We start from the raw sequence: 144179 nt of genomic DNA on the forward strand, positions 1-144179 counted from the left end.
TACCACAGTGTGTGGGACCCCAAACTGCCATCACTTCTTGGACAGTAACGGAATCCCTATGCTCTAAATCACAAACACATCACTTGGGGATCACATTAAAACAAAGATTCTAGTTTAGCATATCTGGAGCAGGGCCTGAATTTTGGCATTTGTAGAAAGTGTTTAGTGTGATATTTTGATGCGTTCTTGCTCAAGACCAAGGATAAACACACTGAAACTGTTTATAAAAGTTCAGGGTAGATATAAAACAAGAAGTATATTTGTAAAATTATTTATTTACATTTTAAGCTCACATTAAAATCTTTCTAGGATAGAATGGCTAAGATGAAATATACAAAGCTGATATAAACACATACACTCATCTTTACTGGAAGAAAGTTCTATGAATTTTAGATGAATTCAGGTTTTCTTTTACAAAACCAGTGTTTTCTTAAACCATGCTGTGATAGTGTGTCTCCTCAATGAGAATAAATCGAATTTGTATCATTTTAAAAAGTTGAGAAACAAAAAGCTTTGACTTGTTGAATAGCTATCCATAAAAAATTATGCCATAAAGCCAAATTATTTTTACAGTGCTGAGATGTTTAAAGAGGTCCAAACAAGATATCATGAATATATTTTAAACATGAGTACTTTGGTTGTTAGGCTTCGACTTGGTTTTGGTATTACTTATATAATTACATTATTCAAATGAATCATTCATTACAGGTAATCCATTCAAAACATGACTTGCTTAATATTACAGTATTGCAAAGCACTTAGACTTGCTTTGATTTGGAATACCTTCAAAGATGTTGACAATAGCTACATGTTTCCTTTTCTTCATTAACAAAATAAAAAGAGAAATCACAAATTCGCTTTCCATGTGTTAAAAAGCCTAAATCTGTCACAAAACCTTATTCATTTCATTAAAATTTTTCCCCTCAAAACAATACCTGTTCTAGGTACTGGTGCATTATTAAAATACTAGACTCGTAAGATCTCTTTCTATGCCTCAAAAGCCTATTATTTCATGATCTATTTATGTAAAATGCACTGATGAATATATCAATAGTACACTGATACTTCAGGGATGGGATTCACATTTAAAACAACTTTCAAAGCCTAGTTTAGTAAAAGTCTTAGAAAAATAAATAAAACAAAATGCTGTGGTTGGTTCTACCCCTCTCCTCCACTTTTCTCCCTTCATAGATCTGAGCTTGAATTCAAACTTTTAAATAGCAGAAGAAGGCAAAATAGGATAATAAAGGCTTTACTACCCACAGTTTCCTTTTCTTATGTAATGTATTATCCCCAAGGTAAACTCGATTTTTCTTTAAAATGAAGATCTAGTCTTGTAAGACTATTTTAAATAACTCTACTTAGATAAAAATAAAGTTTAAAAACCAGTGCTTTTAATAAAAAAGCAGCTGAATGCCTATAAAATACATAACTTATGATTATGAAGAGTGCCATTAAGAAGTCTAAAAGCAGATGGGCATAGTGGGTAACATCTGTAATGGCTTGAGAGGCAAGGAGGATCACACGTTTGAGGCCAGCCTCAGTAACTTAGCAAGACCCTAAGCAATTCAGTGAGACTCTTCTAAAACTAAAAAAAGCTGTGCATGTAGCTGAGTAGTGAAGTGCCCCCTGGCTTAAATTCCAAGTTCCAAACAACAACAACAACAAGTCTGTAAACAAAAGCTAAACATAATTTGAAGTTTACATTTAATCTCTTTGAAATTCTGTTTAAACTCTAAGTTATATCATAAATGATCTCTTAAAACTCCCACTCTAAACTTTCTCAAAAATAAACTGTCACAAAACTGTATAAATTTAAGGTATCCCTGATTTTTCTTATATTCATCTTTTTTCCAATTTTGTGGTGGAAAAGCAGGAAATTAAGTTCCAATAAGTGGCTAAATTTACTTGTATCTGATTTTGGATTAAGTATTTTGTATTTGTATTTTGGATAAAGGGATTCTATGTGCAGTCTAAAACTTTCCCCAAAGCCATATTTACATTAATCATACAACATTTTATATACACATAATACAAATTCATAGGAAACAAATTAACCTACACTTTTCATAATGTAAAAAATAAAAATAAAAAATACAAATGTGACCACATGCTAAGTTGACTGAGAAATATGTGTGGTGTCTGGTTCCAGTGGTTCCTTGGGTAACTTGAAGCATGTCACATAAACACACTACAGATGCTTAGTTTATTGTTGACCTCAGCCTAGGCCAACCCACAGTTTTAAGTGAAAAGTTTTCTGTTAAAGCTAGTGCCATACAAGTACTTGAGTTTGCTGAGAATATCTGCAGAGGACAGAAAAGATTTAGGGAAGGCATGATAGTAGATGGCAAATGTTTGGAAGCATATTATAGAGAAGGATTAAAATCCTTTTTCCAGGGGGAAATCAGAGCTTTCCAATAAGAGCTATGCAAATCTTAAAAGTTCTGCTTCACCAGTGTGAACTCCTAGTCCCGTGAGTAGCAGTGCCTTTTTAAGGGCCTGGTCGTGAGGACTCCTGGACTGACAAGTGGTTAGCCTGTTAGGATTTCTGAAGTTCCTTGATGGAAATTATTTTGTTGAGATTGAATTTCTGGCATTAAATGACTTCTTAGGCAGCTGGCTTTATCTTGTGTTTCTGACTATAAAGCAGTGTTTGATTTCTGTTATACTCTTTGTAAATAGAAAGAACCTCCTGAAATAGATGAAAGTAAAAATTTCTGATCTTATTACTCTCCCATGAAGACAAGTAGGTGGCTGTGATGAGCTTTGGTAGCATTCTGCACCTTGTAAGTCTTCCGCCATCCACTGGAGGAAGCAGGCTAGAAGCAAAGATTTAAACTGGAGGTGGTGGGGGTGTAATCCAGTTTAAAATGTTTACTGTTCCATGATTCCTGATCTTGAGAAAGAATGGGAAGTCCTGTTGGACACTCCTTTGCTTCAGATGGCATGCCAGTACTTACCACAGTAAGGAATTCTTAGGATCAGATTTGAGGTATAGTAGAGTAAGAAGCATGGACAATTTTGACCTATATTTAACAAACAATAACAACTCTCCTATAAGTTGGAAAAAGTTTTTAACTCTAAAATCAAGGCCTTTTTCAAACACTTAAATGCACTAAAATGTTCATGAAAACCCTATGGCTGGAAATATATAAGACAAATAAATAAGGTCACATGGTTTATACATCTCAAATTCTTAGAGAGGCCTGGCAGTAGTTCAGGAAGACAGTTTAAAGAAATGTTCCCTGAGTTCTTGAGGCAACCTCACAGATAAGTCCATGACCTCCAAGACTTTTGAGATAGGAAAACCGCATATCCCTTCTCCAAGAGTGACTGTGTAGTTCAAAGTGGTTTGTTCAGTGCTTTCCCTACAGTTCAAATGCTTTAAGAATGTGGCTTTATCCATTTTTTAGAAAATGAGGGCCCAAATGAAACTTCTAAGAGGAGGAAGAAAAAGACTGTTTAAAGAAAAGTAAAGCTTCATCATTACTTAAGAGTGCAGTTGAGTAAATCAGTTCTAAACCTCTCACATAGCAAGAGTAGTAATAGTAAGTGGAAGAAGGTAGAGCTCTATGGACTTGGGCTTTTCTGGTCTCAGTTACTGAGCCCAGCCCTCCTATCAAAATAGAATCACAGTCTATCAATTAATTCAAATAACCAAAACTATTACAAGCAGAATGATTTTTCAGTATTTAAATGTGCAATACCTAAATTTGTTTTTAAATAAAGTCCCTAAAAACCATTTTAGTAAGGTCTCAAACTTAAATATATGGAATTTATATGTATACATATTGGCATACAACGGTGCTTTAAAAACACATTGAAAACTGGGATTTAAAGTTTCTTAAATTGTTTTCATATATTAATTTTCTTGGTACCTACTAGAATACTTAAAAAATAAATTATTTGTAAGTGTTGAATTTAAACAGTCAAATTGTTACAATGAATAGACTCCAAAATTTAGGTTGGCTTAATTTTAAGCCATTGAAAGTTTTTTTTTTTTTTAAACAGGGTTAAGAGATACTACTGAAATGTTCCTTCTCTTTCAGTAAAGTGCACAAAAATGAGTGCATCCTTTGGTGTGGCTATGACCTCAAAGGAGGCATAGAAGTCAATGGTGCTGGTGTCAGGTTCCTGACTATATTACTGAGGCTGGCAATCTTCTCTTCTAGGAGGTAATTTTTCTTCTCTGCTGTTTTCTGTCGCTGTTCGGTCATTTCCAGAGCTTTCAGCAACTGGGCATTTTCAACATACAAATCCTTCACCATTGCATCGGCTTTAGTATTCTTGCAGAGCTAGAAACAGAACCAGAAACACTGTGACTCCATTTCTGTAATTAATCTTTTAAATTTAAGGAAAGATATCAGGATAGAAGCATTATAAAGGCAAATCATGCCTACCAGTTACATTCTTATCTTTTACAGTACAGCTTTAACATCAGATTCAGCATCAGGGAAACAAGAACAAACCCACTTTTTCCAAGCTCTTTGAATGTTTGTAGAAGTTACTAATAGAAAGAATAGATTACTGTTCGAAGGCTCCAAAATGAAAGACTTATTTCCCACCTAAATAAACTAGATGCATTCCTTTATTTTTTTAAAACATCACAAATATTTTTGTAACTTTAATTTTTGAGGTGTAAGGAGTGAATTGTATTAAACTCCACTCTTAACAGTAGAGCCTGAAGCTTTCCATTTGTAACTACAACCTATTATTCATTTCAAAAACGGGCTCACAAATTACAACAAAGAGATGAGATGTGAGCAGTTGTTTTTCGTCAGCTTCTCCCTTTTTGCATGGGGCCTTGCCTAGAAGGTATATACTAATCCTTATGGTTAGAACATATCATCTAGGTTGGGGTGGGAAAACTGTTTAGCAGACATGGAATACTTTTATTTTTGTTCTTTTATTATCTTCAATCTCCTTTCCCATGTTAACTCTTCACTCGACTCCCAATTTCAAGCAGGGCATCTTAAAGAATAAATGTTTAAGGAAATAAAGACCAACTACAAAGTGGCTAAATTATTAGCATTTCAAAGGTCAATGATAATTTAGATGACTGGCAGGTATAACATACTAGCATTTCAGAACCTACTCCCTTTTGAAATACCACCTGTCTTCTTTCCTTTTTCCCTCCCTTCTTTCACTTAGGAAACAATACAATGGTTCCTCATGACCTACAGAATAAAATTCCCTTTTGGGATACCAAGCAGGGCCCTCTCTTTCTGTCCTTTCCCGTCTTTTCTCCCAGGACAGTAGGAACTGGCAATATCCATGTGTCTATAGATATCCACACCCCACATGGTGCCCTAACTTCATGATGCTCTCATAGCCTAGAATGCCCTTCCCACAGTTATTCACTTGTTCAAATCTCACTCAACCCTCAAGATTTGATTTAAGAGACCTTCAGGAAGCTTTCTTTAAATCTCTGGTTTTATCAAGTGTCTTTTCTCTTGTGTGCCATCTACTGAAACAGGGCTGACCCTATTTTATATAATTTTGAACCTATCATTTGGTGGAATGTTTGGTACCTTGTAGGTGTGATAGAATTCACCTTCCCTATGGGCAGGGATGTAATTTTGTTCACTGCTGCATCTCTAGTGCCCCATATAGGACATGGCCCAAAGTAACTATGTGTTGAACAAATGAGTATTTAAAGGATTGAATGGGAAAATGCTCACTGACAGGACTTTCTCTTTCTCCTCTGTTCATTAAGATATAGGGCAAGGAACATTGATGTCTACACCTATTTCCAGACCCTCTCTTGGGGTTATCATTCTCAGGTTTTATTTATCTAGAAAAACAAGTTGGGCAATTTCCTCTGCCCCAGTCTGTCTCAATCTTGGTTTCCAGAGAAGCTGATAATACTTTCCTAGGAGGCGGTTCTCTTTGCATAGCTTTTTTTCTTGGGGAGGAATTTTGGGGATTCAACTCAGGGGCACTCGACCACTGAGCCACATCCCCAGCCCCATTTTGTATTTTATTTAGAGACAGGGTCTCACTGAGTTGCTAAGTGCCTCGCTTTTACTGAGATTGGCTTTGAACTCATGATCCTCCTGCCTCAGCCTCCCAAGCTGCTGGGATTATAGGTGTTTGCCACGAGTTCCTAGCTTCCTCCTTGCCTCCTGTGTAACTCTTTGGAAGATGCACAACTAACCTCTAACCACTGAAGTCACTTCTGTCACCAGCAGGTGGAAAGGATAAGGCTTCTTAGTGGTCTGGCATTTGAGGTCCAGACTTTATACAAGGCACATCCTTTTAGGGCAATGAGATACTTTTTGAGCTTGCCATAGCTGTTGGAAACAGGAAAGCTAACTCTCCACTCATTATCCACCAGTATCATTTTTCTGTTTTGTTTAGATGGCATATTGCTTATGTTGGACAGAAAAAGATCTGTTAAGTATTCATTTTGAGCCACTGAACCTCATCAGGAATGCTTTAGATCCATGTTAACCACTGTTAGCAGATATTTATTTTTTAAACTTGGGGTGGACAAACATATACCTAGAAGAGTTTTGGAAAAATATAGAATATAGAATTTACCTTTTGTGGGCATGTGAGGGAGAGTGAATCCTAAGTTCTTCTAGACATCTATAGAATTTGCCTTTATTAGACAACACAAGTTAGCAAGTTAATGGCAAGAAAGGAGTGTTAAAACTGGAATGTGGGGTGGATGGATAGATGTGTCTGGGGAGGCTCACTTGTTCTTTGAGCTGATTCACTTTCTCTTGAAGAAGCCTTTTCACCAGTTTCAGTTTCTGTTCAACTTCTATCATTCGTTCCTCCATGACAGTTACCAGCTGTTCCTGGCTTCCCTGAAGGGAAGAAAAAAAGTATATCATCATTTGAAAATCATGCTACATTTAAAGCACTAGTTGTTTATTCTCCCCACAAGATGCCTAGAGGAAATATAGCCAATGTTTCGCCTTTTAAACAGGAAGGATGGATTTCTGATGAAATGGGGGAGTTCTGAGCACTGCATTGATTGCACATGTCAGAAAAGTAGTCCTATCAGAGAAAGAATCAAAGAGAAAACAAAGAATCTTACCTGTGGTATACCATTGTCCCCTGATAAAAAGAAAAATTCTTAAAACCCATAGTTGAATATCTGTGTGCACTTCATATATAGTAAAATGGGTATCCAAAGTAAATTAAAAGAGGGTGATCAACTCCCATCCTGATTTGGGTATTTATAATACTGTGGGTCTCTCGACAACAAAACAAACACTGAGTTTATTCAGGGTTGCTTAATGTTTCCATTCAGCTTGCAACACACGTCTGTTTTTCTTCAGAAATAACTGATTACTTTTTTGAGGGTGTTAGGGTTTTTTTCTTCATAGTAATCATATCTTCCTGCCAGTTTTTCTAGTCATCTGTTGACTTGTCAATGTGAAGCAAACATCTGGATTGGAGGATGGATTTATCATCAGAGTAAATTGAAAATTAAGAAGCTTCTCTCCATAGACAACTCCTAGATAAAACCATTGGGCAGGAAGGGGCCCTAACTTTCTCCCTCTCCTCATACAACAGGGCTAGGTGTGTGGGTTTCTGGAAGCAGAGTGATGTAAACAGAGATTAGAGTCTGACTGATTGTCCCTCTCCTCTGCTGGCCCCCAACCCCTCAAAATTTCCAGAGAAGGAAGTTCACATTTCAAAAGTTGCTTCAAATCTTGTAGTTCAGGTGTTAATGGCTGATGGAACTTAAATATTCCTTTTTTAAAAAATTATTTTTTAAAGTATTGGGGATTGAACCTAGGGGTGCTGTACCACTGAGCTACATCCCCGACCCTTTATATTTTCTTTTGAGACAGGACCTCCCTAAGTTGCCCAGGCTGTCCTTGAACTTTCCACCTCCTGCTTCAGCCAGTTGCTGGATTACAAGGGTGTGCCACACCACACACTGTCTGCTCTTAAATATTCTTAAAAAGGCATACTTTAAAAAATACTCAGAATGACCAAATGTGTTAAAGCCAAAGTTTGCTTGGATATTAAATAATTAGCATTTAATTATAAAAGAAATAATTAACTCATGTGGCTAATTTGAAGATAAAAGTTGTAGGAGGCAAAAGTCTAATGCAAAAAACTGAATTTCAATAAATTGGGCCTTGAACATCTAGGCCCAACAACAACTTTTAAAAAGTTCTATTTATTTTAAAAGACATATGGCTTTTTAAAGTTCAAATACAAATAAAAATGTTTGATTTCCACTTGCATAAAAAAATCAAAATATAAAACCACAGTTACAGAAAATTCAAAGTATACAGAGTACAGCAAAAGAGTGGGGGAAAAGAGGAAAAACAAAGGCAGGCATATATTTAAAATTTATTTTATTGTTTCATCAAAATTTTCCTTTTTTTCTGGCAAAAAGTATTATACATCTTATACAAAACAGTATAAATAACCCTGATTCTCTTCAAATTCCATATATAAAAGTAGAACCTTTTGTTAAAAATAATTACAACTTATGGAATGAGAAAATATATAGAATACATCCTTTCAAGAATCTTAAATCCACACTCTTAAATGGTATAAATAAAATGATTTGTAACAAGTAGAAATTTGTGAATTTCATTCACAAGATCTGTCTTTTCTACATAAATAAATAATACTGCAAAGGCTTAACAGTAAAAATCAGAATAATTTTAAAGAGCACTTATTTTGTGTCTCAGCTTATGCCTCTTTTAGTGTGGTTTATGTGTGTGTGGGTGTGTGTGCATTTGAGAGTCTGCCATAGTAACAAATGCCATCAATAGCAGCCCAGTTTTCACAGGTGCCCAATCCTTCTGTAGGAATCTGCATGCACTGCTCGCTGCTCCGGTAGCAAGGCCTAGAGAAAGAAGGCAAGTGGTATACTTCACCCTGATGTCAAGATTATGTATTTTTAGGGAGTCTAAATTCACACATTTATGATGCAATTTTTCAAAGCACACACATTAACACTATACTACACTACACACGCAAGCAAAGCAACACAAAGGCAGAAGACATTACATCACTCCACACAGACAACGTGCAGATTCCAATAATATTTTGTATTCTTAGAATTAGTGTCAGCTGGGCAATCAGAAATGGGAGAGTCTGAAGTGGTGATCTAGTCGGAGTAGCAGCACTCTTTGCTCTGGCTGGGTTTGTCTTTTTTTTTTGTATGAAAATTTTAAGTTTTGGTCTAATCCTGAAGCAAATGGAGTAAAAGGATGTTTTTACTTTTTAAATACGGGTGGGTGGGTAGGTTGGGAAGAGTATGCTTTGAAAATAGTGTTTATGGGAAGTCAATGAATAGAATCTTAGGCAAATCATTTAGTTTAGACAGTCCATTAGAAAAGGAAGTTAAGGTTGTATAGTCAATGATATAATGAAGAGTTGAAGCATCGACCATTGCAATTTTAATTTGCAAATTTAATTTTAATACTGGGAAGTTGAAAGCACAAACTTCAAAGTTTTGTTAGGAAGAATAGATAGCAGGAGTACCAAAAAAAAAAAAAAAATACTAACAAAGCCCAGATATATACTAGTAGTTGAGAAAAACAACCGTTCCTATGGATAATTACAGTGCTCACGTAACTTTGCCAAGCTACTCTGGAGGGATTAAGAAAGAGTTGGGAAATTCCTTATCAAACTTTGTTGGAGAGGTAAGGTGTATAGAATCAGAAGTGCATCTAAAGCAGAAGGAATTTAGAATTCCACAAAAAAGTATTTGTTCTTTTTATTCCTAATTATGAATTAACTACATGGGTAAGACCAAAGAGTTATGAAACTTCTGAAAAAGGATGATTATGAATGAAGCACCAAAGAGAAATAACTGTTTGAAAACCTAGGTAATATAAGATGGTATTTGGTAGTGACCCAGAATAAGGCTAATTCAAAGCCAATGGGAAGATCTTTATTTTCCTAAAAATCATTTTTGAAACTAGATTATAAAAAAATTGAGCTTAATGATCATATCCACTAAAAAATATGTCACCAACTACACTTTCTTCTACCTTAATTGTGAAACGCCCCACCTGTAAATTCCATGGATGTTGGTGGGCCCCACCTGTCTGGTGCAGGAAAGTTAAGGATGTTTTGTTCCTAATGTAAATCCTAGAGCTGCACTTGCATTTTGTAGTATTTTTGACATGAGATGAGAATGATGGCCAATTGTACACTATGCTCAAGTGATTCTGATGCTTTGTCTTCTACTACAAGCGTGCAAAGGAGACCCAGAACATCTTAGAAGTGAAGAGCTGGAAAGTAGTGCTGCAAAAAACAAAACAAAAACCAGCACGGCAGAACTCTGGATTTGTGATACAGGGAAGGTGTCACTCTCTGAGAGTAGATTTAGGTTTGCTGTCCCCACCTTTGAACTGGTTTTATTTGAACTTTCAAATAAAAGTAAAATTAATTAGGCGATCTGAGTTTACTACTAGAGGAAAAGAACGCTTCATACCTGTGGTGTGTTGGTTTCGGAGGTCCTGTTGTCAAGTTCCTCCTGTAGGTGCTCATTTCTCCTTTCTGCCTGTAGTAGCTGGTGTTGAAGCTGCAGAAAGTGCTCCCTGGGCACCATCGGACAGGCTTGCTGCTGGAGCAGCTGCAGATCCCAGTGAGGGGATGGGCTAAGCATCACAGTGGACCTCAGGTGCTGCATCTGAAGGACAAGGGCAAAAGCCTGGTCAGCAGCAGTGCCTTCCTATCACAGAGCTGCCCTTGAATGTGTCAAGCCATAGTGAGTGAAGCCTATAAATTTGCTAATGGCCCCACACCCACCCATAGCTTGGAAACAGGACAGCACATGAGCCCGAGAGAGATGTAAATGTGAAGAGCCATTTTGCTTAGGAACATAATATAATCAAGAGCAGACTTTCTCAAGATTATTAGACTTTAAAAAAAAACAGCACTTCCTCATCTTGAGTGACTGTGGGGGGGTCTGGGGCACAATATATAGTATATTTGAATTCCATCTCATTTTTTCTTATGCTAGAATGTTTGATAACCCTCCTTTAAAAAAAAAAAAAACTGAAGTTAGACTAGGGAAATAAGGGGAGTAAGTGATTATGTTTTAGGCTTGTGCTACTTTACTTACCATTCATAAAGATTCTTATTTTCCAAACCCAAGTAAACATATTTTTAAAGAATCTTTTCCTGAACTTAAAATTATTTTAACCCATCATTGGTTTATCAATAGATAGTGAAACTCTTAAATAGCACAAGACAGGCTATTCTGGGGTATAAGGCCATATCCTAGAACATCTGGGAACTGGAGGACAAGACAATGAGGAAATGTTACATCAACATGAGAATCAAATTTAGGGACAGAAAAAGGGGGAGACTGCATTTTGGCCAATGGAGCACACCACCTCACATCTGTCAACACACGCAACAGACACAGGGCTCAAGGGAAGGCATGCAACAGCATGAGAAGAAGCACCTCCAGGCTTGAGTGGGGGAAAAAGGACTTCTAAAACTCAAACACAATTAAATGCTATGATGAAACTTCAGAGCCACTATTCATTTCTTTAAATTTCTGAGGTGCGCCATTACCATTTTGAAATACTTCTAGTTGATTCAGAAAAGCTACCACTTTATTTTCATGAATAAAAAAATATGGAGAACTATGATCCCATGATTTTATACCAGTGGAATAATTTTCTTCATATAATGCTTTTAATACTGATGAAAATCCTAATGTAAATGCAGAAACGTATTCTACAGTTAAAACAAAATAAAAATGAATACTGGCTCTTACCAGAAGTATTTATTCACTGGTATAGTCATCAGAAATGATTACATGAACAAAGAGTTTAATGAGATGGCCCCATGCTATGAAAATTCATTGAAAGAGAATGTTCTACCTTCACACACTATCTCAGGCAGAGCACTGCACCCTTCTCTGCCACTTCCAACCACTGAGTTCTAGATACAGGTTAGCCATAGACAAAAACAAACAAAAGAAAATCACAGGAGTTAGAAAAAGAGGAAGAAAAGTAAGAGTTATAAAAAGAGAAAGAACAGTAGCATTTGGTTAAGTTATATTCATGAATAAGAGCATATGAAGAGCTAACATTTACATTTTCCTATACATAAATTTAATAGACATTAAAATGTCTTAATAGCTTTACTTTTGCAACTGCATCCTCATTGTTATAATTTGGTTGATTTTTGTGTGTGAGAGAGAGAGGGAAGAGAGGAGAGAGAGACCTGGGGTACCCATCCCACTATAATTATTTAAAAAATTCCAGGTCTAGTATGGAATGGAGCTGATGTTAAAACCCTTGCCACTGGAGATGCAGAATTTATTTATTAAATATTTTTTTTAGTTGTCAATGGACCTATATTTTATTTATTTATATGTGGTGCTGAGAATTGAACACAGTGCCTTGCACATGCTAGGCAGGCTCTTTACCACTGAGCCACCACTCCAGCCCTAGAATTTAAACTAAAACATTTTTGTTCCACTGTCTTAAGTTATTGGCTCTTACAGTGGTGTACAGCAGACTTGAGAACTGCTAAGATGGTCTGTACCACCTCCCTCTTCTTTTTTCAATGTTCAAACTGAATTGTTTATTGAATGCTGCCTCATCTAGTTAAATCCCTGGAGTGGAAGTCAAATTCTAACCCTAATTCTTCCATCTCCTACTCTGGTAATTTGCACACTTTCATTACACTGGAGTAGGATATGTATTAGATTACATCAGGGACTTTCCTTGTATATAGAGAGGAAGAGAGACTTCCCCTCAAGGGAACTTGTACATCAGATCAGATCAGAATTGCCTAGAAAGCTTTGCTCAAATTCCCTGAAACTACAGACGTATCTCTGATGTAGACACATCTCCTTGTCTGCTCACCACCCCTAACCTCACCAGGTGAGAATCTCTGCCAGAGAGGAAGGACTACACAGATCCCTCAGGTAAGCTTAAAAAAAAAGATGATGTGAAAGCCATGGCACATCCCCAAACTCGCTTAATGTATAAATACTGTACTCTAATAATCCAATTTATAAGGCCGAAGTGGGAATGGTTAACGCTTAATGGTTATTCTGTTTAGAGTGATAAAAAGGTTTTGGAAATGGTTGTATAACATTGTGAATGTAATTAATGTCATTGAATTTTAAACTTAAAATTGGTTAAAACAGCAAATTTTATGTTATGTACATATTTACCACAGTTTAAAAAATTAATAAGGTAATATACCCCAAACCATTTAACTGTTTACTTTAAACATGTGAACACCATATGTGAATTTATAGCTCAACAGAGTTGTTAAAAAATCCAATCTGTATAAATCTAGAGTTAACAGTTCTTATTTCCTAATGGAAATTTCATTAGAAGAGTGTACTAAATGTTCTCTTTAGTGTTTGAATAGAACATTCATGCTTTTTCCTTATTCAGTTCCAGTGCCAAGAATACTCAATTTTCCTTATTTATTAGCAAATATTTACTACTGATCAGGGGAAAAAATGATAGGGAATTGCTTATGATGGCTAATAATATAAAGTGGGACTGAGAGATAAGGGGGCTTCTCAGGCTTGGGGAACAGGCGGAGAATCAGCCTCTTGGCAGAGCATTTGGAAAGCATCCAAAGGTGTAATCACCATAGTAAGTATACCCTGTTACTTCTGAGTTTATTATCAGACACATTGGGCTTAGCTTCAGATATCTTATTCATTGGAATATATAATTATTTTGTCAGGAAAAAATACCTACATCTAAGTGTAGCCTGCAACTCAAGATTCTGAATGCATTTATTATATGCTGTCAGAAAACATGGTTTGGGTTTCACTATTTATAATTTCACTAATTTCCCTATTAGTGGATAAATCGGAGAACATAAAATTGCCAGAAACCTCCGTGGTCATTTAAATGTCAATGTGATATGTTTGCCCTGATTTCCCACATTATAAAACTAAGCATTAATTTTTAAAGTCAGCTAGCATGTATTCAGCCTTATAAAGAATATTTAAATATCTCTTCTGTCTCATAATTCTGGCTTAAAAATATTTCTATACAATTTTTAAGAGCATAAAAGATATTTTCTATGCATACTTCTCTACCTTATATAAAATTTACAGTTAACTAAATGTTGAAGTAATTAAAATACTTTTATCTACCCAATGCAAAATATCTCAGTTTTACTTATTAAGGAGGGCTTGTATATAAGTTGTTTTCTAATCTTCAATGGTATTCAGTATGTATCACAAGGTAAACTGACTGGAATTCAGTGTCCAAGTTGACAAGTTTTCCAAACATTTTTACATTTATCAGATGTACCTCCCAAAAGGCAGTGCTGTGGTATAAGTGCAGTAATGAACAAAGGCAATTCTTCCCCCAGCCCCCCCAGGGCTTGGGAGTGAACCTAGGGCCTTGCTCATACTAGGAAAGTGCTCTGTCACTGAGCTACACACCCAGTCCTACAATGGCAGTTCTTGAAAATGAACTTAAAAATGCAAATGCTCTCGGATTCCCTGGATAGATTTCCTAACTGAAGAGGTTGTTAGTGAAATACAGGAGTATCAGGACACTGTTAAATACACCCCTATGCTGAGAGCTCTAGGCCCCTTGGCCAATATCAGGCAGAAATTCCTGCCACTGAATTTGTTGAGGTACAGGTCTTGGCATTTTAGGATATTATTTCCTCTTCTGAAAAGCAGTATGGAGTTACCTGATCATGTAATTAAGCAAAAATGTCTATTAAACTTGCTAAGATAGATCAAAGAATGCAGCTTAGACGTATACTCAGATTTTCAGGACAGGAATTCAATGCCAGGTCTAGTTTCTTCCAACAAATGGCTCATTCATGGATTAAAATATTCTTCATAGTTAAGGCCATTTGCTTAAAAACTTACCTCCAGTAGCTGCTCATCCAGTTTCACTTGTTTTTTTTTCAGGCCTTCATTTTCCAAATGAATTGTTTCTAATTCTCGTTCAAGGGAATTCATCTGATTAACCTGTTAAAAAATAAAATTCTTTAATAAGAGAAAACAAACAAACATGAATCGCTCTATTTCATTTTGATAAATTTGTATTAGTCAGAAATCTTGATTCTTGGAAGAAAATCAAGATGATTCAGCAAAGAAAAACAACAATGCAATTCAGTTCAATGCTGATATTTAAGTCATCTGGGTTGAACTAAAATTTAAGTAATGTAGATATCTTAAAAAAATATATTTTTAGTGGTAGATGGGCACAATACTTTTATTTATTTATTTATTTTTATGTGATGCCGAGATTAAACCCAGTGCTAGGCATGCGCTCTACCACTGAGCTACAATTGCAGCTCCAGTAATGTATGTTTAATCATTACTTCTTGCATGTAACAGATTCTTTTTTTTTAATTAATTTTTATTGTTGGTTGTTCAAAACATTATATAGTTCTTGATATATCATATTTCACACTTTGATTCAAGTGGGATATGAACTCCCATTTTTACCCCGTATACAGATTGCAGAATCACATCAGTTGCACATCCATTGATTTACATATTGCCATACTAGTGTCTGTTGTATTCTGCTGCCTTTCCTATCCTCTACTATCCCCCCTCCCCCCTCCCCTCCCCTCCCCTCTTCTCTCTCTACCCCCTCTACTGTAATTCATTTCTCCCCCTTATATTTTTCCCCCTTTCCCCTCACTTCCTCTTGTATGTAATTTTGTATAACCCTGAGGGTCTCCTTCCATTTCCATGCAATTTCCCTTCTCCCTCCCTTTCCCTCCCACCTCTCATCCCTGTTTAATGTTAATCTTCTTCTCATGCTCTTCGTCCCTACTCTGTAACAGATTCTTTAAGGCAGTTGACTTTTAACCTCTGTGTCATCCACTGTAAGAAATCTGTTTTATTCTATAACCCCAAACCCACACCGTATGTGTATATGTTTATTAGGTAGTAATTATCCTTACCAGGATCCCTACACTGATATTCCCCAGTATATTTCATTAACAAAAAAATGCTGATTTTAACTCAGTTGATTTAATGATCCTCAACTACAGATCTGCAGTGGGGAAATCACTGTCTTGAGAGTATATAAATCTTGGTTTATATAACTCCTTTTTCGATTTTAAAGATGAAATTAAAAGATTTTATGGGTATCCACTTTTGGAATTCTCTTTACTACAATAGAATCTAATAAGCTACAGGACACTGGGATTCAGAGGATTGCTAAGTAGAAAGCATGACACTATTCTAGATGATTTTTGTTTCTATTAAAAAGAGCCAAGGACAGCAGTTAACATTTCTAGGTCCATTTAATATTCATTGTTATTTTAAAACCCATCTTAAGACTTTTCACTTGGTGAGATTATAGATGAAACCTACTCTTTTTCTGACAACTTTACTTAAAAGTAACTGTAATTTCAACTGATATTTCAACTTAGCATACCAATTTTCTTACTACAGTTATACTTTCACAAGTAAAAAAATATGAATATAGCAAAATATTGCTCATTCTTCCCATAATTTTAAGCAAATTTTTTAAAAATAGGCATCTGTCCCATTGGCTCTTTTTTAAAAATATACCTTTATTTTATTCATTTATTTTTATGTGGTGCTGAGGAGTGAAGCCAGTGCCTCACATGTGCTAGGTAAGCACTCTACCACTGAGCCACAACCCCAACCCCTTAAATGGTTTCTAAGAAGAGGAGGGTATTAGAGAGAACTGAGTTTAAGTTTAGGAAAAGAAAAACAAGTAACAACAGAAATCATGAGAATAACATGATCTAGAACCCTAACTCCATGAGAAAGGAGTTGTGCTACAAAAGTTTGGCCATGTGGTAGCCAGCCTCCAAGATGGCACCCAATGGTTCCCACCTCACAGTCTGAATCTGTCATGCAGACTTCTCTCAGACCATATTAGGACTAATCTGGGAATGTACAGACAATAGTAAAAGTGATGGTATGCCACTTCCAAGATTATGTTATGAAAGGCAGTACAGCTTCTCTCTTGGTCTTTTGGTGCAGTCTGTCTCTTATCATCACCTCAAGAAGAAATGAGCTGCCACATTTGGGCTGGGGTTGTGGCTCAGCAGTAGACGGCTCACTTAGCAGGTGTGAGGCACTGGGTTTGATCCTCAGCACCACATAAAAATAAATAAATAAGATAAAGTCATTGTGTTCATCTACAACTAAAAGAAAAATTAAAAAGAAAAAGAAATAGCCCAGGTATACACATAGTGTATACTTCCCCAAACTCACCTTCTTATTAGTAGGAGATTGTTCTTTCTGAAACTGATCACATTCTCTCTTTAAGTTCAACTTTTCTTGCTCTGTGGGTTTCACAGTACCTGATGGGTTTAGATGTTTTTGGTGCTTGGAGGGAAGAAGGTTGGATTCCAACTGACGGACCTAGCAAAAACAAAATGTTAAGAGGAAAAAACTGTTATGTAATCATGTAGCCAGAAAAAAATAAAAAATAAACATTTGGGGCTGGGGTTGTGGCTCAGTGGTAAAGTGCTTGCCTAGCATGTGTGAGGCCCTGGAGTCAATTCTCAGCACCTCATAACAATAAATGAATAAAATAAAGGTCCATCAACAACTAAAATATATATATAAAAAAAACATACAAGTAAAGTTTTTAATTCAGTACTTGGGTTCTGTGCCATTAAAAGTCTTTTCTTAGCAGGTTGCCTGTATTCCTAGCTTTGGGGAGTCTGAGGTGGGAGATCATTTGAGCTTAGGAGTTGGTCTAGCTAGGTAAGATAGCAAACTTGACCACATATCAGAAACCAAAAATGACACAGCAATAAAAAATGTTTTTCAGTCTAGCTTGCCAATTTTTTTTTTTTTTTTTTTTTGGTACCAGGGATTGAAGCTAGGGGTGCTTAACCACTGAGCCACATCCCTAGTCCTTTTAAAACATTTTATTTAGAGACAGGGTCTTGCTAAGTTGCTTAGGGCCTCACTAAGTTGCTGAGGCTGGCTTTGAACTTGTGATCCTTCGGCCTCAGCCTCCTGACAGGCTGGGATCACAGGCATGCGCCATCGCACCTGGCTTAGCTTGCCAATTGTTGAAGCTTACTTTTATGGATTTCCAATGATCCTTTCTAGGTAAATCTGGTTGGGTCTATAAACCCAACATTGTAAGTATCGGACAAGGTAGAAGGGATCTATCAAGACTCCAAGAGTCAAATCGTGATGTGATTATCAAGATCACAGACATAGTAGTCCTAGATCCTGCAGCTCTGGCATGAGCAAAACTTTCAGAAGTGAACAGTCTCATCTGTTCTGTATCAGACTGCTTGTACCTGAAACAGTACATTCGCACTATTAAGTTCCATGAGGACAGGGACCATGTCTCTCTTGTCCCCCACCATGGCTTCAGTGACAACAGTTTCTAAAGGAAAATCTGTGACTCTCTAGTTTCTCCTCAGTAGAGGTCCTGAAGCACAGATTAAATATAAACAGTGAACTTAAGAGCAGAGGTAAGGAATTGAAGCATAGTTTGTTGGTTGGAAAAGATCTTTAAAATTCACTTTAACCTTGAAATGCTGACTCTAACTCCTTATAAGGAGCTAGACCCATAAGATCTGAGTCTAATTTTGTCATTTTTGTAACTTCTGGTCTGGGCAGCTATCCAATTGGAATAAGAACTATATAGTTGACATAATTTCTACGAGTCTATATTTTTATATCAGGATTAAAATCACAGATTTATTTTAATATAGAACTCCTTATACAAAATGAAAAAAATATTTTCTAAACATACTTGGATAAAATTATATGTAAGTAAATGATAAATGATACACTCTTAAAATAAGTCTTCTTTAACAGGCTACTCAAATCTATATCCTAGAACCACTTCAATCATATCACACATTCATTTTCATATCAAACTAATCCTTTTCAGACATATGTCATGATGTGCCAGCCTTTGGAGTTACCTTTTCCCGGGAGTGTGTGAGTTCTGCTTTGGTGTTTTGTACCACAGTCTGGAGTCTCTCATTCTCTTGCCAAAGCAGCTGTTGTTCCTCATTTATCAGATGATCCAATTTGTCCCAAGACAGCCTTTTCTGCTGGCTATGGAGCCCTGATGGATGGGTGGCTTTTTCTGGGTCCCAGTTCTTAAGAGAGAATTGCAGAGGTAAGCCTTAAAATGACCCTGATGGGTCATTTCTGTTTTAAGAATTGTATCCTATTTACCTAATGACATTAATACTCATTAAACACCTTTCAACCTTTTTTGAGTGCCTAATGTGTATAGATATGAATAAACTATATTCTTAGAATATAGATATGATATGAATATAGATATGAATAAAACTATATTCTTGGAATTTGATTTTAAAAATCAGGTTTGGAAATTCTCTGTTCAAAATGGCCTTTGGGAAAACTGGCCAGTCAGGTTCAATAGCAAATAGGATTATAGAGCAAATCCCAGTTACTAATAGGACCCAAGTATATGGAAGTTGGTGGCATGAAAATTGCCTTGTTCTTAGGAAGTTATCTTTGAACCCGTATAATATTCTTTTTCAGAAAATATACGTATATTTGTATAGATATATACAAATGGACACAATGGCTTTATTTATTTATTTATTTAATGTGGTGCCAGGGATCAACCCCAGTGCCTAACGCATGCTAGGCTAGTGATCTACTACTGAGCCCTAGCCCCAGCTCCTGAACCCAGATTATACTCTTTTGACTAACAGAAAACACAAAAGGAACTCTGAAAGGCACTGCCAACCTGAAACCTTTTACCAGCCAAACTTTTTCGTTTTCACATATGTAATCATATCCCTTTTTAGAATCCAAAAACATATATTGTCCATGTAATTGAGGCTTGGATTCAGGAATGTGCTTTAAATTACCAGAGTGATATATTTTTTGAATCTAAAAATAATTTTAAAAAACAAAAACAAAAAAGCAATATACCTAAGTAAGTCTCCTGCCTTTTAAGCTAAATATGAAAAATAAAAAAGGTAGAATCTCATTTAGAAAAAAAGTCAGCCCAAAAGTAATTTTTAAAATACAAACTACAGGGCTGGGGATGTAGCTGTAGCTGTAGCGCGCTCGCCTGGCATGCGTGCGGCCTGAGTTCGATCCTCAGCACCACATACAAACAAAGATGTTGTGTCCACCGATAACTAAAAAATAAATATTAAAAAAATAAAAAAAAATAAAATAAAATACAAACTACATTATTTTAAAAAAGTACCACCAAGAGATAAAAATAACTGAATTAGTGCCTACTTTCACTATAGACAAAATCTTAACATCCACCTAAAGACTAGCATCTATAAAATTCTTAATTTACTTGTATACAGATTGATTAGCATTTGTGATAGTTTAAGATGAGACACTTTTTTTTTTTTTTTAGTTGTTGACAGACCTTTATTTTGTTTATTTATTTTTTATGTGGTGCTAAGGATTGAACCCAGTGCCTCACACATGCTAGGCAACTGCTCTACAACTGAGCCACAACCCCAGCCATTTTCTAACAACACTGTAATGTGCCAGCTAAGGCTTTAACCAGCTCTTCCTGGTCTTCCTGGTACCATAGGTGAAACCCATTAGGTAGCAATGAATTATCTCCTGAAATTCACCATTGTTGTTTTATGCAATAGTTTTCCTTCTCAGGAAAAGCTTACTTTTCTTGCAGCCCTTGTGTGTGTTTCTTGATTAATTTCTTGTAATGTTTTTCTTGACTTAATTTTTTTAGTCACACTAAAAAATAGGATGCTCTTACATATCAAAGTTTGGAAGTGTTTTAATTTCATTACTACAAAACTCAGCTATGGTCTTTTGACTTGTTCAATACCAAAAAAATTACCTTTTGATATACTTTATATTTTCACTTATATGATGAGCCTCTCCTCTCACTGGTTCAGTGGGCAGCCACATGGAAAGTCAGGTTGGCCCCAGAAAAGTGACTGTGAAACATATTTGCTGAGAACTTTAGGCAGTGGGAAGAGCGATCTGCTCGGCAGAGGGAGGCAGAAAGTGCTTCCATTCAAAAGTGTAAGTTTGACCTTTGTGACAAGGAGTGAGACTAGCTGTGTGTGGATTCATGAAGGGGCTGGGACTGGTGGAATGCTTGGAGTCCCTCAGCTTGCCACCCCAGCTCCCTTTGGCTTGGTCACCTCCTGCAAGCTTAGAGGAATTCAGAGGCTAAAACTGCTGTAGTTTGGACACTTGCCATATCCCTGAGCACATCGACTGGAGGTCTCAGGTCCAAGAGGGGACAATCCAGATAGATCCACAGGCTTGGTGGGTGGCCATGTTCCACCTTCCAAGTACAAAAAAAGAGGCATTGGGAGTGAATGTAGCTGAACTGTGGATAACTTTGCCCTAGCACAAGCTAGTGGGCAAGGAAGGGTGGAGCTCAGCCTACAGACTGCCCTAACTGGTTTGGCCCCTTTGTGTTGGAGCTGAGGACAAACACACAGGACTGAAGTTGCAGCCTGCAACCTCGCCCCCCATACCTGGTGGATTCCAAAATTAGAAATCCCAGAAAAAAGCATATCCCAAATACAGATTGGGGTAAAAATGGGAGTTCATAACCCACTTGAATCGAATGTATGAAATATGATATGTCAAGAGTTTTGTAATGTTTTGAATAACCAATAAAAAAAAAATTAAGAGAATGCCAGTACGCTAATCAGTAAAAAAAAAAAAAAAAAAAAAATGCATATCCACTTAAAATACTTTGGACAAAAGGAATCTTAGCCCCTTTTTGTTTCTGCCTTCATTATGTTCTATGTTGTTTTGTTTTCCCTCATTGTATACTTTTATCTAATTTTAAATTAAATTTAAATTTTAAAAAATTATTTAATTGGATTTTTCCTTTCCTTTTCATTTTTATTTCCTCTTTTCTTTCTTCTTCTTCTTCTCATTTCTTCTCTTTTCCCTCCCCTCCCCACTTTTCAATATTTTAGTACTAATTTCTTTAATTAATATGTCCTAGTGTAGCTTATTCTATATTATTTCCTCTCTTTGGTTAGTAGACCTGTAGAGGTAATTTCTAATAGGGTTTTTTTTTTTTTAGTTTTTTTTTCTTTTAGATGGACACAGTATCTTTATTTTATTTATTTATTTATTTATTTATATGGTGCTGAGGATCAAACCCAGTGCCTCACACATGCAAGGCAAGCGCTCTACCACTGAGCTACAACCCCAGTCCTCTAATAGGTTTACATTATATGTTAATATCTAATTTGTTTTTAAATTGTTGCTGTTTCTGGTGGTAATTCTCTTTTCTCAAAGTGGTGCTGGGGACTGAACATGTTGGGTGGTTGCTTTGATACTGAGATATACCCTAAGCCCAGGGTACATTGGAAAGATAAAGCCACTCACTAAAGACCCCAAACATGATAGTGGAAGAGCTATTCATCTAAACAGATGCATACATCTCAACATGGAAACACATACACACACATACACAAACAACAACAACAAAAACAACATGAGAAAACAAGGGAACATGATGTCTTCAAATTACTAGCTCTTGATAACTGATTACCCCCAAATACTGAATTAAGTGAAATGCCAAAAATATAAAAAAGATTGTTAAAATGACTAAAATGTTCAAAGATACAAATAAATAGATAAATGAAGGAAGGAAAACAATGAAGGATATGAAGGAGATTATGAAAAAGCATCTAACAGAAATCTTGGCAATGTAAAGACATTAAGTCAAATAAAAACTCAGTTGCAAGTCCAACCAATAGATGAGATCAAGTAGAAGAAAAAATATCATGGCTTGAAAATAAGGCTGAACATAGAACCATCAGATTATATTAAAGAAAAAAAATATATAAGAAACTATGAACAGAATATACAAGATATCTGGGACAACTTTGAAATACCAAACTCAAAGATTCATATGTCTTGAGGAAGGAATGAAGATACAGGTTAATGGCGCAGAAAATTCCCCAAATCTTGTGAATGAGATGGACATTCTGGTACTGAAGACATTTAGAATCAAAAAAGAAAAAAAAAAAAAAATGACCAGAAAAATACCCCTCCACAACATATTAATTAGAATGTTAAAAATTCAGAATGACCAAAGTATTAAAAGCTGTGAGAAGTGCCAAATAAATAATAAAGGCAAACCCAATAGAATACAAGCAGATTTCTCAACAGAAACTCTAAAGGACAGGAAGGCATGGAATGATGTATTACAAACCCTGAAAGAAAATAAAAGTCAACCTAGATGACTATCTGGCAAGGCTATCCTTCAGAAGAAATAAAGACCTGCCAAGATAAGCATAAACTAAAGGAAAGCATGACCACTAAGCCAGCACCGCATAGATACTTAAAGGAGTCCTACATAGAGAAGAGGAAGAAAGAATATCAGGGCTTCAAAATAAGGTGGATGAACTAGAACATTCACACAGAAATGAAAAAAAAAATCAAGAGAACACAGGAAAGAATAAATCTCATTAGAAGAATAGATGAGCAAATGAAAATTAGGAATGAAAAAATATTAGAAAAAAAGAAAATGACAGAAATTAGTACATGCCTTTCTACCATGACCTTAAATATAAATGGTCTTATTTTTCCAATTAAAAGAAACATACTTGTGGATGGATTAAAAATGTTTCCTAATGAATTGTAAAAAGTCATCTGAAAATAATGGCAGTTGTATTTCTTCCAATATAATGATTATGCATTTTAAGAAAATGTTGCCTACAAGAAATATACTCACCAGGATGGAAAATAATAGTCTATTCAAATGAAATCATTAAGCAAGAAGGAGTACCTATGTTCATATCTGACAAAGCAAACTTCAAGCTAAAAATTAGAAGAGACAAAGAAGGTTATTACATATGGGCAAATGGAACAATCCACCAAGAACATATAATGATTGTAAATATATGTACCCTAAATACAGGTGCATCCAATTTCACAAAACAAACACTACTCAACATAAAAGGACAAAGAGACCCCCAACCCAATGAAAGCGAGAGACTTTAATACACCACTTTCACAAATGGATAGATCATCCAGATAGAAAAAATCATCATCATCATCATCAACAACAACAAAAACAGTTAAGCTGTGCCCTACATCAAATGGACTTAACAGACATCTGCAGAATATTCCATCTAAGGACAACAGAATAAACTTTCTTTTCAGCAGCTCATGGAACTTTTTCCAAAATAGATCATATTTTAGGCCAAAGCAAGTCTTAACAAATAAAAAAAAAATTGAAATAACTTCTTGCAACTTATCAGAATACAATGGAATGAAATTAGAAACCAAAAGCAAGAGAAACTACATGAACACACGGCAATCAAACAGTACATTTCTGAACAATTAGTGGATATTGAAGAAATTAAGAGGGAGCATTGAAGAATTCCTAGAATTAGATGAAAAAAGAAACCAATATCCTCGTACACAAGTGATATTGAAAAGGATATTCTAAGAGGGAAGTTCATATATACATATTTTATAGCTATGAGTGTCTACATTGAACAAATCAGAGAGCTCTCAAATAAATAATCAATGCTACACTTCTTGGTCTTTAAAAACACGAACAAGCCAAATCCCAAAAGAAAGAAATAATAAAGGTAAGAGGTAAACCTAATGAAACAGACAGAAAGAACAATAGAAAGGATCAAGGATACAAAGAATTGGCTTTTTGGAAAAATAACTACTGATAAATAAATTCGAAATAAATTCAAAAGAGAGAGAGAAACAGAAAAACAGATTAAGAGAGAGATTGAGAGATAGACAGAGAGACCCAAATTAAATAAAATTAGAGACAGAAAAAGGAGATATTACAATAGATACCACCCAAATCCTGTTGCGCATTAGGGACTACTGTGACTATTCTAATAAATTGGACAGTCTAGTAAAAAATGAATAAATTTCAATACCCTACAACCAACTAAAATCAAACCAAGAGGATATAAAAATCCTAAACAGACCAGAATAAGCAATGATATTGAAACAGTAATAAAAAGTTGCCCAACAAAGAAAAGCCCAGGAACATACAGATTCAATTTTGAATTTTACCAGACCTTTAAAGAATATCAGTGTTCCTTAAACTGTTCCATGAAATCAAATGGGAAGGAATTCCTCCAAATTTAGTCTACAAAGACAGTAACACCCTGATACCAAAACTAGAAAAGGATACAATAAAATAACAAATGAAAACAACAGACCAATATCTTGATGAACATAGATGCAAAAACCCTCAATAGAATACTTGCAAACTAAATTTAATTACACATTAAAAAGATCACATACCATGATCAAATCCCAGGAATGCAAGGATGGTTCAGCATATGCAAATCAATAAAGGCAATACACCACGTATATAGAATCAAGGACAAAAATCACATGATCATCTCAAGAGATGCAGAAAAAGCCGTCAACAAAGTTCAACATCCCTTCATAATAAAAGCCCTGAAGAAACTAGGTATAGGAGGATCATACTTCAATATAATAAAACTACATATGACAAACCCCAAGTTAACATCATGCCAAATGGGAAAAAAAGGTGTTTCCTTTAAAATCAGATACAAGATAAGGAGGTTCACTCTCACCAATCCTATTCAATTTTGTACTTGAAATTTGTACTTGAAAAGCCAGAGGTATTAGATAAGATAAAGAAATATAAGGAACATAAATACGGAAGGAAGAAGTATTATTCCTATTTGCAAATATGATCCTATGCTTAGAAGACCCTAAAGACTCTACAAGGAAGGAGACCTTAAGATTTGATAAATTCAGCAAAGTAGCATACGAAAAACAATAACTTTCCTATACACCAATAACAAATCTGATGAAAAAGAATCAGGAAAATAATTCCATTCACAATAATTTAAAATAAATAAATAAAACAACTAGGAACCAACCTAACAAAGAAGGTGAAAATTACAGAACAGTGAAGAAAGAAATTGAAAAATACTGTAGAAAGTGGAAAAGCCTCCATATTCATGAATCAGCAGAATTAAAACAGTTTAAAACGTTGTATTACAGAAAGTAATAAAAAAAATTCTAAAATTCATATGTAATCACAAAAGACCCACAATAACCATAGAAATCATGAGCAAAACAAGCAATGCTAGAGGTATCATCATACCTGATTTCAAAATATATTACAGAGCTATACTAACAAACACAACATGTTTGTTATTATAACAAAATAAAAATAGACATGTAGATCAATTATATAGAATAGAGGCCCCAGAAGTAAATCCCCACAGCTATGGCCATCTGATCCTTGACAAACGTGTCAAAAACATATTTTGGAGAACACACAGACAGCCTGTTTAACAAATGGTACTGGGAAAACTGAATACACACATGTAGAAGATTGAAAGTAGGTCTCTATCTCTCAACCTTATACAAAAGTCAATTCAAAACGGATCAAAGTCCTAAGTATAAGACCGGAAACTTTAAAACTTCTAAAAGAAAACATAAAGGGAACATTTCAAAATATAGGCACAGGCAATGACTTCCTGAAAGGACTCCAGTAATTTAGGAAATGAAAGGAAGAATCAGCAAGTGTGATTACATCAAGTTAAAAAGCTTCTGCACAGCAAGAGAAACAATAGACTTAAAAAATTAGGAAAATCTTTGCTAATTACTCTCCCAACAGAGGATTAATATCAAGAATGTGTAAAGAACTCAAAAAACGACCCCCTCCAAAAACAAATAAACAAACAATAAATGGGCAAATGAATTGAACAGACACTTCTCAAAAAAAGTACAAATGGAATAATTACATGAAAAAATGTCCAACATCTTTAGCCATCAAGGAAATGCAAATCAAAACTACACTTAAATTCCATCTCACAACGATCTTTTATTTTATTTTTTAATATTTTTTAGTTGTTTATGGATCTTTATTTTATTTATTTGTATGGGGTGCCTCATGCATGCTAGGCAAGCGCGCTACCACTGAGCCACAACCCCAGTCCCTCACCTGATCTCTTATGTCTCAGAATGGCGATCATCAAAAAAAAAAAAAAAAAAAGAGAGAGAGAAGAAAAAGGAATACAAAAATTAAGTACTGGAAAGGATGTGAGAAGAAAGGAAAGGAAAGAAAACCCTTATACACTGTTGATGGGAAGTAAATTAGTATAGCCAGTAAGGAAATTGAGCATGGAAGTCTTAAAAAAAATGAAAAACAGAACTATCACATCATCCAGCTATATCTTCTTGATATATACCCAAAGAAATTAAAGTCACATACTATAGTGATACCTGTATACACACATTTATCAACATACAGTTCATAACAGGCAACTTATGAAGTATTATTCAGCCATAAAGAAAAATGAAATTATGACATTTGCAGTTAACTGAATGGAATTGGAGATTATCATGTTAAGAGAAATAAACCAGACTCAGAAAGACAAACATGCATGTTTTCTCTCATGTGGAATGAAGGGGAAAATAAAAAGATGACACGAAAGTAGAAGACTGTTTGAGAGGAGGAAGCATATGAGGGAGGGGAGAGAGGTAGATGCATATAGAGGAGGGAGACAGGAGGACACGGGGGTAATGGGTGGGTAGAAATGCACAAAAGTATGTTATATGCATTTAGAAATACATCACAATGAAATCCACATAAGTAATAAGCACTAATAAAAAAACTATTTCAAAGGAACTTCTCTTTATAAAACAAGTGGGTACCAGTATTATCAACTCAAGAGGACACAAGAGCCAGCTGGGTGCCAGAAATGTTCTATATTTTGACTAGTGGTAGTTACACAAACACATTCACAAAAATACCACTATATGTAAAATTATATATATCTATATGATCACGTTATAGAAGAAAAAGGTGTGCCTCAATAAAAAAAAATTACCTTGTCACCCACATTCTGAAGTTGTTTGTGTAAAGATATCACTTCCTGTTTCAAAGCTTCCTTTTCCTGCTGAGTCACTCGGAGGTCCGATTTAATCCGAGACATTTGAAGATTCACATTCTGCAGGGTTTCCTCTAAATTCTGAACCTGCATGAAAAGAATGAGCTTACACTGCTACCCAAACCTCACGGTCTTACTGCCACCATGTCCAGGAATGAATAAATAGGGACTAGAGAACTCCAAGGCTCCTGCTTCTGCTTACCATATCCAGTTCTCTTTTCAGTAGTTTGGTGGAAACCCAGGATATTATGTAGGTTTACAAGATGCTAAATTATGTTTAGGAAAATGGTAAACTGTGCCTGGAGCAAGGTAGTGCTGATAGTCACCTGGTAGATCGCCAAGTGATAGCTGACAAAAGAGAGTGCCAACTGGCATCACAAAAGGTGGCTTCACTGTGTCCTGGAGAAATCGCGTTTCAGCCTGTGGTATTTGGTTTGTAAATGATCTCTTCATTGAAAATAATAATATATGCTTGTAGAATCCTATTTTGCACTGATATCTCATATATATTTCAATTAAAACTTTAAATTTTGTAAAAGGAATGTTGATAGAGATCTTTAATAGGGCATGGACCTATTCAGAAATCCTATTTCTAAATTGGGAACAAACACTGATTTCAATATACTATTCTCAAGGTTTCATAATAAGTAACCTCATAATTAAAGAACTTTGAAGGAAATGTTGTTTGTATTATATGGACATACTATATAACATATATGTAAAATTGGGTACTATGTGATCATTCTGATCATTCTTTCCACTGGGATTTCTATTGGAAGACATAGGAAAATATTCATGTGGCGATGAAACAGGAATTGTCCACATACCTTTTCCTGTGAAGCCACCAGCTGTGACTTCAAGCTCTCGCTCTGGTGCTCCCAAGACTTTTGTTCTTGCTTCATTGTAGCAATTCTGTGCTCTAAACGTCTTGATTTTGCCACCTGTTTCAGGAAGAGAAGCAGGTAAGAAGGCATTTTTGCAAACATACCTAGCCTCAATTTATCAGCCTTTGCTTACACTGTCAAGAACAAGTACCATCTACATGGGAGATCAGGGAAAGGAAAAATAAAGTAGAAGTTTTCCTGACTCTGTTCTACTTCTAATTCTGAGCCTTTTCATTTTTGGGTTTTCCCATTGTTTTTTCCCCCCTCACTGCCTCATTTTTTTTTTTTTTTTTGGTAGTTGTAGATGGACAGAATGCCATTTTATTTGTTCATTTTTATGTGATGCTGAGGACCGAACCCAGTGCCTCATGCCTGCTAGGCAAGTGCTCTGCTGCTGAGCTACAGCCCCAGCCCCATGCCTCATATTTTGATGGTAGGAAATGTTGGGCTGGAAGGCAATTAGAAATCTCAGGAGTGTACTGTAACAGGAAAACACAGAAGAAGGCAGGTAGGGAGAAAGAAAGCAGAGGTTTTGGATCTGCTAAGGAAACTAATAGAAAAAATTGTCTATGAAATAGACTTCAGATTATTAAAAACAATGTATTAGTTATAGCAGACAGAACAGTAGCATTGTATGTAGATATTATATATATTAAGCAGTATCCCGATATACTAAAATGAGACAAAATCAAAATCTTGGCTTCATGAGATCTAAGGTAATGTAAGACCAGCTGAAATGCTGTTCCAGGAAACTCTGGAACAGGAAGGCTAACATGGGAGGCCCGTGGTTGAGTACCTCTAGAGAAATGCTCTTTAGGGAACACATTCCATGATGTGGTAAAGTCTTATTGTTTTTACTACCTTATCCACGTAGCTATTTAATTCTTCACTCAGAGCTTCTTTTTCTTTCAGTAGTTGTTCATTGTAGCTTAAAACACTAGAAATTTTTTGCTGGAAGTCAGAGAGATCAGGACATCTGTGCAGCTGTAAGAGATAAACAAACGAGCCCCACCATCATCTCCTGGCTGTGTTCATAAAGAGGTATTTATAAACAGGGCGTTTTCATGACTGCTGAGATTTCCCTATCTGTAGATATTTCAGAGGACATATAAACTCTTGCAGACTATAATTTAACAAACCGTTCCCTGCTGGCTTCTCTTTCACTCCCCAGTTCAGTGCTGCAATGTCTGCTCAGATGGACTCAGACAGACATTGTTAAATAATGATCCCAGCTTTCAATTTCACCTTCAGGGTAACATAACTGTACTGCCATTCTGCCATCCATCTAATTTGTGCACAGTGACACATTATATTGTTCTCATGCTTTTTCAACTAGAAAAAAATCTTTTTTTCAAAAAATGTGAGTCAAGAATATAGCATCACCATGAACCAAATACAAGGTATTAACACAAGGGCTGTTTAAGAATATAACAATCTGTGTTTTCTAGCTTGTTTCACGTGCCCTTTCCTTTGGAGGATGCCCAAGTTGACTTCTAGTAGAGTGTTGCTAACGTAATGCTCGGGTTTCTTCCTCTCCACGTTACAAACCAGGCTGTTTCTTTGCAGCATCAATGTTGGTATTATTGACACTTTGGGCTGAAGAAATTCTTCTGGCGGTGGGGGTGGGGGGAAGGGAAACTGTCCTACACACTGTAGGTTGTTTTACAGCATCTCCAGCTTTACCCACTAGATACTGTATCCCCATTTGTGAAAACCAGAAGGGTCCTAGACATTGCTAAATGTGCCAGGGTCAATCATGGATTTAAAGAGGCTACTTGTTTCTTACACCTCTTAACCCTTCCCCACATTTTATAAATGTTTAATTTTCCACCCTTGCACTTGACTTTCACATTTTTCAGTTCTTTAGTATCATTCCGACAGGGCCATCTTTCTATGTCCTGCTTGAAGTTGTTTTACATTTCGCTTTAGAAATAGTTATGACAAATAGATTTTACTGGTTGAATCTTTTCTTCAATTGGCAACAAATCTAACATACTTTGGAAGAATAGGCCAGAAGGATATATTGGTCTAATGAAGAGCCTTCTCCTTCACCCAGGACCTTGCAAATCCCCAGAAAGCTTATTATCATTTTGGATGTCTACAGACTGACATGTGATTTCTGCGGATGCTATTTGTGTTTCTTTTCAGTGCAATAGGTAGAACGCATAGAAGTGCTTGCAAGCTATGATCCATGATATCACATAGAATGGCACATGCTTTCTAGGTCTGAGCTGTAGGCAATGACAATGGGCTGACCTTCCCTTACTCAGGGGTCTGGCGCCTGACGAAATAATTACAAGGAAGGATGGTCAGAAGCACCACCTTCACCTGTATCCTCCCAAATAAGAGTAAACAGAGTAAGGAAAGCTAGGAGCAGAAGTCACCTTCTTTTTAAACAAACTAATGCTACTTTTTTTCTCCCTGGCCAGGACAAAGTAGAACAACCAATTCCTTGGGTTGAAATGGTTGGGCTTCACTTACAGTAATAGAATTTTGGAGTCTACAACCTAACTAGAAGGAAATATGAATAATTACCAATAAGAGTTCTTACGAATGGACTTGTCCTTTAAGTCCTCAGCTTTACCAAGCAATAAGCCAGTTGAGGGGACTGAGTGCAAAGGATGTCTGGTGGCTAGAAACACCAGACTAAGGGGGCACAGTCTGCTCCCTCAGCCCCTCTAATGGTATGCAGCCTTACTTGTTTCATTTTCTCCAGTTCATCTTTGAGAAGAAGGTTCTCCTGTTCCACAATATGAGTCTGTATTTTAACTTCAGAAAGTTCTGCTTCCAAAGAAGACACTAAAGTGGAGGACTAAGAGAAAAATAAAAACTCAGATAATAGACACATTCACTCAGGCTGGGGAGACAGACCAGGTTCACAGAGGGCAGTAAATATGAAGGAAACAACGACACCAATTCAACCACAGGCTGCTTTATGAATTTTGTCCTTGTATTTAAAGGAACTCACTACAGCCATCTTAAAAGGCTTTCCTCTTAAATAACATGAATAGGATTCCTAAGGCAGTTTTTGTACATTTCTCCACTGTGGGGTTACTTTTTCTTGTCAGTAAAACTTTTGAGATTATGCAATTTCTGTTTTCCAATGTTCTGCTTTATTATTGTCTGATTAGTAGATTTTGGCTATAATAATTACTACTTGGGTGTTTTGCCTAGGGATGATTTTCTGTTTTTGTCTTTCTTTCTTCGTTAATTAATTACCATTCTGAAATCAATTCTGTAAATTCTCCCTATTTAATCAATTTTTATGTTAATATGGACTCAGGTATTTATTATAGTCTATGTTTATTTTATTCTATCATATATCTATTTTGTAGATCACTTAATTCTTTTTTCTAAAATATGTTTCTAGTTATAGATGGACACAATATCATTTATTTTTATGAGGTAGTGAGGATTGACCCCAGTACCTCACTCATGAGGGGCAAGTGCTCTACCTCTGAGCTATAGCCCTAGCCCTTCACTGAATTCTTTTCTTCCCCAGTGTGGCTACATCCTGCATGCTGTTGGGCTTCTGCAGCGTTTATGTTCCATTTTGGTACCCTCCCCATCCCCACATCTTGAATGGATTCACTTATGCATTTCTTGTAAGAGTACTGGAAGATGATGTAAAACAGTGCTGGGGATGAGCAGCTTCATGAAAATGAGTAGGTACATGGGTATTTTCTAATGTCTCCTTTCTCACATACGTGGAGGCACATAGAGATACTCTTGAATATTTTTTTCACTTAACATTGTGTTCTGGAAATTATTTCACATAAAGAGCTTTCTTATTTTTTTTCTCAAACAGTACTAATGTGGTATGGATGTACCCACCACATTTCCTCCACCACTCCACTGTGTAGGAGCATCTAGGCTGTTTGCACTATTTTGCAATTACAAACAATGCAGCAATGACTAACCCTGTGTATATGACTTTTGATTTTGTTGCAAGTATACCTTTAGGGTATATTCCTAGAAGTGAGATTGCTAGGCAAAATTTTGTTATTTATTGCCAAATTTACCTGCACACGGATGATATAATTTTGCATTCTCACCAGCAATGTATGAAAATGTTTGTTTTTCCACAGCTTTTGCCAACAGAATATGTTGTCATATTTAAAAATTACTGCTGGTCTTTTAGGTGATAAATTACACATTAGTGTTGTTTAATTTGCACTTAACTAATTATGACTGATTTTGAACACTTTTTCATAGATTTGAAGTACATTTTTATCTCTTTTGTGAATTGTTTGTTCATATCTCTGTCCAATTTTGCTATCAGATTTTATATCCTTAATTTTTAAGAGTTCTTTACCCATAGAGGTATGAGCTCTTCTCTCTGTAGTTATGTTGTAAATATTCTCTCCTACTTCGTCAGTTGTCTTTTGACTTTATATAATTTTTTTTGCCATGCAAAATTTTTTTTTTCTTGTATTGCCCTGTTTTAGAGTCATAGTTGGCCTTTTTTAAAATGATAGTTAAAGACAAATTCACCCATCATGTTTTCTTTTAGTACTTGTACTGTTTTTTTATATTTAGACTTCTATTACAATTAGAATTTATCCTTATATAAGTTATGAAACATGGTTCTAATTTTATCTATTTCCAAATGTCTATGCAGTTGGTCAGACATCACTTATTTAAAAAAGAAGAAGAAGGAGGAGGAGGAGGAGGGGGAGGGGGAGGGGGAAGGGAAGGAGGGGGGAGGAGGGGGGCAGGAGGGGGGGAGGGGGAGGAGGAGGAGGAGGGGGAGGGGGAGGAGGAGGAGGAGGAGAAAATCCATTTTTACTCCAGCAGTTTGAGAAGCCACCTTTGTCACCTACTATTATTTTTTGGCATGTGTGGGAGACTGGCTCCAGTACTCTCCACAAATACCCAAGCCCCTAGATAACCAAGTCCCTTATGTAAAATGGCATAGTATTTACGTATACCTATTCACATTCTCCTGTGTATTTTAACTCATCTCTAAATTACTTATAATACCTAGTAAAGTATAAATGCTATGTAAATAGTTGTTATAATGTATTGTTTAGGGAATAATAAGAAGAAAAAGAACTCTGTTTAGTTCAGATGCAATTTTAAAAAACAGTTTTGATCAGAAGTTAGTCGAATCTATGGATGTGGAAACCATATATTAGAAGACTGATCATACTAGGTATCCATTAGTATTTGTATCAAATTCAAGACTTTCTAGTCCATTTATCTGTCTGGGATAGGGATTAATGTTCCAGTACCACACTGTTTTAATTATTATATTTAAGCATAAAAAATTTAATACAAGCATTTCTTCTAGTTCTTAAGATTTCCTTAAAAAAAGGAAAGAGAGAGGGAGAGAGAAGTTGTAGGGTGGCTGCAGATCATACCTGCACTTTACAGTGTTCTAGTTCTTCTTTCAGATCAGACTTTTCTTGTTCCCATTCCTTGAATTTACTGTTTCCTGGCTCTTTTTCCTTCTGGCATAGCATTGCTGCCAGACGTTGATTAAGTTCTTGCAATTCTTCCTGGTTTTGAGAGTTCTTTTGGCTAAGCTCTGCATTTTCCAAATCCAACTGTTGGTTTTTGATTTTTAAATCTGAAATCTAATTAAAATTGAAATACATCTTAAAAACTTGTTATCCTGCTTCTGCTAAAAAACAGATTTAGAAACTAATTCTTTTTTCCTTTCTATATAAAGTTTAAAAGTAAGTATAAATAATAACAGAAAAAATATGTACCCATTATTACAAATTTGGTCATTCAGAAGTGTATGAGACACAGCTTAATCCCATCCTTTAGGATGATCTATTGTTTGCAACTGGATATGTAAACCACTAGATCATTTTCTATGAATACACATTTCTATGAATATATAAAACCCACACACACATAGAGATTCTTTTCTCTTTTTTAAGCAAAAAATTAGATCATTTCATGTTTGGATAGCCTGCTTTTTCCACTTATAATATCTTACAGATGCTTATGCTTTCCATGAGTGTTTGGAAATTATGTGTTTCTTCTTATGGTTGTAGGATATCCCAAGTAGCAAGATTTTCCATAATGTATTTAGCCATTCTGCACTGATAGACATATAGGTTTGTTATAATTATTTCCTTTAATTATGAGGAAACAACCCATCTATATCTGGTATCATTTTACATTTAGTATAATATCTTTTAGAAGCAGGGTTGTTGGGTTAGAAGGTATACATAAACATTGTTGTTTTGATAGATGTCTCCCAAATCTGTTCTTCAGAGTGCTACCAATTTACAATCCTATTGGCAATGTATTTCTCATTTCCTCACAACCTTTTGAATCCTAGATGATATCAACTTTTAATTTTTGCTAGTTCAATTGAGAAAAAAAGAAACTAATTTATACTTCCCTTGTTATTTTGAGAATAACCATCTTTTTTGTGTTATATTATTTTTGTATAATTAGAGCATTCAAATTGATTACCTATTTTTCAACTGGGCTTTACCATTTTTCTACCTTTTTTTTCTTTTGTTTTTGTGGTGCTTGGGATTTAACCCAGAGTCTTGTGCATGCAAGGCCAGCACTCTACCAACTGAGCTATATTCCCAGCCCTGCCTTACCATTTTTGTAAGAGTACAAAATACATTTTGGATGTTAAAACCCTGAACATTTCAAGTGCTGAAAATACTTTTTTCCCAGAATGTCCTTGTCTTTTGACTATTTCAGACATAATCTTAAATGTTCTTCACGTGCTCAACTACATGTTACAAGATTATATAAAATGAACATTGAATGGCACAAGCTATCTGAATAAATTATGATTCTGTGAAATGATATGCTGATTAGCTGGCATTCCATATCTGTGAAATTCTGTCCTTATCTTTCTGCTTTTAATCATGATGAGGAAAAAGAAAGGAACTAACATTAACTGAAGCTGCACAAGGGCTAGAGCTAGTATTCTAGGTGTACTTTAGAGGTATCCCAACTCCTGCTGGTTACAAAGCTTGCATTAAGCACACAGGATCTAGAAACAATATATACATTATTTTCTAAACAGAAACCCAGTTTAGAGTCAATGAGAGGTGATTTTCCATTTTTAAACTCAGAATTTACAACTTTACTATCATTAGCAATGTACTATTCTAGGAATATATTTAATTACTATAAATTTGTAAATTTCAAATTAAAAAAAGGAAATTTCAGAATCAAGAAACATTGGGAAATACTGTTTCCTTACCTGTTTTTTTAAATTTTCAACCATCTTCTGAATTTCAGCTTTTTCCTGTTTTACAGTTTCTATTTTTTGCCTAAAGGAAAAATGAAAATTTAATTTGGGGGCTAGGCTTTAAAAGTTGAAGTTAAATAGTTTTTTAGTCCTTACAAAATGTCTTAAGAAAATTCAAATATACTCTGTCTTACCACAGTTCTTCCTGAGATCCACTTAATTTTCCTAATTTCAGGCTAGAAATGCTATCTTCTTCATTTAAAGTAGTAATTTCATTTCTCAAAATAGAATTCTCCTCTTGAAGCTTTTCAGATTCATATCTGAAGTACAGAGATTTTTTTAAAAAGTTATAAGGCAGTCATCTGGCATCTTTGGAAAATATTTTTTAGTAACTTCCAATAAAGTAAGTATTGCATGCCAGTTAAAAAGAAAAGTCTAAATTAGTGGTCTCTTGGTCCTTGGAAATCAAGTTTTGACATAAAGATTTGCTTCTTTTGGGAAGTAAGAATTTCACTAAAAGACATCAGGGGAGTGTGGCTAAAAAAAACTTGAGCATGGAGATGGGCATTGAGATTCAGTATCAATCTGGTGGTTGATTTTCTCAGTGGCAGGCACATTGCTTTGAACAAATGGCTTTATTTATCTCAGTCTCAAGGCCTCCCTGCTCTGAATAGACATAAACCAAATTACTAAGCTGTATGAGTTTTAGTTTTATGCCCACAGGGACCTACAGAAAGAAATTTTACTACATTAATCAAAGGGCCACACTGAAATACATATACTGTTTACTTTGAGATTCTATTCATCTCATTATATGCTGATGTTTTGAACTAAAAATGGCCTGAGGAAGGAGAAACTATCTCAGAATTGGTTTGTTTTATACCATTAAGATATTTTAAACATGATGTAATATTTTACAAGATGTTTTTAGATACCCATTTTGCTAGAAGACTCATATTTCATAAAATCAAGTGGGCAATAGTTTACATTAGTTCTATCTTTGTCGCTACTCTTTAAGCATATTTATTAGAAACTAGGAGCTCCTTGGTAAGTATATGCTATAAGATAAATTTCTATTGTTTTTAGAATATCAACATGCACTTCAAGTTATCTAAGTGAAAAACTATAAGCCACAAAACATCTTTCCTATATTAGTATAAGATAAGAATTTTTAATCTACCAAGAGAGTTAATAATACACAAAAACCATTCATGCTCATATAACGTGTTTCATCAAAATGAGGAAAGTAATTGACATTGAGCAAAATAATAGCTATTCATCCAAATAAAGTAAGTGCTAGAAAAGAGGTAAAGTTGTACAGTGGTGATGCATGTGGTTAAACAGCAAACACTCGCCATTTTGAACTTTCACACTCCATATGAACACATTTATTTGCTACAAGGAAGAGAATGCCTCCAAGGCAAGGTTATTTGTTAATATGACACAGAAGCAGAAGGAAGTCTAGGGTACTGCTCTTTTCTTGAAGACTAACAGGTTAGTTTCTCTATGCACGGAAAGCAGTGCAAGTTAGATTCGATCAGGTGCTCTGTGGGATTCCGTGAAGTCTAGAATGTACATACGTTACCTCAGAAGTTCAACTTTCTGCTGCATCTCACTGCATGTGATTTGCAAGTCATGCATCATTGCCTTCAGCTCTTCCTCCTTCTCTCCCTGAGAAGGTACATCTTTCTGCTTAACTAAGGTAGTGACTCTCTCCCTTAACTTTCTAGTCAGCTCCTGTAGCTTCTGTTTCTCCAGTTCTAACTCTGCTATTGTGGCCTGACGCTGAACATGTTTATCTTGAAGGCCTAGGAGAACAGGGCTTTCCTCCAGGATAACTTGAGTCCCACCTCTGGAATTTTCTTGATGTGTCTGAACTGTTCCATACACCTGAGGGATTTCATGTGCTTTTACTTTTTTGGAGATTCGCGTTCTGCCCTGCTCAAGGCCCTGGTTTTCTTGGTTGCATTCTTCTAAAATATGGCATGCCCTCAAAACCTCAGGCACACACTCTTCCAGCGTCTGATTGAGTTCAAGTACCTTCTCATCACACTCGACCTTCAAGTTGTCTGAACAGGCTTCCCACAAGGAGAAGGAGCCACACTGCAAGGCTGCTCTTTCCTGCAGTTTTTTAATCTTCCCTTGAAGCTTCAAAACCAGAACGTTTAGCTCCTCGTTTTCTGTTTTGACCTCATCATAACTCTTCTCCAGGCTAAGGAATGTTTCAGTCACTTCTTCCACTTTTTTTAGCTCATCCTGCAACCTGAAAACCTCCACAGTGAGCTCTTTGTTGTTCTCCAGAGCCTCCTCGTAGTGTGTCTCCATCACTCTCAGCTCTTCCTGGAGGCAGTCATTTTCTCTGCTTGCATCTTCATATAGCAGCTTATACTTGGGAGAAACCTCAGGGATTCTCTCAAGCATTTTTAGTTTCTTTTTTAGCACAGAAACATCAAAAAGCAGGTCCTGTTTCTTTTCAGAAGCTCGGTCACAATCTGCGCGTAAGATCATTAGTTGCTCCCGAAGCTGACTAATCTGATTCTTCAGGTCCCAGGATTCGGTCCTGGTCTCTACACTGTTTTCTAGCTCAGAAAAACTCTCTATGGAAGCTTCAGACTCCTCAATTTTGACCTCCTGTCTCTGAACAGAGCTTGTCGCAGTACTCCCCAGGTCCTGGACCTCATCATCTTGCAAGTCACTTAGCCTGTATGGTGCAGTTTCACCTTTTTCTTGCTTCATTTGGTTTGGGGATGAAAATGATTCTGTCTGTTCCATAGAATTTCCAAAAAACTCAGTAGTTGGCTCCTCTAAACAAGATGACATCACCGACCCTGGCTCTAGTCTTTGCAGCCTCTGCTGCAATCTGGAAATCTCAGAAGCCATTTTCACATTTTCCTTCACTGCGCGTTCGTGAGCTCTCTGCAAGCTTACAAGGACATCTCCGTTTTCTTCCAACAGCTGCTCCCCTTGCTGAACCAGGGACATGGTCCCATTTCCTTCCTCCTCATCCTCTCCTGTTGTTTGGCAGCTACCCTGAAGCCTGGAGAGAGGAATTGCTGCCTGCTGCATGTCCTTAATTTTATTTTGCAGTCTGGAGATTTCTGTGCTCATCTCAGCCCTCTCTCGATCTGCTTTCTCACAGGTCACTCTGTGGATGGTCTCCATGGCCAGAAGCTTGGCCACCATTTCCTGCCTTTCCTGTTCACGTTCCAGTTGTAACTGTTCAAGCTGCTGGCTGGCCAGCTGCTCTGAGGCCCCTGCCTGGCATAGGACCTGCTCTCGGTCTCTCAGTTCTTTTTCGTGACTGCTCTTCAGCTCAAGTATCTGGTCAGACAGTAGATTTTGCTGACTTTCAGATACATTCCGTAGGTCTTCCAGGTCCTGGAGCAGTTGCTCTCTCTCTAGGACCATGCTGTTTAAATGTTCTTTGTATGTCTTCTCCAGCATCTCTCTCTCCTGGGACAGGACCAAAGAAGTTGCTTTCTCCCTCTGAAGAGTCTTCTTAAGCTGCTCCTGGGCTTCTGCATACTCTTGGGTGAGCTCATCCTTCTCAAACTGCCACTGAGATTTCTCCTCCAGTTGCTGTTCTAGAAGGTCCCTCAGTTCTTTGCTGTAGCGCCCCTCTAGGTTTTGCAGAGCATTTTCACATTTCTCAGTGACTTTCTGACAGTCAGCCTGAAACTGGGCTTCTATCTGAGAAGTTCTTCTATTATACTCTGTTTCCATTTTTTCCCTAAATGTGGTCAACATACAGTATTACTGAAATTGCCACCAACTCCAGAAACAAACAAAATACATTTTTCCATGCATAGAGGAGGCTGCCAAGCAAATAGTTAAAAAAAATTCTTTCTAAAAATGATCTTAACTTATTCCTCCATGTTTCATGTGTACTGGGAGGAATCACATTTCTAAAAGTTAAGAGTGGAAACTACAATTCATTTGGAAGACATCTCTCTCTGAAGTTAGGAGAATATTTATGAAACCAAATTCTTTGGCATAGACCTGGATGTACTTACAGATTTTTAAACCAAAGTCTTAAACTGGTATTTCATATGAAATGATGAAATATGTATTGACCTAACCCCTAACTTGGGAAATATAGAACACTGCTTCATTTTAATTAAACATGCATTGCAGGATATTAGTCACTTAAATCATACATATTAACAAATCCATTTTGGGTTTGTTTCTTATTTAATAAAATAGCAGTATGTGAGGGAGTGAAGCACCAAAGCCCTCAAATGAACTGGGATTTCACAGAAGGAAGGTGAGCACAAATTGTCATTTCGTAACTCTGGGAAGAAATGTAAGGTTGCTCAGAATCTAGTTTATAAACAGCCTTTCTTAGAAAGTGACAGAACCAAAGTAGGAAGAGACCACATTTTGGATCATCTCATCTTTACCTGGAGCCTTAGAAGATAGGTTTTAATACCAGGACCACTTTCCTTTTTTAAAAAAACAAACAAATAGTTCCAATACTCTCCAAGTTAAGTTTAGGTGTAAACAAGGTCAAATCAGTTGGAAATGTTAAGAAGAATCTACACGACCCCTGGGCTCCTCTGCCTTCTGGTTTTTCCAGGCCTCCTCCACTGACTAGAGCGTCTGGTGCCCTGAGACGACGCGCCTGGGTTGCTTGGCTCCCCTCACATCCTTACCTTCCCTCTTGAAGTTCCCTTTGGTGCTTTTCCAAGAGCTCTCTCCTCAACTCCTCTTTCTCAAGAGTGTGCTTCTCCACCAGGCTTGTCAGCTGCTCCTGGTGAGACTGCTCTAGGTCCTGAGTCAAGCCCCTCACCTTCTCCTCTGTCCAGGTGCTACTCTGGATGAGTCCTTCCCTCTCTTGGCTAAAGCCTTCCTCCGCCTGCTGCAGTCGGGCCTTGAGCTCCAGCTCGTGCTCCAGCCTGAGCTCCTCCCTCAGGCGAGCCTTTTCCTCATCCCACGTCACCTGCAGTTGCCTCTTCTCCTCCTCATGCTGGCAGCAGGTCTCCCGGTGCGCCTCCTTCAGTGCCATGACCTGCCCCTGGAGTTCTGCAATTTCACTTTGAAGGTCACTTATTTGTTTTTCCAAGGTGTGCATGCCATGCTGGTACTTCTGCTTCATGGTCTCCTGCTCCTTTTCACAGGTGAGCCTGGTCTCGTCCAACTGCTTTTCATAATGGCGCACCTACAAGCAAGACAGGAAACCACCGCAAGATTGTTCAGCTCGAGGCCATGGAAAGGAATGTGATGGAGGCAGCAAGTATTTTGTTCTATAATCATTTCTGAATTTTCACACTTTGAAAATAACTTATTTCAAACACCTTAAATAAGATATCTAAGTCTGGCATAATTAGTTTTTTTAAAAAAAAATTTGGTTAAATTATACTAGTTTCTGAGCAACTCTATTAAGAACTGGGAAGACCCTCACACATAGATACTCTTTGTCTTCCCATGAGTCCTTTCCAACTGAAAACTTAAGGTTTTAAAATATTTAATTAATTAAAATATTTATTGATACTACAAGGTACCCTGCAAGCCTCAAGGCAACATAAAATCGATTAAGACATAGTTCCTGCCATTGAAGAGAAACTAGTCTGGACATGGATAAGACAAGTATACAAGGCAGAACATCAAATATAAAAAGCCTAGAAAAAAGAACTACAATGTAGCATGGGGAGTTAGAAGAGAGAAAAATCAAATTTGTTTAGAAAATTCTGGAATGACTTCCTGTAAGAGGCAATGTTTGATGCAAACTCTGGAGGGTAAGTGGACTTTCAAGAGGCAAAAAGCAGTAATAACAGCACAGTTTGTAATAGTATGAGCTAAAGGGGACAGAGTTTAATGGAGAACCACAAACCACCCAGTTTGGCTAGAGGATAAGAACTTGCATGGCAACAGAGAAGACTGGGAATGTAAATGGAAGTCCCAAGGTGACCTGTTGGGAGGCCAAGGATCATAGCTTTTACTTAATTTAGTACATAATTTAGTACATCAAAGGGATTTTTTTGTTGTTTTATTAAGTTGTTGAAGATTTTTTTTTAACAAGTTGAAATAACACAATAGCCTCTGAGTTTCATGTTTCATGCTTGCAGGAATGAGTATATTATATTTTAGAGAAACTCTCTCTCAGGAGGAAAAGGGCTTGCCCTCAGCCTGAGGAAGTAGGCTTCTGGTAGCCACCAGACATAGGAAGAAATGCATAGAAAGTCCTGTTGTGTGAGAAAGATTTGGAAAAGCTCCATATGAAAATGGCTGTCAGAGATCAAAGAAATTAGGGATCTGGTTGGTAAGAGAAACTTACCTTGTCTTCAAGCTCCAGTCTTACGTGACACAGGTCCCTGTGATGTTGTTCTTTCATCTGTTCAATGACCAGCTCAGCCTCGATGCTCATATTGAGTGGATTGCATTCTTCAGAACCCAGTCCTAAAAACACAGGGGACTCACTGATCCTGTGGCAGGTTCTTTCAATAACACAATCTGGCATCTGAGGAGGGACCCCCAATTTACCTAAGGCATAACTTTCAGCCTAAATTTCCCCAGATGTGAGCTACTGGAAAATAAGAGAAGCCAAGAGAAGTCTCTTCTCTTTTCAAACATTAGGGCAAACAAGACACTAAGATGAACAGATTCTTTCATGTATTGGCAATGTACCAACCTTAGTAGAATATACCTTTTTAAACAGTAGATAGACATAGGTGTGGAAATTACTGCTTAAACATGACCTCCTCCTGATGAAAATGGTATGTTGAGGAAATAGCAGGAGAAGTTTGGCCAACCAGCATTCTATCCATCCAACAACTACTGAATGACAAACTGGCACAAGGGCAATGTGGCTGGGGGGTGAGTGGCCAGCATACTTGCTGCCAGGCTTTGAGGAGTAGACTTCTTGAGTCAGGATGTTCAGCTCATCACTCAATAAAAAGAAGACTTGGTGTCATTGAGTTTCCTGTTGATCCCCCTCTAAAATTATTGGCTGAAAAATAGGACATAATTTGGAACCTGGATATAGGCAGGGTTTTTTTGGGGGGGGATGGTGAGGGTGGGGATTCACAACTCCACCGTATGAGTGTACCTCTGAAACTGCCCATGATGACTGATGAGGACATCGAGAAGGTAAAGACTAAGTCGAAGGCTGAGCTAGTGCCAAAACACTGTGTGTCTACAAAACAAAGTCTACTATTAGGTAGCAATCCCTTAAGGCAGGGAAGCCCAAGATAGTTTTTCATGTGGGAATTATATGGCAGATGGGAGAAAAGGACCCCTCTTGAGCTGAGACCTCACAGCTAAGATTGACAGTCTTGACCTGGGCTTCTAATCATATGGCATATCCCCAGCTGAGAATCAACACATGGATATAAACCACCCAAAGATGGTTACCCGTGAAGAGCACAACCCAACTGCTGGATGGAAAAGCTGCTGAAATGTATCATATAGTCAGGTGGTCTCCACCCTTGACTAGAGTATATAGGCCAAAAATCAGAGAAAAGGGCTGAAGACCTCTTCCACTCCCCTCCTCTACCCCCTGCTAATTCTACAGTAAGTAGGTGAGGGAAGGAATGAACCATATTTGTGAGAAAAGTACTTTCACCCAAGTAGCAGAGAGGAAAGCTATTTATAACAAAAGAACTGATTTTGAGCCGTTTCTAAAATCTGAACTCAATGCATCTGAGCAAAAAGGCTGGCTATCAAGATGGGGGAATGAGCCAGGAGTGAAGGTCGGATGGTTCCCAAACAACTCTGACTTCCAACCTTGCCCCTGGAAATTTTCCTCAAAGGCACAGGCGACCAACCCTTATTTATCTTATTTGTTGTTCTGCAGAGGCAACAGAGGCATTTAGCATAGCCAGCATAAGAAAACCAGTTACAGATTCTGTGGTTTGTGGCTGGCTCACCCTCCAAAACCATCTTCATACCAGCCAGGCACTCTCAAAGAAAGGATTTAGCAATGGCTCTGTGTCTGAATTCTAACACTCCAAAGGCATGGGTTCTTAGATTTGCAGTCAGTTTGTTTGTTTTAAACAAAGCAAATACTTTAGTGTTTTGATTTTTTTCATTCCTTTGTTGATACATATAAAAATCAGATGGACATATTCTCATACAGACTTCAACGATAAGTGAAAAACCTGACCGCAAGTGAAATAGCTCAAAATGAGAATTGACAAAGGCTTTTTTCCCTTCAGATTGCCAGTTTTCCAATTTCACATTCAGTCACAGTTCTTGCAAAGGTTAAATGCAAAGACTCTGAAAAGATAATGTCTGAATGTGTTTACCCTGGTCAGGCTCAATGCCGCCACTATTAACATCAAGTTCTTCTGACAGCGAGTTCTTCAAGGGAAGCCTGAATGCTTTGCCTTGTGCACGATACTCTTCTAGCTCGGACTGGAGTTCATCCACTTGGTCTTGTAATACCTGGGGTTTAGAAACCCACACAGGTCTTAGAAGTGACACCAAAATACAAGCAACAACAACAACAACAAAAACAGATGAATTGGACATCATCAAAATAGACACTTTTGTGCTTCAACAGGCACCATCAAAAAAGTAGACAACCCACAGAATGGAAGAACAATTTTGTTAATTTCATATCTGATAAGGTACTTATAACTAGAATATATAAAGACTATTACAACTCAATAATAAATATAAGGAACTCAATATAAGAATATAAATATAAGAAATGGGCAAAGGACATAGGATCCTTTAAGATATCTTAAGAAATGTCTTAAGATACTTCCCCCAAGAAAATAAACAATCAGTAAGTATGTAAAAAGATCCACAAAATCATTAAACTATTAGAGAAATGCAAATAAAAACAATGAGGGGATGTCACTTCATGCCCACAAGGATAGCCAAAATAAAAAAGATGCAGAATAATAACTGTTGACCAAGATACAGAGAAACTGGAACTCTCATACTGGTGGGAATGCAAGATGGAAGAGATTTGCCAGTTTCTCAAAAGGCTAAACAAAGAGTTACCATATGACTCAGCAGTTCCACTCTTATGTATATGCCCAAGAGAAATGAAAATCTATGTCTTCATAAAAATGGGCACACAGATTTTCATAGTAGCATTATTCATAAAGCTCCCCCAAAATCAAATGTCCATTAACCAATGATAGATAAACAAAACACAATATATCCATATGATAGAATGTTATTCCAACATTAAAAGGAATAAAGTACTGAAACACTTAACAACATGAATGAACCACGAAAACATCATGCTAAGTAAAGGAGCCAATCACAAAGGTACACACATTATCTGATTCCATTTTTTGTGAAAAGCAAAGATTAGGCAAATCTACAGAAAGTAGAAAAGTAATGGTCTAGGGCTAGTGATCATGGGAATGACTGTGGCTAGGTAGATCAGGGATTTCTTCTTGGGGTGAGAAAAATATTCTAAAATTGACTGTGGTGATGGTTGCACAATTGTGTGGATATAATAAAAGACATTGATTTGTACATTTTAGATGGGTGAAATATATGGTATGTAAAGTTGTTTAAAAAAGTGAATGGACTGGGATGAATTTTATTGATGAATTCATTACATTTAAAGAAGTTGAAAGCAAACAGTCCATTTGATTAGGACCAAAGCTGTAACTTAATTATAAAAGCAGTAGAAATGTGCACCTCCTGAGAAGGCAGCCCAGAAACAAGCTCATCAGGAGGGATCTGCTTTCCACACCTCCGCTCAAGTGCAATTTTTATCTAAAGCACTTAGAACTCAGTTAACCTTGTTAAAATAGACTAGTATTTCTGGTTTAAGGAGGGAAAAATCCCAAATTTCTAAGCTTATGGAAGTTAATTTAGGAAAATAAACAGAGATTCCTCTAAAAGAGTGTTTTTATCTCTCCTGGTAGGTATTGGGAATGGTTTATTATAGAAACACTTGAATGGTTTCTGCTTCATTTGTTTTGTAAAAAAGGAACTTATTCAAAAATTAAAAAGAAGAAAAAATACAGGACAAAACTAAATTACGCCACATTAGGCTGCAATGATCAATCAAGAAAGGCTAACTTTGGAAAAAGCACATCAACATGGCAATATCATATTCCTCCACTTGGCATAAAATTATATTTTCCTCTAAGCACTAGTAACTTCTGATCTAGATAAAGCAGACCCAAATGCAGTTTGCAGATTCCCTGATGCAGGATATTGACATATATATATGTGTGTGTGTGTGTGTGTATATATATATATATATATATATATATATATATATATATATATATATATATATTTATATTTTAAAAATTTGTTCTAATTAGTTTTACATGACAGTATAATGCATTTGACTCATTTTATACAAATGGAGCACAACTTCTCATTCCTCTGGCTGAGCACTAACAATATTAATAGCCAACTTCCATGAAAGAGCTCTACACATTGGCTCGTTGAATCTTCACAACCACCTGATGAGTAGGTAGGTACTCTTGTTTTCACAGCCCTCTAGAGGAGAAGGTGAGGCACCCACAGGTTGAAGTGACCTATTCATGGTCATATAGCCAAGAAGCGGTGAGCTGGGATTTGCATGCATGCCCCCCTCCTGCACTCACGTGTTCTCTCCAGCCACTCACCCTGCACTGCTGCTCATACTCATTTCTCATCTGAGTCAGCCTTTCTTCTTGCAGAAAGAATTCAGCACTGCTGGGATCTAGGTCACCAAACTAGAAGGTGAAAGGGCAAAACTGTCATTTTCCCCAAATGCCCTTCTTTGACCTATCACATACCTATCACATACCAGTTTCTGTGTCACCCAGGCTCTTGAGCATGAGAGGAATGCAGTATTTAAGCAGAAACATCATCAACCAGAAGACAGGGAGAACATACGAGAACAATGTGTTCAACTCAGGCAGGGATGACTTCTTGGTGGCAGGCAATGTTTTCCTTCATAACCACTCACTAAATTATATCCCTGCAAAGTTACAACTTCCTTTAGGTACCCAAATAATTCCATAATAAAAATGTTCTTGGCATTGCTTCTGCTCTTTTGAATAAAGACACATTGGGCAGCCCATCAGGAAATCAGATTTAGACTGATTTACCTTTTCAGCTAACACATTGTCCAAATTTCGCTGAAGTTTGTTTGTCAGATTCTCATACTCTGCCAACTTCTCTGCATTTTCCAGAAGCTCATTTTCCAGGCGACTGTTTTCCTGAAGGAATTTAGGGAAATTAAATATGGCACAGATTAAGAAATAAGCAAACTGTTGTATCATTTTATATGAAGCATAAGTCAGTGATCTCGATTAAGAAAATTTGCCCATCTTGAATGGAAACGAAAATAAACACAAAAAAGTTGATATCTAAATCACAGCCCAAACGTCTGCCCTTTTTAAAAGAAATCTCATAGAACATAATGTCCAATATGTTAGCCAATAACAGTCACATGTAAATACTGAGTGCTTGAAATATGTAGAAAGATGAGTCGTAAGTGTAATATATACAATAGATTTTGCAGAGCACAAATATATAAAATAAGTCAGTAACTTTTTTGTATACTGATTGCAATTTAAAACAATGCCTTCGAGATATTGGACTAAATGAAATGATTTGAAATTAATTTTACCTTTAAATGTGGCCATTTATAAATTTGAAATTACATATCTGGCTTGTATTCTATTTCTACTGAATAGCACTGCAATAGAGTATTTTTGAGGATGTTTATTATACTTATTAATGCATATGAATTAAATAAGTGGGTTTCACTTGTAGTGAAACTTAGGGAAATTAAATGAAATATTCTCAATGTATTGTCAAATGAAGGAAAACTTGTTACAAAGTAACTTGTCCAGCCACCAACAAAAGAGAACTCAGAAAAACTATAAAAAGTAGAGTAACTCTAAAATCAATTTTCATTTACTGGTATTATAGTTTGATCTATAAATTAATTTTGGTTTAAGGATGTAAAAGCCATACATTTAAGTGGTTCATATTTATACATTTTAAGTTATAATAAGATAACATCAACCAAAACTCACAAAAAGTTTTATTTAATTTAAAAGGATCTGTACATAAAGTACTTTTTAGAAAGATTTCTACTCACATTGAAAAAAAAAAAAAAAACACAAAAAACACCAGACATGCTATTTGACATATTTTCTTCTCCAATGGTAAAGACTGATTGGAAGAATGTTATTTCCAAAGCACATTTTGCCAAATGAATATGGAGCCAGTATATTTTTAACATATTCTTGTTCACACCCTCACATAGCAATATGGAGTAAAGAAAAAAATGTACTTGAAGCATTTAAAAAAAAAATACTACCTTCCCCTAAAAATGCCAGTTCTATACTCTAGCCTTTCAAAGTGTACCTAAACTTATGATGCTAAAATAATAAGGAACAATCTTTATGTATCAGGCACTGTTCCGGTACTCTGAAAGATGCCCAATCAGACAGATACTGACTACAGGGAACAATCAGGAGCTCAGGAAGAGAAGCAGATGTGGATACAACTATGATGCAAGAGTTAATTGCACTATGAAGACACAAGAGTAAAGGTAATGGGAATAAAAAGGTACAGCCCATAGTATCAGGGAAAACAGTGAAGGAGCATAAAAGTGTTCTGTCTCTGAGTGCAGTGGGGTAGGGGCATGGTTCTGGGAGTTGCTGGCAAGAGCTGAGGTGAGAAAGGTATGAGGATGGGAACTCTTTCAGTGGCCTCAAATATGAGCACTTTTTTTTTTCTTTTGACAAAGACTATCAGCATGATTATAACTGATCTTTACGGTAACTGACGGCCATATGAAGGTAGGAGAGATGGGGAAAGAACTGTTAGGGCCCATATAATCAGCTTAGAAATCATGATGAATTCAGAGTCTAATCAGAGGCTAGGGAGATGCAGAGGAAGGAGATAAATCTGAGAGGCATTTCATAGCATCAACACAACTTAGAAACTGATGAGTGATGATGACTGAGAATTTTAACTCCTGGATCTTATAGTGCATGGTGATGACATTGATTAGGGAGAAAATTCAGGAGATGAAAGAACTGCATGATTAGGAGTCATAATTGGCTCAGTTTTTGATGTACGGAGTTTCAGGAACATTTCATAACAGCAGCGGTAGCATTTCCAAAGTACTTATTTTCCAGATACCATACACATATCATCTGATATAACCCCCACTTCAAAGGGTAAATGTTATTATGCTGCCCATCTGTACATTAGGAAATAGTTTGAATAATTTCAGCAAAGTATACACTGACACCCATGTCTAAGCCATGCTGTTTGACTCTAGAGCTCCTGCATCATATTTCCCGTGTGAGTCCAGTAAAGAAAAGGAAGGTCCACTCCTCCACCGAGAGAGAGGAAAGCGGGGAAGAGAAATGAGAGAAGAGGCATATATGGAGGCTAACAGAAACTCAGAGGCTTCTGTGTGGCAAGAGGTAAGTTTATCTGCAGAGAACAAGGTAGGTGGGCAGAGAAGGGGAAGTAGGACCTGAAGATACAGACAGGCTAGGAGGACCAGCTACTGGAATGAGGGTGTCAGTTAAGTGCCCAACATCCCTGAGGACCCAATACAACACTATCAGCACACCAGACGCCTGCATAATCCTGAAATCCAGGTCCTAGCAGGGTCCCTGCCATGTCTGGATCATGACATAGTGGGGCAAATGTATCAGAGTGAGCCTTGTGTGGATTAGCCCTCTCAGAGCTAAAGCTTTGCATGTGGCAAATGCAGAAGGGATCCCAGCCTTTAAAGAGATTACCTTTAAAGAGAGGGCGAGGCGGTCCCGAATGTAGTTCTCCTCTGTTTTTGCCTTTTCGATTTCCTGTTCGAGTTCCAAGCGCTGCTTGCCCACCTGCTGCAGGATCTGCTCCCTCTCTCTTCGGAGTTCATTTTTTAAGGCTGCTATACGTTCCTTGTACTCTTCATCCAGTTTTCTGTAAGGAGGAAAAATTGACAAGCATCCATCAGATCCCCTGGAGTTCCCTATGTGGATCTATCAACATTGGAAACAGAGTTAATGAGATTGGAAGCACTTTTGAGAAAATGTCTAATGTGTCTTGCTTTCCTTGAGGCTTGACCACATCTAAATCTCTGCAGCCAGGTGTGGCCCAACAGGCAGGCAGGCAGGCAGGCAAAGCATCCCTTGCTCTGTTCTGGCCCTATGCCTGGCAGGTGGGAAAGGATCTGGCCCTTGCCCAACCATTCGCACCTAAGGTTGTACTCATTCCGCCGCTCTATGGCCGCATGGTGATCATCCACTTCCGAAGCCATTAGTGACTTAAGTTTCTCAGCCTTGTCCAGGTCTGACCGTAGTTTCTCTTTTTCTCTGACCACTTGATCAACTCGCTCCCTAGAATCAGAAATACACTGAGTTAACAGAAAACTATTTCTAAGCAACAAGTAGACCCCAAAGAGCTCTTATCTGGCTTGCTTAATACAAAAACAAAACCAAGACAACCAAACCCCACCCCAAACATAAAGCTTTTCCAAAGTTCCCTTCAAAAGCCTACATGCCAGACTAAGTTCCACCTCATTTTCCTACAGCTTAAGGAAGATCTGTGCAATAGATATGGAGAACTAGTCACATTATGCACACAGAATGTAAAACTGTTTATCGGACTTGTTGGACAGGTGGGAAAGGGAACGGAACAGGAGAACCTTCCACTCAACTTACAACAAATGCCGGATCTCAGCTTTAAAGCTGGCCAGAGCTGCCTGGTGAATACTGTTCTTGGTGACCAAAAGTTCATTTTCAAGAGCCAGTGTCAATTCTGTCAAGTTGACATTTCCATCAAGGCTGAAATCCAAGGCCTGGAAATCAGAACATAGCGCAATTTCAAGAAAAACCATAGATCTACCTTCTGAAAGCAAAAAATGTAAAGGTTACATAAACTTGGAGAACTGAATACAGCTTAGATATTGGGCAATTACATTTCTTTAGAGACTACTTCAGAATAATCTTTAATCCAGAACAGAACAGTTTTTTCCTAAAGAAAATCTAACATGTTTATTTGTTTCTCTTTAAAAAATACTGATACTATAAACAAACACAAATAATAGAGCTCTCATCTTTACCAGCTAGAGATTAGTTAAGCATATTTCTCATGTCAAAAATTCTGGGGTTAAAATTATGGAAAGTAGTTAGCAACAGGGGGGTAGGAAAAGTCACCTCTTATCTGAGAGCTTGTGAACAGAATAATCATTAAAGATAAATCAAAATGAATCAAGAGTTTCAAAAAAAATTGAAAGTTTCCAAGATTTGCCATTTTTCCTCCCATTTTAACTGCCACACCTTTAGGATCTCCTGGCTGTTCTCAATGCCCTCTTCCTGCCAGGTGTCGAGTATTCTCTCTACAGATGCATGGCCCATCCCATCATCCAGGCAAGAGAAGACCCGAAAGCCAATGGTACTCGTCATCGCCGATGGGGTTGTGGTACGACGTCCACTCTCATCAAAGGACTAGAAAAGACAGACTTCAGCAAGCTCAGCTGGACTCCAGGCATTTCAACTAGATGCTGGTCAAGACTGAAACTGGTCAGTGCTGACCACAGAGAGCAGAATTTAATTTGTGCTGCTAGGAAAAAATACTTCATGCAGTGCCTTTGATCTCTGTTCCCAGGTGAGCCAAGACTACAAAGCTTATCAAAAACAATTTTTTTTGACATAGATGGGCTGTCTCTCTACTTAACACCAGGTTTCTCTGGCCCCGAGTTGACATCAAGAGACATAATTAGTGGCCTTTCCACTCTGTAATTTATGGTCATTTCTCAAACCCAAGCTTTCTTCCTAACGAGTTAGTCTTTCTTATTCTCCTTTTGCTTTGCACTCTCTCTTTGGTATTTTACTTCAGACAACAGATTAATTAATTAGAAATTACTAAGTGGGTTCTAGCTTTCACTTACAAAGAAAAAACTTACCTGCATGGAGAGGTGCCTTTTCAGTTGTCTGTAAGGAGTAGAGGCTGATGGTGTAAGGGATTTTCCATTTTTAAACAAGCCATAGAAAAAATCTTCTACACTCATTGTGCCATTGGGATCAAGATTATGAAATACTTCTTCAAGCATCTGAAAGAGTCATCACATATTTTAGATGCTTCACTGAAAATAACATAAGGCCCAGGATCTACTTCTGGACAACAGAAATCAACACCACTGTTGATTCTAAGGCTCCAGAAATATAATTATGTCCCTTTACTCTCATTTCAACTAAATGCACTTTCCTTTCCAGTATTGATATACCTTCCCCCTCCCACAAACTAAATAAATTTCCATTTTCAACATCTCCATAATTTAATAGAATGTAGCAATTAACTTTCTTTAATCCTAGAGTAGGCAATCTTTAATGATGCCATGTATTATACTTGCAAATTAAAATTTTACTTAAAAAATAAAGATTTAGCTTTCCAGCATCATAATAGTAGAAATTAATGGGACATTCTTCATACCTGCAAACTGTGGTGACTCTAAGTGGCTTATATAAAAATTTGAAATTGGCTCATTAGCATAGCATAATTTGGTCTGGGAGAGATCGTAATGACTTAAGATTTCAGGTCTGAAACCCATACTTGGAGGTTAGAACCTTATTTGGAACAACACTGTATGTGTTGGAATTTTGTTTTAGCCCAGAAGAGATAAAGATTTGGTGAGACAGGTTTTGTGTGTGTTCCAAGAGATAAAAGACAAGGAAGCTTCAACTGACTCTTACACCCTCTTAGAATAATCAAGTGGTCCTCATCATATAACAAAGGAAACTGGACCCCAGTCCCATCCAGAGGCTTGCCTTGGAGATGGTCTGTTCCTTAGCCTCATAGGCAAGGGGAAGGGGAACAGAGCAGTGTGCATCATTGCAGCCCCAAGACACGGATGAAAGGCAAAGATCTCCTATTGGAAGTCAGTGTCCCTTTATTTTATGGGGTAGATTTTTTTTCTAAAGGAAAACATCTCCCATGAGCAAAACAGAAATCACATGGGGTTCTTATTAAAATGCAGAGTTTGCTATAGTAAGTCTGAGGAAGGGGCCTGAAATTCTGCATTTCGAACAAGCTCCTAGGGGAAGCCCAGTTCACTGACTAGCAAGATTCAATAAACAACAAATTTACTCTTCTGGCCTTAAAACTTATAACTAAGCCATTCTAACATAGGCTTAAATTCTCTGTGACACATCCTCAAATTTTTAATATTCATTTCTTAAATCTGAACTATTGCTATGATTTGTGTCCTCTCATGATTGATGATGTTCTTTATGTAAGTGCTCGAGGCATCTCTTTTATCTCAATGCTCCTCCCACCAAATAGGAAACATCTGTCTCCATTCTGGAGAGGACTCTGAAACAAGGAAACTATTCTAAAGGGTGGAAATCTTTGGAACAAATAACAGTTTCTAACAGAGAATCTAGTAATCAAATCCATGGAAAGGCATTTAGGACAAGCTGCAGAGGTTGCCAAGATCCCTTAGCTTTTTGGTCTCATTCTCATCAACCAAAAGAACACTCTCCGATATCAGTATGGAGGATCCTCCAAAAACTAAAAACAGAACTACCCTATGATCCAACTACACCACACCTCAGCATTATCCAAAAGTGTCAAAGTCAGCATACTATAGTGACACATGCATTCCCATGTTTAAAGCAGCACAATTCATCATAGACAAGCTATAGAATCAGCCTAAGTGTCCTTCAACAGATGAACAGATAAAGAAAATGTATATACAGTGAATGGAGTTTTAGTCAGCCATTTGCAGGAAAATGGATAGAACTGGTGAATATCATGTTAGGCAAAATAAGCTAGGCTCAGAAAGACAAGTTACACATATGAAATATGACATGTGGAAACTAGAGGGAATAAAGGGGATCTCATGAAAATGAAAGGAAGACCATCAGGGAAGAGGAAGAGGATCAGGGGGAAGAAGAAGGGGAGGGCAAGAGAAAGTTCCAGGGACTAAAATTGACCAAATGCATATACAAATATGCCACAATGAAGCCCATTGTTCTGTATGATTAATATGTGCCAATAACATATATGTATGCATGTATTTATTTATTTATTTATTTTAAAGAACACTCTCCTGTAGGAGGAGGAGGAGGAGGAAGAGGAGGTTTTCAGAACCACCAAACCAAAAGTTATGATGAAATCCAGGTGCCCTGACGGAAGCTAGCAAGGCACATTTTACCTTAGACCCACACTGCTTGACCTTATGATGTTGGCAAAATCAGCACAGCTTCCAGGTGGCCTGAAAACCCATCACTTACTTGGTCCATTCAAATTTGTGGAGCAGGTAAATCCTGCCTTTTTTTCTTTTTTAAAGTTGGGGGCAAGTAGGCACGTGGTACATAGAAAAGTGAATTCAGAAAAGGGGGAGGTGGTCAGGGATGAGGAGAAAAAAATACAGGTGAAACAGGCAACTGGGTACCACCTGTACATGCAGGACCCACATCTAGAACTGCAAGGGCATTTTTGCTCCCCATGATGCACTGGCCAGATCTTTAAATAGTTAGTTGATTTTCCAATGTGTGAGTTAGGAAATAATGTATCAGGATAGAGATCAAAAACCCAAATATGAGCAGAGGCCCAGAAGATGATGGAGACAATGGAGAGGGTGGTTTTAAGACATTGGAAAGTGGTGAGAACTCACTGGGCACCTGACCGCATGTCCTTCCCAAGGAGCCTACTACATCTCACGGCCTGCAGAAGAGGGCAAGATCTTTGGATTTTTTAAGGAAAATCTCCCAAACTTAAAGTGTACCACACAGTTCAATTTTTAAAACCTTGAGCCAGCCAAAAAAAATGACTTTGGGATTAGATGGGATGATGGTTTGCTATCTCTACCCCTTAGTTGTCCTCCTTTCTGGAAATCAGAGTGCTAGTTAGAGCTGTAAGAGAGGGGCTCCAGTTCCCCCTCAAGACAACAGTGGGCAGCAGTGACCTTACTGTCTTTATCTATACAATGAAGGGGTGACTAAAGCTCAAATGGCTTTCAGTTGTAAAATCTAGGATTCCAAGTGGCGTGTTAACAACATCATCCTTAATTCCCAGCTCCTCTGTGGCTTAGAGCAAATCATAAAAAAACAGAATCGCACAGTTTTTCTTTAGGAGAAAAAAAAATAGAAACTGCTAAATAAAAGTTGTGTTTAATAAGCAATCCTTTATTCATACTCAAACCAGAGGAAAAAAATCTTTATTTCTTCTCCCAGGTTTTGGGAACTCTACCACTCTTATATAATGACTACGGTTTATTCCAAGAATTGTTTTTGGATAAATAATCCAAGTTTGTGCAATATTTCTTGGCAAAAACAACCCCAGGTTCTGGGTACTGCACTGGTTTATAAATTAGGAGGATGACTGAATTTTACGGCTCAAGAATCACCATTGAGGGCTGGGGTTATGGCTCAGTGGTAGAGCGCTTGCCTCGAATGTGTGAGGCACTGGGTTCAATTCTCAGCACCACATAAAAATAAATGAATAAAAAAAAGGCCCATCAAAAACTAAAATAATATTTTTTTAAAAGCCACCATTGAAAAATAAATCACCACTATATACATGAAAAAATGTTCAACATCACTAGCAATTAGAGCAATGCAACTCAAAACCACTCTAAGATTTCATCTCACTCCAGCCAGAATGGCAGCTATTATGAAGACAAATAACAATAAGTATTGTTGAGGATGTCGGGAAAAAGGTACACTAATACACTGTTGGTGGGACTGCAAATTGGTGTAGCCAATATGGAAAGCAGTATGGAGATTTCTTGGAAAATTGGTAATGGAACCACCATTTGACCCAGCTATGTCTCTCCTTGGTCTATACCCAAAGGACTTAAAAACAGCATACTACACGGACATGGCCACATCAATGTTTATAGCAGCACAATTCATAATAGCTAAACTGTGGAACCAACTTAGATGCCCTTCAATAGACGAATTGATAAAAAAAATGTGGCATATATACACAATGGAATATTACTCAGCAATAAAAGAGAATAAAATCATGGCATTTGCAGGTAAATGGATGGAGTTAGAGAAGATAATGCTAAGTGAAGTTAGCCAATCCCAAAAAAACAAATGCTGAATGTTTTCTTTGATATAAGGAGGCTGATTCATAGTGGGGTAGGGAGGGGGAGCATGAGAGGAATAGACAACTCTAGATAGGGCAGACGGGTAGGAGGGGATTCGAGGGGGCATGGGGTTATTAATGATGGTGGAATGTGATGATCATTATTATCCAAAGTACAGGTATGAAGACATGAATTGGTGTGAATACACTTTGTATACAACTGGAGATATGAAAATTGTGCTCTATATGTGTAACAAGAATTACAATGCATTCTGATGTCATATATAAATTTTAAAAAGCAGTCAAGTAGTGTACAATGGCTACATATACAAGTGAGGAAGAAAACATTAAAAATAAAATAATAAATTTTCTGCAAACCAGGATACTGGGAAGTTTTTGATTATAAATTTCTTTGGAAAGGGAGGATTAGGAAAATACTACCACTTCTGGAGTGAGCAGAGAGCAGGGTTTCAAATATCATTATAATCAAAGACCCCAAAGCTACGACTGTAGCCCTAACCTCTAACTCCCTAATCTTTATTTTTAGCTTTTTGAAATACATCTCTTGGAATTACTTACATTTTTATGTTTCACAGCTATTCATGCATTCAGTCCTGCAGAGCCCTTCTTAGTTTTTCAGAAAATGTAAAGTTTGAAATGTTACTAAGTGAGACTCTTTGGGTGGCTCTTTTAAGACTCTTGTACTTTCAAAACAACCAACTTACCCTTTTCCATTTCCTCATGACCAGAAAATGGTAATGACCCCTGGTTGTGACAACTAACCCAAAGCTCTTCTCATACAATAGGCAAAGGCAGCTGAGACCATCCTTAACTCCCAGCTCCTCTGTGGTTTAGAACAAGTCATAAAAACTTTTCCCATATATTGCTCAATCTGCTTAAGGATCCAGGGATGGCATTGAGATATTCTGTCTAAAAACCTAAACTTAACAGCCTGGCTTTCAAAATATTCCCCCAACTTAAATGTGTGAAACTCTCTGCTTAATTTTTCCTCCATGCTTTCCCATGTGTTCCTTTGTGATTGACAGCTCCTAACGTCATAGCTCAAAGAGATAGGGTCTGATAGTCTCATACAGGGTAACAGGTTTAGCACTGTAAGGGGTACACAGTATGCACAAAGTATCAGTTTTTCTTTCTCATAAAACTATGAATTCCTCAAAAGACAATATCTTCAAGAATGACTTCTTAGGAGGAAAGAAAATAGTCTCTAATAAGCTGCAGGAAGCTATGGTATGGCTGTCCCTGCCTATGGCCAGCTAGGAGCTTATCATCATTATTGTTCCTGAATCAAAACACACTGCAGTGCTTACCTCTCCATCAACATTCTGCAAACCATACTGCTCGCAGATGGAGACCAGCTTCTTCCGGTTCAGGTGACCATCCCGGGTGATCCCCAGATCATCACAAACCTCCTGCAGTTTCTCCTCTATCCAGTCTTGGGGAGGGGAAGACCCACTCTGTGAGGCACTCAAGTCATCTGGGTTCCAAAACCGTAGCTGGCCTGAAATCAGAGTGCACACAGTATTGTCTCCAAAGGAAGTACAAAGAAAGAGTGAGTGCCTATTCTCAAAAAAAAAGTACTTTTGAAAATAAATATTATATTTAAAAAGTTGAATATAATAAGAAACGTTGACCCCCTTCTTATTTGGTCCTGATGTTCCAACATAAATTTTTTTTTTTTTAGAACCAACAGGTAATGTTTTGCTCCATGGCAGTCACACTGAGTAAAGAACATCCTTCCTGTGCAGTACCACTCATACTGCTTTATTCCAACTAATAACATCAGAAGCTTGGGTGGTCATCTGATCACATGTTTAGCTACCCTAACGTGTTCTAGGCCCTGAACAACTATAGGTTCCAGTTTTATTTCTACTATCTAAATACTAGAGCATCTTTTACTAAGAAAAAAAAAATTCATGATGATCATCTCCAAGATTTGCCTCTTTCCGAAGTCTGCACATAAGAATCTTCTGACCTAAAGAAAACAAATAATCCAACTTCAAAGAATTACAGGTTGCAAGTTTCAAGTTCCTATTATTGGTAATATGAAGGGTAATTTCTATTTGAAGACAGAGATCAACCTACTTATTTAAATATCAAGAATATTTATCCTCTATTAAAAATCCCTACTTCTAAACTGTCCACTTACATATTAGAGAGTCTTTAAAGTTGTCACTTAAACATGAGATAATCACTAGCACAATTTTGTGTGCTGGAAGAACAGAGATCTAGAGAGAACATGTTGTAAATACATTTAAGCACAGTTAATCCCAGATAGGTAGTGAAGTGGCTTGAGAGCTTGTCAGCTGGACCTCAGTGCCACCTGGTGGTCAGAGGATCAATTGTGTTCCAATGCTTTTTATATACATTTGAAATTGCAAGGGATGCATATTAAAATGTTATTTAGGTTAGGTTACTATTTAGGTTACGGCTGTTCAATTAATTAAAAGGCTTGTATCAAGAGAAATTAGTCACATCGTAGTTGCCATCTTTTTCATGATGTTAAAAGCCAGGAGTTTAAAACTATGAGCTATCAACTGCAATTGCATTTTCTGTGGCTTCTGTTCCTAATGTTTATTCTCAACTAGCCTCCAGCATAAGATGCGGGAGGTAGGTTATGGGAAGTGCTCTATGAATGGCAGCCCAGCCCTCCCCTCCCCAGCAGGTCCCCACATGCTCAGCTCTTACCTTCTGCTTCATACTCCTCACCGTGTTGCGTCTTCCAGTGCTATGGAGGACAAGAGATGATTAGTGTGTTTTTGAAATTATTCAAAAAGAAATCCTAGCTTTTCCTAGACCAGATTACATTCTGGCTCTGAAATCATCATTTGGATGGGCCACATGATTTTAGGGCCTGCCAGTGCTTCTATCCAGGAGGGTTCTCTTCAGTTAACCAGGTGACTCCTATGACACTGAATATGGTCTTCTGCAGATTATTATAAGGATTTGTCCTTCTCATCTGGGAGGTCACTTATTCAACAACAAAACCTATCAAAACCCATTAAATTAAGCTGAAGTAAATATTCGGAATCCATTAAGAAAACAAGATTTTGTATGCATGCATTTATGAACTTCTTGTTCAATAAATGTGTATTGAATGCTTATTTTTATGCTAGGTCTTAGTAATGCAGTCATAAAGAGAACCAGCACATTTCCTGCCTCACAAAGTGCATATGCTAATGAGGACAAGCTGACGAGAAAACAGGAAGTACACAGGAGGATGTTCTAAGTGCTGTGATAGGGAATTTCAGGATGCTGTGATGATGCCTACATGAGACACTGCAGACTCACTAGACAGGGTAGATTTCCTAGAAGAAGCAAGGTCTAAGCTGAGACCCCCAAGGATGAACTAGAGAAAGTGAATAAAAAGGGGGCAGTTATTGTTTGCTGAAGCAAGTGGGTATGAATAAGCTTTGTGTGCCTGTGGCACAGTGAGCAGAGAAATGCAAACCAAAAAATGGGAGGCTAGAAAGCTTGAACTAAATAAAATATATATTACCAGTAAATTTCAGTAAAAGTAGTAAACCTTACCTGAATTAGACCATTTAGCCATCTTATCATGCTATGTTTCTACTTTTTAGTGAGTCTTCCCCAGGGTCACAGCATGTAGTTTATGTACTGGCAAAACCACCCAGCCAAGGGCACAAGTCAGGACCCAAATCCACCATTGCCCACTTTACTGATCTTCTTCCAACCAGCTGCAAACATAGGTCTTCAGTGGCTTTCGCTTTTCCAGCCAGCTGCCCAGTGCTCCCACTTCTACTGGGAGGTTTTGTGACCACTGGGAAAAATATAACTCTGTCAAGGTAGGTGACTTTGATAACAAAAAAAACAGCCCATTCTCTGGGGCGGCCAAACTATCTAAGATGAATTAATTTCTTTGAATCCTGAAATAAACTGAGCAGCAAAAACAGGCCTTCTTGCCACCTGTCTCCAGACCTGGATTCCTCATGGCAGATGGAGTGCCACCTGAAAAATCCTTGGATTAAAACACTGTCTTTCAGTAGGATGTTCAAATTGGCCTGAGCTGAGGTTCTTCTTTTGGGCCACCTAAGCACATCTACTTCATTCTCCACACTCCCTGTAGTTCTCTCCTCTTAAATGAGGGTCAAGTAGCTACCATGATATCATAGCTCCTTATTTCACTTACAAAAACACTGATGATAGCACAGATTCAGGAGCTGGCCTAAATGTAAACCTCAAATTGACAATGCTCAGACAGAGTATTATTGTCACACAGAAGGCCCCAAAAGGCCATAACTCCAAATGAATATGTTCACCATGGCTCATTCAGGTTACAACTGAAAGTCGCTATCGTACAAAGGGATAATGATGAATCAGTAGGCACAGTGTGACCTTGATTTTTTCACAACTACAGTTTTATCAGCTCACGGTGATAAAGGCAGGTGGTGTGCAAGGCAGGGTGGGAACAAGGGGTGAGTGGCAGAGTCAACAGTCCTCCATGGATTTCTTTACTTACTGCTGGTCAGAATTCAACTGTATTTTATATATGAAATTTAAATCAATAAAGCCCCACTAGTAAAAGTATCTTGCCTGCCTGTCCCTCCATATTTATTTCCTTATCCAACAGAGCAAATTATTTAAATACTCACTCTTCTGTGGTATTCCACAATTATGAAAATTCATTATTCAACATGTGAACACCCTAGAACTAAATCCATTAAACCACCGACAACAAATCAAATACAGTTTATGATCTAAGAAGTGTAGGTCAAAATAAAACCTCTTAAACCACAAATGAGATGATTTTTAATAGCAGACACTGATGGGAGAAATGGTAGGAGATAAGTTATCTCTGAACCCAAACCAGAAAGAGAGCTCCAGCTGGGATTCCTACTTAGAAACATGCAAACCTGCAAGGAATCCTTGGTAACACCTTCTAAAGCAATGAATTATGTGTTGTTACACAAAAGTTGATTTATTAACTTTGTTCAATCACATCTTAATTCATTTTAAAATTGAGTTCAAAGAACTAAGGTGCGGACTGGGGATGTGGCTCAAGCAGTAGCGCGCTCGCCTGGCATGCGTGCGGCCCGGGTTCGATCCTCAGCACCACATACAAACAAAGATGTTGTGTCCACCGATAACTAAAAATAAATAAATAAATAAATATTAAAATTCTCTCTCTCTCTCTCTCTCTCTCCCTCCCCCCCTCCCTGTGTCACTCTCAAAAAAAAAAAAAAAAAAAGAAAAAGAAAAAGAAAAAAAAGAACTAAGGTGCAAAGAATTTCTAATATACTGTTTCTAATATACTGTTTCCAACATATCACCATCTATGGGACTGTGTGCATATTTCAGGTTGACAAGGACAGTACATGCTTGCTGGTTTCTTTCTTCAATTCTCACTCCCAACTAATAAGAGATTAAGTGTGGAGACTACAGCATAGGAGCCAGACTGCCTGGCATTGAATCCTGGCTTACCTATCAGGTTGACCTTAGGCAAGTTTCTTGACCTATCTACAAAATGGGAATAAAGTAGTATAGTACAGATTTCACAGAGGTAAGGGGAAAGGGATTAGAATTGTGCCTGCGCAATGTAAAATTTTTATTTTATTGGCCAGGTGTGCGCATAATAGACATAAAATTTATATTTGTAGAAATATTTTTTATTACTATGTTTAAACTTAAAGTAGGGGCTGGGGTTATGGTTCAGTGGTAGAGTGCTTGCTTAGCATGTGTGAGGCACTGGGTTTGATCCTCAGCACCACATAAAAATAAATAAAATAAAGGTCCATTGACAACTAAAACATATTAGAAAAAAAAAACTTAAAAGTAATCTTTTGGGTAGGCCTGAAGACGTATTCCTCTATTCATATAAATTTATAAGAAAAAAGTCAAGCCTCCAGCAGAGGTGCGAAGAATATTGACCATTCACATAAGAGGCAACAAAATTAAATAAATTTGAGGAAAGGTTTATCTCAGTACCAATCAAAGTAGTATAAATTTAAACCAAGAAATCATAATAGTTTGTACTAAATTAGCAAAAGATAAGTTTAAGACACAACTCCTATTACAACTATTATAGTTTAAAATAGGCCTGTTTAAGATGAATGCATAAAGAAACTGTGGTACATATACACAATAAAATATTACTCGGCTCTTAAGAAAAATGAAATTATGGCATTTGCAGGGAAATGGCTGGAACTGGAGAATGTTGTGCTAACAAAATAAGACAACCCCAAGGAATCAAAGGCTAAATTTTTCTGATAGGCAGATGCTAATTCATAATAAGGTGGGAGCGAGAATAGAAGTATTTTGGATTGGACAGAGGGGAGTGAAGGAAGGGGAGGGAACATGGGGGTAGGAATGATAGTAGAACGAATCGAACATTATTACCCTATGTGCATATATGATTACATGACCTGTGTAACTCTATATCATGTGCAGCCAGAGGAATGAGAAGTTATACTCCATTTATATATAATATGTCAAAATACATTCTACTGTCATGTAAAACTAATTAGAACAAATAAAAAATATATTAAAAAAGAATGTAAACAATAGATTTGTTTGTATATTACTTGTAGCAATGTAAATGGGTATTATTCTTTTATTAATGAAAATGGCATTATGTGTCAAAAGCAATAAAAATATTCATACTCTTTGACCCAATAAATTTACTTGCTATCCAAAGGCAACATAATCAAAGATAGAAAGCAAAAAGCCACAGGCATAAATATGTGTTTTGTAGCACTTTTTGTAACAATATAATATTGAAAACAGCCTAAATATTCAACAATGGGGGCATAAAATATAATGATACATCATAATGTAGTCATTAAAAGAATAATTAAGAAACTATAGGAACATGAAAAAAATCCTAACAAATGAAAGAGCATAACAAAAATGCCATCTATCCTATGGTTACTGCTGGCAAAACTATTTATACAAACAGACAAAGACTGGAAGGAAATAGAGGTAATAAAAATAGATACATTTGGGGCCGGTCACGTTGGCACACGCCTATAATCTCAGGAGCTTGGAGGAGGATCGTGAGTTCAATGCCAACCTCCATAAAAGTGAGGTGGAAGCTACTCAGTGAGACTCTGTCTCTAAATAAAATACAAAATAGGGTTGGGGATGTGACTCAGGGGTCTAGCGCCCCTGAGTTCAATCCTTTGTACACAGCACCCCAAAGAAAAGATAGGTACATTTTGGTTGAGGAACCATGGGAGACCGTTATAAATGCTGTTGGTGCAATATAAATAGGCACGACTTTCATTCTTTCTTTTGCCCAACTGCCCTCAAGTTCTCACTAAATTAACTCTTGTGACTTGGGGATGGGGATGGAGGAAGGAAGTTCCCTCCCTTTGGTAAGTCCCATTCTGCAACACCTGCAATGCCATCCTGTCTTGTGACAGAGGGAGAAGTATTGGTGAGAGCCTGAATGCAAAGGCTACTAATGCCAGTGCCCCATCCTAAGCTTAGTGGCAGGTGGAAAGATCTGAGACACTCGCCTGAGACTTGTCTGGGGGGACTGAGACTATCCCCCTTGAAATAGCCCAACCCAAAGTATGGTACAGGTTTTGAACCCCAGGCAGCACCTTCACTTAAAAAGTCTCACATAAACTCTTGAGGCAATTGGGGGTGGTGAGGTAAGGGGTGATTTAAACATATTCTGAAGTCTAGGGGAAACAGTTTCCCAAGCACTTCTCCCACGGCCCTTTGTAAGAAACAGGAACCATCCTGCTAAAAGCAAGCTTATGCTAATGGCCACATTTTCATTCCAAGACCACCTCAGCTGGAGACGAAATTTATTACTCAGATATGATATATGCTATGCTTCTCCCCAGTCTCCACTGAGGGTCTTCTCCTTTAACAAGATGGAGGTAAGCACATGGCGGCTGGAAGTTTGTTATTAAATTGCAATTTCAGGAGGTGGGGTGTGTGTAGGGGGGAGATCCAATTCATTCACAGCTCATTTATTTTCATTCTCATTGCCTGGAGCCAGTTATTCCCATTAAAAAGCTGGGGAAGGAGGGGAGAGCAGGTTAAAAGGTTGGGGGATTAGATCATTCAGCTACGGAACAGCACCAATAAAAGGAGGCATCATTCTGGAACAGGGTCCTTTAATTGCTGATGGTTTCCCCAGCACAGTGAAAGCTGGCAGGTGGCCTCTAGACACTGATCTGCCAGAAGCACTGGAAGGGATATAATCATGAAAATCTTTGGATGAGCCAGGCTGAAGGGAGGGACAGTTGCTGGATGCATTCATGAGGAAGGATTTTCCATTTCTTCCCTTGAAATCCTACGTAGCCTCTCACTGGAGAAAGAACGCCTATTAACGCACTTAAACATTATTCTGTAGGACTTCCGCCCCTCCCAACTCTGTGGGCAAAGTTGCAGAATGGATAAGCACAGGGGCTTGGCAGAAAGACTGTCTGCTCTGGCTTAACCACTTCCTGAGACCCCTCCAGTACTTCATCTGCCAAGTGGGATGACACTCTTACATACTTAGGGACGTGGAGGCATGTGCTTGGCACTTAGGAAAATCAGCTATCATTATCGTTTCAGCTGGAATCATGATGCGGTTAGGCGTTTGGACTTCAGAGCTGTACTCCTTGGGTTCATTTTCACCTTTGGCCTTTACTGCCAGGGTGACCTTGGGCAAGTTACTTAATCTCTGTGTGCCTCAGTTTCCTTATGCATAAGTAACAATACCTATCTCCAAAGTTAGGCTGCATTTTTGGAAAGCACTTGGAAGAGTGCCTGCTATGACTTAAGCACTAAGCATTTGTGAAGTAAATAAGAAATACAATTATGAATCCTAATGGGATGTTCAAAAGTAGGACAAGGGCAGAAGAAACAGCAGACAGACCACAATCAGCTGTAAGAATAACTCAGAAGAGACTCTTTAAAACTACTGTTTTGATATGTTGATTGACTTGATTTAATCATTTCACAATGTACACATATATTAAAGCATCATATATATTATAAACATACAGAATATGTACATTTATGTATGTTTCATCAATTCTACCTTAACAAACCAAAATCTACAGTTTTGACATGGTGATTGTGATAAAGCAATCAACTTTGATTTAATTTAGGATAAGAGCCTCCCCTGGGGACCTTCCCCTACACACAATGTCCCCTGGGCTGCCACAGCTGGCAGGGACTGTCCTGTGCTTCCTCATTACCATGCCAAGTGTACTGGTCAACAGCCCCATTGAGAGAAAACACAGGGGAGAGGGTCAGAGGTCAGAAAGCAGTCCTCAACCCCCCAGGAAGATAAAGGGAGCCCCTACGCTCACTGTGCATCTCAGTGTCATTCTGGCCATTGTGGCTGGCTCTTGGGTTGTCTACAGCTGGATGAAGGTGCCCTGCACACTTCAGTCATACAGACGACACCAATTTCAGGAATGTTTTTTTGGAGAGACACCTGCTTTGGTGGACTGCAGAGCAGATGGCTTGAGTTTCTCAGATCCCCGGCTTCCAGCCCCAAGGCCGGGCCAGCATCTGCAGGCTTTGGATCTGGTGCGACCCCTACCCACAATAGCCCACTTGCCACCCCCCACACGCCATCTGCTCTAGTGCAGACCTTTGTGCCCCACAGAATGTACGGCTAATTAAAATGATTATGGGGGCACACACAGGGCTATTCTTTCCTGGCAGAGGTTGCTTAGCTGATCTCAGCAGCCCCAGAGCATGAAGCAGATTCTTTTTAGAACAGGGAGGGCCTTGCAAGCCTGAAGAGAAGAGGAAGGAAACTTACTAGAATAGCAAAGGTCCCCAGAGAAACTGAGCTGGAATATCCCTTTTAAAAGGGGAGCACATTTAGCAAAATGAGTCACTGACAAAAAAACAGCAATCTGTTTAGGGAGAATGCTTATGATGAAAATTTTAAGACTTTTTAGTACACAGTGTCGGTGGCATGGTTCACTCATAGTTCTACATATTTATAAAGTCTGAGTTGGGTACTGGAAGCTAAGTGTGCCCAGGAGGGCTGGCTATTATTGTTTCAACAGGACACACTTTTCCCGGGACTGAGACTCATTTCCCACTCTGCTGCCTTTGAAGGCAAAGGCAAAGGAGGGCCTGACAGCTCAGCTCCCAGTCTCTATTCTGAACTCAAGGACAAGCTGCTCAGTGGCAGGCTGTCACAACCAGAATGCAAATCAATGCCTTAATCTTTAAAAGCAATTAAATGCTACAAGTAAGTGCTGGGGATAACAGGAACGAATGCACAATTTTTAAATGCATACACATCCTAACTATGTTGCCAAAAATTCTTTAGTACTGCGGGTGTATGAAAATGTAGAATCGAAGAGTCTGAGCTGTAAGCCTCTTCCGCTGTCAAGGTTAGGAGACTGCTTTAGCTTATTGGATTTCAAAGTCCTCAAAGGGAAGGGACATTTTTATATCTTTCCTGCTCATCAGAGTTGCTCAATGAGTAGTTAACACTATTTTTCTATGTGGAGCATAATTAATGGGAGAGTTGGAAAATGCTTAATTATTATTAAAATTAATTTGATTTGTTATCTAATAGAAAATAAATATTAGAAATTGTTGATCTGGCCAGGTATGGGGGTGCATGACTATAATTCCAGCAGCCTGGGAAGCTGAGGCAGGAGGATTGTGAGTTCAAAGCCAGCCTCAGCAACTTAGCGAAGTCCTGAGCAACTCTGTGAGACCCTGTCTCTAAATAAAATACAAAACAGGGCTGGGGATGTGGCTCAGTGATTGAGTGCCCCTGAGTTCAATGCCGTGTACCAAAAAATTAATTAATTAATTAACTGTTCTGGAAGAAGGTGGGACTAGATTCCAAGGGAATTCTTTCTGGGATCAAGTCAGGAAAACTCACTGGGACACCAAAGTCCTAAAGTCTTGTGTGAGAGAGAGAGAGAGAGAGAGAGAGAGAGAGAGAGAGAGAGAGAGAGAGAGGTCTTATTATAAGCTTCAAAGGGGCTTCTCAGATCACTTTCAGGTAATCTACAATTACATCTTTAATGAGTGTTTCATTTCTGGGAATAACCAGGTGATCTAATCAGACTAAAGAAACATAAAGGCAAGGACAAGGGTGTCACTAATAAAAACATCCATCCTAGCTGGGCGTGGTGGCACATGCCTGTAATCCCAGAGGTTCCAGAGGCTTAGGCAGGAAGATTGGGAGTTCCAAGTCAGCCTCAGCAATTTAACAAGGCCCTAAGTAACTTAGCAAGACCCTGTCTCAAAATAAAAAAAATAAATAGGGCTGGGGATGTGGTTCAGTGGATAAGTGCCCCTGAGTTCAGTCCCTGGTACCAAACAAATAAATAAAACAAACAAACATCCTGAGGATGTCATAGCATTTGATGGGGTAGATGGCATAGTAATAAACTGCTTGCTTTGTCAAAGACTGGAACAAAAAATGTTAACATGGATAAGGAGAAAATAGATGTGCTTCCACTACAAAAGATCTCAGCAGAACTTCTGTCAGTTAAGAAGGGTTTGCTCCATAATTAAATATTGACTCTATACAATGTAAATGAATAATTGATAAAGTTTAACTACAAAGTTATGCATATATGAAAAAGAACATAAGGGGAAGATAAGTTAGTTTCACACTTCCTAAAGAAGTTTGACTTTTTGTAGGGTAGCAAAGTCAGCTTTTGGTTTTGATGTGGGTGCTTTTCAACAACTTCCACCCCTATCCTCTCACCCCTGTCCCAACACAACACCTGAATCCACTTGTCCATCCTTGGGTGAATGTGGAAATCAGCTTTAACTTTTTCTCCCAGGTTCTCGCTTAAGTTGCAGTGTGCGAGCCAACAGTTTTAGCTTACACTACTATTGTCTACAGTTGAAGAAATCATTGTTTATGGCCCCTTGTTCTTGATAAGAATCTTACTAGACCTGATCTATTCCCAGTGGAGGAAAACAGTTAACAAGGTGTCCCCTGTTTTCAACCAGGACAGAAAGCAAAGTGGCCCTGCCCCAATTGTATTAATTGCACAATCTTTCCTACCAAGTCTGAAGAATACAGAATAGAATAATTGAGAATTCATTTTCTCTCTTCCTTCTTTCCATCTACCTCAAAAGAAACATGAGCATAAAATTCAAGGTCAGTTCGGTAGCTCCTGCATACAAAAGGAGAAAAAAATGTTCATTTCCAAACCTAAAAAAAAAAAACAAAAAAAAACTCACTTCTGTTTCTTAATGAAGTAAAGCACAAACAGCGACTATCAAAACCTTCTCATTATTCACACCTCGGTTTGGAATCGAGAATGTGTCCTTTGTTTGTTGGGTTAATTCAAAGTAGACTGTCTTGTTGAATTGACTTGGGTGAAAATGACGTCACGAAAAAAGAAAAATCACCACTTTCCTTTCAATACTACCCAGAAGAGAGGTCAGATGCCCAAGGGATCCATTTGCCACATAAACACACTAAATTGGAAGGCGAATGCATGTTGCAGCCTGCCAGTGGGACCTACCTGTCACTTGTGAATTAGTGCATTCTGCTTCAGGGTTTCCAAATGAAATTCTGAAACACCACACTTCAGTGTTGAAAATTTAGCTAGATTACAGCAGTCTTTTTCCCTACAGAGGGCTTTATTGCCTTGTAAACTAAACTTGGTAGGGGAGACATGCTTAATAGCTAGGTTAGATAGTCTCAGTTTCAGCAGGAAAGAATCAAATTGCCTGATAAAAGCACTGGGGGAGGGAGAGGAGGCAGGATGGAGGCTATTAAAATGTTTACAATTTATGTCAATGCTTTAACATAGATGTACTGAAACAAAAGTCAAACATAATCAAAAACACCTTGTAACAAGGTTTGTTTTCATATAATCTGTGCAGGGAGGGAGCTACCCCACACTAACAATGTGGGTTCTCACCCATAGCAGCACATCACAATGGTGCACGGTGAACAGTCACCAGATGAGCTCCGAGTTGCTTGCAACAAATGAAGCCTGAAGCTTCACATGGGACTTACATTAAATATAAATATAGTTGCTTCAAAGCAATCTCCATTATCGCCTCTCCCATGCTCATCTGCATTTCTATATGTTTTCCTGAGTGGGAGAGAAAAGGTGAAGTTATAGGTAGACTGCAGAGAATTATGACTGCTGAGAATTACTGATGATTTTGGTTTTGCTTGTGGGAAAATGTCTCTCAAATAAGGATTCAGAAAAACACTGGGAATCACTAATCCAGGAGCCTAGGAAGGAATTCTTGTCACTGATAGTAACCTCCCTTACTATGGGGTAGCCCTGGAGGGCAAGGAGGAGGAGGTATGGCTTTATCTTTTCAGATGATTGCTCACTTACTCTGATGGGATGAGTTCCTAACAGGAAGCAAGCCACATGGGGACAGTTTTTGATAGGAGCCATAACACTGCTTCATCCTACTGCCCACCCCTCTGCAAGTCCTCAGGTAAATAAAACTAGTATTTAATTCAACATGGACTAAAATTAGTTTCTTGTTGATGGGTGTGGTGATGCACACCTTTGGGAGGCTGAAGCAGGAGGAGTTCAAAGCCAGTCTCAGCAAAAGCAAGGCACTAAGCAACTCAATGAGACCCTGTCTCTAAAAAAAAAATACAAAACAGAGCAGGGAATGTGGCTCGGTGGTTGAGTGCCCCTGAGTTCAACCCCAGTACCCCACCCTGCCCGCTCCCGCTAAATTAATCTCTCATTGCAGAGACCTCCCCTCTTTTAATTTCTGACAATAGGTTCAGGTTTGGAACTGTCTTCATCCAGAAACTCTGGAATTCCTTCCAGATACTGTAGGCCTAAGGCAAGCCAAGAATCTTACCTTCACCTAAGCCAGGGCCCAGGAATCAAAGGAAACCCATGACTTAACTAAGATAGCTGTCTCTAGCTGCCCATCTGGTTATTCCTTATAAAATATTTACATCTGGGAGAACGAGGCCCACACCCTCCATCAGTATTGCCTGGTAGCACTGACATAAGTCTGAGCCCAAAGAACAAATTCTTAGTACCTCTACAGAGAGGAGACAAGAGGGACTCAGGCAACCAAAATGGGAGGCAAAAAGAAACCAACTGTACAATGAAGAACTCCTGACAGGGTCAGACACCTTATGAGAGTAAATGAACTCCACAGGTCACTCAGAATTGCTTCCACCCAACACTCCCTGGTGGGAGCCATCTAGAATGGGGAAGCTTCTGTAGAAGGGCAGGGTTTCAGAGTGGGCCTAGACAGCTTCTGTAGAAGGGCAGGGTTTCAGAGTGGGCCTGTGCCTCCCAACATGTGAACTTCTGTTGGCTGACTGAGGGGCTCTCGATTGCTGAGGCTAATGCAGTAACCGGCCAGGAGGAGGTTGCACATTCACACAGGGTGTGCAACAGGACCGACACACTGACAAAAGGACACTGTGAGGCGTTGTGTATCAGCAATAGCTTGAGTGTGATCTGCATCCAGGGTTGCTGCACAGGGCTGGGATTTGCCCTTTCGACTGCCAAAGGGAATGTTGAAAATGCTACATGAGAAGCTATTCTTTTTTTTTTTTTTTTTATAATTGTTATTGTTGGTTGTTCAAAACATTATATAGTTCTTGATATATCATATTTCACATTTTGATTCAAGTGGGTTATGAACTCCCATTTTTACCCCGTATACAGATTGCAGAATCACATCGGTTACACATCCACTGATTTACATATTGCCATACTAGTGTCTGTTGTATTCTGCTGCCTTTCCTATCCTCTACTATCCCCTCTCCCCTCCCCTGCTATTCATTTTTTTTAAAGAGATGAATTGTTTTGAAAAATGACAGGATCCACTTATAAAACACTTCATTTTTAGGCAAGAAGTAGGTGGTTGAGCTTTGGTTTGAACACACCTTTAGTAATAAAAAAAGGTGGTGGGGAAGAACAGGACAAGAATGGTTGAACACTCTATCAAAGCAGGATTGCTGAGAGCAGAAATCCAGAGAAATGACCCTCTCCAGGCCTCTATCTGCAGTTCTATTGAAGGAACATGGAGAAAACGGCAGATTCTGTATATAGCATCAAGAGGTCACACCCAAGAGGTTTCTGGAGGATAAAGGGAAGCTATAGGATATTGAGGCTGGAATGTCTCTCCCAATATATCCTTTACAAGCAGAAAGATTGTACCCAGGCTTAAACTTCGGCTCTTCTTTTTTGTTTATACATGAAACCAAACTTTCACTTTTCAAGTAAATCTCACTAAGAGTCCAGTAGATAAGATAATAAGGATATAAGAAATGCAGTACCAGCAATGGTCAGCTCTGCCCAAGAACTTATTGGATATCATATCAAAAAATAAGTAACCACTTAATCTCTTAAAACCAAATAATAATCTCTTGAAAACAGTTGGAGAACTGGGAAATTAGACTTAAAAGTGGCTTCCAAATAAAACATACCCACTAAAGTGTTGGAAACATTTTAAACATCCCCCCCACCCCGAGAAGCATCTCATTTATTTCATACTACCCAGAGTTATGAAACAGACTTTATGTAGTAAAATGATATCCTCCCTGATGCAAGACAAACACAATGTTATGAACACTGCACTCCTTGACGTATGCAAATTACTTGCCTCTCTGAAATTGTATATGTGAAGTTTTGTGCGTGTGAGTATGTGTGTTTTCCTGAGAAAGGTCCCTATCTGGATTTTCAAAGGGACCTGAGATAGGGGAAGACCACTAAAACTGTACCTGAGATGGGAAGTTGCCCCTGCCCAACTGACCCACCCAGGGGACCATGATATCCCAGGAAGTGTTTCCCTTCTCCTTGTTTTCAGCCATCATGTCTCACCCACACCTCCCTTTCCTACTTGATTTTCTTCTCTTCCCACTCACAATTCTGTCACTTCTGGAGTGAGGACAAATGGCATTTGTTTTAAAAAATGATGCAAACTTCTTCTGTTTGGCAGACTGCTTGTGTGTTCTTGTAAACTTCAGTATTTATTGCCAGTTTCATTTCTGCTCAATACTTGGGTTTCTAGTTAACTCTGGGTTTGTGCATATTCTGGAACGTTGAGCATACCAGATGTTTGATTACTGGGGACATATTGGGAGCATGTTTCCTGTAGATTTTAGTAAGCTCAACATGGGTGTTAGACAGCCATGAACACACACACACAATCAGCCGGCAATCTATAGACCACTTTCAGGAAGCTGAGGTGCTGTCTCTTTTCCAGTTTATATTAGTATCTGAAATATTTGCAGCCCCAGTCCGAGTTGGGATTTGCTCAGTTTGGGCTTGCTCAGCATGGCATTTTCAATCATATTCTATAAGTGGGATGCTAGTAAATAAGCCATAAAGAAAGAATAAAGAAAATGTTACTGTTTATTGGTAGATTATGGCAATATGCAAAGTAAACAGAAGGGAGCTAAGGGAGGGAGAAGTGCTGGAGAGGGCGACAGACCTGGGTGTGTCAGAACCTGTAGGAAGAACAGTGGCAACTGCTGAGCAGAGGGAAAGTGCCCCTGCTTGATATCCTGAGGCAAGAATGGAGTATTAGAGCTGCTTTAGCACATCACAAAAGATAAGATGCAGGCTCTTAAACTGAAAATTTAGCTTTCATTTTCTACCTATAACAGAATGCTGTTTTATAGTTTGGAGTGGGGGAAAGGGAAAGATTTTGCTAGATCTTTAAGTTACTTAAAAAAAAAAAAATAGCTGCACCATTGGGATAAGATATATTTCCAGGAAGAGCTAGAAGTAGAAGACCCCTGACAATATAAACATAATTGAAATCTAAACATATAAGCATAAAAATGTACAGAATGTCAGCACTCACTCTGAAAGCTGAAACCAAGGAGAAAATATTCAAACTTAATCACTATGTCCAAAAGACAAGTAATAAGATTAATAAGAAGTTGGTAACTCAGAAAAGCCTGCATTCAGTTTTAAGTGCCCTTACTTCTCCCAGCACCATGCCATGCTGAGGAGCATATCCTAGATGTGCTATTCCAACTACTTACCTCACTGCAATCACCAGCTGGGATGTGTGAAGGTCGCGCTTCTTCATCTAGTGGCTCAATTACTGTCACCTCTGCAAACTCCTCCACAGATTCTTGAAACTCAGGCAAGGACCTTCGTCCATAACGCTTCCCACCTCTAACATATTTGGGCTGAGCTTCCAGGGAGCAGTCTGGACAAGGAGACAAGAGTTGAGGCCACATTACATGAGAATCTCAGCCCTGAGCTAACATTCACAGCCGTTGGATACAGCCTCTTATACCAGCCCTGAAATAAACCACCACTCTTTGCCAGCTGTGGTGGCCGTGGGCGTATGTGAGCTACTGGGTCAGATGCAGAGCACAACTTCTAATTCTGAATGATTTATAACAGCCCGAGTAGATATCTGCATATCGTGGGAAAGATGCAATGGTAACAGCAAAGGATTTTAACTCAAAAGTACAGAAGATCAGGAAAAGGTGAGGGATCATTTTTGTTCTTCTGTTTACTAAGCTAATGTTCTGCAGGTTGGAGATGCAGAAGTGGGTAGAGAGGAAAACAAAACAAACAAAAAACCTAACCAACAGACATCTTGGAGGAAGTCTTGGAAAATGGTAATGCAACAGACCTCACACCAGCACTGTAAAGTTAGCATCCACATCAATTAGAAACACCCTCCCTAACCTCAACGACTCCTTTATCAATTAATCTACTTTATGGCCTATCAGACAAGTAGGAAAGTAAAGCAAAGAGATGGACACAGCAGGATCTAATCAATTAATGGCAGCTAGTCACGTCTATGAAGCCTGGCATCAAGATCTCATTATCAAATTAAAAGCTGTGGAATAAAACAGCAAATGTAAAATTCTATTAAGAAAAACGGTGTGTTGTATTTTTTTTCCTCTTTATGAGCTTCAGTGTTGTACAAAATGAAAAGGAATGTGAATAAGGGGAGGGCCATCTCTTGGCCTTAAAGGAGGGCTTCAGCATTTTGACATTTTGACATTTTGACATGGAAGGTTCAATATTCACTGACTCCACCTTTGCCGCCACCACCATCGCTGCTGCCATCATCACAGCCACCAACCACCATCACCACAATGACAGACTAGCCTCTTTCTACAATGAACAGCTTTAAAGCAACAAAATAGATAAATACTTCACTCTATTTGAATGTCATCTTGAAGATTTATAAAGTACCTGTGCAGTATTAGGAGAATAAACAATTCAATTAAAATATAAAAGACTGGCAAGGCTTTGATTTCTGTTGTCTTTTTATCTATAGACACACTGTCTCTCTGGAGAACACAATATGGGTTCTGTTTGAACATGACAGTCCTCACAAGATATCTCAGAACTCAAGACATGTCGATTTTTAGGTGAGGTATGTAAACATAGCAACAAAATGAGGGTGGCTGATTAGATAAGAGCTGAAAGAACAAAAGCCTTCTTCTACTACCATTGAACCATGGTAGGTTGGCCCTCACTTTATGGCTTTCCAGGGAGGGCCGATGACCCTTTTGACTAGCCCTTGCCCTTCCTCTGGCACAAGCTCAGATTTCATGAGACTCACAAATGTGGCCAGAAGCATTCTGAGAATGCTCAGCAAAGCTCAGAGTGAAGTATTTATGCTGGCTATACAATCTCTAGTGATATTTATATCCAGCTTTTAAAAAGTCCCAGTCAAGTCATTTTTATTAGGTCGAGCGATTCTCTTACAGGCAGTGTTCAAACATACAAAATTTATATTGAAAATTGCATGCATATTTGAAGGTACCTTTTCTCGGAAGGGAGTGTGTCAGCTTGTGGGGATTCAGGAGCGGCACAGACACCCGAGCTACTTGGCAGCTGACACCCACAGATGCTAGTCAGATAAGAGGCAATGCAGAACCATCCTTAATTTATTAGATATTCTTAAATTTTAGTGGCAGACAACAAGATACACCATTAGTGACGAGGGGGTGGGGGACTTGGAAAAGATTAAAAGGAAAACTTAAAACCTCAGAAAACAGGATTTTCCCAGTATGAGAACAAAGTCACGTCCAGGGATGGAACTGACAGAGGACCTCTTCAATTGCAGGCTGGAATAAAGCCTCCGAAGGAGAAAAGCAACATTCTTAAGAAATCCTACTGTGATTAATCCTAAACTTACCTGTGGATGAAATGATTCCTTGGTTATTAACTACTAACTACCCCCTACTGCAGGGAGCAGTGGTGCAATGCAAATAGCTCTTTCTCTAAGCAATAAAAGACAATAGATTGTGAACCATTAGGGACCCATGAAGTTGTGCTTTGCTTACCTACTCACTTCTGCATTGCCAGGAACTTAAGATTTTTTAAAATGTTTTCTATTATAATAACCAATTTTAAGCAAACTTTAATATCTTCTACAGAATATACCTATTATAGTCAAACTCTAGAGAGATCTATTAAACTGTATAATCTTTTAGAATAAAGATATTAGCACACACAAAAGAAAAATAGATTATTAATGTTTCCTCATCACTGAATTTTCAAAACTATCTGTGTGACCAAAAGAGAATTAGAGTCCACACACCATTTAAAAATAGTTATCTCTTAGAATTATACTTAGACATTTCTATTGAGAACATTAATGTCATTGAAATTATATGATAAGAAGAGAAGAGAGACCACAAGAATAAGGAATTCCAGGGAGAACATTCATAGTCAACAGCCACTGCTGTGTTAAGCATCCGAAAACCACAGTTCTCCTTATTAGTCTCAACCAAGGCTTCAGAAGTCAACAGCAGCAGTCCACCAGTCAGTCCATGGCCAGGATATTAAGACTAAAGAATGCCTTTGGCTGGGGTTGTAGCTCAGCTCTTGAGAACTTGCCTAGCATGAGTGAGGCCCTGCGTTCAATCCTCAGCACCGTATAAAGATAAATAAAATAAAGATATTGTGTCTATCTACAACTAATATATTTTTTAAAAGAAAAAAGAAAAAGAATGCCTTGTTTCTTCTTACCAGGTGTAGGAGCAAAACTGAAGCACTGGGGCAAAGTTAGTTTATTAATTTATGAGAATATTCAGATGTAATTTTTTTAGGGTTTTATTCTGGAACAATGTACTCATGCCAGATGACATGGGGTTATTTGGTTTGTTAAGAAATAAAATTATGGGGCTGGGGATGTGGCTCAAATGGTAGCGCACTCCCCTGGCATGCATGCGGTCTGGGTTCGATCCTCAGCACCACATACAGAGATGTTGTGTCCGCCGAAAACTAAATAAATAAATAAATATTTAAAAAAAAAAAAGAAATAAAATTATTTACATCCCATAGTTTCCTTTGACATAGATGTAAGGAATGCTCTGATCATGCGCTCCAAGAAGAAATGTGAAATGCCAATTAAACAAAATAGAACTGCTCTGTCTTTGGTATTTTAGTTCCTTGAAAGTGTATTTATGATTCTGCCTGAGTCTCACTTCTGAGTCATTTTTCTCTTTCTCCCCTTTTTCATTTCTCCTATTTAGCATCACTACATAAAAATAAAGATAGGCTCTGAAGGATGCACACCAGCCTGCCTTGGGGAGTCTCAGATCCATCCCGGGAGAGGTTATGGTAAGGTAGTTGAGATGCTCTAGGTTTAATTCCCAAAACCAAATAATTGCTTATGAGTAGGGGACAGAAGAGAAACTTTGGTTTAATCCCCTTAAATGCTGGAGTAATATGGAAGAAACCAATAATCTCTAACAAGCAGGTGAAGTAAAAGATCTGATTCAAAATTCAAAAGATGAAGGGGGGAAAAAGCCCTATCCCTTTTAATCTTAGAAATAAAGGCTGGGTGCTCATTCTTCACTACACATCTCATTTGTCCCAAGAAGAGAAGCTGCAGAGCTGTGGTAATTTTCCCCATCCAGATCAGGATGAACCTCCACACACACATATGACTTGTGACCAGAAGGTCCTGAACTCACAATAAAAAGAAAATTGAAACACAGCATCAGGGAGAAAGATACTCCAAGTGGATGATCCAACTGCAGGCAGGGAAACAAACATCAGTGGCACGCCCATTCCTCTTCCAACTCTTCCCAGGAGTGCTGATGGCAGGAACAGCTTTCCAAACCTGACCCCATCCACCAACATGATGCAGGTGTCTGCTTGGAATGCTCAGGTGTCCTAAACACACCACATGGATGGCCAAAGGCATAATGACAAGACACTAAGGGAGGCTCCACTTAATCAAATGCTTTCTGTGCACAAGTGCAAGCTTAGGACCGCAGATGAAGTGGCATCCATAGCACACACGTGAGAAGTTAAAGCAGGTTTTCAAAGCTGCCCTCTAGTTCACTTAACCTCATATTTACTGGACACCTGCCATGGGCAGGGTATTATGTTATACTTGTTGAGACACAACATGGGCATTTTATCATTTTCTGAAGCAAACTTCTTGGATCTCCCATATAACCTGATGCTATTTCCAAGGATGAAGAAGAAAGCCTGGCCCTGAGGGTACAGCCATTCTTATTTTGGAATTGCTACAGCAGACTCTTGCTTTCTGTTTGCCTTCCTGACCCACTTAGCCTAGGCAGTCATTCCCAGTGACACCGCCCCCTTCCAAAGAAACCTCAGCAGAGAGGGTGCCAATCCAGGCCTGTCATACTGCACTCCTCCTGAGCTCACAGGATTCCTAAAAACCATTTGAAATTAACAAAGGATAAAAAATGAAACATGTGCAAACCTCCAGACAAACACCCCAAGAAGCTTTCTTGGGAAAAGGCAGTCATGTGGCAAATGAGCACATCCTGCCCCACTGAGCATCCCCACCTCCTCACCGGTTATGAATGTGCCATTACACAGGGACTGCAAATCCCTATTTGATTCTAAATAAGAGAAGAAATCAAAGGAACAAACCAAGAACAAGACCAGGAGAGAGACTTACATATTTAGAGCAAATTACAGAGATTGACACAGAGGCAGAAAGACTGAGAGAAAGAGAGAGAGAAGGCGGTGAGGGCACAGGAGATGGCAAACTTAAAGGCTTGAGGAGGAATGCAGGAGGGAAAAAAGAGAAAAAAAAAATAAGAAAGGGGACCAAGAGGCAGGAGAAGAGCAGAGAGGGGGATGAAGGAGGAGGGTTTAGGTGTGTTGGGGCAGTGGAAAGGTGTAGGGAGGAGTGAGAAGGGGGAGAGAGGCCAACAGAGAATGGACAACACAAAAAAGACACTAGCAAAAGCCTTGTGACATTATCTGCCATTCCTTTTGCTTCCCAGTGTGCTCCCCGTCCCCAGGAGACATCGTCCCAAGCAGCCTTTTCTCCCATACTTGTGTGTGTTGGCAGGCCTTTCCAAGACAGCTGCCGGGGGGTCCAGAGACATCAGCACCTCACTCCCCATCCACTCCCCTCTCCTGGAATCACCACAAGAGGTGCAGATGTTTAATTGGGTCTTTCAGGTTCTCCCAGTGACAAAATTTTAGGAGCAGTCTCCATATCAGTTCTTATGGGTAAGATGCTTCTTACTAGAACACAGGTTTTTGGATACAAAGGTAATAAGGGTGGAGAAAGGCTCCAGGGAGAAAGGCTTTGAGAGGAAGGTTAGCAACCCCCAAAATGGCTGAAGGTGGTGGGTGAGTGTGGTGTGCCCAGGACTGATCAGTGTGACTACTTGGTCTATCTCAGACTTCCAGCAGTTGACAATCAGTCAACAGGAAAAGATCTTTGAGTGGATAATGATTATGATTGCTTCCCCAGCCTCAGCATGGAAGGATCAATTGGCTGATCTCTGTTAGGAGGTCCTGCATCAGAAGCCACTTGGAAGAAAAAAGCAGAGTCACATTTCATCTAATTGAATCCTCCCCATTGTTTAAGGCACAACCCAATACTCATTTTTCTCAAGTAACTTCTTGGCACAACTTTACTGGAACCTTTTTTTTCTATGCATTGGTGTAACTCTTATTGTTTATCGTTTCCAATTTAATAATGATGTGGTCATATTTTTCTAAAAGCACTTTTTACATGTTAAGATTGCTTACTGGGCTGGATGTACTGGCTCACACCTGTAATCCCAGCCTGTCAGGAGACTGAAGCAGGAGGATTGGTAGTTCAAAGCCAGCCTCAGGAACTTAGCAAAACCCTAAGCAACTCAGTGAGACTCTGTCTATAAGTAAAATATAAAAAAAGGGCTGGGGATGTGGCTCAGTGATTAAGTGCCCCTGGGTTCAATCCCCAGTACAAAAAAGAAAAAAAAAAAAAAGATGCTTACTCATCTTACTTCTTACTAGAACACAGGTTTTTGGATACAAAGGTAATAAGGGTGGAGAAAGGCTGCAGTCCATTCTTCTGAACTTATTGGAATCTTGCATTTTTTATTGAGTTATTATTGTTATTGTTTTTTAGGGGAAAAATGAGTCTTAAAATCACAATTGTTACACTTTCCAGGACAGCAGGACTTCGTGGAAAGAGACTGGGCCTTGTACCCAGATACTCAACTGCTGTCAGGGTTAGGAATACTTCAACTCAGGAAGACTTGGTTTCCTCATCTGGAAGGAGTGAAAAGAACAGGAGCTCCATGGAGCAAGGTCACCAATTGGTCTATCAGCTTCTGTCCGGGGAGCTCTGGCCACACTCTGGTTCTTTCAGACTTCTACAGAGCCAGTGGCAGCCCAAAGCCAACAGGCCAGGGACAGGTACCCAGCAGTGGGTGCCTAGAGGAGCAAAATCAGGAAGAATATCCCAGTCCTCAACCTCACAGTCGATTTCCTCAATTTCATTTTTTTGTAACAAATAAGATCAATGGCAAATGTATAATGACATTATGCAGTTTTTCATCTCAGAAACTGGAACTGTCCTGGTCCTGATCTTGTGCTTGTCCTAATTTTCTCTTCCTTGTTAGTTTACTTTCCCTTCATTTGGGCTGATGCAAGAGGGATGGGCTGATGCAAAAGGGACACACTAATTCTCTGTGGAAAACTACCATTTTCATGTCCTCTGTTTGGAAACCTTAGAGACTCACTGATGTTAAAATTAAAATATAGACACAACTTCCAAGTAATCTGCTTCATTATTAAAATTCTCACCAGTCCCATTTATTTAATTTTAAATAACATGAACAGCTCTAGCACATATACATATAATTTTAAAAGACTGCTTTTTATCCCTAGTAAAATTACCATAACAAGGAATCTTCTATGGCAAAGTTTAATAGCTGCTTAGTCTTTGATTATATAGATATACCACAATATGCCTACTAATACACTGCCAATTTTTTTCTCTTGACACATGCACACACTGACATGAGTACTCATACATAGCTCTTTACACATATCCATAATAACTTATGTTGTATAAAATCTGAGAGTTGTACCAATTAACCAAAATCATTATTATAGCTCTTGGTATTTATTATCTTCTATAATTCTAGAAAGGTTCTATCACTTTATGTGACCACTAGTAGTAGGCATGAGTGTTTTCAATTTTATGATATTAAAAACACACTCTTGGGCTGGGGTTGTGGCTCAGCGGTAGAGCGCTTGCTTAGCACGTGCGAGGCCCTGGGTTCGATCCTCAGCACCACATAAAAATAAACAACAACAACAACAACAAAATAAAGGTATTGTGTACAACCAAAAAATAAATATTAAAAAATACATTCTTAACACCTTCTTTCATTGTATTATAATTGGTGGTAATGTTTTATTTCACTCTTAACTTTTGGAAAAAAAATTCTGGTCCTCACGATTAGCATGTCATCAACACCAGGAGAACAGGGATTAAATTCTCACTTATCTTACTTAGCCAAACAGAGGGCACAGAACATGTCTCTTGGGCTATCTGTGTGTAATGCCTCCCCAAAACAGAGATATTAGCCAGACTTCAGAGGTGGGCCCAATGCCTCTGAACACAGTTGCAAACACAAATCTTCCATTGCTGAAAATCAAGATCGAACCCAATGCCTTACCATAGAACCTGCTTCACCGCACATTTACTAAGTGAATGAAAAGATAGCTGTTTATTATACTGATGGCTTCTTCAAAGTATAAGAAAAATAATTGTGAGTAGGGCAGTTCTTGGAATTAGGAAGGTCTGTCACAAACAACAACAACAACAAAAAACCCCAAAACAATCACCTACACCACAACACTGCCCAGCCCTGCTTTTCTAATGAGTTGGCTTTTCCAAACCTGAGTTTCTCTTCCTCCAATAAACAAAGGAAAGACATTTTCAATGAACCATATCAGGGAAAGGGCTTCCTGCATTATGCTAACATCTACTATAAAACAGAAATCTAATGCAAGATGCATCAAATAAGAGCAAAATCTCTGGGGACTAGATTCAGCCAGCATGCTGATGCCATGTAGCTGAGAGCCCGTGGCAGCATTTCCACTACAAAATGCAATAATCCAGAGCCGTCACAAATTGAATGAAGAGGTAATAATTAAGTTGTTGCACCTCTCTTATTCCAGAAAAATAATTTAAAAATTAAATTGTACATGTAGATATGAGGGGAACTGTGCCACTGGCAATGCTGGTCAGTTTGAAACTTACAAAGGACTCCCCTACATTTGCAGTCAGTCCATTCTTCTGAACTTATTGGAATCTTGCATTTTTTATTGAGTTATTATTGTTATTGCTTTTTAGGGAGAAAATGAGTCTTAAAATCACAAATAAGAGAGTTATAAGATGCTGAAAGTAATCTAGTTCACAACTTCTCTTTTTAAAACCTCAGAGAAGTAATAAATAGCAGAGCCAAAGACTATGAAAATAATAACTTAATTTCATCTCCTTTGAAATCCCATTAGATCTTTGATTTTGTTCTATATAAATAATTTCTTTTATTAGAGGAATGTAAAAGATACTGAGCATTCGTCCTTAGGAAGAAGCACTTTAGAGTGTCAATGTATGTTAGGTAAAATCTTATAGAAACACAAAAGCTAGCTTTTTTCAGACATTTAGATAATGTCATTTAGATATTAGAAGACAACACAATTGAATCTTGGAGCTTAAAGGGATTTTAGGTATTTTCTAATATGACCAATTTTAGATAGGAGCTGATTGAAGACAGCAGAGATGAGACATATGAGGAAGGGCACACGATCAGAGGGGCTGAGTCAGTGTTTCCTAACTCCTTGCTCAAGGTTCTGTCTGTCTTATCAAGTTGACTTTTCTATATTACAGCCTGGTACGGCATCTGATAATTTAACTCATAAAAATCCTAAGTGTTATAAAATATGAATGGGCTATCACTATGGCCTTCTTATTTTTTCAGTCTCCTTCCATGGTTTAAGGGAAGTTTTTTCTCTTCAACTATACCAGGACCACTGATTTTAAAAGCCAAGGCAAAAACAGTCCTGGCCCTTGTGGTAAAACATGAGCACCCAACAATGAAGGACATAGGCATCCCTGTCACCAACCATCATCTGCAACACACTCGCATTCACTTCTTGATGCCTCTGGCCACTTGGCAGCCTTGTTGGGCCAGGCTGCACTGACTGAGGACCAACTCATCCTTTGAAGGTTAAAAATCTTACCCTAAACCCAGTACATCCCTGGTACCCAGGTGATACAATATTAGCATCCTCCTCTGCTATTATCTGTGAGACTTCAATTAGGCTCTGTTCCTCCTTAGGCTTCAATTTGTTCTATGATAAAACTGCAGAGATCTGTTATTTAATGCAATGGTCTGTTATTTAAGGGACAGTTATTGTTATAAAGGGAGAGGGAAAGCTGAACTCAGGTGGCTTCCTGATGCACTGCATTGGAGTCCTCACTCTTTTCTGTCTCTGCCCACCCAAACCAGTCAGTCAGAGTGGTTAGAAGAATGCTTGAGGGAAAGAATTGCTTGATCCTCATGAACAACTGGTGAAGCCAGGGAAAGATGGACAAAAACAAAGCAGAGATATTTAGAACAAAGCAGGGAATGTGGGAGGAAGGGCTGATTCATGTCTCTTATTAGATAAAATAGTCTTAAGGCACAGACTCAATTCTAGATTTTATCCTGGCAGAACAAATGTTGGGGAAGTCATTTAAATCCTGGCTGAAATGCTATCAGTAGATGTCTTGCTGCTGCTTTACACTGATTTGGGAGCAGTTCTATCACAAAGCTTGCTGCAGTCTACCCCAAGGACAGGGCACATGGCAAGACTATAAAAATCTCTTCTGTGTTATCCTGGGAGACTGGTCCAAATCATAACCTCTGTCCACACAGCAGCAAGATACACACATAACTATGAAACCACCATCTGCAGCTTGATGTATCTGCTTTACTTCCTGCTGTGACCAAGCTCAAATAGCCATTTTCTAGCTCATTCTATTGCTTATATTACAACCCAGCACAAGTCTAGGGGGCAACCTCCACATCTGTGATCACCATAAATCTCTATCTTTAATATAACAATTTTCTGGCAGGTGACGGTACAGGTTTTGAAGAAAGGGCGGTGAAAGGACCACGTGGATTAGTAGCAGGTCTACCCCTTCCAAATCCATACAAAATCACATTATCAGCCCAGAGAAGGCTGAATTTATGTCTCTATTACCTATGTTCATATGAACTGAAATGTATACCAGCTGTGATATCACCATTGCTCTATTACCCGAGTTCCTAGATCTTGTGTAATTGTTATCAAGATGAAAAAATCTACCTTTAAAAAGTAAAAATACCAACAAAATGTGAGATCTCATAATTAACAAACATCCTTGTTCCCGGAGTAGTCACCTACAGAAATTTTACCATCTGTCTGGAAAAATCTCAAAGAGTGTAATACCCTCTTGCTCAGGCTCACTGGGGGCTTCTGGAGAGTGCTGGCAAGCCTCAGAGTTGAGACTAGCCTTCCTAGGGATGGTGAGCATCAGCAAACGCGGGGACACAGTCCATAATCCAAGACACTGTGGAAGGCAGAGTTCAGATACCTGGCACAAATCTAGAACATTTCAGAAGGTACAAAGAAGAACTAGATCACTGGTGAGGATAAGAAATGAGTTCCCATCTGTTTCATCTAAATAGGTCACACTGAACATGTACTGGTAGCCACAAAAATGTCAATGATTTCTCCTTGGTCTCAAACCTCACTGTATTTTTGATGTTCTCTCTTTTTTTTTTAAGTCAGGTTTATTGTGATGACATTTACTTTGAGAAAATTTCATCCTTTTAATGCACAATCTACAGGTTGGAAAAAGCTCACATAATCATGTAAACTAACATTACTATTGAGATATAAAAGTTTCATCATAACCAAAATTCCATCATGTAGGAGTTTTAATCAATCCCTCCATCTAGCCTATGACAGCCACTGATTTGATAAACCAGACTGTACTTTGATACAAATTTCTGTACTGTCTAGACTTCCCTCTTAAATATTTAGCATATTTTATTGATTCCAACACCAGAATTGAGCACACTGAAATCAGGTCATATTTCAAAATCAATGGCATCTTAATTTATCTGGAAACATTTTTTTTTAAATTTATTCTTTTTAGATATACGTGACAGTAGCTGACAACAAATTTTAAGAAATACCTAAAATAGCAATGCATCTCATAATGTACAGTACTTAAAAAAAATCAGTGAAGTCTTTATTTCTTAACATTCATTGACTACTTACTATGTGCTGAGCGCTCTTCTAGACACTGGAAACATAAAAATGAATACACAGCCCTCAAGGAGCTAACACTTGAAAGGAGGAGACATAAATAATAATAAAAATGCCTATGATGTAATGTCTGTAGCAAAGGCCTAGCCACTCACTGAGACTAAAAAAAATTATCTCTAGGTCAGAATCTTTCCTCAGGAAAAATGTCCCCCAAATCACAGGCTTCCATGTACACAGGAAATAAGAATGAGGGTGGTCACCATTCAGCTTCTCCCCACTCATTCCAGGAGTGAGTTACTGCCATACCATATGACATATTGCCTAGGAACAATCCAATTATTTTTCCATAATACGCTGCTATAGTGGAGAAGTCTCATTTTAGTGTTCAACAGCTGCAAGGCTTTTATGATAATATTGAAAGAAAGAAGTCACTGGAAATAACTGCTCAATCTGTGAAAGGCAGATGTCCCAAATTCTTCACACACATGCTTCAAAGTCCCCACATTTTTCCCTGGACAACTTTTTTTTTTTAATATTTATTTTTTAGTTGTAGTTGAACACAATACCTTTATTTTATTTATTTATTTTTATGTGATGCTGAGGATCAAACCCAGGGCCTCACATATGTCAGGTGAGTGCTCTACCACTGGACCCACAATCCCAGCCCTCCCTGGACAACTTTCAAAGGGAATGTAGAAGAGGAACATCTGTGCCCTTACCTGGTTCTTGAAAGTGCTCCTCATTAGACAAAGTCCTAGACAAGATTAGTATTAATGCTTCTTTGAATTGGTCAAAATGCACCTAAAAAATAAAAATAAAAAATTTACAATCATTTCCACAGTGCCAAGATATCTATGAGGTACCAGAAGAGTTTGTTCCCATCCTGAGAGCCTTGAAGTGAGTCATTGCCCACCTTTGTCCCCTTTTTTCTTCATTTCTCTAAAGTACAGAAGGGACAATGGGCTGATCATTTTGATATTCAGTGCCATAAACAAATTATTATTATATCAACTTTGATATTTATTCAACCCCCAAGGGAAAAAGCTGTACAGCAAAACCCTCTTAAAAGCTCAAAGCTCAAAAGCTTAAAAGATATATATATATATATATATATATATATATATATATATATATATACACACACACACACATATATATACACACACACACACACACACTATATATATATATATATATATATATATATATATATATATATTACACACACACGTGTGTGTGTGTTTGTGTGTGTGTATTTAACTCTTAGCTTATTTTATTTTTTCAAACAAGAACAGAAAAGAAAAATGTTAGGTTAGATATTAGGAAAAACTTCCCAAGTAAAGTTTTAGCTCTTAAGATATTCTAGAAGAGGTAAACTTTCTTTTGAGGATGACTGGACTATGGTCTTGCCTGGGGCAGGAATATAATAATTTATCTCCCAGTTGCCCAAGAGTCTATAAACAAGCATAAGTCAATAGCAAATACAGGAGATAAGAGAATCTTGAGAATAATTTTCATGAATCCATAATAATACAAATGCCTTGACTGCAGTGTGAAAGAATCTGTCTTATTTAAGGAAATAGTCACAACTGGGATATTATTTTGCTTAAAAACATAAAACAATTTTCTTTTTGGCCAGCTAGATTTTTCTATAACTTCAACTTAAGGGATAGGAAGAAGAGATGGTAGTTCTTCTCATCATAAGGCTTCTTGGATAATGTGGCACCTATTTACTCCATAGATAAATACAAAATGAAAGTTTGATAAATGTTGCAACCTTTGCTGCTGTGGATTTTTCTGGATGTCATTACAAAACACTGCCTAGAGGCTTAAACATAGGTGACAGATTAAAAAACACCTCCTAGTTAAATTTGGAAAAGCAAGAAACCTTATTAGTTATCTAAACAATGGGGGAAAATCAGGTAAGATATTACCTGTGCAATCAAAGCAAAGGAGAAGAATCCGTCTTCATTTATGTCATAAAATTGTGTTTGCTTACAATTTACCACACACTTCCAAGGAATATGTGACTTCCCAACCATATTTCTTTTAGACTGAACGTTACATATTTTTAAAAAATTTTAATTGCATATTTTTAAGGTGTACAACCTGGTGGCTTGATATATATTTATATACTGTAAAAAAATCATCATAACCAATCTAATTAACATATCCATCATCTCATAGGTTTATTACTTTTAAAACTGCTTGTTGTCATGAGGACATTTAGGATCTATATACTCTTGGCAAATTTCAAGTTAGATTTATGGTCTTGAAAAATCAACAATCAAAGGAGCCACGGTAGTCTGTCATGGGAGGCAGGGCATCTGCTAAAGAGATAGTGGGATACAACCCATGGACAGTTAAACAGTTGCAGAAATGCAAGCTCTGCTAACCAGGATTCACAACTGACAAATTACTTCAAAACCCCTGGGAGGGAGGATTTGTGGTCCTAGTTTCAGGAATGGGCTTTAAGCACAGTGTACCCCAGCTCTAGTTCACATGGCAACACCATCTTCCCTACCAGCCATTCATAAACATCCCATACCCAGGAGCTTTCCCATCCGGGCCACTTAATGGGCATCTCCTAATTCCTAGCAGAAGTATTCCTTTTCCCAGGGCAGGCAGCAGGTGGTTTGGAAGGACACACAGAGGCTCTGGTATCAGGCAGGTCCAGGTTCTAACTCTGGTGCTGCCGATCACTTCCTGTTATGAAACTGCTAAACCTCTCTGAGCTACATTTTGCTCATCTGTCAAATTGAGGATATATATCAAATAATATAATTCACTCAACAAATATTTATTGAATAGCTGCTATGTGTCAAGCACTGTCAGATACACTGCACAAATCTGGAACATTTCAGAAGGTACAAAGAAGAACTAGATCATTGGTGAGGATACCAAATGAGTTCCCATCTGTTTCATCTAAAGAGGCACTGGTGATACAGCAGAGAACAAGAGTGACAAAAGACTTGGCTTCATGGAACTCCGGCTCTCAGGAAATATCAAAAGGAGTCAGGCAGGTACTATGCTAACAGCACTGTATGAATTTTATGGTTTTTAGAGTAACTCTTCTCTCATCATGTTACCAGCATTCTAACTCAGAGCCCTGACTCTAGGGTCCTAACTAACCAGGCTCAACCAACCTGCCCAAAAAAACCAAGCAGAAAAGGTCATGGTGAAATGTAGCAAAGGGAGCTTTAGTTAATATAGCCATAATGGGAAGGTAAAGTGTGAGATCCAGCATCTCAGCCCTGTCTTGGGGCACTGATGGGTGCTTTAGGTTCAAACAGGAAGGATTGGGGGTCAAGAAGTATGCACAATTAAACAGATCTGGTCAAACTTGTCTGGTTGACCATTCTTTCACTTCAGGTTCCATGAAGTGGCACCTGAGAAGTCCCTATCACTTGAGGGGAGCAATTTATACTTGTGGTTCTGGTTGTTTATCCATCAGACCTGTGATCCTAGAAAGTGGCAACTCAATTCTCATGAAGTGATTGCTCCTGGTGTTCCTGGAAGGTGTAGGACAAGGATTTAAAACTTCTAGGTGCTACTCCAGAGATCTGAAACTGCATGCCATAGACTTCCCTGCAAATTTGGCTTCAGTCTTGAAGAGGGATGAGACATGTTGGCTAAATTTAGGACAAATAAACCTTGTATTACTAGTTTTAGATAAGTACTCCCTGGTTGATGAACATACCTATGTTCAAAGCTGAGCAGGGACCCAACCCAAAGTTTAAGTTAATAAAGGAGACAGATACAAAACCTGTAGGGCTCAGTAGACCCAGGAGGTCACAGCTTTTAGCAAAGACGTTCTTGTTTCCAAATCTATTACAATAGCAGTGTTAGAGAGGTAAAATGAAAATCATGTAAAATGTCTAGAACACCCTAGAATTTCCTAAGTATCCCACAAGTGGTAGTTAATACTACTAATAGTGGGGGTGACTGTTCCCACCACTATTACAGTCAAACTGGGCCTACATTTTGAAGCGAAGCAGCTGACTGTGGGAGCAGTTGAGATAGATGAGTGGAAGGGTGGGATGGAGCAGGGAGTTTGGGAGCCCACCTTCTCCCAGCCCCAGGGCCTGTGGAATTGCCCAGAACCAGAGGAACTGATCTGGTCTGCTGTGTGTGGGACCCCCAACTCTGGTTTCTTGCTCTAAGATATTCATGGAGGAACCTGAATGAGCCTAAACTTACCCTGGCTTCAAGCTGAATGGCAGGCTTCTGTTTCAAATCCTTCATACTGACTCTGTAGTTCTCCCTAGGATCTTTCAATGGTCTAAGTTTTGGCCAGGGCAACGGGAAAGAGCCCTTCTGAATTGTGTCCTGACACAGTTCAATTCAGTAGATGGCAGTGGTGAGGGTCACCCAGGGGTTTACATACTTCAATTTTATTCCCCTGACAAATGACAATGCACACATAATTTGTACTTCCAAGGCTTTATATGAGGCCTAAATCTCCCTTTTATAAGGTATAATAGGCCTGGGGTTGTGGCTCAGTGGTAGGCACTGGGTTTGATTCTCAGCACCGCATACCAATAAATGAGAAAAATAAAGGTCTATCAACAACTAAAATTTTTAAAAAAAGAAAAAAAATAAGGCCATAACAAACACAAAAATGCTTGAGATGGTACAAACTTCATGCATATGAAGGCTGTTCATCCTGTAACTCCATCTACCTAGAGTCCAACAGAAAATGAGAAAACTTACAAGGGAGGTGTAAGGCTAAGCAGGGCCCTGCAAAGCCCTGAGCTCTTGCCTAGGAACAGCCACAGGACCAACACAGGATCTCCTTACTCTTACACTACCAGATTTTTTAGAAACTTCATTATCTGCTTCCTAACCCACTACAGAGCAGAAGTAGCAAATAAAAGAACGGGCCATTCCAAGGTAAGACCAGGAAGTAACTACTGACATATTTGAATTGAGAAAAGACATTAGCTATCTTCCTTCAAACAAAAGTAATGTATAATATTTTTATGCTTTAAAAACCATTTTAAAAAAAAGATTTTTAGTTGTAGTTGGACACAATACTTTTATTTTACTTATTTTATGTGGTGCTGAGGATCAAACCCAGTGCCTCTCATGTGCTAGGCAAGCACTCAGCCGCTAAGCCACAACCCCAACCACCATTTTTAAATCTACAGAACTGATTAAAAAAAAAAAAATGGCATGTCCACTCAAAAATAGGTTGTGGTCATTAGTGTTGGGATAAAGATTAGTAAGCTACTGAAGGAATCCTCAGGGTATCATTCTATTATATTATAAAAGAAAAGCTGATAGATCAAGAAGATTTTATGATCAAGGACAATCTAAGTTATGTTTAATTATTCTTTGATAGGATAAAACTTCAAAAATCTCCAGTAGTCAACATGTTGTATGTTCTCTCTCTCCCTCCCTCCCTCCCTCTCTCTCTCTCTCTCTCTCTCTCTCTCTCTCTCTCTCTCTCTTTCATCTGTCACTATATGGGGTAAAAGGTCCAGTTATCTCCAGTTAACCAGAACATTTTATTAACATGAGTCCTGAATAATACCAAGTGAATGGAGGTATTTTTGAAAGTTCATTCTTTCCTAGAAATTTTGTCCTTTCAACTTCACAACATCCATGTGAGATAGTCAAAACAGAGAGTACCCCTACCCCCTTAAAATTTAAGAGAAGTAGCGCAGAGAGGGCACGTGCTTGAGGCCATGTGTCTTGAAAGTGATGGGGTGACTTGGAGACCCTAAGTAAGCTAGGTCTTCTGGTGGGCCTCTTCAAGGCCCAGCCTGACCCAGACCCACTTCCCTCCTGATCTGACCTCTCTGGGAAAACCTTGCTGCTGCAAGTCAAACCCTACCCTTCATACAGAGCAGCTGGGTGTAAGATGGCAACAGGGGATCAGTCATCAAAAAGATGCATAACCTCGGAAGTTTATCAGCACTCTAGATTCTAAAAAAATAGGAGAGTGACATGCAGAAGAAAAAAGAAAAGTGCATTCATTATTACAAACAAGAATCTGGTAAGTGCCTTGAAAGAGACACAAACAAGCCAGCAGAGGCCTCTGGTAATTCAGCATGTCCTACTGGGCCAGTACGGAGGGAAATTGGGATAGGTTTTGACTGCTCTAAGATATTCACTGATGGAGTTAAACGTTTTCAAAATGGACTAATGATATAGTTAAATAAGCCTCATTTTAGAAGAAAAAGCATCTATGTGGTTATTAACTCAGAGGTTCTTCATAATCTAATAACATTTTTCTAGCTGTCCCCCTCCTTCCTCAATAATAACAAAAAATCCCCAAGACCAGATACTATTCAGCAGCTGATAAAAATAATTGGAGTAGCTTTAAGTCTTACATTGATCTTTATTTCTTTCTTACAAAGGCATGTGGATTCTGGGCCCCTGGATTTTAAATAGCAGTAAATGCCACATCTTTGATTCAAGGAGATAGTTCTCTAATAGAGGCAGGTGATTGCTATTTTCCATCAAAGCTCATGAATACTGATGTGGCAAAAAAAGCCCCCAGGGCACAACCCAGAACCAAAAATGTTGACAAATGCCCTCTATTGTGAAGAATCACATAAAGAGTGGGCTGACTATGTTCAGTAACCAGAATTTTTAAGTAACACTTTTCTTATCCCAGGGAGCTTTACTATTGTATTATGTTAAAATTTAGAAATCTTCACAAATACACAAGGCAATTAAATCTCACAGGGTAACAAGCTTCAAGGTTGTGCACATGCTGGTTGTACCTCCTCATTTGAATAATAATTGCTGCCATTCATTTTACAAGAATCTCCATATCTTGTATGCCTCAAAGGGCAGTTTGCAGCAATGGGAAAATTACAGGACTGACTAAAAACACACATGACATTTAAACTAAATTAACAGGAAGACTAGTCAAGTCTGATATTTTTTTGTCAGGTGTCACCACTTCTTAATAGAATTTACCTCATCATTTTTCCTCTCTACATTTTGTATGAAGGCTTTTTTAAGAAATAAGATTTGCGTTACTGGGTGGGGGGGAAGAAGTTTAAATGCCCCACAAGAAGCAGATGCTAATTCAAACCACAAAGAAACCTTCAATAGGAAGTGGAATAAGGAACCTAACGTTGCATAAAATCACCTTGAGCAATCATGGAGATCAAATTCACCCAGTTTGCACATGTATATAGGCAGTACTTCAAACAGACCCAGAGTGAGAGAACTTAGTTTAATGAAGTGAGCTTATTAAACAAGGCAAAGTCCAGGCAATTGTCATTAAATTTAGTAGGTTTATATCTAGTAATACAAAGGGAAATCAACGAGAGAGTATTCATAACATTGTTAGGAAATGGGTATAGAAGTATAGACTTATCAGAAGGTCAATGTATAAGAAAATAATATAGCATTATGCAAGGAGAAATGACATACACTGACAAAGAGATGTAGTTTTACAGTGAAAGATTCAGTTGTGAAATGTTTTATTCTAAATGAAGTCTTTGGGCTATTGTAGCCCAGCAGTCATTTATTGCAGACAGTGTAGGGAGGCCAAGACCTTTTTAAAAGGTAGATTTTTAAAACTAACTATATGAATTTGTATTCCATGACTAACTCAAGGAGCCCTGCCTACAGATGGAAATGGATACAAACTACCACCAAATCAAGACAACTTCTAGCAAATCCATTTTCTATTCTAATAAGCTTTCTTAGAAACACATTACTTTGAAGTCACTATTTATTGAGGACCCCTTCTGGGCATGTAGTGGGTGGAGAAGAGGAGTGTACAGTGAGATATGGTGGGTTAACAATTTTTCCTGTCTCGATGATAAAAGTTTGTACACACAATCTCAAACAACCTTCACTGCAATCTTGCAAGGAACATAGTATATTTCCATTATACAGATGAAGAAACTGAGGCTCGGAGTATTTAAGATGACATGCCATCATGGCTAAAAAATAGCAAGAGCCAGCACCTGAATCCCGGTCTCACCTCAAAGACCATGCTCTAATAGAACAGAGTCTCCATGTGGTGGTGGTGCTGATAGTATTTAGAGGGGAACAAAGAATGAGACTTATTTTTGCATACTGGAATTAGAGGAAACTGGATATGTACATTTAAAAGCAGGGTCTTGGAACTCCAGTATCCCATGTGGAACGGTCTCAAATGAATTGTCTGACCTTGAATAATTCTCTCCAAGTGCTGGGTTTCTTCATCATACAGATGAACCCTGTCAGGTAAAATCTGTGATTGACACTGAAGAACATTACGCAGACAGGAAGCAACCCATAAAAGTATCAGTGGAATCTAATGAGCATTCCTGACCATGTCTTCTCTGGCACAGGCATTACTGAAATAAAGTAGATTGAAGACAATGGCCATTTAATGCTTGTCCCTTCCTGCTTTTACAGAGTTCAAGGCCTTCCCAATAGCTCTCCCTCTCCTCTTTCTTCCTGTCACACAAAACACCTCAGAGACTTAAGAACTTAAGGTACTCAAAACCTAAGTAAATTTCACAATGAGTTTGACAAGAAAGCATTAACAGAACAGACGCAAATCTAACAACCCCCTCATTAGAAGGTCTTTTCTATAAATGCAGAACCACAGACCCACCAAATAAGATTATTTATAGAAAATTTATAGAAAAATTTATAGACTATTTATAGACATTTATAGAAAACCTCAAATGAGACTCCTGTTCAGAAGGAGAATGATAATTCACCCAGAGTCACAAGACCAACGGAGGAATCACACATATAATCCTTACTGCTACAGGTTAAAGTGTGGTAGTTTAAGAGTAAGAAAAAGGCAAAGGGCCAGGCATTTGAGAAATGCAGCAAGAACATTTCTACCATTCCCTGCAGTAGGTTCGAAAGGTCTCAGATCAATAATATGATATAGTAGCATGATCACAGGATAGATACAAAAAATAGGCGGTGATTAATGACAAAGTGTAATTTTGCACACAGAGAAAAAGTCCAAATAATCACTGCCTAAAAGCACATCTCTATTTCTGATTTACTCTTCAAATGATTAAATATATATTAAAGAAAGAAACCTTAAAATGCTCTTAATGAATCGGAAACAAAGAAGTAAATCTACCATTTGAAATTAATCATGACATTTATAAAAGAACCACAAGCACTTTGAAATGAAAGGTAGAAAGCTGAGCTAAATTATATATTTGTATAGCTATCAAATTTTAATACTAAAAATTTCAAAGTGCCTTTGATGGCCCAAGTTCACACATCTTATTTGGAAGCCAATGGTAAGTTCTGCTGCCAAGTGGCTTATTCCCATTCAAAAGAGTGGGAATAAGGACAGAGAGATATTTTAGCATTCAAATTCATATTAAAGTAATGACATAGCAATGAAACACTTTAGAACTTCAGGGAGCTGTTTTTTCTTAAAGTAGGTATGTAACAATAAGAAAAGGAAATGCATTTTTAAAACTGAATATAATAAAGGGCTTCAACAATACCAAAGCAAACTATCTTCTTTTTATGCCTATTTTCTTTTCTTTTTTTGGGGGTGGGGGGTTGAGGGTGGTGTGGGGGTGTATTAGGGATTGAACCCAGAAGTGCTAATCTACTGAGCCACATTCCCCATCCCTTTTTATTTTTTATATCGAGACAGGGTCTCACCAAGTTGCTTAGGGCCTTGCTAAGTTGCAGAGGCTGGCTTTCAACTTGTGATCTTCCTGTCTCAGCCTCCCAAGCCACTGGGATTACAGGTATGTGCTACCATGCCCAACTTATGTCCTATTTTCTTAAAAGAGAGAGAGAGAGAGAGAGAGAGAGAGAGAGAGAGAGAGAGAAAGAAAAAGGGGGGAGGGAGGAGGAAAAGAGAGGGAGGATTGTTTGAAAGGAACAAGAAACAGGAAGCACATACAGTTTAGTATCAATTGCTTGAATGATACTTTGGCCCAGAAAGAGAGCTAACATGATTCTCTTTCTTAAAAATTTTATAGTACTTTCTCCCTATAGTATTCACCTGCCAGCTACACTACCCAATTAGACTTTAAATTCCTCAGTGGCCATTAAGAAGCCTCTTGTGTCAGGGCCTTACCCACCTGATAGGTGCTTGGTTAATGAGAAACAGATGGATGAACTCTTCAGATTATCTAATAGGAAACACAAATCAGTAATGTCCTCTTTCCTTCCAATCAGAAATCGATAAGCATTAAGCATTTCAAACACTTATAAAGTAACCACCATGCTTAAGGGAATATGAACTCAAATTATAAAGAAATACACATGATTTGAAAGATGATTTGGGAGGAAATGACCTATCATGCATAAAAATTGCAAGGGGATTTGAGTTACTTAACACCTATTAAAAGAAATATTAAGTTTAAAAAATGTTATTGCAGATGGACTGCCAAATACAAAAATAAATAGACAGTACTCATATTCTTGGTTGAGGGAGAAGATGCTTTTTTACTTTCTTATTTCAAGAATTCTGCCTAATTCCAATAGAGGTAAAACTTGGAAGTTTTATTGCATCTAAAAAGTATGCTCATTAAGATTTAAAACATAAAATTAAAGTCATAAGTATCCAGAAAGCTGATGGGTCCTAATGCATTCAAAAGCTAATTTAACAGAGAACTGCAGCCTATAATAAACATAACTGTACCAATACCATGAGACTAGTGGAATGACTGACATGCAGGACACACACAATTCATATTTGCTGAATTTATGAATAGATGAGCATATGCAGATTTGTCATGCTACCTTTTCCCCTTTTTTATTAAACCAAGCTGCTAACCCTTGAAAGCTTTTCTACAAATACCTTCCAAAGAGAAAAAAGAGGACTGGCATTAAAAACAACTTATACGATAACTATGTCTGACAACAATTAATTTAATATTTCAAAATAGCTGAAAGGATTCTGAATGCTCCTAACAAAGGAATTGATCAATGCCTGCAGTGACAGATATGCCAATTACCCTGATCTAATGATTATATATCTTATACGTGTATTAAAATGCACACTATACCCCATAAGTATGTAAAATTACTATGTGTCACTTAAAAAATTTTTGTATTAATTAAAAACAACTCATCTGATCCATACTCAACATACATGAAGGTGAGAGCACTTGAATTGCTCCAGTGAATTCTAAGGATTTTTTTCTTTATCATTTAAAATCATAAACCATATAGGATATCTTAACAGCATATGGCCAAGTTTATGTGATCATCTGAGAATAATTCAGTTCCATAAAAAATGCAAATTTAACAGTAGTGTGTTAATTCATGCCAACACTGCTCTCAAGACAATCACCAGGGACCTCCCACATGAAATCAATATGCATACATCTATTTAACTTTTATCACTGGCTCACTGAGTAAATATCACACTATAGTCCACTTAGGTATTCATTATTCAGGCAAATATCAAACATAAAAAGCAGGCTGGTGGTGTCAAGTTGTTAACAAATCAATCGATAGCTGTTCCCTGGTTTTAGTCTACCAAATGAGGGCAGAGATGTGCAACATCTGGAGAGCAAACTATTAATCTGCTGCCAAGGTGCAGTCTGTTTGCAGCAGAGGATTCCACATTAATGCTGACTCTGAGGAACCCTCTCAAGGAAATCATCAGGCATATCATGTTTTTTCCTGTTTTCGTAGCATTAAAACAGATATGCCCTTTGATATGCCTGAGATCTTCAAGGACCGCACTGGGGGATGCCACTCTTTTGCTCCCCACCTTGTCTAAAATTGAGGCAGAACTCAAAAACATTTGAGTGTACTATATGATGGGGAGCAAATGGCTGAATATTCAAAGCATCCACTTTTATTGCTTTCAAAGCAAGATTTTTGGCATTTTTTAGGAATCATATATAATCACAAGCAATTAATCCCCCAAAGTGGCCAAGAATGGCCCCAGTTTTGTGAAGAACTTGGATTGCTCTTGACACCACAGTCATGGGACTATCACCTCCTCTATATTAATCTGAAAATGAGCACTGCTCTTGTCTCTTTCAGGTTATAGACAGCCATTACATTGCATCTCAGGCTATTTACCCACCTTGTCAGCCAAGAGACAGTGAAAATAAAATGAAGAAGAGGAAGTTCAGTCACTAGAATAAAGTTAAGCTTCATGACTGCTTCCTCAATCTACACACGATAAAAACTACTGCCTACAGAGGGGCAGCAATGACAGCAACAAAGCTCAAAAAGTACAACCTCTTATTCTCATGCATTCCAAAAACCATCAGCAAAGATTCTACCCAAGGGCTGGGGTTGTGGCTCAGTGGTAGAGCGCTTGCTTAGCACGTGTGAAGCACTGGGTTTGATCCTCAGAACCACATTAAAAATAAATAAATAAAATGAATAAATGAAACAAAGACACTGTGTCATCTACAACTTTTTTTAAAAAAGACTACTCAAAGCAATGTAAATGTTGAATTACATTGTAAATGATCCATTAATTATCATTATGAAAATTGATGAAAATCTCAGGTCTTGACATGAAAAGTCCTTCCCATTATCAGCACAGAGTGGGGGATGTGAGTCCCCTTCCCTCCTCTCACTCACATCTGCGGCAGATCTATGGGGAAAGTGTGACTATTTGTTGTCAACTGTAGAAGTTAACGTTGGCAACGCACACACATCCCTGCTGGAAGCAAGTCGTGCTGGGTTTTAAATGAAGCTACACTGTATTTACTTACCCTCCTGTCTTACTTCCTGGGTGGAAGGTTTAATTAATACTTCACCCAGAAACAATCCACACAAGAAATAGTTTTACTAGGAACAAAAGTCATAACAGAAATCTGTTCTTCCTGTGATGGGCGGTTTTCTTGCTGTGTTTTCTTTATCTTCCATGGAAATCTTGCCCGCTCCTTTCTGTCCCAGTGATGAATGTGGAGTCAATGAAATGATTCACAAAGAACAATAACAACAAAAAGTGGGAAATATCTTTTTTTTCTCTCTCTATCTATGACGCTCAGTTCACAACATGATTCCACAGCTAAACTAAAGCACCCAAGCACACTGCACTGCTCATGGCCATTACATTTTTCTTTTCAACGGGTTAACGGCCAAGTTGCAACATATGGGGCTTGCGCCACCCCCAGCACCCGGACAGAAACCGCACCCCTCTTCCCACAGACTCATAGTTCTTCCTCACATCTTACCCTGCCCAAGAGGTTGTCTTGAAGCAGTGTCTGTTGCAGCACCGGGGCCACCTCCTCCAAGCTTAGCATGTGGCAAAGGTCAGTGAGTTCTTCCTGTCCAAGGGACCCGGTGCCTGTCGTGTCAAAACTGTCAAACAGCTCCTTGAGTCGGGCCTCATGCTGGTCCTGCTCCACCTCATCCATCCCATAGCCCACAGCGCTCACCTGTGCAAGACAGAGACAAGGACAAGTTGGGGCAGGTCAGTTCTTGGTGCACCGATCTCTCCTGGCACCACTAGCTGCTTGGGAACACTCTTCTAGGTATCACATTCTATTTCTGACACAACCCGTGGCAAGTCCAGGACCCTATTTTGGCTGTTAGAGCTCCCATGCACACTCACACCAGGGGTACCTCTTGATCACACTGGGGGTGACATTACCAGGATGAACAGGTCATGTAGGGAAAGAGACACCCTCTTCTCCTTCCTGCTCCTTAGGTGGATGTCCGGTTTATCAAAATCAAACCCACGAGTGGTTCTCTCCCTATCAGTTCATCTGGTCAAGAGTTAAAGAAGGTAAAAGTCCGCTTCTGACAGCCAGTCCAGTGAAATGAGCCAACTGTTAGCACCACCCAACTGTGCAAGCCAGAGCCTCCACACAAGTCTGCATGCTCCACACAACCTGCCCAGATGCTAGGATCTGGCAGTGTGGCCAGGCTGATTAGTTCCACTTCGTTCAGCCTAGATGCTGCCCATAATAGTTACAAGAGACACTGGCTGAACATGTTTGCTACAAAACCATGTCCCTGTTTACATGAGACCAGATGCCTATTACATGAGAGCTTCACAAAGCAACTCAATTAACTTTGTTGGTGCAATTACATGAAGTGTGACAGGAAGAGTATTCCCTGAAGCTCACCATAGTCCCAGGGAGCTTTAGGTAATGCTTAGTTGCCTAGAGAAAGGGGAAAACACCACTCCAACCCTTGTGACAGAAAGGTTTGAAAGGAGTCACAGACTGGCTTCTGTGAATCAGAGACTCTTAGGGAACCAAAACTCTCTGGAGCAGCTCACCCCTTTATGCCTGGTTAACCTGTCTTGCATCTCTGTCTCACCCCAACCCCAGGGCTTTCCATTTTGCCACTTTCCCTAAGATTGGTCAAATACTTTTCCCTTAGATTGGTCAAATTAGAGTCATCAATAGCTCTGAGTCATATTTTTGCTAAAAATATACATCATAAAATTCTAGGAACTTCATGCTTTAAAATAGGTTCTTTTTTTTCTTGCTCAATTATTCATTTCTAATGTGCTAGGTCTTTTGATGCAAGCCTGAAGCCTGAACATCTGGAGGAAACTTCACTATGATGTAATGGATGCCAAATACAACACATACCCTTGAGACAGTGATCTCAGCCACAGACATCAAGCTCTCAGCCTAGGGGCTGGGGTATAACTCAGCAATAGAACATGTGCTTAGCCCTGGGTTCAATCCCCAGCACTGCTATCCATCTCCTACAACAAAGGCAGCATCTTCAACTAAACCAAGCGCTGGGTCAGAAAATACTCTGAATTAGAGGTGATGTTCCATAGAGAAAAAATCATTACTACCTGGGGAAGAGGTAAGCTAGCATGTTGAACAGAGCCAGTAATGAAGATAAAAGAGCTTTCTGTAGCAAATCAGTGCTTCTCTCAGCTGTGTCTGCTGTGTGTTCATAAACAACTTTACAACATGACAAGTCCAAATAGATCCACGACCTTAACAAAATTAGGTGGATTCAGAAGAAGAGTCCTGATCAGCTCTGCCGTACAACTCAATTTTTACGAGGACCACTCATTAAAACAACATGCCATGGTTTGGGTCCAAGTCCCTGTTCTTGAGGAGGTCTCCTCTCCTATTAGCAGTTTCCTATTACTAAGGTGCTGTTGGCTCTGGCTGTCTTCCCAGGGTTGGTCTGTTGGGTTAACTAATCACTATGCAAATATTTTCAAAATAAGTTGAGAGTGCTATATAAACATCAAAGCATCAGAAAAGCAACACAAAGGTGTTATGCAAAGTCACAAGAGGTAGGAATTTAGACAAAGCCAAGGCTTGGCTAATGAGATTCACTCAGTGTCTGCCAGTTAATTGTCAACCAAGATTTGCTGAGATTCCCCAAAGTGCTCTGGGATTTTTGGTGTTGCTATGGCTCTCAGGCTCAGTCTGAGGTTTACAGTCCCCTGGGTTGTAATCTGACCACCTTCAGAAAAGACAGACATTCTACCTTTGCTTGATTTTGCATAATATTTAAAAGCTCAAAAGTGAAAAAAAAAAAGTTCTAACACTTCCTCTTTTTAAAATTATTTTTAAGGTGCAGCAATTTATCCATAAGTCAATGAAGGAGAGCAGTAGAACTCACAATACACTGAAAAGTCCTAATCTGATGTGCTGCTTTGAATTTTTCTTTCTTTTCTTTTTTAATACTGGGGATTAGCCAGGTATGGTGGCCCATGCCTGTAATCCCAGTGGCTCAGGAGGCTGAGGCAGGAGGATTGCCAAGTTCAAAGCCAGCCTCAGCAAAATCGAAGCACTAAGCAACTCAGTGAGACCCTGTCTCTAAATAAAATCCAAAGTAGGCCTGGGGATGTAGCTTAGTGGTCAAGTGCTCCTGAGTTCAATCCCCAGTACCCACACACACACTACTTCTATATCTATATCTATCTCTATATATAGAGATGGGATGTAACTCAGTGGTAAAGCTCCCCTGGTTTAATTCCATCTATATCTATATATCTATATATATACATCCCATCTCTTTTTGTTTCTTGAGACAGGGTCGCACTAAGTTGCTTAGCCTGAGCCTCAAACTACTGAGGCTGACCTCAAACTTGTAATCTTCCTGCCTCAGCCTCCAGAGTTGCTGGGATTATAGGCATGCAACTGGCCTGCTGCTTTGAATTTAATAAACTATTATGCCCCACTCTGGGGAGATCATTGAACTTTGCTAAATTGAACTTCTTTTGTTTTATAGCAGCCTTCCTTTCTTAATGTTTCCATCTCCCTCCTTCCTAAGATACCAAGCTTAGGAAAACATTCTTTGGACTGAAGGGGGGGAAAGCTCCACCCCTGTGAAACAAATGCTCACAATAAAACATCCAGGAGCTGCTATGCATAGTGACAAGCTGCAAGCACTCATCTGGCACAGAATGTATTTTTTCTGGTTGATATTATTCTCCAAATGTTCATCAGTAATTTCATGTGCAAGAATTTTTTTTTTCCTCCCCACTTAGCAGAAAGTTCCTTAAGAGTAAGGTCCATACCTTCTATTTCTTATATGCCTTCCCTCAAACTGTTCTTCAGGCCAGGGACTTGATCAACCTCATGTACTGACTTACTACATGGACATTCCTTGAGAGGAGACTTACCCTGAATGGGGAGATGTAGGAACAAGCATAGGAAAAATTTGAAATATCTATTTCTTCCACATATACACCTCCACTTCCCTCTTCCAGTTCTTTTTTAAGGGCATTTTTAGTCTTGAACATACTAAGCAGAAGTACAGAGCCAGCAGTGACTACCAAACCACTCTATATAAAGCCATCTGAAGCTTAGTTCAGTGGGTTAGTAATTAAGCCAATGGATTCACAAACTGCAGCTACATTTTGTTGTTGTTATGAGATAAAACTTTGGAGGAAAATCTGTACTAAAATACTTTCTCATGTCTTCTCATTTATCCAATGAAAATAACAATACCCCTCTGGAGGGTTGCTCTGAAGGTTAAATATGGCAAGAGTGAGAATGGCTTATCCCAGAGAAAGGTGATATAAGAGGGGAACTGAAAAACAACCAAGAAAACACCCAAGTCTCACAAAGGAGGCACAAACTTAGGTGAGTAACTTAAGTCAATCAGTCATAAATCTACCTTCAAAGAAGCAAAGCAGGAAGTGTGGAAAGTCATAGAACAGAGCTTTAGAGCAGGCATTGAATGTATTATGCATATAAACAGCATTGTATTTCTAAATGATAATGGCGGCAGGTAATGTTCAGTGCTTCCTCAATCTTCAAAGGAAGATTATTGATCATTTAACATCAAATAAAAGCAGAGAGGCTGAAATGTAGCTGAGAATTCAGAAGAATTTATTATAATTATTGTTGCTGTGATTAATCTCTGAGCATTCACTATGAGCTTGCCTATGCTAAGTGTTTCAAGTTTATCATCTTCTTTAATACCCTCCCCACCACCCCCATTCTTCAAAGCAGAATCCCCATTTAAGGTATTAAAACTTGGGGCCTGCCAAAATTAAACAATTTGTTCAAGGATACAGAACTAATATAGGGGTAGAGCTGAACTTAAAATCTGGTATGGCAATAAATTATCCCCCAATGCACAAAGAACACATGAACGGGACCACTGGAATGATACCATTGACAAACTTACCTCCACCATTATGTGTCAGCCAGCTGAACAGTACTCAGTATGAGGAGCCACCATGGAATACTCCCTGGCCACAAATTTTTCCAAATTAGAATGGGGAGAAGTGAAATCCTTACCTGCTCCCTCCCTTGAACCCTTTACTGAATGATTACAGCCTGTAAGGCTCTTGGGATACATAGATAGAATAAGCATGCTTTTTTTCCTAATGCAGCTTTGGGATTTGGGCATGGAAAAAATAAATTTTTATATAAAATGATCATAAAGAGTCTCATCATCAATATGGGCATAGCTGAGGAAATGATAATTGTTCAATTAATCTTCCTAAATAAATACTTAAGTATACAATCTAGTGCACATCCATCAGTGGCAGGAATCTTAGAGATTTAAAAAGTTGGGCTCGAGTGGTAAATCCTTCAAATTGCAAAGAACAATTCCAATTTTATGAAACCTGCCATAAACCTAACAAAGGACCTCACAAAGGACCTTCCTCACAAAGGACCTTCCCAATCATGTGGTTTGGGACCTTTATAATTCTTTTGGAATAAAAGGGCCAGGGTGGGTAATATTTAGGAGTTCTAACTAGGGATAGTTAAATAAGAGGCAGATGCACAGAATCATTAATCAAAACATTTACCACCCAATAACCAGCTATAATGACAATTGTTCAGAACATCTTTCTTCCAAATAATTCAAAATAAGGCTGCCAAAATGCTGCAGACTCTGACAGGGATGTCCACTACAGATCTGCATTGTTGTGCTCCATTTGGCTACCCTGGCTGATGGAATTACAAGACCAACTGAGAGTGCAAAAGGAATAGGTGGAGGTGTGGCAGGAATAATGGAGTGCAGACACAAGGCCAGGATGAAGTGCTTATGTGAACTTATGAACTTTCCAGCATCTGAGGTACAGAAAGGAGCTTGAAAGAATGGTACCCCAGCCAACAGGAACGTCTGTTCTGGGCTGGAGGGAGTGAAAAGGAGACAAAGTCTAGCAAGTGAAACCCAAATAATAAATAAGCACAATGCCAGAGCCCCTAGCCCAGGCCTTTGATTTCCCCTCCAGATGGTCCAGCAGCTGAACAGCTCTGTGGAATGTCTGGATGCCCCTCTCGGCTCAGCCACTCTCCCTTCTAGGACATCATAATAGATCTTTCGGACCTGTGTTCAGACATAGCTGTTGGGGGTCCACAGACTGAGCAGTGACCACCAAGTGACTAATTAAGTTACTTGGGGACTGAAGTGATGAACACAGACAAACTGCTTGGGGAGCCTTTTCTTTTAGGCCTTTAGCTTTCACCCTGTGGCAAGTCAGCCTAATAATGCCCATGATCAAATTGCAATGTTTCTTTCTCTTCTGCAAACTCTTTAATCTGTTACAAAGATTTCCAGGCTTACTATTTTGGACTAATTTCAGCATGAAAGGAAATAGTGATGAGAATAAATTCAAGTTTAGCAAAAAACTCAACAACAACCAAAAAAAGCTATCACTCCCATTTGCATATTCATTAGGAGAACCCTTCTGTCCAAAAACTATGGCTGTTCAGCAGCAAACCAATCACAATCAGCCTCCTCTCTGCTCGAATAGCCCCTCACACCAGGCTGGTTACCAAAAGCAACATGGTGCTACCAGGAATAAAACTGTGGTATAAAAATATACCATAAAAATGTAAGTGCCACTACACAGGAAGAAGTAACATTTAAATAAATCTGAAAGAAAACAGTAATCTGTGCTAAATATACTATAAAATTTTATTGAACTAAAGGTGTCCTATTAGCACTTATCCCAAATCATAAACAAGTTTTAGTATTTTACCACCCTGAAGGTTACAGCAAACCAGGCTTTTGTTAAACCTAACAGCAGGTGGATTACCCAATCAAGTAGTTAACTCAGGGCAGTAGATGGGAAAAAAACATCAGCTTAGCACAAGGTAGATCCAATAACCTATAATCAACTACTAAGTAAAATTATGGGAGCAGAAAACAGAGTTGCACGTTGACTACTTCTTTTCTAAAAGAGAAAGCTTATAACAACTTTCAATTCTTGAGCCATGTTTACTCAAATTAATTTAGGATGTCTAAATCTATGAGTACAGTTCCCTGGGGTGTAAGTGAAGTGCTTCTATTCTCACATCCATAAATAATATTTTCCCAACTTTGTATTTTAAGTGAGCTTTTAGGTACAGATGGCTTTGCAGTATTTTTTTTCCATCCAAAAGCTTGAATAAGTGCTGCTACAAATAATAATAATAAAAATACTAATCTCAATGTTGCTGACTTGTATAATCCCATAATCTTTTCAAAATTCTATCTTATTTGTAAGTAGGATAAAAATATCATTTTGCAAGGTTCAGTAAGTCTCCCCACAAGCTTCTGCCCAACAGATGCAAGATCAATAGCCAGAAATCAAACTGCATTATTTATTGGCTTACAAATGAATTGGCATCTACAAAAATAAGCCTTCTGAAAAGGCTCTGGGCTATCTGAATCCCTCTAAAATGCTTCTGGCTAGACTTGCCAAGCCTTTATCAGTGTAAGACCGATAAAATGTATTTTCATTACCAACATAAAATGGAAGCATCAAGATTGGTGAAATGTTAGTTTAGAAAATCATTTTCAGTGACATTTAAAACAATTTATTTGAACAACATTTGATTCATGATAAGAACATTGCCTATTAAATGAAGATTGGCTGTTCAGAATTCATTGGGGAGCCAGATTCTCCCCCTGTGTGAGTTAACATCTTTTGATATTAAGGGTCATTACATATCTAAAATGAAAAAATAAGAAAAAAGAAGCCCATGTCATTCTGGGCAAGTGCCTATTAAAATGACTGATCCTTGACATTTTAATGTAAAGTCCATGCTTATGATGGCTTCTTCTCTATTGCCCCAGTAAAACCTCTCCCTGTCTTGGCAAGGTCTTTGCGTAAGTACAACTCATTTGCTTTATCTACATTGCAGTTCAGGATGCTTCCCTCTAAAGAAGTACCAGATTACAGGTGAAAATAAACAAATCCGCAAACAACCCTCCATCCCGGCAGTTCTCATCACCTCCCAAAGAGGAACACTGACAACAGTTGAAGAAAACACACAAACTCATTTTCAGTCATCCTGCAATGTTACTCTTACAACCTGGGAATTTCACAGCTACTTTAAATTCAGAGCAAGATCTACCAATATTCCAGGTAGGCCACCAATGTAAAATGCTACAACTCAGGCTGGGGTTGTGGCTCAGTGGTAGCATGCTAGCCTAGCACATGTGAGGCACTGGGTTCGGTCCCCAGCACCACATAAAAATGAAATAAAGAATGTGTGTCCACCTACAACTAAAAAATAAATATAAAAAAAAAGTAAAATGCTACAACTAGAGAAGACACAAGATAAAATTATGCTGACAGAAAACAAAATGTATTTCCTGTAGATCATTAAGCCTTAGGAAGTATGTAAAAACATACAAATTCATGTTAAGGTATCTAAGGGAACCCAATTAAGAAATCTTCCATGGTCCTAGGAGCCTATCTTATGTGCCCTTATGGACTTTAATCAGGATTCTTATCCTAAAACTACCTTGACGCTCACAAAGACAACTATCAATCTGCTTTTACTATTAGTAAACTCAAGAACTGAGTTGTAGGACAAGCCCATCTCAGCAATTCCTCAACACCAGGAGGGGATCTGTCCCAGTGAAGTGGAGAGCTGAAGACCTCATAATAACTAAGTTGTCTAGAAACATGACATAAGGTAGAACAATCGTTTCAGCTCCCATTTTATTCGCACCTTAACCATGGCTCATCAGGTCAGAGGCTAGGAAAATCGCCCCTTTCAGTCTCTCTTTCAAATTCGGGGGTGGGGGCTTTAAGCAGTAACTCTTTCCATCAGCTTTGTCCTTTTGTGGGGGCCGGTTTAGTAGCTGTAGAGTTCAGCTGGAACCCTGGAAGCTTCCTCCCCTGACGTTCCTCACTTTCATTAGACACTTCGATTTCTCTGCTCTGGTGACTTGTCACTGTAGTCGTTTCCCCCTTTCCTAGTAATTGTATTGGGAAAGTCTCTACATGTATTGATCCTACACACCTAAAATCTCCACTTTAAAGGCTCCAAATAGCTGTGCGCTACACAAACAGCACAGGCTAACATCTCGGGGCACCCCACGCAGCTTTCTCTTCAGCTTCTCAATCACAGGGCTGCCTGGGCGGCACATACCAACAGAACAGCAACCCTTTCTGCTCCTTCGGGGACTCAAATCTGCTGCCTGGACCAACAGACAGTAGCAGCTTTCAGCTCCAGGCTTGCGGCTGGAGCCAAGAGGGTGGCAGAGGCGCTGCAGGTCTGGGAGGCTGAGGTGCGGCCAGAGGGCAGGCGCGCCGCCTAGGTCCCTGGCAACCCGCAACGCGTCCCCGACCCACCTGTCCATCGCCACCACCAGAAGCCCGAGACACTCCATTGTGTCACCAGGCAGCACGCTCTCTCGGCCCCCGCCGCCCTCGCCTACCTTCTGTTGGCCTCTCCGGAGCGCCCGCACACCCGCTGCCTGCCTCCAGTGCTCTGCAAAGCGAAGGAGGGCGCTTTGTTAGGGTTCAAGAAGCCGGACAATACTTCGCAGCCGGCGCCGCGGTTCCGGACGGGCGTCCTTCAAAAGGACGCGAATGGGGACCCGCGCGAGCGTCATTTCCATATGTAAGGGGCCAGCTCTTACAAAAGCACTGCGTTCGGGGGCCGCGGGCTGCCGCGCATCCTCCCCGCCCGCCGGCCCGCCCCCCGCGAGCGCAGCCCGCTCCTCCGCCACGGCCCCTCCTCTCTGCCGCCAAAGCCGCCCCCTCCCCGCCTGGTCCCACGGAGCCACTGGGCCGGGGCCGGCAGTCCAGTCCCCGCTTCCTCCAGGCCCGCGGGGTCAGCGCGCGCCCTGACCCCTGGTTCAGAAGGGGAGCCCCAGGGGGTTTCAGTGCCCATTCTGTCCCTGGTGCTCAGGGCCTCGCCGACGGCGCGCGGGCAGCGCAAGGCCTCCCCGCACCCTCAGGCCGGGGGGTCGGGGGACTCTGGAGCTGGGCTCCTCGCTTACCGCGTCCCGGGGCTCAGGCTCCCGGCGCTACCGCGGAGAGCATGGCCGCGGGCGCACTCGGGGCTCGGCGAGGGCGGCAGCGGGACGGCCGCGCCCAGCGCGCTCAGCTCCCGGCTCGGCCTCAGCCACCCAGAGCTTTGGACGCCCGGGAGGAAGAGCAGGGCCCGCGCGGGGAGGAGGAGTCAGGGCGACGCCGACCCAGGCGCGGCTCCTCCTCCGCGGCCCGCGCGGCTCCTGCGGCCGAGGGAGGAGCGGGTGGCGCTGTCTGGGCCCTCGCGGACGAGTGACCCTTCTGAGCTTCAGCCACGGAGATTTGAACTTGGAAACGCCAGGGCTCGGGGTGCGGGCGGAGGTTGCCCCGGAGCTGGCACGTCCGCCCCTCCGCCTCCAGCCTGCCAGCCACCCTTTCCTTCCAAACGTTCCCACACGCTCCCGGCGACTAGGACACCCTGCAGACGTTGTCTGCAGGGTGTGCGACCTTAAGCTGTGAATTCAGGTGCCTCTTTTGCCCGCAAGTGGCCTGGCTTTCCCAGCTCTGGGGAGACCCCTGCTATCAGGGGAAGAGGAGTCTAGGAGGCAGAGACCTCCGGGCTTGACTCTGAATCCTACGAACCTCTAGATGGCATCAACACCTGCCCACGGCATCCTCATGGGTTCCTGCCGCCTGTGCAGCCCCTCAGAGGGTACATCCAAACCTAGGTCACAACCAAGCAGAACAGAAACTCTGGAGTTGGTGGTCCCCGAGCCTCACCCGCTTGCATCCGTACTCTACACGCCCCGCCAAAGTAATGGTTTTCGCACTCTCCGCGTACCTATGCTTCTGATCTCAGTGCAGACAGGATCTCAAGTCTAGGCTAGAGGTGGCGGTAGCTGTGGGCCCCAGGCAGCACCCATGGTTCTTGAGCTGCAGGGTTAAAAGTGCTGCCCTTGGGGCTGGGGATGTGGCTCAAGCGGTGGCGCGCTCGCCTGGCATGCATGCGGCCCGGGTTCGATCCTCAGCACCACATACAGACAAAGATGTTGTGTCTGCCAAATACTAAAAAATAAATATTAAAAATTCTCTCTCTCCCTCTTTCTCTCTCTCACTCTTTCTTTAAAAAAAAAAAAAAAAGTGCTGCCCTTGAAGAAGGATCCGCCTGACTTATTACTTCCCACAGTCTGATTATTTCAGCAAGAAAACGGGAGGAAACCCTTTGCTACTAAGGGAAAGAGCAGCAGCAAGAACAAGACAGGAAGGAACTCAGCATTTATTGAGAATCCAGTGTGCTGAAGACGCAACAGATTTTTTTTTTTTTTTTTTTTTTTTTTTACCTAATCCTCCCACCAACAATCCTGAGGAGGCAGACATTATAGCATTTAATATATGAGGAAACTGGGTCTCCCAGATGTCAAAAGAGCTTTCCTGTGATCACAAAGAAAATACTTAATAGAGCTGACATTCAAAAGCAGATCACACAAAAATGCAGAGAACTAAAAGCATACACAAATGAGAGCCTGTAAAACCAGTCAAATTTAAATAAGACTCTGATTGTTTATGTTGATTTCCTCATTGTGATATTGTATAACAGTTATACAAAATTTTACCACTGGAAAAAAAATAGGGTTAAGTACTTAGGAGATCTCTGTATTTTTTCTTCCAACTTAGGTGAGTCTACAGTTATCTTGAAATTTAAAAAATATGAAGCAGATCAGTTATTTTAAAGCCCAGTGTCTCTTCCTTCAATACAATGGGCCTGGGGAGTAAGAGGAAGCTCTTGGATCTCTTTGAACACTCTTGGATAAGCACACAAATAGTCAATATATTGTAAGCATAGTTGTTTAGTTATACAACAGACATGCACACACATGTGCATGCACACGCACACAAACATACACACACACACACACACACACACACACACACACACACCATTCATTAATCTGTTACCGGAATACTTACATAGATGTCATCCTATAAATAAGAGAATAATGCTCACTGGGCACTCAAACAGACTTAGAAGGTAAGGATGAAGAGGTGGCTTCTTTATTTTGCTCAATCTCGGCCATGGCAGCCTTGTCTTACTGGATCTCTCTCCAAGCATCCCTTTTTAACCTGCAAGAATCCTTAAGGATGAGATAGCTCATTAGTTTAAAGCACTGATTCTTGGGCCCAGGAGATAATTGGAGGTGATATTGGCTCCTTGTGGAGGGAGATCAGAATTGCTGGGGGTGGGGTGGGGAAGATGTTGTAATTAGAAAAACACAAGACATACTTTCTTGAGAGGAGCAAATTGGGTGGAGTTGGGGGGGGGGACTGAGAACTGGGATCATCTCCAGCCTTGCTAGAGGAGGGGAAGCTTGCAGCTTGGCTGCTGAGTGGTACCAGTTGGCAAGAGCAAGCCTGCAAAGGCAGATCCTTTCTTTAACACAAGGTGTCTGTGGCTTGGGTTGCATAGGGTGAATTCTTAGTCCAGCCTAGAGTCACTGGAAAAAAAAAAAAAAAAGCAGGGACATCACTTGAACTTTTCTCTATTAAATGAAAATACAATACAACACAAATAATAGCAGAAATTTCAGCCACCTTCAATTTTACATTATATGCAATATAAGGAAAAATGAAAGGAAATGTCAATATTTGCCTAGAGGTAATACCTTCACAAACCGAATTTCACTCTTATCTGTTGCAGTTTATCTACTTCTGGTTTTAACTCTCATTTTATAGAGCCTTGTTGATGGATCCTATCTTCAAGTACTTGTACATGACATTTTTGAGTGATTTTCTGCTACATTTCATAGTGTAGGACTGGCTTTCTCAGGTGGTTCAAACTTTTTAAAAGTTAACTAAAAAAATTCCTGGGAATAGAATGATCCTCCTTGTTTCTTCCTGAAGTAACTTTGTAATTATCAGTTTAAGAGGGCAGGACAGCAAAAATAAATTTGAGAGAGAAACAGAGAATATGAATTCAGGCTTCATAAATTTCCTGGGATCTCCCACCCCTGGTGCTGGAAGGGCTATAGCTCTAACGAAATTCAACCTACCCTCTCTCAAGTTACAGTTTAGTATTATTTATTATTCACAGAATAACCAAAAACTCTTCTGTCTTTCTGGTATCAACTCCAAGACCTTTGAAACTGTGATGGATGTCTTTTGATTCCTTAGACCATTTGAATGCAGCAGAACAGTGGTCAAGTAAGTTGTGAAGCTGGGTTGAGAGAGCCCACTGGTTAAAACAGATGATCAGTTACAGTTCAACCCAAGCCATGTTTGGGTGAAAGAAAAATATATCATACTTTTATAAGGCCTTAAGGAGGTTGAATGTTGGAAGGAAGATGGGGACAGTTTGGATTCTAGACCTGCAGGTCAAGAACTAGGAGTTTCAGCAACAAGACATTGCTGGTAAAAACCCAGGAAGAAGGGAGACAGTGCAGAGAGAGGAAGGGGACAGGAGTCAAACTGATTTACATTTTGCCCCCCAGGGGACTCTCATTAGAAATTAGGATTTTTTTTTTTTTTTTTTTAGTAGTGGTTGGACACAATGCCTTTATTTTATTTATTTTTAAGTGGTGCTGAGGATCGAACCCAGGGCCTCGCAAGTGCTAGGCAAGTGCTCTACCACTGAGCCATTATCCCAGCCCCAGGATTCTTTATTCATTTTCCCCTGTGAAGTATATGAAAGAAGAGGAAATAGATTCAGTACATCATTTTAAAAAGCACTGAGCTCCTATTCTGTGCCTAGCACTGTCTTGATGTTCAAAAGAAACATCAACCTTGGTTCTAGCCATAGAGAAAGAGGAATGTAACATTCTCTTTTGGGGGAAGCAAAAATTTGTATGCATGAGAGAACAGGAAAACAATGTGGGTAGCTTTGGATTCTAATAAGTCCTCCAGGTGAGGAACATCCACATACTGTTGCATGATAGCGAAGAGGCCAAGGACTCCTCTTAAGATGCTTCTATCAGGTCACTTAGACCGTTGCCTTTGACATTCAGCCCTAGGTCTCCTTGGCATTCAAGGTCCTGCCCAATCATTGAAAGTGTACATATCTTCAATGTCTGTAGCCAGTCTACCCCCTCCACTCTGTTCATAAGTGCTTCCGAATCATCCCTCTTCTTCTTTCTTCCCAGAATATCAGTCCTAAAACACATTTGATGCCTTATCTCTATCCACTGTTCTTTATTTGGCCCAAAAGTTAAAGCTCAGCAGGATGTGAGCTAAACTTGAGCCTTTTGAATCTGATAAGTTAAAGAGTTAGTTGCTTTCAAATCTTGGCATTCCCATGTAGAAGAGATGTTATATGTATGTGCATAGGGTAGGGGTCTGATTTTTTTTCCTTTTTGTACTGAAGCTAGAACCAGGGGTGCTTAACCACTGAGTCACATCCCCAGCCCTTTTTATTTTTCATTTTGAGACAGGGTCTCCCTAAGTTGCCAAAGGTCTTACTGAGTTGCTGAGTGCTGAGGCTGACCTCAAACTTGTAATCCTCCTGCCTCAGCCTCCTGAATCACTAGGATCATGTGTCACCATGCCTGGCTGATTTTCCCTTTTGGTTGTCACTAAAGTTTTATTCAGAGAAGAAGGAAATAAAATTTTAGCTAAAGAAACATTGATGCTGGTTGTGGTGGTACATGCCGGTAATCTCAGTGGCTTAGGAGGCTGAGGTAGGAGGATTGTGAGTTCAAGACCAGCCGCAGCAACTTAGCAAGGCCCTGAGCAACTTAGTGACACCCTGTCTCAAAATTTTAAAAAATTTAAGAAGGAAGGTTGAGGGATGTGGCTCAGTGGTTAAACACCCCTGGGTTCCATTCCTGGTACAAAAAAGAAAAAAGAAAGAGAGAAAGAAAAAGAAACATTGATGGTCTTTTTTCTAAACTCTGTCAATGTGACATGAAAATCTTTACTTTTTCTTTTAAAAGAAATTGAATTGAAAAATGATGTAACATTACTTTTTCCAGGTGAGACTACTTGGAGTTTTCTAGAATTTGATGTACTCACAAAAGAAATGGTTCTATTCAGTAGAAATATAATGTGAGTCACGTATATAACTCAAAATTTTCTAGTAGATATGTTTAAAAAATAAAAACAAATACATAAAGTGAGTTTTTATATTTTAATTAACCCAATATACCCCAAATATTATCTTTGCAACATATCATCTGTTAAAATTAATGAGATATTTTATATTTATTTTGGAATAAAGTCTTGAAACCTGGTGCATATTTTTCACTTGCAGCACATCTCAGGTCAGACTAGCCACACAGGACTAATGGCTGCCTTATAAATACAATGTTAGAACAAAAAAGGGTTCTGAATTTGTCTAACCCAATTCTCTCATGTTGAAAAGAAGCCTACACTCAAGAAGTGATTATGCCTTGTTCAAGACCACACAGTGGATATATCAGACCCCTGGGCCTTATTCTGGGCCTGGCCTCCAACACTCACCTCCTGGAAAATTTTAGGGCTGACCTAAATAGCTACCTTGGAAAAAAGCACAGTGTTGAAAAACATTTAAAAAAAAATCACCACCTTCTAAAAGCCCTTGAACTTTTAAAAATAAAATTTCTGATGAAAATAGCCCAATACATACTATTTTAATATTTAGAAATGACAACTTGGTAGAACATTTGTTAAAGTGTACCCCACCTGTTTTCTGCTCACCTTTGTCAGTGCCTGTGGGGTACCCAGTGGAGAGGAGGCTGAGAGCAGGAAGACAGTGGCTGCTGTGCACTGCTGGTCCTCTAGGGAAGGTGGGAGGGAGGATTATGCATCATCTGCCCTCCATGCCACCCACATGAGCTCCTGCCAGCATCCTGAGGACCCATGTTGTTCTCCATGATTAATCTCAAAGGCCTTGAAATAACAGTGACCTTTTTTTCTTCTAGGATGCACATTTTGCAATGCCTTATATTTTGAGTTAAGAAGAAACTGAAATACAGGGGGAAAAAAATGACCATTTCAAACACAGAAAATGAGACCCATATGAAGAGAGCATTGCTTCCAGTAATGAGGACATCTGGGAGTAAACCGAATAATGAAGGCATCTTTGCACCTGGATTGATGAGAAAGCAATTAGATATTTCAAAAAGCAGCATAAAGATCTTTGATTTGCATTTTGTTTTCAATTAGAAGAGAAGGGGTATGGTTTTCTATGGATATAATTCAGATCACTTTGTACCAAAATGCTGAGGCCACAGTGATAATAAATCTGTATGGCAGTGAACTCTGTGAGTCATTTTGAATCTACATAAAATTCCATCTTAGAGGCTGATGTATTGGAGCTAATGCGGAGAATGCCAGATGCCAAGCTCAGAATTTAATCAAAATGTACTTTGTCTGATTCTTTATTATTAAGGTTCCCTTCTCCCACATTGTGTAGCCTATCTCTGGGTCCCCCAAGGTGCAAATGAGGTAGAAGGAAACAAGATCTGTAGAGAGGAAAAGGCATGTCTAATTATGTGTATCTGGTAACAGGGCAATATCAAGAACAGGGGTGTGAGTGTATGTGTGTGTGTGTGTGTGTGTGTGTGTGTGTGTAGAAAGGAAGTATGCTGGATGGCCTCTGTTTGTCCTTTCAGAGCTTCCCTCTGCCCTTTTATACCTGCTCTGTGCCCTAAGAGGATAATCTAGAGGTTACTACATCAACAGGCTACCCCAAGCCCTGGCATCCCTTTAGGTTCGCTTGATGGGGGTCACTGACAAAAAATTGGAGGAATCAGGAACATGAGACCAGGGTATTTATTTGCCCAACTTGCTCCTTATAGGGTCTCTGTAGGCTGGCTGCAGAGACTAGCTCCTGTCACATAACCCTCTCCACACAACTCTGTCACCAGCTCTCAAAGCCATGTCCTCCTCTTACCAGTGAGGTCTAAGGTTGGTAAGGGCACCCTCTGTTACCAACTGTCAGGCAGGCACTGTCCTTGTTTCTCTGTACCTGCCCACACTTTGTAAATAGTCCCTTTATTTTGAACTATCCTCTGAATGCCTAGTTGGAGTTTATTCACTACTTTCTTCTGAAATCTTGATTGATAGTATGCACACATTCTTTGTTCTAGAAAAAAATTGCCTTTTTCTCTATTAACATGAGACTCCTTGAATTTTTCCATTGCCCAGAATCATATTAAGTCTGTTCTCTGGAAGCAAACCCTGAGATAAGGATTCATATGCAATAGTGTTAAAGATATACTCCCAAGAGAAATTGTAAGACAGTATGGTAGTGAGGAGGAGAACGACAGAGAAAGAAGGAGTGAAGAATCCAGGCAAGGGTGTTATTTCAGGCAAAGCCTCAGCATAAGCCTCACGTTGAATGGAGCTGTGGAGCAGAAATTAACTTCCAAGTTTGCCCTGACTTGAGTCAGGGGACCTAGGCTTTCAATCTCTTGCACCCTATGTCATTGGCTATTTGCACCTCTGGGCCACAGCAAACTCTTAGGAACTTCCAGCTCTCTGTGGAAATAGATTAAACTCCAGTAGTCCAAGAGCAGTCCTCTGAAGATGGTTGCAGGAACCAATCATTAGAAAGTAAAACACAGACTTAGTATGGTGGCACACCTTGTAATCCCATCCCAGGAAGGCCGAGGCAGGAGGATTCCAAGTTGGAGGCCAGCCCGGGCAACTTATCAAAACCTTGTCTCAAAATAAAAAAATACAAATGAATGAGTATGTGGCTCAGTGGTAGAGTGTATCTGGGTTCAATTGCCAGAACTGCAAAAAGGAGAAGAGTAGAAGGAAAAGAAAAAGAAAGCAAAGCACATTGAATGTAGACCAAAAGTAGAAGGGCCTCTGGGCAGAGCATGATTAATTTATACTTTACATATATTTCCCATAATTTTCATGTATTTAAGGAGGGAGATACATAGGTTATCAATTGGCTTAACAGTGGAGCTATTGGTGGAGGGGGAAGTGTTATCTAGATGTTAAGGACACACACTTTGAAAAAGCACCGTATGTTAATCAAAAAGTATTCACTTCAGTGCACTCCATTAATATACTTTAAAATTAGTAAAAATCAAATAGGATCTTTAGTCTTCTTCAAAAGCAAAGGAATCTTTGTAGGACTCTTGGCTGCCAGATGCAAGGAGTAGTTCTCTGGTATGTGTGCATGTGTTTGGCGGCGGTGGTGGGGGAATATCAACACTTGCCATTTTCCTCTGAAGCTTCTAACACTTGGAAATTTGTCATAGAAGCTTTTCTCATCTGCAGTTCAAACACTTTTCAGCAGGAATTTAGCTGAAGTTGAAATCACCATCTGGCATCTCATATTGAACCAGGTACTTTGTGTGCCAAGAACTTCTTCTTTTGGCAATGACGCTGACTGTGATCTTTCAAAAATGTTTCTTGGGTTGGCATTCTTGACTGAACAGAGCAAGCAGCCTGTCTTGGAATTTAGGAAGAGATGTGTTGAACACATTGTTGCCAGAGGAAGAAAAGTGCAAGGTGAATAGTTAATCATTAGGTCTTGGAACCCCAGAAGCCACATACCTTTTATCAGCTAAAACCAACTAGCAGGAGAAATTCAGCAAAATAATCAATAGCAGCAGAAGGTTGCAAGAGAATATTTAGTTCAAATCAATAAATGCTGTTTAAGAACTTATCAGGTACAAAGTGATATTCCACCTGCTGTAGAGAAGTAAAGGTAACTAAGATGCGGTCCTTGCCCCCAAATGGGTCACCATCCACTAGCCAGAGGTGGGGATAACTGTGGTTCATTAGGTGGACTCAAGGAAGGCTATATATATACTAAGGCATGTGGCTGGCACTGTCCGACTCCCCCCAAATACTCTGGCATCCCTTTTATCATTTCTGTGCACTGCAGTAATATCCACTGGCCTGCACCTGTGACTCTACTTCCATGGCTGCCCTTGGACTACTGTGTACATTATAGGTAGCAGGAAGAGCTTGGGAATTAATCCCTAGCTAGTGACTGCTTAGTGTGGGAGTTTTTGAGAAAGCATGGTCCCATGCCTCAGAAAAGGATATGAATGAGTATCCGGAATGTCCCCATGGAAGCAGGCTAAGCTACTCCCTTGAAACTTTGAGACCCTTCCTTAGTCTCTCTCCCTTTCCTGTCCTTCTTCCCTTGTTCATTTGCTGATCTCTTCTGAGAGTGTTTGCTTAACAAAACCTTTTCCTACAAATCCATCTGTCAGAGCATGTCTTTGAGAATCTGACCTAAGTCAGGGCACAAGAAGAATACAAATAAAATGCCATCAAAGCATAGAAAGAATGATTAATTCTGTCTGGAGAGCAAGGAATTTTCCATAAAAGGAAATGGTGTTTGAGGGAAATCTTGACAGGTAATTTGGATTTTACTAGACAGATGAAATTGAGAAATATCATGATACATCTGGGGAAATGTATACGTAAAGACATAAAGAGGGCTGGGGTTGTGTCTCCATAGCAGAGCACTTGCCTAGCATGTGTAAAGGCACTGGGTTTAATCCTCAGCATCACATAAAAATAAATAAATAAAATAAAGGTATTGTGACCATCTACAACTAAAAAAAATAAAAGAAACAATGAAATGCTAGTGAAATGAAGCTGCTGGAGTAGGTTGGGACTAAATGAAAAGGAGTCTCAAATGTCACTAAAGAGTTGGGGTTTTTTAAAAATTGGTGATATTGAGCCATTGTAGGTTTTTGAGCAGGAGAGAAATATGATCTCTCAGAAAATAGAAAAGATGAATTAAAGACAGATAGCAGAAGCTAGTTGGGGCACCATAACAACACTCCAGGAGATGATGATGAGGGACTGACTTAGGGACATGAATCTGGATATTGAATAGAGTTCAATTAACTGGATGCAAGTGGCAAAAAAAATGAAAGAGATCAAACATGGCTAAGGTGGTGAGTTGAATCAGAGAGTGAATGATGGTGCCATCCCCGAGGACAGAGAGTCAAGAAGAAAAAGACAGACTGGGGAGAGAAGTCAAGGAGATCATTTTGGGATATATTGAAATTGGAGGAGATACCTAAAAAACAATCCCCAATAACTCAAAATAATTTGAATGAAATCTGAAAGTAATCTGAGAATGAAGAACACACCAAAGAATTTAGGATGTTCAGATACTCATAAAGTTCTAGTTCAAGGTCAGACCAAGTGTTTTAAAATGAGAAATTTCAGAAAAGTACCTTTCTGGATAGGAATCAAAACAATAAAATCAACAACAGAAAACTTGGATACCCTTTAGGAAAAATAGCACTCAGAATTCACTCATGACAAAGCAGAATGCTTCAGTTTCATCATGATTTACTTTGTTGATCAAGTCTAGGGTGGGGAGTCTAGGGACATGAATCTAAGTCTAGGGATATGAATCTAAGGGATATGTGGTCTAAGTATTAGACCTGAGATGTTGAAATTGTATGGCTGTTTGGAGCCGTCTTTGAAAGCAGAGTCCTGTGATAATGGCAATAAAAGCAAGAAGAAAAGCAGTGCTTGGAGCATCCATAGGCTTTTATCTATCTAATATAAAACGCTGATTGTGATGGGGCTATGTACACAGTACTTCCATCCACAGCAGTGGCTGTTTGCTGGCCCTTAATTATTGCTGTTCATTTACTTATGACCTTGCATTGATTAAAAAAAATCAATATGTTCATGTTGGAATTGGCTTCCCTACATTGTGTTGACATTTCAAACCACATACAATTAGAAGAAGAAGTATAATTGCAGGGCAAATTCTTTTAAAAATCTTTCAGATAGAGGAAAAACTTAACTCGAGACAATGTTTCAAAAGCCAAATGAGTTACAGGACAGCTAAGAGCCTTGCTACTCTGTAACAAAGTTACATTTAAATTTTCTGGGGAACCCTTGATGCTTAGAAACTAACATTTCCTCCTGTCTTCAGCGAGATGCAGAATAGAAATAACAGAAGAAGGGGAAGAGAAACTAAGAAGCAAGAGAGAGTGCATTAGTTGTGTTTATTCACTCAATTTCTTCCTTCTTCCCTTCTTTCCTCTTTCCATTCATTCCTCCCTTTCTTTTCCTTTTTTTTCTTCCTTTTCTGGGGGGGCGGGAGGTACCAGGAATTGAACTCAGGGGCACTCGACCACTGAGCCACATCCCCAGCCCTAATTTGTATTTTATTAGAAACAGGATCTCACTGAGCTGCTTAGTGCCTTGCTTTTGCTTAGTGCCTTAACTTTGAACTCATAATCCTCCTACCTCAGCCTCCTGAGCTGCTGGGGTTACAGGCATGTGCCACTGTGGCCAGCCTCATCCCTGTACTTCTACTCTATTTCTAGGAGTACCTGAGTGACCACTGTGTGCCAGCAACTACTCCAAGAACTGGAAATGCCATACTGTACAAAATAAACAGATTAGATTGTTACTCATGGAATATAGGTCTATCACACTTGATTTGATTCTACATGTAAGCAAAAAATATCACTTCATGTTTTATATTAAAGCATATTAATTTCACCAATTTGTTGGGAAAATATAGCCAAGCTATCTGAAATCTAACTCTTTTTAAATTTTTTTTTTATTGGTTATTCAAAACATTACAAAGATTGCAGAATCACATCAGTTACACATCCACATTTTTACATAATGCCATATTAGTGACTGTTGTATTCTGCTAGCTTTCCTATCCTCTACTATCCCCCCTCCCCTCCCCTCCCATCTTCTCTCTCTACCCCATCTACTGTAATTTATTTCTCTCCTTATTTTTTCCCATTCCCCTCACAACCTCTTATATGTAATTTTGTATAACAATGAGGGTCTCCTTCCATTTCCATGCAATTTACCTTTTCTCTCCCTTTCCCTCCGACCTCATGACTCTGTTTAATGTTAATCTTTTCCTCCTGTTCTTCCTCCCTGCTCTGTTCTTAGTTGCTCTCATTATATCAAAGAAGACATTTGGCATTTGTTTTTTAGGGATTGGCTAGCTTCACTTAGCATAATCTGCTCTAATGCCATCCATTTCCCTGCAAATTCCATGATTTTGTCATTTCTTAGTGCTGCGTAGTACTCCATTGTGTATAAATGCCACATTTTTTTTAATCCATTCATCTATTGAGGGGCATCGGGGTTGGTTCCACAGTCTAGCTATTGTGAATTGTGCTGCTATGAATATCGATGTGGCAGTATCCCTGTAGTACGCTCTTTTAAGGTCTTCAGGGAATAGTCCGAGAAGGGCAATAGCTGGGTCAAATGGTGGTTCCATTCCCAGCTTTCCCAGGAATCTCCATACTGCTTTCCATATTGGCCACACCAATTTGCAGTCCCACCAGCAATGTACAAGAGTACCCTTTTCCCCACATCCTCGCCAGCACTTGTTGTTATTTGACTTCATAATGGCTGCCAATCTTACTGGAGTGAGATGGTATCTTAGGGTGGTTTTGATTTGCATTTCTCTGACTGCTAGAGATGGTGAGCATTTTTTCATGTACTTGTTGATTGATTGTATGTCCTCCTCTGAGCAGTGTCTGTTCAGGTCTTTGGCCCATTTGTTGATTGGGTTATGAAATCTAACTCTTGTACTTAATAGTTGCACTTGTCAAGTGATTCAACATTTTGACCCTTTGTCTTTTTATCTATAAGCCATAGATAATAAAAACACATTCTCTGTAGGGTTTAGTGAGTATTACAAGAGTTAAGTTATTTAGAATTTACAGTGGATTTTGGCACATAGTGAGTGATCAACTGATAGCAGTCATTACCATTTGCTGGCACACATAGGAATGAAAAGATGAAACAGTTTTTATTTTCAAGGAGCTTACAGTCTTGCAGGTGGGGACAGACAGGTATACAGATAAAGACAATCAAAGGCGAAATGATGAAGAATGTTTAGGCCATAAAGGAGGGGGTCACAAAGAAGGGAGCAATGAAATTCTTTTGGTCAACTCTTTTGAGATGGATGTAATATCAGCCCAAAGAAGTTTCTTATTTCCCTGACCCTTGGGTAAATGATCCTTCCCTATTAAATGCCTGCTTTGCTTGCTTTTTTTGCCCGTAGTTATTCCACTGTGAATAATTACGTAAGCACAAATGAAAGCTTTTCTTGAAGGGACATTGTGGTCCCTCTTTATCTACACTCTGAACAAAGGCTCTTACCATCTTTGGTGAAAACAGGTTATATTTTCCTGATTGTTTATGTTCAGTGCCACGTTTCTTACAGAAACCAGGATTAGTACAAAGCAAAAACAGGCCTTTTCTCACTCCAGAAGGTGGTCTTATTCTTTTTGCCAGTAGAAAGTCATGAACATATTTAATCTGGCCAAAGGGACCAAAGGGAAGTAAGCTAAGGGCTCCAGTAAAGATTTGCTTAATAATACAGACTATCGGGAGGAAACACTATTATTCTTTACTAGATGTTGTGGGTCTACAAATGATGTTTGGTGCTGCTGCAGCTCTTTTGTAATCAGAAAGGGAAACATGGCTGATATCCTAAGAATAGCAAATTAGAAATCAAGAAGGTCCCTGCAGGCATTCTTGAGCTACTGAATTTACCAACCTTGGCCTTGATCTGTCTCTAGACTTCTTGTTTTAGAGAAAATAATACTTTGGTTATTCAAGCTGCTTTTAGGTGGGTTTTCTATTTTTAATCAATTCCTTCTTCTAGTTGCCTGTTTTACTGTTCCCAAGTGTTTGAGGAGCTTCCCCTGGGAAGATCGTACATACTCCCCCCTGGAAGGCCAGGCATGGTTTCATTACTTTGACTAGTAAAGCATGGGCAGCATGTTGCCAGGAAAAAGCTTCCAGAGCCAACATATGGTTCCTTACGCTTCCTCTCCTCGGCGGGCGTCTATGAGCCGAGATGCCAGCCCGCCTGGTTCCTCCAATGACTGCAAGGACTGGGGTCCTCCCATCTCCAGTGGGCTGGTGGCATGGACAAGAAATAGATTTTATGATCTTAAACTGCTGAAATCTGTTGTTGTTGTTATACAGACGAATCTAGTCTATTTTGACCTATAGACATCCTAAAAACTGTGGTAACTAAAAACAGGGAAGTGGAGGCAAGAGCTTGATTCATTGCCAGAGAGCTGGCTGGGGACAGTGCATGCCAATGACTAAATGGTGGCTGTCAAGGGCAGACTACTAACTGCCCACGCCATACATTTCCTGGTTGGGGAGATGAGACTTGGAACAATAAGTAATTTAATCCAAATAATGCTGTGAAAATGTCCTCACTTCAATGAATTATTCAGAGTAAATTAATCACAACTTATTAAGTGTCTCTTTGGTATCTCTGACACCTCATCACTCAGCTTCATCAAACTTCTGCTGCGTTTTTGTTTTTTTTTTTTTTCTTTTTGGTAATGATCTTGCTATGTATACCCTGAGCCACCCACTCCACAGACACCTTACCTAGGGAGCTTTTGGAAATGGCTCAGTGGTCATTTGGCTGATATTCGGTGATCAGGACAGGAGGAAGATACTCAGGTAGCATGTGCTCTGTACCATTTGCCATTCAAAGCACTTTGTATATAGTAACATACTTGGTCCTCACCTTACAAGGCAGGCATTATCATTACCTGTCTTTTACAGGTGAGAAAATGGGCACAGGAAGATTAAGAATCTTACCCCAAGTCATCAACTGAAATGTGGCGACACTTCATTAAGTGGGGGGCAAAGGGACTATTCTTGGAGTAGTTGTTGGTGCTGCAGTGAGGCCTGGTGGTTAAGAGCCTGGTTAATCTCCACCTAACTTAAATCCTAGATGTGTGTTATTTCACAATTTGCAAAACATGTCCACATACTGATCTCCCTGACCATGAGATGGTGTTGCTGATAGTTCTGTCCTAGTTGAGAAGAGTGAAGCACATCAATCCCATAGACACCCTAGTATTGAGCTAGACCCTGATAATCACCCCCTGAATGTCACTGCGACAGAGCCTCAGAGACTGTGGAATCTTGGGCTTGGGAAGAGCCATGCACAAATCCAAAATGGATTTTTCTAGGAGTTTGTAGGAGGCTACTGGGTGTAAGGCCCGGGAAAGGCTAGCTGGAGGTCACTTTAGGGCTCTGAAGGCACTCTGCTGGCTGGAACGTACTCAGGGCACTGATAACTAAATGATAACTAAAAAGCCATTTGGACCAACTGTGATTTAAGAGAGTTGGGCATTTATTTTTTTTTTTTTTGAGACACAAAAGGAGTGTGTTGATACATACATGAATAGAGAAGTAAGGGCAAGGGGCTTGGGTCTAACACTGTCTCAGAAAAATTTTGGAAATATAGCTCATGAGAGATAATATTTGGGGAAAATGAAATAATCTACCATAATAGACCAGCTAGTTCTGTAGGCTGTAAATAAATAAATAAGTGTATACATACATATATATTCATCTATATAATATATTATTAGTACTGACTGCAAATATTAGTACTGACCCAGAGGTGCTCTGCCAGTGAGCTACATCTCCAGCCTTTTTTTTTCTTTTTACTTTTTTGTTTTTAGTTGTTGATGGACCTTTATTTATATTTATTTGTATGCAGTGCTGAGAATTGAATCTCACACATGCTAGGCAAGCACTCTACCACTGAGCCACAACCCCAGCCCATCTCTAGCTCTTTTTTATTTTTATTTTTTTGAGAGAGTCTTCCTAAGTTGCTGAAGCTGGCCTCAAACTTGTGATCCTCCTGCCATAGGCTCCCAATTCACTAGGATTACAGGTACGCACCATCACCACCGCACCTGTCTAAACTGTATTTCAGGTCTGAACAGGTCTCTCATCATCACTACCATGGCCACTGCCAACATGTATTTAAGAGTCTCCTATCCTTCAGCCTCCTAGCTGTCTCTCTACTTCTATTCTTGTTCTTGCCTGTATAGAGAAGAAATAAACTGTCCCTACATGCAACACCAACACAGGAAACTCCTGGTCACCAGAATGTGTGGGTTTTGTTTTTCCCCACCAACAACCAATTCTCTATCTCTGGGATTACAGGCATGCACCACAGGGCTTGGCTTGTTCTTGGGTATTAATTCAAACATCACCTTTTCCAATTTCCTGACTGCCCTGTCCCCTGTCCCACTGTTCCTCCATCCATTCTCGGCCACCATCAATCCCAATAGCAGATTTAATTGTACTCATCACCATCGGAAATTGTGTCATTTGATTGTTGGCTTATTTGTGGGTTTAATGCCAATCTGCCCTATTGGACTGAACGAGCCTGTTTATCGCATTCCTGGCTGTATCCAGCGCCTAGTTCAGTTCCCAGTGTGTAGAGACTCCATAAGTTAAGACAGAAGTAATTTACATTTAATTTCCCTCAGTAATGTATTCCAAACAATTTATTTATATGTCCCAGTGGAAAGGCAAAAAAGGAGAAAACATTAATTTTATTTATATTTAATTGAATATTGATGTGTTCTTTGGATGATGGCAATGAAATAGTGATATTTGAACATAATTTTGTGAGGTTAATCTACCCCTTGAAAAATCTGAAATTGCATATGGCTCAGAATAAATTGGTTTTACATAGAAAATTAAAAACTCAGGAGCCATTATTGATAGGTTCCTATTTTTAAATATTATGAAAATATAAAATTTAAATATTATGAAAATGCAAAATATAAGCTATAATGTTTCTATAGTAAAGAGCTTATATTTGCAAGGATAGAGAATACAATGTTAAAAATCTAGTTAACTGTATTTTCTTCATAGATTTCTCTGAAAATCTTAATGGGAGCAAATGTTTATTTGGAGTATAGTAATATAGTAACCTGGTATTAATTGCATTTACTTATTTGTATTGTTTCTGGATACAGTCCAACTTTTTTATATTTAAAGATTATTAATGGAGAGCCTTCATTTTTCAGCCCACATTATGACTAAATTTGGTCACATTTGCTCATTGTATAAAGGACCCTTTCTGAGAAATAAATATTAATTCTGGCTGGTTTAGAAATAAGAACCCTTGGGGCACCTCTTCTTCTTTCCTTTTTTAGACACCTCTGTTCTAACAGCTCTAACACTTGGGTGGAAGTGTTTTTAAAGGAGCTTGTGAAGATTTGGAAAAGATTTTATTTTTAATATCCCAGATTGCATCCTCTGCATTTGGTTGGTTTTGTTACATGTGCTCCATCTGTCTTAGAGATACAGAAAACTCAGCAGGGGAAAAATGGAAAGGGCAAAATTGTTTCCCTAGTTTCATAAAATGTCTAAAAACGACTTCGCATGTAAGATCTAGTGTATGCATTCCTTCACCTCTAGTTTCCAAAACACTACCGAGGAGCCTGTCAATCTGCCAGACCAGATGTATTGTCCCCCACCTAACCCTTCCACTGCCCCTGAAAAGCTTCTGCTTTTCAAAGCAGGGAAAGGGGACATTGCTTAGTTACTGTCTGCTTAAAAAGTCTGCAGTAAAGAGCAGAAAGCCTTTTACACACCTCTGTCTTAAAAGACTTCTGTAAGCCTTCTTATCAATTCAGGTGAATTTAATGAAACACACAAATAGGTTCTTTTATTATGAATTTCCTTAAAGGAGAATATAATCAACTTACTTGCTGACTACAGTTAGTCTGGGATTTCTGTTATCTTTTTTTTTTTCCCCAGTGTTTTAGGCTAAGTAGTAGATGAAAAAATTTGAAAAAAGGGAAAAAAATACAATAACTTTTTTTTTCCTTTCCCTATCGTCCCACTATTCTCGACAGTGAAAGAAGTTGAAATCTTACTCCTCACTGGGCATTACATGTAATTTCAAGCTATTATGTTTTCTGTTTAAGCTACTAGATAATACTTAGTGTTTTTTTGTTTTGTTTTCGGAAAATCAGTTGGTTATATTTGTAATTGGAGCACTTCATGAATTGGGTGTCTGAGAAAGCAAAGTGCTTTCTCCAGCCTACCATTGTTTAATGTTTATTTTTATATTTATTGAGTGTCTTGTAGCCTTAGAACATGATGAACTTCTAGAAGCTAAAGATCTCTTATGATCTTCGTCCCACTACATAAAGTATTGTCTCAAAGGGGACTTTAGTCTGGAGATAGAAAGTAACACTTCTTTGATATGTATTTAATTGCAAGTGATTCTTTGAACAGAATCAAACCTTCAGCAAGCAAAACTTGGCTTCCAACTTTATCAACCTACTGAATTGAGATGATGCCAGGATCTTGATTTGTTAATTTTGGAAGGGTTGCTATTTTAAAATTATCAAAAATAAGGCATTTTCCATCAGAACTGGACTATTGGAGAAGGTAATATTCTTTTTTAAATCATATGGTGTTTAAAGCTAGCTTTACAGTTTGCAGATTTAAGTTGTTAAACCTGTGCATCAGTGCCTATCTCAAATACTGTCAAGTTTTCTCCTGTCTCATGACTTATCTTAATTCTGGTCTCTTGCTATCAATGTCTCCTATCTTGTTACAAGAACTCATCATCACCTAGAACTGCTTCACTGACCTCTGAAATGCTGAACTTTGAAATTCCACTCTGCCCTCAACTCCCTACCCGTCTTTCTCTCTGCACTTCATTCTACAAATCTTCAATCTTTCCAAGGCATCTGACCTTCAACCTTCCCATGTCATAGCCCCTGGTGCTTTTGGCCTTAAGGACACTTTTAGGACAATCTTATCATTAGAAGCACGCCCTTACCCGCTATGACTTGCTAAACCAACAGATCCTCAACCTTGGATCCATTGACCTTCCTGCTTTCCTTGGGGTTATGTTACTGGAGAAAATCACAAGATCCTGTAGTCAGATGCTAACTCAAATTTTGAATTTCAAACTTCGCCTGAACTTCAAGACCATCTGAAATTCTTTAAGTATTCTTAGTTGGGTTCTCTGAACCTGGTCTGAGACACATGGGACTATAAGTCACCAACACTAAGGATGAAGCTAACTGTAAGAGTAAAAGAAATTGAAGTTAAAAAGTGAAGGACCAGGTATTGTTAAATTCCTCTGCTACACCCTGAGGCAGTTAAGACAATGCCCTACTAGGCTATTTTGCTGATTCATAGCCTAGAGCATACAGGGCCCGAACCAATCAGTTTGAATGTGTACCTGCTTAGGAATAACCAATCACCCCTGCCCAATCTGTTCCCGCTAATGAATGTACTAATCATGTCTCAGATTTGTTGTTCAATTTTCCCGCGCCTCATGCTGATTTGTTCTGATGTATGCAAAGCCCCCGCCCTCCCCAAGAAGTGTACTTAAGCTCTGCTCAACCCCTGCTTGGGGCTCTTGGCTGCTCACCCTTCTTGAGTGGGCCGGGAGCCCCAGCGCGTTGGAATGGATCCCCAATAAACCCCCTTCTGCAATTGCATGAGTCAGTCTCTTGGTGGTCTCTTCCTCCGACGTTTCGCCAGACCCTTACATTTGGTGCGTTGGCCGGGAACTGCGCATCGCCGGACAGGGAGACCCCAACGGACTCCTTTTAGGGGGTAAATAAGTAAGGCGCCTCTTCTTCTTCTTCCTCCTCTTCTTCTCCTTCTTCTCTTTCTTGTTTTTCCTTTGCGATCGCTCAGGGCTTGGTATTTGGCTCAGTGGAGTGCGTGAGCTCTCAGAGCTTTTCTGGTTTTTCGGTTTGGGTTGGCAGGGTGGCTGCCAGCGGAGAGCGTAAGTTCTCCCTGGCGGTGGTGGACAGACGTGTCCTGAAGCCACAGGCCACGTTCTCCAAGGGACGCCTTGGAGGACTCGGGGAGGGACGGAAGAGCCCTCATCTGGTAAAGGGACGGAAGTGCCCTTAGAGGGACGGAGGAGCCCTCGTCAGGTGTTCTGCTGCCAACCCGTCTGGCTTTGCCGGCTATTCTTTTTTTTTTCAGGTTAAGTTGACTGTCTGTCTTTAATTTTTGCTTCTGAACTTGTGTTAAATGTTTACTGTGTGTCTGTGTCACGTTTGTATTGTCTCTGTTTGAGCAACATCCAGTATGGGACAAAACCATACCACGCCTCTGTCCCTGACTCTTGAACATTGGACTGACGTCCATTCAAGGGCCCAGAATCTTTCTTTTTCAGTGAAACACCAGACCTGGCAGACACTCTGCACTTCAGAATGGCCCACCTTCGGAGTTAAATGGCCCCCAGGAGGGTCCTTCTACCTCCCTCTAATCTGCAAAGTCAGGGATATTGTCTTTCAGCCGGGGCGGCGTGGCCATCCAGATCAACAGCCATATATTTTAACCTTGCAGTACCTCTGTGAATTTCCTCCCACGCGGGTGAAGCCTTTTCTTGTCCCAGCTCCCATTCCAACCCCCTCCCCCATGATCCAATCACTCAAACCTTCCGCTCCTCCCCGTGGTCCCTTCATACTCCCTGAGTCACAGGACTCTTCTCCCCCTCCTTATCCTCTACCCATGCTCCCAAACCCCCAACCCATCCTAGATGACCCTCCCGCCGCTGACTCGGTTACCCCGCCGCTAGAGGTAATTGGGTCAGACCCAAGCCCTCCCAGGGATTTCCCCGTGGCAGCGGCATTGGCAGCAGCGGCAGCAGCCCCTCCCCCACCGGAGGAACCTGAACCAGCTAAAGGAACCTGCAGGCGGCGGATAATGGAGAACTCGGAAGCCCTGGTGATGCTTCCTCTTCGTCCCTATGGGCCCACGATAGATGATGGGCGCGGGGGAGAAATGCAGGCTTACCAATACTGGCCTTTCTCCTCCTCAGATCTGTACAACTGGAAAAATAACAATCCCCCTTTTTCTGAGGACCCCAGCCGACTTACAGGTTTAGTCGAGTCGCTGATGTTCTCACACCAGCCCACTTGGGATGACTGCCAACAGCTTCTGGGGACTCTCTTCACAACAGAGGAATGGGAGAGAATCCTCTTGGAAGCCCGAAAGAATATTCTTGGACCAGATGGGAGACCAACTCAACTCCCTAACATCATAGAAGCTGGCTTCCCCTTAAACCGACCCAACTGGGACCCTAACACCTTTGAAGGTAGGGAGCATCTGTCCACTTATCGCCGGGCTCTTGTAGTGTGTTTTTGAGCGGCCGCTAGGCGGCCAACTAATTTGGCCAAGGTAAGAGAGATAATTCAGGGACCCAATGAATCTCCCTCCATGTTTCTGGAGAGAATTATGGAAGCATATAGGAGATACACTCCCTTTAATCCTCAGGCAGAGGACCAAAAGGCATCTGTTGCAATGGCTTTTATTGGGCAGGCTGCCCTAGATATTAAGAAAAAGTTACAATGTTTAGATGGACTACAAGATATGACCTTAAGAGATTTAGTCAGAGAGGCTGAGAAAATATATTATAAGAGAGAAACTGAGGAAGAGAAGGAACAGAGGAGGGAGAAGGAAAGGGAACGCAAGGAAGATGAGAGAAACATAAGGCAGACTAAAACATTGGCTAAGGTCCTGGTCACAGCCGCAGACAGGCCAGAAGTTAGAAAGCAGGGAGACAGGAAGGGATACCTGGGCCCACGCCAAAGGCTGTCCCTGGCCTCAGATCAATGTGCCTACTGTAAAAAAAAAAAAAAAAAGGACACTGGGCCACAGAGGGCCCAAAAAGAGGCAATCACGTCAGCCCGCCATGCTGACTCTAGAAGATGATTAGGAAAGTCAGGGCTCGGATCTCCTCCCCAAGCTCAGGGTAACTTTTGAGGTGGAGGGGACCCCAGTGAACTTTGAAGTAGATACAGGAGCCGTATATTCAGCCCTCAAGGCCCCACTGGGCCCTCTATCTAATAAAAGATCCTTAGTTCAAGGGGCTAATGGCAGTAAATATCGGGCTTGGACAACAAAGAGGACTATGGACCTAGGAAGGGGAAAAGTTCACCACTCTTTCCTAGTAATCCCAAAATGCCCAGCCCCATTAATGGGCAGGGACCTACTCACCAAGCTCAGGGCTAAAATAACCTTTAACCCCGATGGTCCCCAAGTGGAGTTTCTAAACCCTTCAGTAAAGACCCCCATAGTCACGGCTCTGACTATGTCAGTAGAAGATGAACATCAACTCTTCACGGCCCCTGGGACCGATCGAACAGGTAGACTACCCCAGAGATGGATAAAAGATTATCCTAATGCCTGGGCAGAAACTTCTGGGTTAGGTCTAGCCATAAAACAACCTCCAGCAGTAGTAGAATTAAAAGCCTCTGCCTCTCCAATCAGTGTTAAACAATACCCTCTAAGCAAAGAAGCTAGGGATGGGATAAGACCCCATATTCAGAAATACCTGGCTCTTGGGGTCCTAAGGCCCTGTCAATCGGCCTGGAATACCCCCCTGTTACCAGTAAGAAAGCCAGGAATTGGGGACTACCGTCCTGTTCAAGACTTAAGAGAGATCAACAACAGAGTGCAGGACATCCACCCCACGGTGCCTAATCCATATAATTTGCTTAGCACTCTGAATCCGGAGCAGAAATGGCACACTGTGCTGGATTTAAAAGATGCTTTCTTCTGCTTGCCCCTGCATAAGGACAGTCAGTTGTTGTTTGCTTTCGAATGGATAGACCCAGAAATAGGAACATCTGGCCAACTATCCTGGACTAGACTCCCACAGGGGTTCAAAAACTCCCCCACTCTCTTTGATGAAGCTCTCCACAGGGACCTCAACGACTTCAGAACTGCACACCCCGAAGTCACCCTACTCCAATATGTGGATGATCTGCTGCTGGCAGCCAATACCAAGGAGAACTGTGAGTCTGGGACCCAAGCACTATTATCCGAGCTTGCTCAGCTCGGATACAGGGCTTCTGCCAAAAAGGCCCAAGTTTGTCAACAAGAAGTAATCTTCCTGGGTTATTCACTTAGGGGTGGCAAACGATGGCTTACTGAGCCCAGAAAATGAACTGTTGTGCAGATACCGCCCTCATCTGATAAGAGACAGCTCAGAGAGTTTCTTGGGACTGCCGGCTTTTGTAGGTTATGGATTCCTGGGTTTGTGTCTTTGGCTGCCCCTTTATACCCGCTGATAAAGGGGGATGCCCAATTCCAATGGACCCCTGAACACCAACAGGCTTTTGATAATATCAAAAAGGTGCTGCTATCCGCCCCAGCCTTAGCTCTCCCAGATGTAGAAAAACCCTTCACTCTCTACATCGAGAAAAAGAAAGGAATAGCACGGGGAGTGCTCACTCAGACTTTGGGACCTTGGAAAAGGCTGGTAGCATACTTATCAAAAAAATTGGACCCAGTGGCTAGCGGGTGGCCCCATTGCCTAAGGGCTATAGCAGCAGCAGCCCTTCTAATAAAGGATGCTGATAAGTTAACACTGGGGCAGAAGCTAACCATCATAGCCCCCCATGCCCTGGAGAGCATCATCCATCAGCCTCCAGACAGGTGGCTATCAAACTCCAGAATAACCCATTACCAGAGCCTCTTGCTTGACAAGGACAGAATAACGCTGGGACCCCCTGCTCCACTCAACCCGGCTACACTGCTGCCAGAAGAATCATCAGGACCCGTCGCTCATGATTGTCAACACATACTGGCAGAGGAGACCAATGTACGACAAGACTTAAAGGATCAGCCACTGCCCCGCCCTGAGGTCGTATGGTTTATGGATGGGAGCAGCTTCCTTCAAGACGGTAAGCGGCAGGCTGGAGCAGCAGTAGTTAGCAAAATTAATGTTATCTGGTCTTCTGGTCTTCCAGAAGGAACATCAGCTCAAAAAGCAGAGCTAATTGCCCTTACAAAAGCATTGGAGCTAGCATCAGGCAAAAGAGCCACCATATACACTGATAGCCACTATGCATTCGCCACTGCTCATGTGCATGGGGCTACTTACCAGCAAAGGGGGCTATTAACCTCCCCTGGGAAGGAAATAAAGAACAAAGATGAGATCCTCCACCTTCTCTCGGCAGTAAAAGGCCCTAAAGAACTAGCTATAGTGCACTGTCGGGGCACCAGAAGGGGAATGACCCCGTGGCAGTTGGAAACAGACGGGCAGATGAGGAAGCTAAGCTGACAGCCCTAAACGGAATGACCCTGTTAACTGTTTCCACGCCGGGGGAACAACAACCAGGAAACTTGGCTGCGCAGGAACATTCAGGCAACTTATGGCCTGGGGACATGGACACCGAACTCCGGGATCCTACAGAGCCAAGTTCACAAGTCCAAAAAGCCCAACTTTACATCAAAGATGTTCACCAGCTCACCCATTTAGGCTCAAAGAAGTTACAGGCACTCTTGAAGGACAAAAGAAAGGACTTATTGTTGACTGGCTCACAAAGAAAAGAAATAGCTGAGCAGGTGACCAGAGCTTGTTAAGTCTGCCAATTAGTTAATGCATACTCATCCAAGCTTCCTGTAGGAAAGCGCTTATGAGGGACCAGACCCGGACAGTTCTGGGAAGTGGACTTTACTGAAATCAAGCCAGCAAGGTATGGACTTAAGTATCTCCTAGTCTTTGTAGATACTTTTTCAGGATGGGTCGAAGCCTTCCCCATGAAGAAAGAAACTGCTCAGATGGTGGTCAAAAAGATTCTGGAAGACATCTTTCCAAGATTTGGACTGCCTAAGGTAATGGGCTCCAATAACAGACCGGCATTTGTGGCCCAGGTAAGTCAGGGATTGGCCAGGACCCTGGGGATAATTGGAAGTTACATTGTGCCTATAGACCCCAGAGCTCAGGACAGGTAGAAAGGATGAATAGAACCATCAAAGAGACCTTAACGAAATTAAGCTTGGAGACCGGCATAAAAGATTGGACTATGCTCCTACCTTATGCACTGTTTCGTGCAAGAAATACCCCCTCCATCTCTTTGTGTAACCTTACCCGCTATGAAATTCTCTATGGTGCCCCTCCTCCAATCAGGGACTTGACCCCAACCCTGAGACTTAACGATTCCTTTCACACCCCCTTGCTTAACAGACTTAAAGCCCTTGAACACACCCAGCGATACCTGTGGAAACAGTTGGCCACTGCTTATCAGCCCGGAGACAAGGGAACCCCACACCGATATCAAGTGGGAGACTTCGTCTTCGTGAGACGACATCAGGTGTCATCCCTGGAACCCCGCTGGAAAGGACCATACCAGGTGCTGCTTATAACGCCTACAGCGGTAAAAGTAGATGGGATCACTCCCTGGATCCATGCCTTCCATCTCAAGCCTGTGCCCTGTCCAGACTCCGGCTGGAAACTGGAACAGACTGGTAACCCTCTCAAGTTGTGTGTCCGTCGTGTGGGTAGGGCTATGGATTCTTCCCCTGACCACCTGCAGCCCTAATCCCCATCAGCCTGTTCAACAACACTGGCAGATTATAAATCCCACTGGACAAGTAGTATGGTCTATTTCACATATAGGCCCCCTATGGACTTGGTGGCTATCTCTCCATCCGGACATTTGTCAACTGGCCACAGGCCTCTCTGACTGGGACCTCCCTGACATAGAGGACCCCACACAGATCCCGTTTGACCCCAAGCCAGGGCAACATTCCCCACACCATATGTATCATGGATGTCATTGCCCCTATCATAGGTGTAGACTAGCCAGTCTTGATTATTATGTGTGCCCAGCTGATTTCCGAAGCCGCAAACAGGTCCGAATCTGTGGAGGGCCCAATGACTTCAATTGCAAATCTTGGGGTTGTGAACAAATGGGAGCTGCATGGTTTAAACCAAACTCCCCAGACAGCATGATTCAGGTAGGGCGAAATGACACCTGGATACACCCTAGGAACTGTTTAACTAGCCGAGTGTCAAACACTCGCTGTGAAAAAAAATATTCTATGTAACCCCCTCAATATAACTTTCATCTCCAAAGCAAGGGGCTACCTCAGGACAACATGGCTTACAGGAAATAACTGGGGAATGCGGTTCTATGTTTATGGCCCCACTTATGACTTTGGTCTCTGGTTCAACAGACTTAAGCAGGAAGAAAATCCCACAATAGGGCCCAATCCCCTCAAGCCAGGAATTAAGCATCCCAAACCCCCTTTGCTTAGAACTACCAGAACCCCTCTTCTATCTCAATCCTCCAGGTTTCCGTCTTTGTCTACTTCCCCAGTCCGGAGTATAGCTGACCCCTCCCCCTGGGAATTAATTAAAGGAACCTTCACGGTACTGAATTCCACACAGCCAGACCTCACCCAATCCTGCCGGCTATGCCTCTCTGCCGCGCCCCCTTATTATGAAGGAATAGCAGTTAATGGGACTTATGCTGTGAAGACGCAGAGTTCCACCTGTAGTTGGGGCAAAAATCCAAAGTTAACTCTCCCAGAAGTAACCAGGACAGGTTTATGTCTAGGGTCCCCACCCAAAAGTAAACAGCACATATGCACCCAGATAGGAGAAATCAATGTCACGCAGGGCTTTCTAGTCCCTGAGAAAGGAACCTGGTGGGCATGTGACTCAGGATTAACTCCTTGCATTTCAGTCCAGGTGTTTGACAGCTCAGTAAATTATTGTGTGATGGTGCAAGTACTCCCCAGGGTGCTTTTTCATGATGCAGAATCATTTGAAGGTCTAGTAGGGGGACAAATAACCCGTTTCCACCAGGAACCAGTGTCCCTCACTCTAGCCATATTGTTGGGGATAGGAGCTGCTGCAGGAGTAGGTACGGGAGCAGCTGCTATGATCTGGGGGTCACAACAAATGGCCCAGTTAGAAACAGTGATAGATCAGGGCTTGAAAACATTAGAGACTTCTATCACAGCCTTGCAAGAATCTTTAACTTCTCTCTCTGAGGTTGTTTTGCAGAACAGGCTGGGGTTAGATCTTCTCTTTATGAGGGAAGGAGGCCTCTGTATAGCACCAAGGGAAGAATGTTGTTTTTATACTGACCATACTGGAGTTGTAAAAGAATCTATGAGTAAATTAAAAAAACGCCTTGAAGAGCGCCAAAGAAAAAGGGAAACTCAACAAGGGTGGTTTGAGTCTTGGTTTGCCCAGTCCCCCTGGTTAACTACACTCCTATCAGCCCTAGCCAGACCCTTGATCATTCTTATGCTGTTACTGACTGTGGATCCCTGTGTGCTTAACCGCATAGTTTCTTTCCTCCAGGCTCAGATAGGACAAGTGAAACTCATGGTAATCAGGCAGCAATATGCTCCACTGGCAGAAATGAAAAATGAGACCCCTCAATAATTATGATCTATCACTTTTAAGATTAAAAGTAGTCGGAAAAAGGAGTGGGGAATGTAAGAGTAAAAGAAATTGAAGTTAAAAAGTGAAGGACCAGGTATTGTTAAATTCCTCTGCTACACCCTGAGGCAGTTAAGACAATGCCCTACTAGGCTATTTTGCTGATTCATAGCCTAGAGCATACAGGGCCCGAACCAATCAGTTTGAATGTGTACCTGCTTAGGAATAACCAATCACCCCTGCCCAATCTGTTCCCGCTAATGAATGTACTAATCATGTCTCAGATTTGTTGTTCAATTTTCCCGTGCCTCATGCTGATTTGTTCTGATGTATGCAAAGCCCCCGCCCTCCCCAAGAAGTGTACTTAAGCTCTGCTCAACCCCTGCTTGGGGCTCTTGGCTGCTCACCCTTCTTGAGTGGGCCGGGAGCCCCAGCGCGTTGGAATGGATCCCCAATAAACCCCCTTCTGCAATTGCATGAGTCAGTCTCTTGGTGGTCTCTTCCTCCGACGTTTCGCCAGACCCTTACACTAACTATTTTATCAAAATGTTTTAAAAGTTCATCTTTTGTTGAGTATTACATAAGCCAAATTTTCCCCATTTATGTGTGTGTTTCCTCCCTCTTTCATTTTCTTTTGCAGTCTGTCATGGTTTAGATATGGGGTGTTCCCCAAAAGCTCATGTGTTAGATAATGCAAGAATTTTCAGAGATAAAATGAGTTATGAGAGTCTTAACCAAATCAGTGGATTAATCCACTAATATGGATTAACTGCCTGGTAACTTTAGGCAGGTAGGGTGTGGCTAGAGGAGACAGATTACTGTGGGCATGCCTTTAGGGTTTATATTCTGTCCTTGGTGAGCAGAACTCATTCTGTGCTTGCTGTGTCCTGAGCTGCTTTCCTCTGCCATTATGTTCTGTGTCACCTTGGGCTGAGATATGGAGTTGACCATTGAAGGACTAAGACTCTGAAACCAGGAGGGTCAAATAAACTTTTCCTCCTCTAAAATTGTTCTTGCCAGGTCTTTTGACCACAGTGGCAAAAAAAAAAAAAAAAAAAAAAAAAAAAAAAGCTGACTAAAATACAGTCTTCCAAATAGATTACTTCTTGTGAGGAGAATTAAAGAGTTCAAGATAATTACAGAAGGCAAACTATGTGCCAAGCACTGTTTCAGGCATTAGCAACATAGCAGTGAGCAAAACAAACAGCTCTGTACTCACAGAGTCTATATTATTGGAAACAAGGCATGGAAAATAAGCAAAATAGCAAATTGCACACAGTTGGCTCTCATATTCACAGGTTCCACATCCATGGATTCTACCAACCAAGGATTCTGGACTATGCAGTTCAACTTATGATGACTGCATCTGTAATAGACATGTACAGACATTTTTCATGTCATCATCCCCTACACAATACAATACAACTCTTTATGTAGCATTTACATTGCAATGGTATTATGAGTAATCTAGAGATACTTCAAAGAACATGGGAGGATTTGTGTAGGCTCAATGCAAATACTATGCCATTTATATAAGGGACTTGAACATCTGCAGATTTTTATATTTGTATCCATAGGCGTTTCTGGAACCTATCCCCTGAAGATACTGAAGGACAACTGTACTATAATAGAAGGTGCAGAGTCTGGAGGGAGGCAGAGGCTGTGGGGGCTGGCTGCTGTGAAGAAGGTTCTAGGGGCATGCATGAACCAGATTGCCTGGATTCTAATCCCTGCTTAAGCACCTTACCTTCACTATATGTGAAGTAAAGATTATCATAGCACCAACATCATAGGGTTTGTTTTGTGTTGATGTAACAAAATACCCGACACTGGGTCATTTATAAAGAGGTTTATTTTACTGATGAATCTAGTGGCTGGAAAGTCCAAAGAGCATAATGCTGACATCTGATCAGGACACCTGGCTGTTTGACAACACCGTAGAGAAGTGGTATGGGAACTCAATGTGCAGAAGAGGCATCTGTATGAGTGAGGAGGCAGAACCCAGGCAAGGGCCAGGCTCACTCTTTTATTCAACCACTCTCTCAGGAAGGAATCTGGTTATAGAACTACATTAATTCATTCTGAAGATGGAGGTATCATGCCCCAATCACCTTCTACCAGGCCTCACTTTTTTTTTTTTTTTTTTTTAGAGTGTGAGAGACAGAGACAGAGATAGAGAGAGAGAGAATTTTTTGATATTTATTTTTTTTTTAGTTTTCGGTGGGCACAACATCTTTGTTTGTTTGTGCTGCTGAGGATCGAACCCGGGCCGCATGCATGCCAGGCGAGCATGCTACCGCTTGAGCCATATCCCCAGCCTCAGGTCTCACTTTTAAAAGATTTAACATCTCTCAATATCATTACATTGGGGACTAAATTTCTAGCACCTGAACCTTTGGGACAATCTATATTCAAACCATAGCAGGGGTGCTGTAAGGATTAAATGACTTAATACACATAAAGCATTTCCCCTGGCAGGCCCTATTGTAATTCTCAATTCCTTTAATTTATATAGTAGTTTTATCAGGCCCCCACATTCACAGCCCAGCACCAGAGGTGGAGGGAGATTCACCACGTAGGTGCAGCCCACCACTTGCCCAGCCCCTTCCAGGCCCTGAGAGAGCCCCTACCAGTGTGTTCACAGGTTGCTTTCGTCACCTTTAAAAAAGTGAGACCTTTTAATCACTTTGGTTAAGATGCCATCTGTTTCCATCTGTTTCCTTGTGTTGGTTAATACTGAGGGTATTTGGGAATCCAGCTAAGAGGAAGTTAAGCTGGGGAAACACTTAGTTTGGGTTTAGCAGGGAATGTTCAAGTTTTTTGTTCATCTCCCTTTCAGTTACTTCTTATGCTGGTGTTGAAGCAGTTCCCAGGACTCCTACCACCCTCTGAGCCATAGGTGCAGGGTCAGACACAGGGATGTGACTGTGTCCTGTGGAGCCTGGCAGCAGAGGAGTGAGGGTAGAGGAGAAAGCAGGTCTCAAAACATGCAGAAACATTCTCAGATGTTTGAAAGAAGAGGAGGATGTGGTTCTCAGGCCACAGTCAAAGCAGAAGTCTCTTCCTCTTAGGAACAAACCAGCTAATGCAGCATTGATAACAATTATAAGTGCATTGTTAGGTGCTGCATGTCTGTATACCTTCCAAATTCATAATTGAAATCCTAACCTCCATTGTGATAGAATTTGGGGGTGATTTGCCTTTGGGAGGTAATGAAGTTTAGAAAAGGTCATAAGGTGTCCCTTCTGCCTTACTAAAAAGAGATCAGAGAGCTCGTGCCCCACGGCCTTCTTTCTCCCTCTCCCCTTCATAGGAAAAAACAGCAAGAAGGCACCTGTACTTGATGCAAGCCAGGAAGACAGCCCTCACAAGAACCCTATCCTGACCCTAGATCTTCTAGCTTCCAGAACTGTGAGAAATAAATATGTTGTTCAAACGACCAGTCCTGTGGTGTTTTGTTATAGCAGTTTCAGCTAAGATATGCATCATAAGCATTTTACTGTTTTTGTTTTTTTTTTTGAAAATGAGAATCACATGAGATAGAATTGTAATGTCTGTGTGAGCAGAAACCTGTGTCATACTACAAGGTTTGTGTTTGAAGTTGAAACCTCTATGCCTCTCAGCCATCAATAGTCAAAATAACTTCAAGCAATCACATTAGAAGAAATACTGAATTAGCTTTCTTGTCTCTCATTAGAAAAATATTAACAAATTATTGTTATTAAGGAGTGATTAGATAGTCAAAGCTGCAGGAAAAACAAAATAATGTAGAAGCATGTCAATTTGTAAATATAAATCTTACATTATTTTCTGACTTTATAAGGTTTGTGGTATTTGTCTGCCTTTAAAAATATTATTGGTGTGTTCCCTTTCTAATTCTAAATAAATACTTTGTTCCTAATTTTGATTTGGTTAATTTTGTGTTCTTTTTCTTAAACAGACCATCTTCCCAAACAGCATACATGTCGTGACCCAAAGCGCTGACTCCCCTCTGTGTGGAGGAAACAAGAACAAGGCAGGATCCTCTGTGTTTCTTTTCTTCTCACTTAAGCTTAACTACATGTTGGAGTCCACCTAAAATCCCTTATCAAAGAGGAACAGGCATCTGGGTGTGGTGGTGCACTCCTGTAATCCCAGCAGCTCTGGAGGCTGAGGTAGGAGGATCACAATTTCTTTTTTTTTAATCTTTATTTTTAGTTGAAGTTGGACACAATACCTTTATTTTATTTATTTATTTTTATGTGGTGCTGAGGATCGAACCCAGCACCTCGCATGTGCTAGATGAGCACTCAAACTGCTGAGCCACAACCCCAGAATCACCCCCCGCCCCACCTCCTCCAGGATCACAATTTCAATGCCAGCCTCAGCAACTTAGTAAGGCCCTATTTGCAAAGTAAAAAAATAAGAAGGGGGACTGGGGTTGTAGCTCAGCGGTAGAGCACTCACCTTGCATGTGGGTGGCCCTGGGTTTGATCCTTAGCACCACATAAAAGTAAATAAATAAAAAATGAAGGTATTTTAAAAAAATCATTAAAATAAAATAAAATAAAAAGGGCTGGGGATGTCGCTTTGTTGTTAAATGCCCCTGGGCTTAATCCCTGGTTCCTCCCAAAAAGAGGAATAAGTGGCCCTATTCCTACCTCCACTTGTGCCTTCGGGGTTCCTGCCCCCTTCCCACCCAACCAGCTCTCTCTAGGAAGACTCTTTCCACTGACCACAGGCCAGCTGGTGGATCATAAGCATGACCCTAAGGCCAGTCCTCATTCTGCCCTCCTGGCTTACTGCCTACTTCATTTTAGAGGTTTCCTGATCTGCTTCCCACTCTCCCACCATTATATCTTTTTCAATTGTTTCTTATGCTGTACCCCTTTCTCTCCCCTACGCCCACCCTGTATGTGTCACCAGCCTGGTCTCAGGCTCCTGGGCTCAAGTGATCTTCTCAGCCTCTGGAGTAGCTGACACTACTGTACATGCCACCCTGCCCCACCCATGATATATCTCAAAAGAGTAACCCATACTCAAGGCCTGCACTTTCTTCCAATTAAGTCAATTCACTGGGATTTGTTTTCTGACAGCTTTGCAGGACTGTCCTCTAGAGTCATGCCTGCCGACTCTGGGGTCTCAGATAGTCCTCTTCTGATTTGTTTTTTCTAGTGCATCTGACAATGTTGACAATACTGTCCCCAGTTTCCATGATGCCACTTCTGCTCTCTCTCCTGCCTCCCCTCTGATGACTTAATAGGTGTCCTTTTGGCCACTAACTGTCCCTGGAAGTTTCCTTGGATAGGTGCCCACAGATTAGCTCTCTTCTTCACCCCACTTTGCATTGCTCTTCCTGGATATGCTTGTTTACTTTGTAACAAGTCCATGCCTCTGAAATGAGATTTCTTTGCTTGTGGTTGCTCCTCGTCCAGCTTGTGGCCACACTGACAGCATTCCACTGGAGAGCTCCAAGTGCTTGTCCTGTGAGCTTCATACATGACATCTCCACAAATGAGCTCACCATCATCCTCTCCAAACTTCTGCTCCCTCTTTGTTCTCTATGGTGAAACCTGTTGCCATCAATCACTAGGTTATTTAGCCAGCTGTTCTTGGAGTCTTCTAGTTTTCCTCCTTTTGACTCCTTACCCCTTATTTCCAATCAACAACAGGTGTAATTTATTTTACCTTAAGTCAGATGTTCTTAACCTTTTTTTTGGGGGGGGGGGCGCAGTACCAGGGATTGAACTCAGGGGCACTCAACCACTGAGTCACATCTCCAGCCTTAGTTTGTATTTTATTTAGAGACAGGGTCTCACTGAGTTGCTAAGTGCCCCACCATTGCTGAGGCTGGCTTTGAACTCATGATCCTCCCGTCTCAGCCTCCCAAGCTGCTGGGGTTACAGGTGTGCACCACTGCATCTGGCTTTTTTTGTGTATGTATGTATGTATGTACTATATATGCATTTATTTATGTGGTGCTGAGGATCGAACCCAGTACCTTGCACATGCTAGGCAAGTGCTCTACCACCGAGCTACAATTCCAGTCTAATCCCTTTTTTAAATCATTAAAACATTCAGCAGTCTGATGAAGAGTTTGTACTGCTTTTCAGAATAATGCTTTTTAATTCATAAAATAAAACAAAGGATTACAAAGGATGCCATTTTAAAAAATATAGTTTTCAAAATTATGTTGATACAGGTAGTAAGGTGCTAACAAAGAAGGAAACTGCTCAGATCCAGTGCCAGGTCTCATTGCCAGCATTTTAAAGTAGTGATGAACACAGACCATTGCAACAACTGAAATATGATATGAAAAATAACATGAAAAGTCTATGGTTTCTATTGATGGTAAAGTCATAGATATTGCTAACATTACTATTATAGTTTTCTTACGTTAATAGTGTAAGGAAATGATAAGCTTTAGTAGCAGGAAAGTGAAAACAGAGATAGAATATATTTCCCATTCAAGTTTACAGACCTCCTGTGTCTATCCAGGTGAAGAACACCTGCTTTAAAATAACCTGACACTTGCCTCTTCTTTTCCATTCCACTGACCTAATTAAGGTCTTTATCTCCATGGGGAGTTCCCACAGGCACCTGAATTGAGTGCTCCCCTTTCTTCTAAACCTGCTCTTATTCCAGTGTTTCCAGTGAACCTGAGAAAAGCCACCCTCTGCACAGTCACCTACTCCAGATACCAACCAAGCATCAGGCCACCCTCTCCACAGTCTGTCTATAATGATGGATCCAACCTGACACAACTGCAGCCATCTTGCCCACCAAGTGACCCTGGCACATATTACAAACCTTACAGGACGAAGACATTAAGGTAGCTGAGCATGCTGTGCTAGTCACTGATGTTCAGATGTTCTTAACTGATGTTGGACATGCTAATAGTTTTTAAGAAAACTCGTGTACATTCCAGTTGGCTGTGGCTAAGTTTTAAGTAACTTAGCAACTTTTACAGTCTACTTCCTCCTGCTTTGGGGCACAAGGACCCTTCTGTCTCACTGCTGCCCAAGATACACTTCTGTCTCAAAGTCCCCAGTAAATTGCACTTTGTGCAACCTGGGTTCTGACTGCCACATTTTGGTGTCATGGCTCCTTATACCTTTTGACGCTAGTTCTTATAACAGGGTCTGGATTTTTCTGAGAGTCACGACTCCAGCTTCATCTCAACTAAGCTCAGATCTGTCTTCCTCTTCACCCATCTTTGCAGCCTCCTTTCTTAATTCAATCGCTACAAAGGCTTCCTTACATTGTACTAGCTCAGCCCCACAAATCCTTCCAAAGGCACACATCCATCCTGCAGCCAGATCTGATCAGATCACACCTTTGTTTTCAAACCTCTTACTGTTTTCAGGATAAAATTTAGACTCCTTAGCATGAATAATCCTTTCTAACCAGCTCCTGCAACTCTGTGCTCCAGCCATCTATACTTCCTGAGTTACCCAAACTGCAGGATAATCTGGGGTTAGAAGCAAGGACTCTGGAGCCAGAGTACCTCCATTCAAATCCTGGCTCCCCCACCTGCTCACTACATGGCCTTGAAATCATCACTGAACCCTTGTGCCTCAGGGACCTCAGCTTCAAAAACGGGAGTAATAAAAGCACCTGCCCCATGGGGCCATGAGAATTAAGTGGCAGGCCATGTGTGAAATGTTCAGGGCTGAGCCGAGATGTGTAGAAATCCCACTGGCAGAGGGGCCTTGATATTGCTTCCTATTTCCCTTTGTGGGCAAGAGCCTTTTTCCTGTTCTCTGCTTTAAGATGCAGGCATCTAGTCCTCCCAAGAACCTCCTGTGACCTGGGCTGGGCTGGGCTGGGCTGACTGCCTTTTCTGGGCTCCACCACCCACAGCCTGCCAGATCATCTTCCTACAAGTTCATTGCTTACCTGGGTCTGGCACAAGCATGTGTGGTCCCTCCAGACAGGGACCATGGCCCTCTCATTTTCTTTGTAATCCCAAAGTTGCCAGGAGCCAGGCACAAGGCACTTATTTGTCTTAATTCATTCAGGCTGATGTAACAAAATACATAAATGGGATGATTTACAAACAACAGAAATTTAGTTCTCATAATCTTGGAGCCCTGCTGGGTTTCTTACAGATGGTGCCATCTCTTTGTGTCCTCACATTGAGAAGGGGACAACAAGCTCCCTCCAGCCTTTCTTTCCTACAAGGGCTCCTAGCCCTTTCACGAGGGACTCACTTTCCGGAAAGCCTTACCTCCTAACATCACCACCTTGGGAGTTAGGATTTCAATGTAAAAATTTGGGATGGGGACAGCACAAATACTATGTAGCCGAGGCTAAGTAAGAAGAAAGAACACAGATCAAAGGACAAAGTGCTAAAAAAAAAAAAAAAAAAAAAAAAAGAGTAGCTGGGTGCTGCAGGCCTGTTAACCTAGCCCCTGGGGGTCGGGTGGGAGGCTGAGGAAGGAGCATTGCACGTTCAAAGTCAGCCTTAGCAACTTAAGGAGGCCCTAAGCAACTTAGCATGACCCTGTCTCAAAAAAAAAAAAAAGGGGGGGGGTTGCTGGGGGACGTGGCTCAGTTGTTAAGTGCCTCTCATTTCAATCTGTGGCACCAAAAATAAATAAACAAAATAAAGAATAGCCAGTTCTCTTTCACTTGCCTGCCAATTGGCTTTTCAAGGTATTGTATGGACCTATCTTACTGTTTCTCTGAGTGGTCCTGTTTGTAAAGTCCTTTCCAGGATAATTCTTGAGTCTGGGGACACCATGGCCATTTCAAAGTCTTTTAGCCCTGGAAACTACAACAGTTGGAAGAATAATTGAAATAAATTAAGAACAGAAGACAAAAAAACCCACCTGCTATGTTGAGTCCTGTCTTAGGTGTGTCCGATATGGCAGTGGCTTTCACTGGTTAGAGCTGCCCCCTTTCCTTTCTTTTGCACATTATTAAAACATGTTCATTTGTTGAGAAAGGATTAAATAATACAAAAAGGTAGAAAAGAAAAAACCAAAACTGCCTAATTCCCCCAGTCCTACTCCCTACAGGTAACCTCCATTTCAGTGCAGATTTTATTTTATTTATTTACTTATTTATTTTTGTTGTACTGGAGATTGAACCCAGGGGCATTCCACCACTGGGCTACCATCCAGATCTTTTAATTCTTTATTCTGAGACAGGATCTTGCTAACTTGCCCAGGCTGGCCTCAAACTTGAGATCCTTCTGACTCAGTCTCCCAAGTTGCTGGGAGTACAGGTGTGTGCCATTGTGCCTGGCTTCAGTGCAGATTTTAAAATATACATGAGGTGCTTTAAAGTCACACATTCAGGAAGGGCCCTGCTGTGCTTTAAAAAAAAATTGGAAATGTAAAATTTTGCCAAGACTTGTCTAGAGAGTCAAACTGGATGGAAATGTTACCATAAAAGAGTAACTTTTTTTTTTTCTTAAGTTGAAGAAAGAAATTTCCTAAAATAACATAGGAGGAAACCCTTTTTTTCAGAGAGGGCCTATGGTGTAGAGATATGGCATTGGATTGTGTCTCTGGGCTCTGAGCCTCCTTCCTGGTCATTCAATGGGCCAGTGCCCTGTAAAATGCCCACTTGATACCACAAAGCTACCAATCCTGTGGGCTCTGAATTGGTTTTCAATATCTGGAGTGGAGGTCCTTGGTGGGACTGGAGAGAGTGACATGCTGCAGGGTGACGTGCTGCAGGGTGCAAGAGTGCTTAGGAGTTGCCAGTTGCTGAGGAAGAACTCAGTCCCACACATCCTCCCTACCCCCTCTCTCTTCCTATTTGTCTAGGCAGACAAAGGCAAAGGGAAGCCCAGCACCTGTACCCTGGAGCATTGGAAAGCAGCAGCAACAGCTGTGTGAAAGGAAAGTCTGAAGCAGGAGGGCAGCTGGGGCTGAGCCTAAAAATGAAACCAAGTCTGACAACCTCACAAAGGCTCTCTTGTGGAGCAGGTGCAGCCAGCAGGGCTGTTTTGGGGCCACGTGGAGAGTGAACCTCCAACCTCCCAGCCTTCTTCCAGAGTGTCATTCCCCAGCAGCCCTCAGTAAACACTCCCTTCCATCCCTATCCCTCTGTCCCTGACTTGGCTGCTGCCTCATTTTGGGATCTAATGACTAATTGGCTGTGGTACCTTTGTTTATAAAACCTTTGCCAGCAGTGAAAGCAAAACCAGGGATGGGCCCATCTTTTTCTTCCAAGGTGGGCGATCTGCAGTGTTAAGCCAGAAAAGCAGTTTTCAGATAGGCAGGGATGAAATGGATCTGTCTTTGGGGAGCGAGAGGGAATGTCCCTGTGTTCCCCCACTTTATAAAAGAAGCCCTGGGAGACCGACTTGTCGAACAATCTTCTCGGCACCTATTAAGTGGATTCTCCACAAAGGCTGCCGTTGTTACCTACTGTGCTGCACAGAGCTTGCTTTCTGTGCCCCTGGGTTGGAATATCCTACTTCTGCTTCCTGAGCTTCAGGTTGGGCTGCTCAGGAAGAAGTTTC

At 39.8% G+C, this 144179-nt stretch overlaps 1 protein-coding gene and 1 pseudogene across 3 annotated transcripts; one reads left to right on the plus strand and one right to left on the minus strand.

Moving 5' to 3' along the window:
• Positions 1 to 293: 293 nt before the first annotated feature.
• On the minus strand, positions 294 to 106950 carry Nin (ninein). Of its 3 annotated transcripts, XM_076850273.2 has the most exons (31): positions 106833 to 106950; positions 106266 to 106318; positions 97388 to 97591; positions 85001 to 85082; positions 72758 to 72927; positions 58531 to 58570; positions 57153 to 57343; positions 51695 to 51841; positions 51069 to 51236; positions 50451 to 50587; positions 49986 to 50126; positions 49536 to 49710; positions 46869 to 46979; positions 46401 to 46490; positions 44094 to 44232; positions 42125 to 42246; positions 40503 to 41008; positions 37436 to 39580; positions 36045 to 36170; positions 35863 to 35932; positions 34037 to 34252; positions 31372 to 31485; positions 29535 to 29657; positions 28617 to 28730; positions 27730 to 27876; positions 18844 to 19023; positions 17159 to 17308; positions 14819 to 14920; positions 10427 to 10624; positions 6702 to 6815; positions 294 to 4295 (listed from the first exon to the last, which is right to left on the minus strand). In XM_076850273.2, the coding sequence occupies exons 3-31, from the start codon at positions 97568 to 97570 to the stop codon at positions 4086 to 4088; spliced, it is 6411 nt and encodes a 2136-aa protein (XP_076706388.1). In that variant the 5' UTR covers positions 97571 to 97591; positions 106266 to 106318; positions 106833 to 106950; the 3' UTR covers positions 294 to 4085. The 3 variants fall into 3 exon arrangements, with proteins under 3 accessions (XP_076706388.1, XP_076706390.1, XP_076706389.1); XM_076850275.2 differs by lacking the exon at positions 37436 to 39580; XM_076850274.2 differs by lacking the exons at positions 294 to 4295; positions 6702 to 6815 and adding an exon at positions 8357 to 8827.
• Positions 106951 to 126381: 19431 nt separating this feature from the next.
• On the plus strand, positions 126382 to 140535 carry LOC143393811 (uncharacterized; annotated as a pseudogene).
• The last annotated feature ends 3644 nt before the right edge of the window (positions 140536 to 144179 follow it).

Source organism: Callospermophilus lateralis, chromosome 3 (genome assembly GCF_048772815.1).
Source record: "Callospermophilus lateralis isolate mCalLat2 chromosome 3, mCalLat2.hap1, whole genome shotgun sequence".
NCBI lineage: Eukaryota > Metazoa > Chordata > Mammalia > Rodentia > Sciuridae > Callospermophilus > Callospermophilus lateralis.

Bases quoted from the DNA above. Each gene is read 5' to 3' on its own strand.
- Nin (XM_076850273.2), bottom strand. From the start codon at position 97,570: ATGGATGAGGTGGAGCAGGACCAGCATGAGGCCCGACTCAAGGAGCTG. The intron at 72,928-85,000 runs GTAAGGGCACAG...CTCCTTGTCCAG, and splicing joins GGAGCACTTTCAAGAACCAG to ACTGCTCCCTGGAAGCTCAG. The intron at 51,237-51,694 runs GTAAGTTTTTTC...TGTCTTTTCTAG, and splicing joins AAAGGCACCTCTCCATGCAG to TCCTTTGATGAGAGTGGACG.